The sequence below is a fragment of the Stegodyphus dumicola genome, chromosome 3 (assembly GCF_044657685.1).
Source record: "Stegodyphus dumicola isolate Sdum_Otavi_A_Nest chromosome 3, ASM4465768v1".
Classification (NCBI taxonomy): Eukaryota; Metazoa; Arthropoda; class Arachnida; order Araneae; family Eresidae; genus Stegodyphus; species Stegodyphus dumicola.
Genome location: NC_140770.1, coordinates 239,856,666 through 239,982,490, shown reverse-complemented (window position 1 = coordinate 239,982,490; position 125,825 = coordinate 239,856,666). Strand labels below are relative to the sequence as shown.

Here is a 125,825-nt window from a genome sequence, read left to right as displayed (position 1 = left end):
AATTTCCAAACTTGAGCTTCCATATGCCCATATTCAGTGGAGGATTACGTTATTCAAAATTGGATGGCTCTAGGTACCATTGTTTTATCACAGTGCGAGAAACATACATACATCCATGCAGATTCTTCATTATTTAATTTCTTTAAATGTAACGCAAGGAGATAATATTTGGTGGCAACAATTTGAAAAGTGATTCGCCGTTTATAGTGAATGAACGCAAAATGCCAAAACATAATTAATAGCCCTTCTAGGCTAACGCCCTTTGGGCTAATACTATTTTTATATATTTCTGAAATTTAAAATTTTTAAACTCTTATTATCTACACGTACCGTAATTATGAAATGCAAAAGGGGTTTACCGAATATGACATAAAGTAGTCACGGGCAAATGATAAAATAGTTGCCAAATATCCTGCGATTTGGGTTTCATCATAAACTTCCAGGTTATGCGCCAAAACACTTACAATCCTATCCAAACTGTTTCATCATAAAAGAATAGAAGGGAAAAAATACAAGGAATTCATGAATTTGCTCACTGTTTATTCCTGAAATTTTGAAATATACTTTGTTGACCTTTAAGAACAGTTCATTCATTATCTTAGGGTAAGGAAAATGTTTTTAGACAGTATTCTTCAACGTCTTAGAATTAATTCTACCATTATGATTCATCTCCTTATTTAAAGGGGGGAGTGTATAATAACACAGCTCGAAAAAAAATGTCGGAGCAAACTCATTTCTTTAAACTGCACCGTCATTAAAATTACGCAGAAAATATTATGAGCAACGGAGTGGTACGGAAACGGGTTAGAGCTTTTAAAGATGGCCGTACGAATGTTCATGATGATTCTTCGGTCATTACTGAAAATTTGGTGCAGAAAGTTGACGAACGAGCGAACAGAACAGCGGGTTAGTATTTCGTCATCATCTGAGGACTTAATTACCTAAAGACCTTATTTTGTACTAACCAATTATTTTTATTTTAAGAAACTTTCCTTTCCCTTCTGATTTCAGTTTCCTGCCAGAATGCAAATTTAAATGATGTACATGCAAATTCTTAATGAGTTCGGAAATAGTATTAAAGTAGCAGAATTGAAGAGTTCGAAGTAGAAGAGTTGGTAATAATATGTAGAGCGGGTTACGTCGAGTTTGGTGTATTTAAATTATGGCAAAGCACACTAGGGCTATCTGCCTAAGGGGAGGGATGCCTTCGTGGAGGACTTTCTAAGGGAAACTGGCTCGTATACACGTTACGTTACACATGGGCAAAACCACGAAAACGCCCATGCAGCCAGCCCGTTCGCGGGATTCGAACCTCGGACCGAACTACCAGTGTTCAGCGACTTTACCGCTCGGCCGCTGGTGGGCCGGGTTACGTCGAGAAAAACGTATTAGGCCGCGAGTGTGATTTATGTAGCGTGTTTTCAAGTAGCTCTGTACCTGAATATTTGTGCTAGCCACTTACTTTAGATTATATTGATAATTTAGACTCGGCTTTGTTGTGTGCAGCCGTACAAAAAACTGATTGCACGATAAAGCTGAATTAGATTGAAGTAGGAGCCAGTCGTGTAGTTAGAATTGAATTCATTCTGATTGTACATATTATTGTTTTAAGTTACTTAGCCACAAATGGTGGTTAGTTGTGAGCACCGAGTGTGTGCATACTCTGTTCAGTTTAGCTAAAATAAAAAGGTTGTTATAACCTTCGTCGGCAGTCATCTGTTTTTCAAGAGATAGCGAGAATTCGCTACCTGGTCTTCGGTAGGGTCTACTTTTATGCTTCTAAAAAACAATAAGAGTCTACAACTTTCCTTAGATTTCACGCAGTGTTTTGTATGAAACTGTGAGCGAACGGTGTTTTGGGACAAGAAGGAGGTATTACTTGTGGTTTTTTTTTTCGGATAGAACAAACTTGCGGATACAATAAATTTTACAACATATTGTAAGACCTTAAACAAACTGCACCATGCAATCAAAAACAAAAGGCGTGGCATGTTGAGTAGAGGGATCGTTCTGCTTCATGGCAATGCCCGTTCACAAGCGTCTAAACGAACTCAAGATCTCATCCCGTCATTTCGCTGGAAACCATTTAATCAGTCTCCCTACAATGCTGATCTGGCGTCCAGTGACTACCACCTGTTCCTGTATTTCAAGAAGCATTTAGGCGATCTTCGCCATAACGACGATGATGAGATCAAAACGACTGTGTTGCAGTGGGTATCAAAATTAGACGGCAGACTTTTCTGAAGATGGAATTCTAAAACTGATTGTACGATAATGATAAGTGTCTTAATATTGGTAGAAATTATACAAGAAAATACCTTGAGGTGCAGGTTTTTATATAAAAATAAAATTGGTAAGAAAATTCTACTAGTTTCTTTTTCACTTCCAAACGGTGCTTACTTAAAAAAATGCCTCGTGGTATCAGTGTTTTAAGACACCTGATTACAACTGCTCTCAGATTAGCTTGAAAAAGGTATTTTAATATGTTTACAACTTTATTCCTTCGCAACTTATAATTTGCTCATTTAAGAGATTAAAAGGAATATTAATATTTTTTAATAGTATCTTTCCCAACTAATTAACTTTTAGGTCTGTTACAAAATAAACCTTTCCTTCTTCAAATTCCTAAATCTTATTTTTATTTATTTATTTTCCAAAAGTTGGTTGCAAAGTCCTTTTTTTAAGGGGGGGAGGCATACAGGTATTTGCAGCAGCATTAAGCAACGCATTAGGGAATAAACTGGCAGAACAGAGACTTTTTAAAATTATGTGTATCTACAGAACTATAAAGTGTTTTAGTTCACATAGAATGTACAGTCGAATCCAGATTATTGATACGAATTTAACGATTTTATCGATTTAACGAATTTTTTCCAATTTTCTAATAAAAGTTTAGCAAAAATTCCCAGTTTAACGAATTGTAAAAAATTTGCAAATTTTTAGAAAACCGAGTATTTAGCACAATTTTTCTTGAAAGAGTGAACCTATTTAGATCTACTTAAACACACTTCCTAAACTTCATGGGACTTTTTTTCCTCGTATGTGCAAGAAGTTTCCTCGATTCAAACACTGGAAAAAGTTTGAATTCTGTGCAAATTGCCAAAGAGGGCAATTAATTTCGTTTTGGCATTTTGCGTCGTTCACTATAAATGTCGGTTCACTTTTCAAATTGTTGCCACCAAATAATAGAGTCCTGAATTATATTTAAAGCAATTAAATAATGAGGAATCTGCATGATTGTATGTATGTTTCTCCCATTATGAAAAAACAACGATACCTGCAGACATCAAATTTTGAATAACGTAGTCCTCCACTCGAATATGGGCACCTGGAAGTCCAAATTTGGAATTTGTTGAAATTCTAAAGATATGCTCTTTTTAAATATTTTGTGCTATTGCTATTGAATTGAATTTTATGGTTCATGTGCGAAGAACATGATATTTAAAAAATAAAGGTAACACACAAAACGTTAAAAAGACGCCCTTTTGGTTGTAATATAAAACCTGAAGGCTTTGAGATTTAATTTAATTTTTTTTTCTATGAAATAGTTTTTTAAATGCTACTTTGTCTCAGTCTGTTAAAAACAATTCAAATTTGTTAAAATAAAAATTCAAAAAATTAATTACTCACATTGTTTTGGAGGTTTGAACGATTACAGCAATTATTAACCAAATCAACCATATTGTTGCCTGCGTACGGGTTCGTAATAAATTGAATGTACAAGTCCGATAAAAAGTAAATAAAATGTATTGCCTTCATGGAGGACTTTTTAAGGTAAAATGGCTCGCATACACGTTACACATGGGGAAAATCACGAAAACACCCATGCAGCCAGCCCGTTCGCGGGATTCGAACCGAACTACCAGTGTTCAGCGACGTTACCGCTCGGCCGCTGGTGGGCACAACGAAAGGAAAGAAGCAATGGAGAGGATTCAGCAATATAAAAATAATCTTGATCTGACAATGGTCGGAAAGATGCTTGGCTGATAAGCAAAGGTTTTTCCGTGCTATATGAAAAAAAGAGCATAACTATTTAACGTTTGATGAATGTTAATGGCATACATTAATTCATATTGAAAAAATTTTGAGTGTGGGAAGAAAATTATCAATTGCTACCAAGAAGCACTTAAATTAAAATAACATGAATAATAGAATAAAAGTAAGAAAAATGGGATAAATTCCCAATTCACATAAACAAAGCCAGCTTACGTATAATGTAGTTTCACCTTTCAGAGTTGGAAAGATAGGGATTTCACTGAAAACTCAAACTTAATGATGGTTTGTTAAACTGAGACATCCGAAACTGGGTAATGGTGGATGCCGAAGAGATGGCAACAAGAGAGACGGGAAGATGATCAACTGTTAACACCTCTTCGTGGTTTGAATCTGTCATAGCAATATGATTACGGTTTCTGTGTTTGATTAGTTCGATGCAGAAGCCAAACTTTGTATTTTGCTGATGTGTCTTGGAAAACTTGAAATGCCACAGTATTCTTCACCGCGTATGATCCCCCTTTTCTTTCAATTATACCATTCTTCTCAGAAGATGCTTTAAACCTATGTGCCTTTTCAATGTAAAAAGCATACTTTCCTTGAGCTATTGCTCAAAAAAATTGAAGACTATTTTTGCTTTCACCTTTTATTTATTTATTTTTGGAAATGCGAAAATCCTCTTCGGAGATGTTGGTTAACAAAAACAGGTATTACCACAGATTCTTCCTAAAAATGAAATGGTATATATCTCGTGAAATTGAGATACCCAGATTTGAAAAAGGAAGTTTTTCTTTAGCTAAGAAAATTAAAGGAAAAAAAGCATAAAATTATGAAACTTTACCTTAATAATCGGTTTTAGATTTTAAATGTAGTTGATCAAGTTTCCCCGTACAGACTTTTATTTATATCTACCGAATTTGCAGAGAAGCAGCAGTACTCTCTTTCTGTGTAACAAATTCCTCACAGTGCCATTAGCCTATGTGGATAGTCTGAAAGAAACTTAGGAGTTGAAAATACCTCTGCAAAAGATCCGATATGTAAAACGTAGCAAACATGCATTGATTTAAAACTAATCGCTATTCTGCTGCGGAAGACACAGACTTTATAAATCGGGGGGGGGGGCAATTTACCGATTTAACTTCTTTTTTTTGGGGGGCTATATTTTAAAGAATACGAAAAAAATTGAGCTTCATTTAATAATTACTATTAGCAGAAACATCGTGAACGTACAGCTTATTTATTGCGTTATGCTTCCTTTGTAAATAGAAAAGCAAAAATTTAGATGGCCTGAATTTTCCACGATTTACTACTAATATAAATACGCAAGATATGTCAATGATAAAAAAATTTCTCCTTTAAAATGAAATACTTAGAAATTTACAGCGGTAAAACCAAAGCTTGAAACCGGAAAATGAAACACTAAAGATGTATACGAGAAAAAATTAAAATGGAAACACGATTTTAGACTTCCGGAAATGGTGCATGATATTGCATAACGGTAAAGAACGTATGTGATTTCCTCGAAAAAGAATGGAAGGACGCAACTGTGTATCTTTTGAATTCCTAAAAAATAAATGCTATATTGAATACAGTGCGACATCACTTTATTTAGATTTTCTAACATTTAATATTTTTCTCGAGAAAAACCATTTCATACTGGTTCCTCAAATTTCTTAAAAAACTGCTCTAGAAATTTGTTGATATTCTTTTATAGTCAAACTCAGTTTGATTTTTTGCAAATTAATAATTAAATAATCGACATTATTACCTTATTAATTACTTCATTTTGGTGCTGTTTAAATACGAAATTAAATATTTTAAATGCAAATAAATCATATATTTATTTATATAGAGCAATAAATCTTCAAGTAAAAAACAATTGTTTGATTATTTAAATACCACGTGCCTATTAAAAACTGGTAAGTAAAAAAAGAATTAGTTGTATTTATTTGTTTCAAATTTTGTATAATTAATAAAAATTTAGATGATTAAATTAATTAAATAAAAAGCATTGATCACAGAGTTACCTATTTGTTTAACTTGCTATAGTTTTTAAACAATACATATCTAAGTCAATTTTGCCATTCTAATTCATTTGATGAGAATAAAATTATTCCGAAATGAGCGAATCTAGTTCCGTTTGCCTTGATGTGAGTTTAAGGTAACATGATACACCCAGATATAATTCTTTGTTTAATTATTAGAACTATATCTTTCAAGTAGCATTTTACAAAGATTGCTATTTATATTTCTGGACTCGGCAACAGTAAGCGTTGCTAAGCGACCGCAGACGATTCCAAATGAAGGTTTGATATTTTTAACCATAACTTCTTCAGAACGTTTTGCCATTTTAAAGTGATTTGTGTTGTTTACAGTAAACTGAAAATTCATCTCGGGAAAAAAAAAAAAAAAAAAAAAAACGGAATTTACTTGTGAACATTTTCGTGCGATTATTTTTCATAACTTTCGACGTGTGGATTTTCAAGACAAGAGTGCATCGATGAACTTGATTCTTTAAACAGCAATGAAGCACCATACTACAGCACTGTAAAAAACTGGTATAACGAATTCAGTCGTGGTGTACGTTCGCTCCAGGATGAACTCCGTGAAGGTCGTCCAAAATCTGTTATTATGCCAGAAAATATCGATGCTGGGTTAACAGTTTCATACTAACGGGCGAGTCCGAAACAAAACAGCAGTCGACTTGTCGTGGGTCTTCCACGACAAGCGAAATCAAACGAAAGTTGTTCGCGGAAGAAGCACATCGAAGCAAACGGTTGCCTGTTTGCACCAATCATATATATATATATGATTGATGCAACCGCATTGCAACAAAAAATAGAGGTGAACTACATGTTATAACAGTTCCATATAAAAAATTTCGACGTTCTGCGGCTAGTCGTTCTTGAGTTATGCTAGATACATACATAGATATTTACGTACAGACGTCAAGAAAAAAATCTTTTCTGAATCCATTTTACAAGTCTTTGTGACAAAAACAAGCCTTTATTCTGTCCGTACGTACAGATGTCAGGTAAAAACTTCGTTCAAATGGTTTCGATAGCGGTCAAAATGGATATTTTCGTTGAAATATGATACCCGGAATTTTTCGTGATTACAAGTCTTCCTTTACTTCGTACAAAGAAGTAAAAAGAAAACCAGATCTTTGTTTTCACATTGGTATATACTAGATTAATCGCAGATGGAAAAACACATTTATTTCAAGTTTTTATTCAAATATTAAAAAACTAAACGCATATGAATACAATTGTTTAAATAAAAAATAATAATCGTATGCTATTTTGGCAACACTACTTTTATTAAATCTCGTAGAACAGAATAAAATTTCATAAACGGAATTCCAAGTCTACTTTATTCACCTTTCATACATTTCATATGTAAGGACCACGTAAAATGAACTAGAACTGCGCTATTTGAGATTCCTTATTCATCTTCTTGACAAATATAAAAGTGATTTTTGTAAAACAAAAAAATGCCATAATTAAAAATTGACATTTGAGCTTCGCCTGCAGAGTTTCAGCATTTAGTATCAGTGTACGTATGAGAAAGTAAAATCTGCCAGCCTGTTCGATTTTTTTAAAAAAGTATAAAATTTAGATGCTATGAGCTGGAATTGGATCTTTTAGAGCAGATGTAGGTAATTGCTTTAGCTCGAGGGCCATTTTGTTGAAGTGAAGGTTAGCGGAGAGCCGTACCTTTGAAAATGACTGCATCCATTAGTTACTTTGCATCTCATGAAAGGCATAAATTGCACCAAAAAAATCAATAAATATAAATCAAACAGTAGCAGTTTTGTTCAATTAATTTACTATACTAATTTCGTATCATCTATAGCTGCAAGCACATTTAATTTTAGAATAAGTTTAATGAGACAAATATACCCCAACAACACTTTTCTACAGCGTTTTTGAAATCAGGAGTGAGATTGCTTGTTGAGATTCTCATCACAGCCTGTAAGTAGATGTCTGAAAAAGAATATCTATATTTTCGCTTGTTAATCTTCAAGCAAGAAAAACGTTGCTAGCAAATATATGTAGACCCAAATATAGAGAATATTTTCGCAACAAATTTCTTCATACATGGAAATCTTTCAGGAAAGATTTGTAAAAATCAACTAATGTTACATCATTAAACATTTCTTTCACGGTATACCCCAACTGATTATGGTATGTTTCGACTATGATTATGGTATTATCACAGTATGCACTGACTGCAGGTCAATAAGTTCGAGCTTGCAGCTCCTAAGGTAGTGTGTCAGCATCAGCACTGATGGGATAAGAGAGCAAACTGAATTTAGGCTCAGTTTCTTAAAGTCATGAAATCTTCTTATGATCGCTTTCTCCAAACTATGCAGATGATACCTGATTTTAGCCGAAACATTTTCAGGCACTTTCTGTTTTCCTGATAAAGAGAATTTACAAAAATTGACTTCACCTGCTTGCCTTGCAAATATACCTAGTTTCGCTTTGAATGATTTTACATGCTTCCACATTTCAAGTGCAAATAACCCATATCTTCACGCCTCATATCCTATTTTTGTAACAAAATCGTGAGATATATCCTTCGTGTCAAGAAATAAGAGGATTTCATTCTGCAATGACCAGACTCTTTTCATTCCTTTGCCCAGGTTAATCCACCCCACACTTATTTTGTAAATTATGTCTTCATACTCTGCTTCTACATCCTCAAGAAGAAGCTATTGAACTATTGATAGTGGAGTGCCCTTGCTGTGATTGTGTTCACCTCACTAACGGTAGGATCTACTTCATGTTTAAGTCCAGGGCAGCTTTGCAAAAGCTCTTCTGAAGCATAATATAATGAAAAGACAAAATATCACAGTCTGTGTGTGTTCGTAACTTGTTTTTTGAAAGTTTAACCATACCTACGTTTTTCCACTGAAAGCTCTCATTCCAGTTGTTCTAATGCTTGCCATTTTGTTCTAGACAAGCCACTTTCCTCCGCACTATTCACAACAGACTCAAGCAAGATCTGACCAGTGGTTCTGTTATTCATTATTCTAAGTCTAATAATTTCTCTGTGAAGAAGAAAATTTCATTAACTCCACGGATAAAAATGAGTAATTGTGCAATGTTTTCGGGATCTGTGCTCTCATCCAATGCCAAAGAAAATCAAACAAAATTTTTGCTCGCAGTCTATAACTGTTTTAATTGAGTCAATGTGCTGCATAGTCCTTTTTAATAATGAAATGCTCTCAGATTTGCTTCTCGCATCAGGACACAGTACGTTTGCATACTCTATCATACACTAGTTAATAAACTCGCCAACTGGAAAAGACTTGTTGCGTTTAACAAGGTTGTAGACTACCACGAAACTTGCTTCTGTAGCGCTATTTTGAAGTGTTAATTGCATTGCAATAAATACTTCTTGCTTCTCCAGCCTTTTCGCACACTCTGCAGCTTTTATTTTGCGTTTTCTTTGGAAAGTTTGCAGCTGAATTCGCAGTGTTTGGTTTCGCGGTGCCGTTTTAGCTTGTACTCCTTAAATAAGGCTATCGTTTCGTGACACAATAAATACATTGCTTTATTCCATGTATTGCCAAAGCAATATTTGTTTGTCAATTTTTCATTAATCACACGACATTCATCACCAATTTTACGTTTTTCGGAAGGTTCATAGTTTCACTAAAGCTGGAAATTTTACTCTTGGAAATAAAAAAATTGAAATTAACCAGACACACCGGAAAAGCTCTGCGTATCGTATTTGTACTGCTCATGCGTACTGACGGGACTGTCTTACTAGAAAACACGAAGAGAATCTTTGGTCGCGTACGGGAAGGAAATCTCGGTTCAAGGCAGATTTTGAATATCTTGGCGGGCCACAAAAAAACCCTTAGCAGGTGGCATGTGACCCGCGGGCCTCTATCTGCCCACTCGTGTCCTAGGGTGCTTGCGACCAAAGTTAGAACGAAGTTTACGGAGTTACCCTCGTGTGCTTTGTTTACATTAAATAATTCAATTGATGCTAAGAGCATACAAATTTTTGTTGAAAAATTAAATACGTTTTGATCAAAGACATGAAAAAAAAAAATTGTTGGTGTGGTACTTATTTATTTGCTTTAAGCAAGTTTAGAATTGTATCTTAGTTCACTAACTATCTTATTATTTTGTATTTACTTTGTCAGATTTCACTAAATTGCAAATGAGTTAATATGTATGAGTGCTGAACCCTTGAATTCAGAAAGAAAGTGTCTGGCAGTCATCGCTGACCAGTCATTCTGTTACTTCTCACTGCTGCTGATTTGACTGTCGGCTTTAGCTTCGCTAGCCGAATTTGCTTTGGGAATTAACTAGGCCAGATCAAAGCTTATCGATGGGAGTATAACTTCAGCATTAAATACATTTTAATTTGGCTTGATTGAAACATTGTTAGTGCTTTCCCGCAAGTATCGGCTTTTGTTTTTATGGTATCATATAGTTTGTGATATCGTCAAGCACGGTTATAGGAGTTGAAACAATAGAGAACTACGCAGGTCTTAATCCAATTAACTGTAGGAGAAAAGTTACACTAGATACCAAACAGAACCAAATCAAATCAAAACTGTACTCAGCGCATAGTAGGATTTATGAGAAATACTTATCTTTTACTTTTTAAAATGTCATTTACATTTCATATGAAAGTAAAATGACCCCTCTAAAAGGCTTCCACAGTATGTAACCGTTGCTTATTCGGCTTTTATTAAATTAATGTAAATTTGATATGAAGAATGGTGTGGAATTGTGTATAAATCAAAGGAGTGAAAGTGTTTGCAATTTAATTTTTCAAGTTTCCAGAGTGAATATTTCCAAAAAATAAAAAATATATTTTCTTATGCAGTTTTGCAAGATGTTAATAAGATTATATTAAAAACACGTCTGAAATTGAATGAAATATTAATTTTTAAATGCGACAAAAGAAGAAGGAAAATTTTCTTTCCGCACGAATCGAAACAATGCTTCTCTGAACTGACTACAGTCATAAATAACTCAGAACTCGATATAAACACTCCGCTTCTTAGGAATGATAAGAACCGATAACGACACAATAAATGCATAGACAGCGAAACGATAATGAGAAAGTAAATGTTTTTACATTTGGGAAAGATAAGCACTTTTTATTCCTTCAAACTTTGCAATTTCCTTTAAAAAAAAAAAAAACGGATTTCAAGTTTCATGCAAAAAAGGTTTGTCATTAGCTGAGAAAACGTTGTATGAAAAAGAAAACTGGAAAAGTATTTTGCTATACATGGAATATTTTGCTATACATAATGTCTAGACATAAGCATCTTTCTTAACATGAGCCTTTTTTAAAAATACATGTAACTGTTCAAAGTATTCTGCAGCATTATTTACGTGACTTCTGTAAAGTATTGCAATGATTTTGGTGATATTTAGTCATTCCAATGACCTTTTAAAATTTTAAATGTTTTATTTCTATCAATGGCAGATAAGATTTGTTTCCAATGCATGTAATTTTGCTCCTGCTATACAGTAATGTCTCGCACCTTTGCGGTTTTAAACTGTGAGATTTGGATTAACATACGGTTTTATTATTATTTACGTGTTCCGCCCTAAGGCACACTAACGGAAGGAAGGGATGCCTTCATGGAGGACTTTCTAAGAAACACTGGCTCGTATTAACACGCTACATGATGAAAACCACGAAAACACTCATGCTGCATTGGATTCGAACCTCAGACCGAACTACCAGTGTTCAGGGACTTTACCGCTCGGCCGCTGGTGGGCTACTATACGGTTTGAAAATATTTGCCATGATAATGGTTGTGAGGCTTTACATGTTTGTGGAATATATTTATTTCGGTAGAGCTTTTTTGAAAAAATCAAACTAATCTATCAGACTGACACCGATCAGTTTTAGATTTCTAGAGCTAGATGTCTCCGAAACTGCAATACAGCCTACTCTTCATTGAAGACATTACATATGAATCAAATAGAAACTTTACGCATGAGTTGCTAGCATAGGTACACTGCATCGAAAATTTCGAACAAATCCGATAGAATATAAATCTAATACATTTCTTTTATATTTTATGTTAATCTACATTTATTTTATATTTCACTTTTTTTTTTTTTCCAATCTTGACGTCTAGCGCAGCACATCAGAAATAAATGATTGAGTACTTAAAAAAAAAAAAAGAAAAAAGTACTGATTTTACAGAACATCGCAACACCCTTGTTGAACTTCTTATGATAGATATTTTTGTCATGAATGTGTACGCACTGGACAATTTTTCTCTAAATAATACAGCATAAGCAGTACTATATTCTTTTCACATTGAAATCACAACGTATGTGGTGTATACGTGAAGTACGTTAGACGACATTTAAACTATATGATGGCAGGATGGGAACAGATTCCAGTCTAAGTACATAAAAATTTAAAAATATGTGTTTTTTCTCGACTACGCAGGAGTTGCAGAACCAACTGACCACGTGATGATGCGGGACTACTGTGCTGACAAATTACAACTCATTACGACAAAGAGCGAAGTGAAGTTAGGACCCACACAGTGATTGTTCTTTCCTCTCTTTTTTTTCCTTTCACATGGAAGATAAAAATATATTTCTACGAATGACATATGCGGGAGCCGTTGCAGAGATGAAATGGGAATCTGCCTCTTCTAGCACTTCAAGCGTCTTCAGTTCAAGGCCTCTGTGTTCTTCAGGAAGGACCGTAATCTACTCCAAAATAATATTTCCGCTCATGGAAAAAGAGCGCTCAGAAATTCTAACTGAAAGGTCACCCATTGTGGCGCCAATTACCTTAAATGTGATAGTGTTAGCTTTATAAATATTTCTCTAAATTCGAATTTAAAGAAGCACGTGATATTTTTTTCTCCTTATATCTAGATCTCAAAAAGCTTTATTAGTATGAAAATTTTTAATCGGCAGTTTTAAATTATGGAAATAAACAACTAAAAATTATACATAAAAGAGTAACATATTTTTTTTAATGTAATCTGAGTTTTCTAATAAAAATGGTAATTAAAGGTTCTTGAGTTTACATATACAAAGGATGAGACGAACGAATTTTTGGGCTTTTTTCATCATTCGAATCGTTTGAATCGTAACCTAAAAAGCTGTCTATGTTTAGCATCTACTAATTCTTGGAATAATCATTCCCTCTCTATATCTGTTTCAATTTAAAATATATTGAAGAATTAAAAATTTGGAGTGTTACTGGAGCTACGATTTCCCCGTGCAGTTATTATGCTTGGTAGACTGTATTCATAGATTCGGGTTATATCCCTCACTGACTAGAAGAGGGCTCCTTTTTATGAATTCCTAAATTTTACAAATTTATTATGAATGCCTCCTGAGGATGCCATAAAATTTTCGCATAAAAGGAAATTAGCTGATAAGTTTCCAAATATAATAAATTTCACATATTATGTAATGATTCCTATGCAGTTATTATGGTTGATAGATTATATGAGGGTTGTGGGCTTCACAAAGGCGTCTGACTAGGAGAGGATCCCATTTTATGAATTCCTAAAGTTTACAAATTTATTGTGAATGCCTCCTCAGAATGCCATAAAATTTTCACATAAAAGGAAATTAAATAATATGTTCCAAACGTTATATATTACGTAATTATTTAGCATTACCCATATTCTCATTTTCCGAATGGAAGAAAGTTTTCCAAAGCTAAAATTCATAAAAAAAAAAAAAAAAAAAAAAAAAAAAAAATTTGAAAATCATCAGTGTTCGAATAACGTCTTACCTGTTTATCAATCATGCCAATAGAAAATTACATTACATATTATTTACACTCAAATTACCTAATTAAGAACATTACAGATGCTAAAAGTAGGAGAGCAAGTATGTGATGAATGGCATCATGTATGTCAAAGTTTAAAATTTTTCACTGCATTGGTACTTTCGGATAATTAATTATTATTATCCAGATGCTTTATTTTCATTACGCGTACGAATATCGTATGTTATAAGGTATTTCTCTCGCCTTCTTAGCACGCCTTCCTGGTGTAGTGCCTTTCTGGTGCACACGCGACGCGTATTCCAGAGGTCCGTGGTTCGATTCCCGGCGAGGGTATTGCTCATTTTTCACGTCTCCTGCTTCGAAATAACCTAATGTCTCTAAAATGTTTATACACTAAATAAATAAAAATTCCTCTAAATTAATTTCTTTTCAATTATAATGTTTTTATTTATTTATTTATTTATTTTATTGGAAGAGGATGCTGAAATGTAGTTTCGCATAAAGGCGCCTTCAAATTATAAAGGCAGCATTGATTCCGTCATTTTTCATGAAATTATATTGAGAAAATGAATTTCAAGTTTCAAGAGCTTTAGTTAGGTCCTTCGGTTTAAACTTCATTTGTATTTTCTTAACAAATATAGTTGCATTTCCAAAAATGGCATTCTTAAATCTATTTTTCACTAAACTCGGATTTAAAATTTTACTTTAATTGACAGCATTTAATACAAAGTAAAGTATTTTTATTTTTTCTTCTTCCCTATTTTTACATAACAGATTTCTAAAGATCTGATATTCGATTGTTTCTAGAAATTCGAGAACATTTTAGCGTTAAAATTCAAGAAAATTAAAGTTCCGTCCAACTTCTAATATATATATATATATAATATTGCTTAGTTTGTTGGTTGCATTTTAACTTTTAATTATACCTTTTTTAATGTTTTCATTTTAAATATGCTAATGGGTTACTTCATTTCAAGGCAATTCTAATACGTTTTCAAAGGAGATAATGCTAAATAATCTATTAGAAAATAAACTATATAGTATATATGTATGTGTGTGTGTATTATGTGTATATATGTAAATTCAAAGAACAATAAAAAGGTAATTTCAAAGTACTAAAATGCCTAATACCTGTGCTGAAGTGGAAAAGTAAGAAAAAAATTTATATATAAAAGCAAAAATAAAACTATCTCCTACGAAGATTAAGAAAAATAGTAATCTTTAATGCTATTGAGGGAAAACATTTAAATTACCTGTTAAGGTATACTAATAGGCATTAATTAAGATAAATATAGGAACTTGATAAATACACAAAAGATCAAATCGATTGTAAAAAACTAAGTGTTTTAAAGAAAAACATAAAACAATTATTATAGCAAATCCAAACGAAGATCCAATATGGAAATATGATTTAAAAAACAAAAATGTTTTGCTTTTATTAAAGATTTGTTTCCGAATGAAGGATGGGGTATAAACAAAGCAAATATTATATTTTGCTTTCCAGTAGCCTTTTGGTGTATTTAATATATATTTCAGTATATATAATCGAAACAGAAATTGAAAAGCTAACAAGTAATGAGACGTAAGACCTATTTGGACTTAAAAGTTTTTTGCGCAAAATGCTGCAAAAATATGAAATAATAAGTAGAAATATTGCAGCGAGCTTGCTAAAAAGTTACCAGGAGCTGTAGATCCACGAAATAGTTCAACGCAGTATTACTAAAATATTAACATAGAAGAAATTTTTAAAAAAATTATTAACATGGAAAAAAGAAAAACTGCTTACACGCGAAAAAAAAACTGTTTAAAATCAGTACCGAAAGTTATCTTAAAGAAATAGATTATCTTTTTGCAAAAAAAACTTCGTTTAATACGTGACTTAATTAATAACTATGATTTTAACGATCTGCATTGCAACTGGATGATTTCAAGTAACGAGCTAGTGATTAAGACAATTAATTCACTTAAAATAGACCATATACAATGCTACGATTTCGAGAACCTATATACTACCTTACCACTTGAAGAAATTTATACAAGCTTACTTGCTCTACCAGATATAATTCCACAGATTTCGATAATAATTAATACCGAAAAATTGCAACTTTTTCTTTCAAGCGTGCTTTTCAATAATTTTATTCTCTTTAACAATAGCATCTTTAAGCAAATTCAAGGAATTCCAATGGGAGGTAATTTTTCAAGTGCTGTGTGTGAATTATTCCTTTTCACAAAAGAATTGACCTTTGTCCGTTCACTAAGTAAAGAAGAACATAAATTTTACCAACACATCTATCGTTACATTGATGATATCATTGCCTTTAACAACCATAACAAAATAGAAGCTGCTAATATCTACCCAACTTGCTTAAAACTAAATAATACAAATACGGTGCAAAATGAAGTAGTCTACCTTGACTTAAATATTATTGATTACAATTTTATAAAAGTTTACGACAAGAGGAGAGAATTCACTTTTTCTACACTAAAGTTAACCAACTGGAATTCTAATATTTCCAAAAGAATCATCATTAACACAATTTTTTCACAGCTACTTAGAATAAAAAGAATATATAATACTACAAAACACTTACAAGAAGAAATACTTTACTTCGTCACAATTTTAAAAAATAACCAAATTCCTCATAAAATAATTAAAAATACTTTAAAAAAAGCTGGCATTAGCCTTACCAATTTTTAGATAATTTGTTTTGGATAATGAAATTTTATACTTAAAGCCCAATGGGACGGTATAAAGTGGATGGCTTATTCAGATAATCTAATGTAAAAATTGTAAAAATGTACAGATTATTCTCGTCACTACATTTTCTTTCCTCCAAAGATTTTGGTACTATACTTTAATACTATTGTCTTAATAGTTTTGAATTACTTAGATGGCCAAATTCTACTATTATTAACAAATCGGGCCTTTTCATTTTTCATAGTAGCTTGACCGCCCTCTAGCTTGAAGAATGACGACTTTTTATTAACAAATGACTTTTTTCCATTTTACTCTTTCTTTTGTGGCCAAAATAAGTAAGCTTAGCTGAATTAGCCATTTTCACTTATTTGAAGCAGTTTTGTTCTTCTAACAACTTGACTGACGCCATTTTGAGTTCTTTCCATGTCTTTTCGCGTCTCTCAAACTCTCTTTAGCAAAGGGGAGGATAAGAGTTCCCGCCGAATTTCAATCTCAGCGCATTGGCCTATACGGAATAGCATTGTTTCACCCACTTACGTCACACGACGAGAGGGATGGTTGGTAGGACACGGAGGGGATTTGCACCCTTTTCCAATCTGTTACGCTATCCAGAGGTCAGCACAACCCAGGTCTGTTTTTTTAGTTTCTTTTGTTTTATGTGATTCTTAAAAAATTTTTCTGTCCTAGTAAGACCCAACGGCGTTTGTTTTCATGCATGCTTAATTGCGTATTAATTTTATTTCAGTACCATAATCTTTATAACAGTTTTTTTTTTTTTTCTTCTTTAAGCTAGCAGGACCAGCCCGTACGTTATTGTAAGTATTTTGTTTTTAGGAAAGTACGATTTTATTTATGATTTTTGAACAGTAATTTAAAAATATTTTAAGATTATTTATTAAAATACTTTTCATATTTTCTTTTAAACATTATCTAATACATTATAAATTGTATTTTTAATATTACAAATCTTTGCTTTATAGCCGATTGTTTCCAGTAAGAAAACAAATAACAAGTAAACATTACTGTTATATAACAAAAATTCAAGAATTGCATCGGAGAGAAAGCAAGTAGAAAGTCTTAGAACAAGAAGAGGAAAGACAATTTTAACCGTATTTTAATAGCATTCAAACTTGAACAAAGAATCTCGGTATTTTCCCTGTTTAATTTTCATTGATGGAAAATGATACAGAAAAAGACTGAAGTGATTTGTTAATTTAACAATTAACAATTTAACAATTATTTTTTCAGAAAATTCAGTTTTTGAATAATTTGTTCGTTTATTTATATCCACAAGCATGCACTTCCTAATTAGATCTACGATATTTTAATCTCTTTATTTCTTCAAACAGTTATAAGCATGAAAATGATATTATCCCAGGCGTATTTACAGCTTCTGTTATGAAATGAAGCATGGCTACATAATTTGAAAGATTACATGCTATCTAAAAAATTTACACTTCCAAACTTTCATAATACATGCAGTAAAATTTGTTTCTTATCAAAATGTCTGTGTTATGTTTTTTCTCTATCGTTTTTATTAAATATTTTATTAAAGTTTATATGTATTTCTTTCTGTATATTGTTCTAACTTTTTGCAATAACTCTTGGTAATGTAAGAGTTTTATAATTCCGGATAAAAGAGGATATTATGCAAGCTAGAAAGCTTGCGGTTTTTAATTACTTAATCATATTTTCGCTTCCCCAGAATTTAAAATGCTATTTCCTTCTTTATTATTTTGATTTCATTAATTGACTGAAATACTCATGTACAAAACTTCTTTCTTCGCAGTCTGGTTTAAAATCACGCCATATTTCGAAAATGTGAACATAGGAATGACTTCGAAGTCTAAAAATTTTTAATAACTATGCCCTTCTTTAGAAAAGTCGTTAAACTTCCAAACGAAAGAAATTTTATTTCGTTTGGCTTTGCACATTTTGAAATATTTACCTTACTGAAATATTTAAAAACCCATCTACTAAATTTTATTTTTAAGTCTGTAGAACTAGAGTGTAGAAGTCTTAGTATGGCTCTAAGTTGCACTTTCTTAAACTCAAAACCAATGCAAATAAATTCTTTTCCTTTTGTTCTGCAACAATGTAAAATAATTTAAATTAAAATATATATTTACGAAAGTTAAAAAAAAAAAAAGAATGATATAATGAAATAAAGAAGTTTGTCTATTGTTAATTCCTTGTACGAAGTACTGTAATCAGGAAATATTCCGGGTAGCCTATTTCAACGAAAATATGCATTTTGACCGCTATCGAATGCAATTTAAAGATGTTTTTGAGTGACATCTGTACCTAAAGACAGAAAAAAAGGACTCTTTTTCCCCCAAACGAATTATAAAACTGATTTAAAATGGATTCAAAAGACAATTTCTTTGTGGCGTCTGTAGATACGTACGAACGTATGTACGTATGTATCTGCATCTCCCTTTTTGATTGCAATCGGCAGCCCCAAAAGTATATAAATAAATATATATATCCACTCTGTTACTGTGCTCAGTGAACTCAATTTCTTTATTCTTATATGTTTGTAAATTGCGCATTTTTTCTTTTAAAAATGATTGAATTACGTTGTTCTTATCTTCCGGTTAAGGTTTTATTGTCTTTAGTTAACCTGCATGTTATAGTTGTAGAATTATCAACTATTTAAAAGTGGTTTAAGTGAGGCTAAGCCCAATTTTTTACTATAGCAGCCATATTTGTTTACATTTGAAACTTAGCAGAATAGTGGATTTGTTGACAATCTAGAGAAGTTAAGCTTCGCAACAACAAAGTAACGTCTTCTTTTATTAGTGCGAATTAAATTATGCTTAATCCATTTTGGAATCACCATTAAGTTATTAAATTTTCCCATATATTGATTCAGCGTAGCGTCCACAACAAATTAATTCAATTTCTATACCTTCAGTGTCTTTTTGCCGAGTGAGCCCAAAAGTAAACTTCCAGTTTTGTGCACCGAAAGATCTGCGTTCTTGCCCGCTGGCCGAATTGCTTGCTTTTGCGTAGAAAATGTAATTTTAATTGTTAAAAAAAAAAAAATTAACTGTTTTAACTGCATTTGGTGTTTTATGTTTTTCTATATCTTTTAATTTTTAATAAATAAAAATTGTAGAAAGCTCGCCTAAAAGTTACCAAGAGCTGCTGCTCCAAAAGGTTAAAGACGTTTGAATTTTTATGCATTTTTGCCTTGTCGCGAAGTAAGAACTGAATTGATTGGATGAGAAATATATCTCTAATGAAATTCGAGGAAATAAGTTGAAATGAAATGCAGGAAAAAATGAGTATAATTTAATATTCCGCACAAGGAATTCATGTGGTGTACACATCAGATCTTTTTGTATTTGCATACGAAATTTCGGCTTGCATTTGTGTTTAAATATTTTGTGAAACAAATTTTATTTTTTGCAGTTACTGTGCTTTGTAATATTCTAAACCTTTGAAACAATTAAATATCAGTATGTCCTTATACTTAATTTGTAAATTATATTACATAACTACGTATAATTATATGTAATCGTATTTAAGTAAATCATAGCTAAACTTAACTGTAAGTATAATTCTGTATAAATGTAAGTATAACCCATATTTAACAAAATAATATATCTAAATATAACTCTAAGTAAAATTATATGTAACTGCAAGTACAGTGCCGCCCTTTGTCGGGTTCAAATCTCGGCGAAGGGTGTTTATTATCTATGCACTATCCGGGATTTTTACTCATATATAAAGCGAACACAAGCCAATTTCCCTCAGAAAATCCCACCACGATGACATCCCTTCCCTCAGACTGATAATCGTCGTGTGCTTTGCCGTATTCATACAATCTAACCTAACCTGTATGCACACCTAGATAGTATAATTATATTTATACTAGTGTTTAGCTTCTAGAAGCTCACTTTTGTTATAAATCGTAGTTTTTTACTGTAGTGTAAATAAAGGAACTAAAACTGATGTAAATAAGCTTCTTTTTTTGGAAAAGCCCAAAAAGTAGTTTAAATAAAAAAAGGTTCAAACGCCATTTTTAAGTAAGCTACAAGAAGGATATGATGATGAAATGCAGACGTTCTTAATTCCCTTTTTACTTCCTTTTACGAAGTAGAAAGGAAGTATTGCAATCGCAAAAAGTTTCAGGTAGCATATTTCAACGAACATATCCATTTTGACTGCTATCGAATGCCATTTAAAGATGCTTTTGCGTGACATTTGTACGTAAGGACAGAATAAAAGACTCTTTTCCTCCAAAAAAATTATAAAAGTGCTTTAAAATGAATTCTGAAGAGAATTCTTCGTAGCGTCGCCTGTACGTACGTACATATCTCGCACAACTCAAAAACGAGTAGCCTCAGAACGTTGGAATTTTGTATATAGGGGACTGCTATAACATGTAGATGTGCACTTCGTATTTCGGTTGCAATCGGCGGCACCAAACGGATATAAATATATTTATATATATATCCACTCTGTTATCCGTCTCTGTGATCTCAGTTTCTTTACTCTTATATGTTTGTAAATTGTGCATTTTTTGCTTTAAAAATGCTTGAATTATGTTGTTCTTATCTTATGGTTAAGGTAAATCTTCAAGAATATTTATAGAATTATCAACAATTTAAAAGCTGTTTAAGTGCGGTTAAGCCTAATTCTTAAATAACGTGGCGGACATATTTGTTTACATTTGAAACAGCAGAATAGTAGATTTGTTGCCAAGCTAGAGAGACTAAGCCTTGCAACAACAAAGATAACGCCTTCATTTATTATTGCGAATTAAATCATGTTTAATCTTTTCTGAAATTTTTTTTTGAGGAAATAATTGTTTAAGATTTACTTCGTAATTTTTAATATAGATATTTTGAGTTTTTATGTATTTTTGCCTTGTCGCGAAGTGAGAACTGAATTAATTGAATGAGAAATATTGAATCGTCTGTGAAAAACTATTTCTTTTTTGTTTTGTTTGCTTAATTTCTTTTATACAACGTTCTAGATTTATTATAGTATTTGAATAGAACACGTAGCAACGATTAAATAATTCTTCAAATGATATAAATTTTATGCATTCTGAGTTGTAATTTGAACGAAATATAAAGCTGTTAAATGAACTTAGCGCTAGAGTGTCGCTCTGGTAAACAAATATAGTGAATTTTAAAGATTGCATTTTGCTTAAGGAACTTACAGTTTCCTGTTTTAACGAACAATTCAAGTTTTTAAGCTGTCGCTAGATTACAGTTTAGATAAATGACAGGTGAATTATAAGACTAATTGTATTTGTAATTAATTATTGAAAATTTTAATTTTCTTCTGTAATTAGCTTTTCGATGTAATGAAATTGAAGTAATATCTTGACTATCAGAGTTAATGAAATATGATTGTTTGATGATGGCAAAGCATATGAGAACCATTACCAGTTTTCTATAAGGCTCCATTTAGATAATGGTATGAATGTCATAGAGGTATAAAATGTGGTCATAAGGTCATAGTCATAAGGTATAAAATGTGGGAGTTTTAACACCGAGATAATTTCTAAGCAGTAGCCAATTAGGGAAGCTAAATTAGAGCATGCGTGGATGTATCTACAGCATTCCCGCTCTGTTTTCTGGCTCAATATGTTTCGCGCTTTCGCTTTGATTGGTCGACTACTCGGCATAGAATTGAAAACCAGTTTAGAGACCCAAACTCCTAACTAGTTTTTGTGACGCATTAATGTCTGGTTACCTAGCAACGAAGCTCGGCTTAAATAGTTATGACATTTATACCACCGTCCGAACGGAGCCCAATAAAAGATGCTTTCAAGCAAGATTCTTCCATGGAAATTGGTACATTTTTTACATTACACACGAGAAAAGCTTCATACAGTCTCCCATTCAATCATCAGAAATAGAGCTCAGCGCGAACTACCAGTGTTTTACGGTTTTAAGGTAGGTTCATACTAACGCCACATAATAAAACGCGATAGAGCAGCAAAGCATTTTCTGCTAATGTTAGTTCCCACAAAGTGTAAATACCAGCTTTAAATATTTTAGTTTCTTTTTAAAAATGACGCAGACTACATTTACTTGTGTACACTTTTAAGTGACGAAAGCTACGTAATCATCAAAGTTATTTATTTATTTGAAACTTTAAAATAGCTTTTGTTTGAAAATTAAATTTTGCTATTATTAAATTCTCAGTGCTTCTATAAAGATTTTCACATCATGCAAACTGGGTTATTTTCCTAAATTAAAAATTTACTTAATACCTGATAACTTTATTAAAATTTTCTAAATGATTTACTGATTTAACAGATTCTAATCAGTTCAACATTAGACTAGTGTGTTCATCCACTTTCATGATTCCATTCAAATAAATATTCCCTCCACGGTGGAATATTGGCAACACCTAAAGCAATTGTCAAATTTAGGAAATTTTGATCATGTTATGCTGCAAATATTTCTAAATTACTGTTTTATAAATGATGCAATCAAAGAATGAGAAGATAAATGATTAAAGATTTAAGATAAATGATTTTGATATCTTGAAGAAAATTGATATTTTACTTTGTAGAGACATCAGGTATATTTGGAAACAGGCAAGATGAAAAATGAGCAACGCCTTCGCCGGGAATCGAACCACGGACCTCTGCAATACGCGCCCAGAGTGCAGACCACCACACTACGAAGGCATGCCAAGAAGGCGGGAAAAATACCTTACATACTCCCCCTTTTAAAGGGCAACTGAGGTTTTTAGGGGACCCAATCGCCACACCTGGATGTGGACAATAATCAACCACCACCCTTTTTGTTCGGCCGCCACTGTAGAGACATTAAGTATTTTTGGAAGCAGGCAAGATGAAAAATGAGCAACGCCTTCGCCGGGAATCGAACCATGGACCTCTGAAATACGTGCCCAGCGTGCAGACCACCACACGACGAAGGCATGTCAAGAAGGCGGAAGAAATATCTTATAACTTTCGTTGAAATATTTCGTAGATTTCAAAATATTGTAATGTTCTTTTAAAGAGGGATTTTTGAAAATGATATCCAGTTAAAAACTGAAAGCTACCTAATTTAAAAAATCTACAAATTCAGATAATCTGTCTAATTTGGAATATGATCAAGAAACTTACACTCAGTAAATCATTTAGAAAAGAAAAAAAAGAAAAGAAAAAAAAAAAAAAAAAAAAGAAAAAAGAAAAAAAAAAAATCATTCATTACTTCCTTTGTGCCGTCCAACCGAAAGAGTGGTTAGCGATGTTGATTGCCGTACCGAAGGGCCCGGGTTCGAATCCCGGAGAAGGCATGGATGGTGGTAAATGTATAGTGTCTGTGCGGCATGGGGGCACTCTGAATATGCGGTGACCCGAAAGTCCTCTCGAGAGGTAGGTGGTAGGAGAAGATTGGGGGGAGTCTCTCAGACGCCGTTCCCAGACTTGCTTTTCATCATAACTGGGGACGAAACTGTACAAAGTCGTACCGTCACCTGAAGGATGCTCAAGCCTCTTGCGAACACAGACAGCCAACCCTTGACTGGCGCAATCTTGCACTCTTTGCCTCGATAGTTTCGTGGCTTGTTCTGTTATTACTATCAGACGATTGAGATAAGTAACAATAACAACAATAGATTCTGAAAAGTATGAGAAGTTTCTTTCAAAGTGAAATCGGTACCTACAGTATAGTTAAATTTATTACTAGCTTATTAAAAGTGAAATTCACATGAAAAAAAAAGTAAAGGAAGAAAATGCGTTTCATCAGCCGCTTGCAAATTTCATTCCCACAGTCATTCTGCAAATCCCTGTCACTGTTTCGTTTATAATTAAACATTAATAGCCTTGGATCAGTTTTATGCGTTTAAATATAATTAATTACATATGCAGATGAAATTTACTTAATTTAGATTTTATGCTTCGTAAATAAGTTAATTACAAGTAAAAGGAACTTCACGAAAATAAGTATTTTCTCTATTTTCATTAAAAAGTAATATTTATCAAAAGGAATGCCGAAATTCAATGGAATTGTTCCTAATAAGGTTTTGTTTGCTCAGCTTAATTCAAAATATTAAAAAAAATAATGAAACAATATAATCCAAATAATTTTTTTCTTTTGATAAAATAGTTTTTTGATTGTTTCAATTTCTACTAGCCTAAATACCAGCTGTTTTAAATTATTAACTTAAAAGCATTTTATTTTAGATGTAAATGAATGTACATTTGGTAATTTTATTACTTTCTTGTACTATTGTATTTCTTGTACAAGCATTTTATTTTCCCTCATTAGCGCGCGTATTAAAAAAAAAAAAAAAAAAAAAGTCATGCAAATATCGCTTAGCACAATTATAATCAGTGCATTAGCATAACAAGAAAAAAGTTTTAAATGAAGGAATTACAAAAGTAATGCTTAAAATTGCTTTTAATTACAACAATAAAATTTATATAGATTTTCATATTTTCAATTTTTTATCCATTAGATTTCATTTAACATAGGTTTCCATTAAAACATAAAATATCTATCAAAGGAAATTAGTAACTGCCTAAATAACATATTACAATATATATTTAATTATGAATTTTTTTAATTAATATATATATTAATTATAAAATTTCATTTAGCTGAAAGCCATCCATTTTTCTCCATAAAACTTTTACTATGGTTAGTTACGATTTGCACTTAATTATCTATTTATTGTATTAATTTTTAATGTTACTTTTAAAGTAAAAACTTCACAAGCTATCTCCTGAAAATTTTGCTGCTAAATCCGTGAAAGATTTCCAAAGATCTTTGAACTTGTTTGAAATCTTGTAATGGTTCTAAACGGCCGGACACTTGAAACCTGATGCATTCGTCGGGAATGGTCAATACCCATTTGTCAGTTCGTCGTCTCATTTTCGAGACTATTATCCAGGGTGCATTATAGGGGCGAGTGAATTACACCCGCGAGAAAAAGGCAGTTCCGTCCTAGTTATGATGGAGAACTCTTTGGGAAGGGATCCGACGGTCTACTATACCATCAAATCTCTCGAAAGGGCTTTCGGCTCACCAATATGTAATTTGCGCTCCACGCCGCACAGATAGTGTACGCTTACAAGCTCGAGCCCAACGGTTCAGTAGCCAGCGATGTTAACTAATGTACCAATCAGGCAAACTCGTTTAAAACGTTAAAATATGTTCGAAAATTTTTAATGATTTTTTTTTTAAAACCTTGCTCTGAGTTTATCCTCCAGTTTATGTTGCTCAATTTTAATAGTTGTTAAAATCAGTTCGGGAGATTGTAGATATCGATGAGTAATGAGCACAATAAAGAAACAACTCATAGTTTCTACTTTAGGCGAAATTCTCTGAAAAATACAATGGCTGGCTGATGTTAGACTGCACACAAGAGCTATTGGAAGACACAAACAGGTTTTGCGAAAGGCATAGACTACGAACTGTGTCCAGTAAACAGAATCTTGAGCTTATCATCCTTCGCGGGTGAAAAATGACCGTCACACAGTATGGCTGAGACATTGTTATCGGGAGTTAAGATTGTGAAGATTGCTATAGAAAGGAACACACACGTCGAACCAAATTTTCACGTTTGTTGTTAAGAGCATGCTTTAAAATCAGTCCTTTGTGTTTAATCCAATTCAGATCAAGTTCCTTTTATTTTATTTCATTCATCTTATTAGATTTATCGCTTAGAGTGAAGTAATATTAATGTTTCAGTGCCACTGGTTACAATTTTTTGAAAATGAAATCGATGGGAAAATTCTAAAAATATATTTTCTTAATTCGTAAATTGATATTCTGGGTTTTGATTGATAAATTAAATATTTTTCTTGTAATCTCCCATTTGTGTCATTCAAAAGATATAACACACAATTATGTAGCATTTCATACAAAACTATTATAAAAAATACAACACATAATTATACAGTATGTAATTATAATATTGTTTTAATTTTAAACATCTTATTTAATGAAGCTTTTGATTGGCATTTTGTACCAGGAAAGCTTAATTTCAGTGTTATTTTCAGCTAATTAACCCGAAGGAGCGTTAGCCCAGAAGGGCTATTAGTTTCGGTAACTAATTTTGGTAACGGTATTGTGCGTCGAATCACTATAAACGGCTGTATCATATCTCAATTTGTTGCCACCAAATATTATCGCCCTGCATTATATTCAAAGAAATTAAATAATGAAGAATCTGCATGAATGCATGTATGCTTCTCGTATTGTGAAAAAACAACGATACCTAGAGGCATCACATTTTGAATAACGTAGTCCTCCACCCGATTATAGGCACCTGGAAGCCCGAATCTTGAACTTCGAATTTGTTTATTATCTATTTCGTATTTTTTAAACTTTAACGAAATTTTGATTAAGAAACTCAACATTTCAAAGCGAGCAGCGGCACACTGTGCGGAATAAAATATTTTTATCTCCAGCGCAGGGTTGCCAGAAATTTTTCAGCAAATGTAGCAGTAGAAGAATCGAAAAGTCGCAAAACGTCGCTCAGGATCTCAGAGATCACGTAATTTTGGTAACACCGTAGTTGCGTATATTCACATGACCTCTGATGCCATCACATAGCCAGTCTCCATTGGTTCTGTAAGTTACCGACTGTAGATTCTGAGTCTTTTTAATTACTTAATTTTAACGGAAATTTACGACAATGTTGCAAATAATCCATTGTTTAAACATTAATTTTATTCTTTTATTTCAGTCTTTAAGTTCATTTAGATTTTTATTTTAAAATTAATTTGTTCATATCCATTGTTCTTCCTCACGTTTAAATTGTTACTGCATTTTCAATTTTTTTTTTTTTTTTTTTTTTTGAGTTGGCTGTGCATTTTTCTAACTTATTATTTGTGCTTTATTTTAATTTTTAATGCTTTTCAGTGAAATTTCAATTCTGCTTGGTTGACTTGTTTAACTTTATCAGATTCTGATTACTAATAAAATTTCCATTTTTTTTTTATTTTTTTTTTATTTTTTTTTTTATTGGTAAGTCTCTTTTTGGTTGTTATTTAGAGAACTGATTTTGCTTTATTTTTAATTCCTCTCGATTGTTTAATTCTTAAGAATATATTCATTAGAAGAATACAATTTTTCTTTATTTTAATATAAATTTACTAGTACTTGAGCTGAAATAAAATATATTACAGAACATATTATCATAACATACTTGATTAATTTACCTGTGATGAAATGGGAAAAAATCGTATAAAAAATGCGCACATTTTATTCTGCAGTTGTTTAAAATGAAATTGAATTTAATACCTTGTAGGGCTTTATATTTATTTTAAATAACCAATTTAGTTTAAGTTATACTCTCTTTCCTATAAGACGCCCACCAGCGGCCGAGCGGTAAAGTCGCTGAACACTGGTAGTTCGGTCTGAGGTTACAATCCCGCGAAGGGGCTGGCTGCATGGGTGTTTTCGTGGATTTCCCCATGTGTAACGTGTATACGAGCCAGTTTCCCTTAGAAAGTCCTCCACGAAGGCATCCCTCCCCTTAGGCAGATAGCCCTAGTGTGCTTTGCCATAATTAAAATACACACATACACACTTTCCTATAAGACATCATTCCCCTGATTGGCAATGCCAGAATATTTAAATTTGGTAGCACGTGAAGTAACGCAAATTCTACCTTGAGGAGAAAAGGTTTAAATACTGAGCTCTAGAAGGGAAAGTTAGAGAGTGCTGGAAAGCGCTGTACCTTTGTAGCGTGAGTTTCTGCATTTTACTGCTGATTAACGTGGATTTTAGGTGCAGATTATTTGAATTCTGTGGAGTAGTTTTAGTGCTTGTTAATATCTTCTAACTTTTAGTTTAGTTCTTGTTATTTGAGTTACCACCCGAGTGAGGAGTAACTTGTTAGCGTCAAGTCGGCGCATTGTGAATTTTAAAAAGTTTTAATAAACGGTTCTTTTAACCTTTCTCATGTGTGGTTCTATGTGTGGTTTCTGTGTGGTTCTACGTTACAACACCAGCGACTGGCAATAAAAGCTGTTTGCATCAGCTCTGTACTCTCAGGATTGCCAGATGCCAATTTCTATCTACGCCTAAATTTTTTTTTAAATTTATTGTAAATTAATTTTAGTAGCTATATTATTTTAACATATAAACGTTTTACGATATATTACAAAAATGTAGCCCAAGGAAATAGTGGAGTAGCAAATATTTCGCAAAATTGCAAACATATAAATTTTAGTAGCACAGGTTTGTCAAAATTAGCAAATTTTCGAAAAATCGCACGATCTGGCAACACTGTTCCAGCGCGCGAGACTGTTCATCGGAAATTCTAAAGATATGCTCTTTTTAAATATTTTTAGCCCAAATGCTCTCGAAACATGTATGTGTGTGTGAATGAAAATATATACAGTATATATGTATAACACATAATGAAATGTAATGAAAAAAAAATGAAAGAGACGCCGATTTGCCCGTAATATAAAATCTATAAATTTTCAGTCATTTTTTTTTTGGGGGGGGAATATACTTTGTGAAGTAATTGATATAATGATTTCACATAGACACGTAATGATTTTGTTGAGGCAGTCGTGCTCGGCTTTTTAATATTCTTTTTATTTTAGGCATAGTATAACTTTGGCGTAGAAAGGAAAACGCCGTCGTGGCGTATTGGACACAGTTTAAGTATACTAAAACTAATTCATAATTTATGCTCGTGGCTATTTGATACAATCCTTTTAGTTCTCCATAGTATTGTTGAAGCAAGTAATACACAGCTGAACTGCCGCAAGAGATGAAGACGTCCTTCACATTAATTTTTACAGTTGGGAAATTACATGTTTTCTCGGCGAATGCGAATGAAAAATGGGAAAAGTTTAATTTGAAATTTAGTAGTCAGATGCATGGTCATTATTTTTTTCATTATATAATGTTGTTAATATAAGCATTTACTGATATGTTATTGCTTATCAATGATATCAACCCATATATCGGTTGACGCCTCTTACACTAAGATTTTCCATGTATTTCTTATAAACAAAAAGACGGCAAATGTATTTAGGCAGCAGTTAGAAATTTTTTAATTATTTAAGCATTTTCCCAAATAGGCCACCAATTAATAACTACACGTTAAATTTTTGTTGAAATAAAACACAGCACGGTATGCGATAAAATACATCAAACTTTAAGGGAGAATTTTATTTAAAAATTAAATAAAATTTTTGTTTAACATATTTATATGTACACTGCGAAAAAAAAAAGCCTAAATATTAAATTTTGTAATTTTTGGTGAGAAATTTATGGAGAAATTTTTAAATATATCTTGGCGAATTTTTTTCTTAGTTTGCGCCAAGTATTCACTTGGCGAACTTAATTTATAGCAACCTATTTTCCTTTCCTTTTTCTTCACTGTCCACGAGCGGGAAAGAAGTCATCATTCATACTTTCAAATAATTTCAACAAAGCTCGTAAACCACATTTCCATTATTATCGTTTATAATAAATACGCTAAATTTCGAAACGCGCCGAAATGTAAATTTACGTGTATCCCAGGAAATTTTGAATAAAAAAAGTCCAATTTTTTGCAGGTATGCATACAAATACAACTACTTTAAGATGATGGTAAAACTTTTAGGTTTTTTAATTCAAAATATTTTTGAAAAATATATAAAAATTATTTAAAAATACAAATTTAAAAAATAAATCATAAATGGGCGAATTTTATTTGGAATGAACCTAAATTTCGAAATATGAAAGGAAGAATCAAATAAGTTTAATAAAAAGTATTAATAAATATATATCTAATTCAATTATGATGGAGGAGCTAAAATTTTGGGAGCTAATTTTGTAAAAACTACTCTTGCAATTTTTACAAACTTTGGCAGTTTGGCATAATTTGAGTCGCAAAATCGAAATATGGAAAAACTTTATAATTATTATATTATATAGAACAATGCCATATGTAAATCTAATACATATCCAAATCGTGCTTTCGAGACATGAAAAACGCAAGTGAAATTTCGTCAATTGGCCCAGTAAAACGGGATATGTAGAACTGTGACCCTCCCCCCCTTTTTTTGGCGCAGTGTACATACACGCATACTTACTTTTTAAAGATAACTGTATAATGGTATTCAGTTTCATGCAGAATAAAGGACACTTGAAATCGAAAATTCCGGTGAGTAAAACTTTAGTTCTCTTTCAATTATGAATATTGTTGCGTTTTTCATTTTCTGACACCAGTTGTTACGTTATTTTCTTCCTTCACGTTCGTACGGAGTTCGTATGGATTTGGAATAATGATGACACTACTTGATGAAGTATCGAAACACACTTTATTAGCCAGTATTGTCAGGACAGCTCCAAAACACGTTTTACAGTCGTCGATGAACTACTATAAACACGCTGACACGATCAGCGACACAACCTTCAGGTTATCAGGCTATCACGGTGGAGACAGCTTCACTGCAAACACCAGAATACAGTCCTGACTCTGCTTGGTCGTTCTCGGAACTCCACGTAGTCTCTAGACTCTCCACGTTACAACTCGCAATGCATTCGACAATACACAAGAGTATAACTCTCCACTCAGCACAGTCTAAGACAAAACTCGACGATGCACTAAATCGCGATACACTAAAAGACTCTCTCGATGCACTCGGCGCTAGACTTCGAGACGGCTGAGACACTCGCTCAATAACTGACTATCAGCTCGCTAGACGAGGCACACACTGACTCGCCCTCTCGACGAAGCCCACTCTGACTGCGGACCAGCAGGGTTTATATAGTTTTCGGCTTGTGTTCGAGAACATTCTGGGCTAAACCGGTGAGAATTCGTTCCAGAAGGTTCTCTCTTCGTCTATGGCATATCGCCAATTCTGTCGCCAAACAGGCGATTTTTCGCCAAATGTGGCAACCCCGCCCTCCCTTGCCATTTTATCGCAATCCTAAAACTGCTTTGCGGGGAAGCTATCTTACCGCGCCTGGACATTTCGTAACAATATATTTATATTATGAGTTACACCAATTATACTGATCGCTTAGGATGTCTTAAATGCTGCAGCCGGATCTGCCTGCCTATTCTGGAAAACGTCTTCTAAGGGAGTTTATTATGAAAAAATGCATCGAGCAAGTGTTTAAATTGCGCTAGAGCTCACCGAAACCTTAAATAAGATGAGCTCAGGCAATCCTTTTTATACAACTGGAACCACAATTTCAGAAGAAAATTCTTTTTATCTCATATTATTTAATAATATTTCATTTGAATTATTATTAATATTTAGCAATCGATACTAATTTCAGAAGTGTAACTTCTTTCTGAGGGTTTGTTTCGCAAAACTCATGGACAGAAGCAACATGTTCAAAAGCATAACGAACTTGTCCAAAGCTAAGGTTTTCACGCAGAAAAAACGAAACCGCTGCGGAACTTTCTGACAGAAGTAACCAAATACAGGGAATGAAAATGGTCTCTTTTTCAAAACCTTACGTTTATTCTCTGCTTACAGATCAAAGATTCGGGGACACTTTTCTTCGGTCATACATTTTAATTAGTATATATGCAAGGAACTGTGATCAGAAAGTGTTTAGTTCTTTTTTTTGTGTTTTCGTACTCACGTTTCTCCGTTAAAATGTTCTTCATATTATCATACTGTTTCTTGTGTTATCTTGGCTCTGTCATTAGCTATGCTTTAACGGTCTAACATTTTTTTCATTGGTATGAAGCAGGAGATGTAAAAAATGAGCAATGCCCTCGCCGGGACTCGAACCATGGAACTCTCGAATACGCGTCGAGCGTGCTGACAGCTGCACTACGAAGGCATGCTAAGAAGGCGCGGGAAATGCCTTATAGGTGTACTGGCAAAAGTATGATTTGTGTTTTAGCAGATCTTGAAACAGTGCTTTAATATTCCCGCTATACGTGAGAAAAAAGCATGAAAATACCCATACAGCCAGCCTCTTCGCCAGGATTCGAATCGAGGTGGAACTACTAGTGCTTAGCGTCCTTAAGCTCGGCTTTTAGAGATATTTAATCCTTGGAATCCGCAGGAAAAGTTAGGTGAAGCCTATCGGTGACTAGGCAAGAAAACATGTATTAAGAGAACATTTTACGTTGTTATTAAATTTACGTTGTTATTAATTTCAAAAATTTGTAATAAGATGAGTAGAATCCATTACGTAATTAACTAACGTTATTACGTTTCCATTACGTTATTAACACTAAATACCAAAAATACACTGTCTTCGCCGGAGTTCGAACCAAAGATTTTCTAGCTGGATTCGCTAATCACTTATACCACGACAGCATGCAGGAAGGATACGGGTTCCTTACGTATTAATATTTATGAAGTTATAAGGGAATGGCTTATTGAGACACCTGCAGTTATCTATTATAATCACATTGTTTAGGTTTAAAATAGCTCAATAATCAGGTATTTATTAACATTAAAGAACTAGTCATAGTGGCCATTAAGCAATTACAAAATTTGATTATTTTAATAGCAGATAATATGTAGCGTAAGAATATTGCTATGTAATCTATATGATACTTTCGTTAATCTAAAGCAGTTCGAAAAAGGTGAAATATTTTTCATAGCGCTTAAAGAACAGCGATAATAGCACAGCCCATAGATCTTTAATACGAAAAAGATTTTAAACAATTATGAATTAAAGAGGAGGCTTTAAAGAGGAAAAAAAAAAAAAAAAAAAAGCTTAATTAGTTGTAAGGTATATCCTAATTTTATATTTTATAGCAATTATTTTATGTTTATACCACTTTCCTATATCTTCTACCTTCAGCTTATTATTCCTTACCAGAATGAATTTTTAGAGTCGCGTTAAATGCAAATGATACGTAGAAAGTATTTAAGTCAAAGTTCACTGACTTTGAGAGAGAGGGGTAGGGTTCCTGAATAGCGCGCGTTTGCCTTTTGGCTACGTCTCTCTAAAACTGTTACTACGCTCGGCCGTATTACGTGCCTTTAGATAGCTTCGTTAGTTAATTTAATATTACGGGCAAACTAGTTTAGAATTTGTGTTAGCTTCGGCTAAATCTCTTCAGTTAGTCATTAGCTAGTTCTTCTTTCTTACCTTAAGCCCAAGTGGAGGCTTTGTTGTACGCCCTGAGAAAGGGGCCATCTGTGAATCTTTATTTTGAGCAATAAAGGGTAATTAAACCTTCTTGAGTTTATGTTTCTGTTCTTGGACTTAAACGATTATTCGCTTAGTAGTTCATTAGGTTCTTCAACACTTAGTTTAGTAGAATAAAAGGGAGGAACATTGCATAGTTTCTGCTAATGAAATAATAAATGATATTTAAAGTAATTTAATTATATTACAATGATATTTAACTAATTATAAATCCTTTCAAGTCTGGAAGAGGCTATCGTTAAAAAATGAAGATGAAACTATTAGTAGATGAGAAAGAAACTAAACGTTAAATTTACTTACAATTCGTTTATTTTCACTGAATGAAAGGGAAAAAAGAATGTCGGCAAAGTTGGTGCAATTATTATTAATTTAAGAATACCGTGTGTCTCAAATATTAAAATTATTTTAATAACTTAGTTAATTTGCCGAAAAGAATAATTATAAAAGGATCAAATATACAGTTAAATATAACAGCAAATTTGCTTGCTTCCTCGAGCAAATTATAAGCGGCCGTTGCAACATCCGCACTAAATTAATAATTATTAAAAATCAGTCTTGTAAATGCAGGCGTATTCTATTTTCTCTAATTTCTACAGCACATGTAATGTATAAATAAATGTTAGCAGAGCATAGGTAGTTAAGAGCCGATCACCCAAACAATGATTTATCTTGTTTTTGAATTGTTCTAGAAATGATTTAAAAGAGAGGGAGGAGAAAAAACATTAAAATTCAACAGAATAATTGTTACTTTAAGTCATATTATTTAACCATTCATTTCACCCTATATTATAAAGTGCTGGCCGACTTTTCTTTCATGATATTTCTTCAGATTTGTGACAATATTTCAGCGGAAGTGTTTAGCGTAAATTCTATCAGGCTACAAGAAAGAAAAGCAGATGTACAAAAAGAGCGATTTAAAATGGAAAATTAAGAAATCCATTCGATTAGAATTCAAAAGCTGAACTGAAGCCCAAATTTAATTACGAAGTTCAATTCATGAAACCCACTTACTATTGAAGAATTTTACTATTTTTTCTCATTTTTTTTTAAAACCAATTTAGGTAAAAGCAAACTATAAATTATGAAGGCAAAAAATGTTATACAGAATTTTAGGCATATTCTTGTATCAAAACAAATTAAGTATTTTTGTTTTCATACACTCTCATTAATGAAATAATTTGCATAGCAATCATAAATCAAATTTCTAGAATGTCATTAAATAATTAAGAACATTTTTTTAAGTTCCTGTTTTCACATTAAAAAAATAAAATAATAATACATTATTTTTTTCACTGAAACAAATTTTAAAACTTATTCAATTCAAAGGATAACTAAAATAAGGGACTTATTACGGAAAATCTGAAAAATAATTAAGAAATTTTTATGAACATTCCCAAATGGTCGGTTTACCCCCCCCCAATGCCCAACTAAGCAACGTTTGCTTTTTACGTTAATTTTACGCCTCTAGTTTAATCAATATTTACTTCTTAGTATTTAAAATGAATAGACAAAATCTTTGTATCCAGAAGCTCAAATTATTCTGGTAATTTTAAAATGGCTTCTTCAGTTTTATCAGGCGCAATGCTTTTATAAGTAAGGTATTTCATATTTTGGATTTATCTACAAATAACTGAAAAAAGTCATAAATTCTGCTCATATTGAAATAATAAAAAATAAATAAATAAACCGTGTTAATGAATACCGACAAATGATAAACAAATCCCACAAAAGATCAAAAATCGCAGCCTTGAAAAAGCGTCTTTATAACTTTAATCACCCTAGAACTCTGGTTTTTATCATCCAACTGCGAATTTTAGAAGCTTCGAAGTTCTTTTAGGTTACTCGGTTACACCCGATGTATGCCGCTAGTTCACTTTGGAAACTACATGACACCGACATCATTATAATGACGTGGTAATTTTATCTTTCACAGCCGGTGACAGAATCTTTTTCCTTTTTTTTGGCCACTCCTTTCAACCTCTTTGATCATTTCCGAGTTACCGCTCATGATAATTCGACCAGCTCAAGATGTTTCTGGGTCATGGGAGCAAGAGTAGATTATTTGACATCACCTTGCCCAGGGAATTTCTGCGTAGACTTTGTTTCATTAGTTTATTTGTGACAAGATAATTCATTTATTCAATTTGTTTCTTATCACTGCAGCCTGTTAATAATTCCATATATTTTATTGCTTTGTGAACTAGTACATTCCAGGAGATAGATTTTAATTTCAGCAAAAACTTTATACAATGGGTGAACCAAAGCCACTAGATATTTTAAGAAATCGTGTAGAGCCATTAGGTTTATTTTGGAAGCAGGAGAGATGAAAAACATGCAACGCCTTTCCCGGGAATCGAACCGCAACAATTCTTTCCTCTGTCACATTCAGAAACTTTCTCGAATTATTTCTGTGTTTTTCGATAAGATATACTCAAGCAAAAGAATAGCAAGAACAAACACACACAATTTCGTGGGCTTGAAATAAGTTTACTCTTCTTCCTTCTTATAGAGCTTCTAGGTGGCGTTACTAGAGCCCAGGATTTGCATACCCGTTGCAGTTCTAATCATTCGCATAGCTTAATAAGGTTGAAGCAGGGTGCAAATTCAGTGTTTAGCAGATTGTTCCTTCATGTTGTTGTATTTTAGACGGCGACCAGTATGTTTGGATTAGATCGCCTTTACAGGAAGCTTTGAGCTACTATTACAAAATGCATTAACTTGCCTTTATAATTGTAACAAATGTGCCCAGACGGGTTAGTAACTCTGGCTGCTGTACCGAAGATCCTGGGTTCAAATCCCAGAGAATGGAGGGATGTTTGTAAAGGTACTTTATCCTGTACCTTTACAAACATCCTAAATATTCAGAAGTAATGGGATACAATATCCTAGATGTTTAAATATATCTATGTATTTCAATCATCCGTTTTATAAAACCTTTCAGCGCTCAATGAAAACTTCATATTTTAATTTACTTACTGTTTCTTGAAAGAAAAAATTATTGGAAGACATGCATTTTTTATTTTAACTTTTTCTTAAATAGTTACGAAAGTAAACAGTAATTGCTTACTTTCTGAAACTCCAGAACATTTCTAATAATAAATCTCAAGCAGTGCCGGATATATGATATCCGATGTGAATAAATTTTTCAATTAATAGTACTGAATCATTTGCAAAGAAGTAAAATTTTTTCGAGCATGCATTTTTAGTAGTTTAAGAACATATTAGCAGATATGATTTTTGATTTTCGTTTGATTAATCACGAGATTTAAGTGCACAAAACTGAGACTGCGCTAAACAATGCTCAGACCTGAGCTATCACGCATAATGGAAAAGTAAATTGCATATATTTTCCATCGTCAACTCCATCTCACGCGAAATGGTAGATTTCAGTCACGATTCTTTGATGGACAGGTGAATATACGATTATTCAGACGGTCTAGACTTTCGAAATAAAAGTAGCGTTCCACAAGGTTTAGTGCACCTGTGGATAATTTTACTGAAAAAATATTGCCAGAAAATTATGACAGATCGTGTAATTCAATTCTCAGTAAAACCTTTACACAGGAATTCTTTAGGGTCTACATATTTTCTATGTCATATAACTGAAGCCAAAGTGAGTAGATTTCGCGTATTTAAAGACTTCAAATATGTAAAAAGTGAATATCAGCTTTCTTGCATTTCCGCTATAAAACTGGAATGTGAAATTTTGTATTTCTGATTGAAAGCATAAGGAGATGTTGTCTTATTTACAAACACGCTATTGTTCACAATGAGCGATTTTTTTTAATTGCTATTATGCTGCATCCTTTATGATGAAAACTTAGAAGCTTTGTTGAAGAAGGCAGTGTACAGATCATTTTGTATGGTTTACTTCTTTGGATTCGAAAATTCCGAGCACAAGAATCTGCAGTTGCAGTTTTGAAAGGCAGAAATTACGTTCTATTTCCAAAGTTTGAATTTTTTAATGTTGCAGCTTATCAGAACTGCTATTTCGTCTAATTCCTTTGGCAAACATATTGGTGTCCTGATGTAAAACAGTGAGTTTACTTTAAACTATGTTCGTTGAAATTATAGAAGATACAAAACAGATGGGAAGGGTTTAATTACCCTTTATTCTTCACAGATTACACTTCTGGATACAAAGACCAGTACTTGTGGTCTGAACGTAAAAAATAAAAACTACAAACTAACTAAATTAAGTAAGAACTGACTTCAAATGCTTTACAAAGATTATTAACGCGAAGACTGGTGTTTTAGTCTTTACGTATGTAGTACGCTGAATGCGGGAAAGCTACTATACGTCCTTAGTATCAAGAGGACTCAATTTCTGGCCTTAAAGGCGGACAGCAACTGACTGAAAAGCGCGCGTGAAGTAAGGTGGCGAGAAGTTTCTCTCTCTTTCTCCAACTTCTTTTTGGCTAAAAGCCACAACGTAAATACTCACAGTTTGCAAGCTTAATTTGCATACTAAAACTAACCGCGTTTATTCTGACCGGAAGTGGAAATTAAGAGGGGACAGTAAAGTTTTAAAATAAAATAAACGTTAGTGAAACTTAAAATCCTTATAAGCTATCTTTCTGAAACTGACAAATTAAGTTGCAAAGCTAGGAAGGGCAACGTTTTTAAAAGTGAGACTAAGTCCTCAAATCATTCGTGAAAAATTTTTTCGCGAACCAACCAGCATTTAAGAGAATATAGTTATTACTTGATGCATTTACAGCATTAAGGAATTTTTTTCTAGTACCCCAAACCACGCCCATCAAGTGAAACAAAAAAGCACTGTAACACGATTTTTACAAGTTATATGGGATTGAACGAAAATATGAAAATTAGAGACGAAATATATACTACTTGAAATCAACTGCTGAGAGAAGCAAATATTATAAATACAATAAAATCTGCTTTCATAATACTAAACTTTTCTTGAAATATGGAATTTTATTATTGCCATAATTTTCTTTTCCCAAAACCTTCATCGCAGACATAAATATATCGGAACTAGGATGCTTATTTCTTTGACTTACAGCTTTTATTACCGAAATACTTGATAATGGTTGTTACTTTATTGCATTTATTTATTATATTTATTTTTGAAGGTGAATCCAGGCTTGCATGACAAAAAGAAATAATAATGTATCATTTTCAGCATGGATGAAAATAATTCACTAATCCTGATCTGTACAAAAGTGAGAAGCCATAGACTTAGTAATTTACATTTTAACCAAACTAAAATTCTCCTTTTCAAACTATTGTGAAGTAAAAACATATTTTATATGTTTTTACTTCACAATAGTTTGAAATATTATCGAGTGGCATACATTTTAAGAAAGTTTCTCCTCCTTCCAGCATGCCTTCGTGGTGTAAAGGTAGCACACTCGGTGCGTATTCGAGAGGTTCCATTACTCGAGTACCGGCGAGGGCATTACCGATTTTTTCAGTTTCTTGCTTTAAAAAAAAAAAAAAAAAAAAAAAAAAAAAAAAAAAAATGTCTCTGGAGCTCAAACTTAAACTGAAAAGGTGGTGGACAATAATTCGTTACCACCAGGATTTGGCGACTGAGTCCCTTAATCCGTAGTCGCTCTAAAAGGGGAAGCATATAAGGTAGTTTCTCCTCCTTCCACCATGTCTTCGTAGCGTAACGGTAGCACACTCGGCGCATATACGAGAGGTCCAGGTTCGAGTTCCAGGGAGCGCACTGAACATTTTTCATGTCTTTTGCTTCAAAATAACCTAATGACTCTACAGCATTTCTAGTTATCCTTGACGATCAAGGAATTGTAATTTATACAGTAATATATGTTTCACTTAAGTGTAAAAGAAAATAAAAATCAAATTTATGTAGATTAAAAGGATTGGTTAAAAGATAAGGGATTATTTCGTTACCTGCTCCTATAGTACAGTAGAGACATTAGGTATTTCGAAGCAGGAGTCATGAAAAATGAGCAGTGTCCTCGCCGGGACTGGAACAACGGACCTCTCGAATTCGCGTCGAGCGTGCTGACCACTACACTCGAATGCACGCTAAGAAGGCGGGAGAAATACCTTATAGAACTATTACATAAAGTAGAGGAATTCATTTAAACAAGAATCTAAAAATGCAAAGTATTAAGTTGAATTAGGACCAAAAACAGGATGACAAACAGCCAGCGATACATAATTATTAAGAATCTGAGCTAAGATTTTCCTTCAATTTTCAAGGTAATTTATAGGTCAATTTTCATTTTCTTTTTCTTTTCTTCCCGCCCCCTCCCAATGGTGGGTACTTGTTTATAACTGAAACTTCATTTTCCTTCAAATGATTTCAAGAGACATTAGCTTGTTCTGGAGAAGAAAACACGAAACATCAGCTATTCCTTCACCGAAATTTGAAATCCGTATCTTCCGATAGCTAGCCAGACGGGCTTACAGCATTAAGGCATGGTGAAAGGAGGAGGGCGAATTCTTTACAAATTATACAATGCGTTAAATAGCAAATCTTGCTATACTGGCCGAGAAATAATTAGCAAAAATGTACTTTTCTTCTAAAATAATTATGTAACTATATACTACATATATATTAGAAGACGACATTTTCGAGCTTATTCGAAGTTGGTGTTGATTTGTTTAGTTCATTGGTCTGTTAAATTGAGCCACTGTTAAATAATTTTTATTTATCCCTCTTGAATCTCTGAATTATTCCAAAATTTGAAAACTTTAAAATGTTTGAAATTTGACATGCATGGTTTACTGTAGTCAAATAAAAGCGTGTTCTCGGTTTTATTTATTTATTTATTTATTTATTTTCAATGGCATTTCCTGCCAAAAAAGGATTTCCAAAACCAGATAAATAGCCGTTCCGCTCATGTACCTACGCAGGTAGCTGATAGATAACAATAGTTTACAGATAATGCCATTGTTATATATTATATAAGAAGCAAATAATGTTCCTGATCGATACTCTTCACTGGCGAAGAACAGGAAAATGTAAATTCATTTTGGTGAAAAACCTAGGTGAGAGACCGATTTCAGTTAATCTTTTTTTCAGAAATTTGTGTCCTCTCCCTATAGGAAAGTAACTCAGCTTGGAAATTAATGCAGTAATGTAGAATTCTTTTTTCGAAAACTAAAAGGGCAGCCATCGCGAATTATACTCTTTCAGATAATCCACGGGAACTAAGCAACGTGACATCATGAACCATAAAATTATTCATTACAATACATTTATATATCTATAGATTTTAAGCTAAAGGGATTTTTCTTTCAGTTTTTCTAATGGAGTAGCCGAGGTTTGAAATCTTTGAACATTGTCTTTGAACCTAAGCTCGAATTAGATCCAGGCTGCAATTCCGAGGGACAGGCTTCGTGCAGGAGTATTTTTATGGCTTTCCCCCAATGTAACATAAAGAGCGAGTTTGCTCCACTAAGATATTTCTCCCCTTAACATAGACAGCTCTGATGCACTTTGTTGCATCAACGAACCCCCCAAAACTTTGAATTTTGAACAGGGGAAAAGAAATGTAAAATATTAATTTTTTACCTTTGTTTCCAAAGCCAAAAAGAAAATAAACTGGAGATATAGAAGTTAATACTTATAATAAAAGAAGATAATTTGGAGTATATAAATAAGAGTATATAAATTAATTAGTTACTAAATTCTGAATGTGAAAAGAACTAGTATCAAGGACGTAATAAAATCTATAAAAGCGGCAGGTGTTCCTATTAAAACATTAACATTTCACTGGCGTCTGAAATGTGTTTCAGTTCTTTTCCCGGAACACGTTCTTACTTCCATTTAAGGAAACAGAAGTTGAAAACTTAATGGATATTAAAGAAGAGCGCTAACAAGTCTTTCGCGTGATGATATCATGATGCAGTCAAAGGTGTTCCGAACTAATCAAATGTTCTTTATGCTGATTGAGACTTCGCATATTTTGTTTCACAAATCAGCAACGAAAATTAGCGCTATCATAACAATAAAAAAATGAATCGAAAATATGTTTTATACTTAACAGTAATGATTTCATAGAACCTAGGAACGGTAAATGTCAATTCCTATTGTTTTTTTATTTGACTGATGATGCTTTCTTTAACATTTTTATTGTGTTCTTTAATTACTTAACTTTATCGTTTAGTCATGCTACAATAAAATTGGTAAAATATTACAGAAATAGTTTTCAGGGACTTAAAATTCAACTTTTCGGGGATTTTATTAGATTATTAGAATTTTTTGCCATATAATGTGTTTTTCTAGCAAGCAGAATGTGGTCTATATAAAACAGTAAAATTTAAATAAAAATGTCTTGCGAACATAGATTTCTTACATAAATAAAACTTTTAAAAACTTCGGTTTATAGCTTCAGCGAACAAATTTTCAGAAACATATTATTATTCGAGCCGGCTTCCTTAGCTTATCCAGAGTTCAAACTGCGGAGAGGGCATGAATGTAAAGTATCTTTGTGACATGGAGGCACTGAAAATACTGACAAGCCGAAAGAACTATCGAAAGGTTGGTAACTACCGAAAGATTAATAGGAAACACTCCAATTAGTCTCCAGAGGAATTCTTCTTCGTAACTTGCTTACAGTTGGGAAAAATCGAATTGTCATAGATTAGGTGTCAAAGGCCTTGGATAGCATTAAACAGTTATTACCTCTTGTCTATGGTGCCTTAAAAGGAACTGCACAAACTATTGTTTTCGAAAATGCGTATCAGCTCACCAAATAAATTCAAGGCCCTTTCAGAGCCAAAATTTCATGTGAACTGATTTCTGCAGATGGAAAACTTACGGAACTGTCTTGCGGCTGTACGCAGAAGTACAGATGCAAGATAATAATTACAATATGGTTGTTGGATTCTACACCCTGGAACTAACTGCTTTTTGCATTATCACGAACGATGTTCTTATAAAACATCATATTTGTTCAAAGGAAGTTTTTTTAAGGCCACTGTAAAATAATAAAAGTATCGTTAGAAAATTCATCATGGAACAAGAAACGAGGCGGTTACATCCAGTTTGATTCTTCAAATTGGACGAATCAAACGGTATTCCCATTTCACTGCACATCAAAGAGAGTAGGAATGAAAGAGGTTTACTCTTCTCTTTAATTGTGACTCGTTTACTCAATGTTATAATTGCTCAAAATATGTACATTTTAGGAACATTAAATTATTTTGTACATTTTACAAGCAATATTTCTGAATTTGAAATACAAGTTTGATTTATTTTTTAATTTAAAACTGCAAATCCAAGTTATAGACAGGCTTTGAGCCCTGTGAAAAAATTCTGATAGCTTATGAATATATAATGATACAGATGTAAGAAGATAACACTTAACATGTATTTAGTGTTAATTTTGAAGGAAAATATCCCATGAAACTCGACATACACACGACGGTTTCTGTTTTTCCCTGAAGAAAGTATTTTAGTTACATACACTGCTTCATTATTTAAAAGATATTACCGCCCAGGAAGGAGAATTTAGTACTTTAAGGATATTTCAAAAGATCATAATTCAAGAAAAGTTATCGAAATAGTTAAAAATGAACGTGAACTTTGCCATGTTGTGTGTAAAGAATGTTTAATAAAATTAGCGGACAATCGCAGATCATATCTTAGTCGTTATTAAAATTTTTGTGAAGTCAAAAATGCCTATTTTTATATTAAGGAGACATTCAACGGAAAATAAACAGCATACATTCTCTTGGAAAAATTCATATTTAGGAAGAAAGCAACTTAATAAAAATAGCATTCTCTTTTCTTTTAGAAAACTCATGTGTACGGTAGCCTCAGAGTTTGCACTCTAAATGCCAACGCTAGATAGTCGAACCATTAACAGGTGAGTAGACATGCTCTGACACTACAGAAACAATAACTCTCAATAATGTCTCCACTTGATATTACAAACACTGTAAATTTACGTCAAGTGTCAAAGTATTTTGTGTTCTGCACTGTGCCTGTCATTAAAGCTGCTCGATATCAGGGAACGTATCGATCAATGATTCTGCAGTTCCTCTGATATCGTTATCAATCATAACGATATCAGAGAACCGAAAATGCATCAGAAAAACTTAAAGGGAGGGACTTATTCCGTCTCTAAAATGTACCAAACAGAGAACTCTCTGAAATTCTCAATTAAATAAAACTTCCTATCACTTGCTGTTAGCAAAAGCTCTGTCCTCGCACAATGAAGACAATAATGGCAGTTAACCTTTCAAGCCCACTAAGGGGGCTACATTACACCTTTTAATGCATATAATACTTGATTATTAATTTGTCGTTGATGTTACTGGGGGTGTTATTATTGATTATTAAGCTTTTCGTAGATTATTAATAAGCCGCCCAGCCGGGAAAGTGGTTAGTGACTCTTACTACCACGCCGAAGGACCTGGATTCGAATCCCAGAGAAGGCACGGATGTAATTTGTCCGTCTATTTATAGGAGGCAAAGGTGGCACTCCACCTGTTAGATGCTTCCATAATAAAGAAGCTACTACTTCCGGCCTTAGTAATTGCCAATGCTTATAAACGGCTAGAGCCCGCCATTAGAAAAAGTATTATTAATAAATACGTTAAATTCAATGCTGCAGTTATTCGTGAGCTAAAACATGCAATCCAAATAGCGTGAAAACATATACCACACGCCGTAGAAAATTCATGAAATTAAAAAAAGATTATGGTTTATATAAAAAATTTTAGATTGCAAAATTTTGGCTTTTCTGACAAGGCAACAGCAAACTTCTTATCATCGGTGCAGATTTTTTAAAAAAAAATATAGCCATGTAAAATAAAACTGTAATATAATTTTTCTTGCATTTAGTGTTTTACAATAATCATTCCAATAATAAGAAAAGAGAAGGAAATTTTTTTTTATCAACAGCTTAATGTTTCGCGCTTACTAATGTTAAGTTAGAAATTTCCAAATTTTTATTCCGATTTTTGTTTTTGAGTTACAGCTCGTATAAAGTAATAACCGAAACATGAAAATATATCTCTGCATATCAATGTAAAATTAATGAACTCATATTTAGAAATGGTACAAAAGATCTAGCTCTAGCACCAGACGTAAGTTTCATCTTATGTATTTGATTAAAAGAATAATAGTAAGAAAGACAGCTTTCAATAGAATGTTATCCATTTATGCTAACGCTATCGTACCCTGTTTCTTCTAAAAATTTTATGTAAATTGGCACATCAGAAAGTCACCTCGGCTCTACATAAATTGTAATCATCAACGTGTAATGAAGATAAATGATGTGTTTTCTCTGCCACTTTGCTGACATTCAGCATATCCTTTTATTGCATCCTTCACCCTCATCAAATGCCCTTCGCTCGATAACCGCTCTTTAAGATATCAGCCATGAAACCCAAATCATCTGGGAAACGATATCAACTGGACGTAATTCTCGAAAAGCCCAGATGCCCTGGAACAGCAAATAAACGTTGTCAAACCGTTTGACACACTTTTCCTGCCCTCTCCATGGAGAAGAGACCAATAAGAGTTTCTGATGCTTGTAGTTCTAGGAATTAAATCCATATGGAATGTTTTTATTGCTTCGTCTGGAGTCAGTTTGTGGTCTGTATTGAATGACATCTGTCCTGCTGCGATGATGTATTGTTCAGTTCACCCACTTCTGGCCTCTCCCGCTTGGAACCACACATATGGATTGCGTGTTACATAAAGACTAAGTGCAACCCTCCCCTTGTTTATTTGAGAAGAAACATGAAAAGTCTAGGGATATTTTTTCGAAATTTTAATAGCGTGCAAACTACGCCGTAATAAGTGAAATGGTTTTATTAACAAGTATATAACTATATGCGTAGAGCGGATTTGATGATTTCCATATCAATGTTGCTAAGGAATGATGCCGAAATATTAACGAGCATTGTGGGGGATGGATGTATTACAGTTCATTCAAACATACTCACGTCTTAAGAATTACTTTAGGAAGGTGGTTTCTATTATGATTAATGCAAGCTTGTATTTAAATTTCGCATACCGCAACACAATACTGCGATATCAGCAATCTGGCTGAATTTCGCTTACGGTTATGAGTGAAACAACAAACATATGCTTCATTTAAGCTATTAGATAAAGGGAGTTCTAGACAACATACACGATGGACTTGCCACCGCACATACGCTTCTCCTCTAAGAAAAAAAAGTATTTCGGACCGTTAAGCCGGGAGTTCCAACCGTGAAATTAAACGTCCGGGGATGTTAATTAATTAAACGCTCGATGAACATTTCTGCTTCCCACTTAAGCGCATGATATAACACCATCTCGGGAATCCTTAACTTGATATTAGACATGACGCGCTGTTGCATAACATTACGGAAAATATTCATTCTCCGATTTCATGAATGGTAATGCAACCAATTTTCTAATGCACATTTTAAGACTTGAATATTTAAATAACTTGCAACACACTTCTTCGTATTCATAATACTACACCTCATTTCCTGGTAACATTGCCATGAATGCTACGTCCCATCGTATGGATTATTGAATAGAACAATATAAACGGGTAAACACCTGCTATCTGAAACCTTATGAGTATAGATTCTCCTTGAATATCCCAATAGAGCTGCGGCATGAAATAAATTTCTATTTAATCACTTTTAGAAACTTTAAACTGCTAATTTGAACAACATTTATCTATGATAGCTTTCTTAAGTTAAGCCGCCGCAGACGGTATAGTGCATAGGGCAGCCTACTGCGATACCGAAAGGCCCGGCTTCGAATACCGGGGAAGGCATGGTTGAAGTTGTCGATTCCTTCATAGGAAGTAACAGTGGCCCACCTATTAAGTGCTTCCACAATAAAGTGGCCACCACATCCGGCTTTAGTAGTGGCCAGGTCTAAGTCCCTCAAATTCCCACCAATGGGAAAAAGAAAAAAAATCTTTCTAAGCTAATTTGCTGTTTGACTTTTTAAGCTTTCTAAATGCCTATGCGCAAATATAATAATTGTAGTACTGTTCCACAGTTACGAATTGAAAAGTTTTACATAAAATGTTCACGAATCTCTTTCAAAATAAAATTTAAACAAAAGTAATGAGTTTTAGTCTAAATATAAATAAATACAACCTTTTAAATACATTGATTATAACAATTTTTTATGATTCGCTAGAGACCAACCATCTTCTTCAAGGAACAAAGTGCTTAGTCAATCTCGCATACTTTTCAATAAAACATAATCTAAATTAATCTAAGTTGAATTTTGTCTAATTTTAGATGCTGAAAGTGCTGCCATACGTTTGCAAAGATTTAAAATGAAAAAAGAATGCTGAAAAACTTCTAATATTTATCAAGGAATTTTCTTTTTAAATACGAAGTAAATATTAAAACAAATAATTTTTGCACAAACTTCGTACAAAATAGTATTCGTACAAAAAACATGTATGGTATTTCGCTAATTTATAAACACATCTTAATAATGTTCTACAATAATAACACAAAAAAATGTAACTTTTGCAAACACGGAGGGGCCATTTATGTTCCTAAACGCACGCAAGTAATAACGGGCGAATGATATAGTGAAATACTGAACTATAGCTACCCAAGCACCACCGTTTTATAGCTTTGAATATATAAGCTAAGGAGTATTGGTTAGACGTAATTTTCTTTCTGTCTTTCTTCGTAAAAGCAAACGAAAATGTTTATAAAAGTTTGCAGCATATAAAATATACACCGAATGAAACTGTAGCTTGAATACTCCACTGCAACTTGCAGGGTCTAAGGGAATTGCATTATCAACCGAGAACTTCATACTTACTTCAGTGTTTTCGGAGCTCTGCCCAAAGGCTAACTAAAGCTTTTACACCAATTTGATTCTGCGACAAATAAATTTAAAATAACTTACTGTTCTAAATAAAGTGTCAGCTTTAATAGTTGGCTGCTAACTCAGTCCTCTGACAGGACAATGGGAACGATGGTCAAAAGACGTTCACACAAGGGACAGATTTTATTATCACCAAGCAGTTCTACTTCTGTATCTTAATGCCTACGACAGTATTTCTTATATATCCGCTAAACTTAAATGCTTTTAGATAGCCTTGAATTAAACAGGCAGAGCAAAGTATAGCAAAAATTATAATTACTTAGCAAAATTTGATAAATTATTTAAAAAATATAATTGATACAGTGATTTAATAATTTGAAGCAGAAAAAAAAGTTACCTTAATTCGGTAATGTTTTTGATTTTAAACCTCGGATTATATTATTTCGTTACTTAAAAACGCTGCGTACAGTTACATATTCATTAAGAAAAAAATAATAAAATAATTTATTCCTCTTAGTATACACGAAGGAGATTATTTTTAATTCTCCTTTTAGCTTATTCTTGCTTCATGAAATACATTACTCATCATCGTTGCTCATAAGAAGTAAAACTGATAAAACTGTTAAGACCTTTTGTTATATCTGTAATTATTATAGCAGTTTTATCCTCTACAGTTTCTTATACTTGGAAATTTTTTAAACCTGTCTGCACCTGTCTGTCTGCACCTCTTCTTGTAACATATTTAAAGTGTAATCTCCGTAAGTCCTTCTAAAAAATTAGATTGACTATAATCTAATTTCAGCATGAGATGAAATCAACCTTTGCTGTTGTATTCAAGAAACCTTCGTTATAATATATAATTAATTCGCAAATTTGTTAAAAATATCACTCTTAACTAGTCATGCGGTTCCTAACTGCTCAGACCAGATTCATTTACCCTGAGAAGATTTAGAAATCAAGCATGTCAAATTTTATTGCAACAACTTGTTGCGTAGAAAAGAAAGATTATGGTCCAAACATCAGGTGAAACCAAAATTCGAATCATTTAGTTACTTTTAAACGGGTTTATTACTCGCGTTAAAAAAAGTTAAAAAGAAAAGTACATTGACGTGTTTGGATCCACCTGATTGCCAGGCTTCAAGGTTATCGAGGTAACCTTGAACTAGTGCAATCGACTTCATTGTGACTACTGACCTTCATAGGAAGAAAATGGGAAAGCAAGAAGAGCTTCTTTTCATTAAAGAATTAGTAAGCATTAGACGTCTGACAGATTCGCAACGAAAATTTCTTTTCAAGGACAGGCAATTAGTCTTGGTCCTAAAACGCGAAGATCTTTTAATCCACCTTAATTTTCTCAGCAAACGTTTTTGAAGAAGAGTCACGTGCGACATAAAAATATTTAACGGTGTTTGGTGGGTAAAAGATATTTATTAATTTGTATACTTTGAATAAGCAACAAATAATAATAATAGCTAAACAATAAAAAGTAAAAAATCTGAACTTCCTTGTATGGAATATTAAATTATGTATACGGATTTTTTGCTGCATTTCATTTAAACTTTTCCTCGAAAATTCATTACAGATATATTTCTCACTCAGTTAATTCAGTTCTCACTTCGCGGCAAAAATACATAAAATTTCAAAATATCTTCATTAAAAATTACAAAATATATAAAAACATAAAACAACAAATACAGTTAAAACAATTTTAAAAAACAACGCAAAAACAAGCAATTCGGCCAGCAGACAAGAAGGCAGATTTTTCCGTGCACAAAACTGAAAGCATACTTTTGGATCCACTCGGCACAAAGACACTGAAGGTGCAAGCAAATACGGCTGCTATTGTTTAAAAAAATTAGGGCAAATGCACTTAAGCAACTTTTAAACTGTTGATAATTCTACAACTATTGCATGCGGATTAACTAAAGGCATAAAAAAACCTAACCTGAAGATAAGAACAGCATAATTCAATCATGTTTGAAAGCAGAAAATACTCAATTTATCAGCATATAAGAATAAAAAAATCTGAGCTCACTGAGTAACAGAGTGGGTACATATATATATTTACGTACTTTTAGTGCAGCCGATTGCAACCAAAAAGGGAGGTGCACAACTACATGTTATAGCAGTCCTATATCAGAATTTCAATGTCTGAGGCAGACGGTATAGTGGTTAGGGAAGCCTGACTGCGATACCGAAGGGCCTGGGTTCGAATCCCGGAGAAGGCATGTTTGTAACTGTCCGCCCCTTCATAGGAGGCGAAAGTGGCCCATCTGTTAGGTGCTCCCATAATAAAGAGACCACCACGTCTGGCCTTGTATAGATTAATGGACTGTGTTACACTGTAACTGTTCACAATCTGCCATTGGAAAAAAAAAAAAAAAAAAAAACTGTCTGGGGCTACTCGTTTTTCAGTTATGCGAAATATATATGTACGTACAGACGCCACGAAAAACTCTCTTTTGAATTCATTTTAAATCAATTTTATAATCCGTTTGGGAAAAAAGTGCTTTTATTCTGGTCTTACGTACACATGTCACGCAAAAACATCGTTAAATTGCATTCGATAGCGGATTAAATGGATGTTTTCGTTGAAATATGATAACTGGAATTTTTCGTGATTACAATTCTTCTTTTACTTCTATAAGTTAAAACAGTAAAGAATAAATTAATTATATTAAGAATGAAGCGATAGAAGAACCATTTTGCTCTTGCGCATACCCTGCCCACAGATTTATTTGGCGAATATAATGTTATCCCCCCCCCCAAAAAAAGGGGGTACACATCGAAATAAATAAATTAGAAAATATAAATTGAAGATATCTCGCATTCTTTTTCCAACATCAGAAATTCGCCCTTAATGCGAAAGGTAAAAATTTGTGGCTTTTCAAAACAGGAAGTTATTGCCAATAAAAGAAGCCTAAATTTGAAACATTAAGAAAGATCTGCATTTTCTAGTTACAGTCTGGCATAGGAGTTATTAATGTTTATATCATTAGTATAATTAATAAAATAAGTTTCTTACCTTTTATATATTTGCACATTTAATAATTATTGCAAAGCCAGAAGGCTATCTAAGGGAAAGAATGCCTTTGTGTAGGATTTTTTAAGGAAAACTAGATATGCAGTTATATATGGAGGGATGGGGGAAAATATAACGAAAATAATATGTAGCCCGAATAAAAATTTCCATCGTGAATACAGTACCATCAGTATCAAAAATAAAATCTAACAGTATAATTTGGGAGATGTACTCAACTGCATATTATATATGTGTATTAGTTTTAATCAAATGGTAATGTAGTAGGTGAACATGAGTCAATGCTTTTAATTATTAAAAGGGAAAAAAATAGTTTTTAAACACTTCGAAGGAAATCTCCTCAGGGTGCTTATTATTTAATTTTAGTTGGCGATTTTGGCGCTTTAGCAAAATGAAAAACATTCCACTTGAGAAACTATTTGTTGCAACCCTCATGTGCAAGTAATCCAATGAAATAAATACCCAGTTGCAGCTCAGATGGCATAGTGGTTAGCGAAGCCTACTGCTGTACCGAAAGGCCAGAGAACGCATGAATGTTTGTAAATGTATAGTGTCTTTGCGGCATGGGAGCACCCCAAACTTATATGGTGAGCCGTAAGTCCTCTCGTGTGGTTTGGTGGTAGGGGAGAGGAATGGAGAACACTCCTGGCGTTCTCTTCCTCAAAATTGAAGTAGAAAGTAGAAGTCCAACCTCCTTGAGGCTCTGGCAACCATTCTTCCATGAAATTGCATGGACAAGATCACAACAACAAATGCACAGCTATGTCTCGAATAATTTTGTTTCTTGTTAAATAATTGTATAAGTCTTCACGTAGTGTTAATTTATGATGAAATAATACTATTTAAAATTTTGTTTCTATTTCTCTGTGTCATTTTAGAGGGCTGATATTAAATATAGGATTTTTGTATTCTATATTTTAAATTTCTGGAGAACGAACTCTTCAATTAGTAATTATTTCAGTCATTAACTTTTTCTTTTTTTTTTTTTTTTTTTACGCTTATTCAAGTTTAGATTTTATACTCATGTAAGAATAGATATTTCTTCTCTTTACAAAAACTTAATTTTCGTGTGAAATATGACTTGGATGTCAGATTGCAAGATCCTTTCCCCCTCTTTCTTGATTACTTGCAACTGAACATAATTGAAGAATTACTGTAATCAATTTCGGCTGAAGAAATGAAACTCAAAATGAGAACTGTCTTGAACCCACCTGTTTAAGTCTAAAATTTTTTGTTGGCGCTCTACACACCTGTTTTCTTTGAATTCGAAGATAAAGTTCTTACGATATTTTAAATTATTTTTCGCTACTGCTTTGAGCTTCGAGTAATACAATGGAATCTCTTCCTACTATAGTTCTGATGATGGTAATTTAAGCTTATGCCGGCTAGAAATCAGACCGATACGAGAAAAAAATGAGAAAATAAAAACTTTACGTCTTTTAGATAGTGATCTAGCTTGACTCATCAGAATGCCACACATTATTATTAAACTAGATTTACTAACGAACTAATTATTTACATGTATACATCCAGCTATATGATGGAGAAATTCTAACTCGTCGCCATTTACATTCCTTTGCGCTCTTCTGTCTAGTGCTTCTCAGTTTTGCGTCTTTTAATGGCGGCTTTCTTGCAACTCCATCTGTCGGCGGATTGCATTCGGTATTCTGACATGGGAATCCACTCGATTTTCAAGAGGTATAAATTAATTTTCTAATTACTGTGTATTCTTACATTAAATCTGTAACACACATTATCTAACATACACATTACGTTTACATTAATCTTATAATGCAGAATACACATTACTGATACATTAAATATGCACATTATGCTAAAAAAATTGATATGATAATAACCACACTTAAATTCACATAAATTGTTTAAATGTACTCGGATAGTTAAATGTTACAAATTCTCTCTAAATTATTACTAAGTACATAATAAATTTAAAACAAAACTGATTCATTATCGGGCCTAAAATGGTAAGTACTAAAATAATCACAAGTTATTTCAATGTAAAATAAGTCTTTCAGCCTAATGTTCAAGATGTTCTTAAATGTCCAAATTATTTTGAGGCCTTAACAGCAATCATATGCGTATAGACATAAAAAAAAAAAAAAAAAAAAAAAAGAAAGGAAAGTATTTACCTTAATCGATGGAAAATTTACCATCATTAGTATTATAACTGGTCTGTGTCTTGATCATCATACCTGGGCTCGCACTTCCACGGTTTTAATTGACTCACATGAGCTGTGGTGGTGAAACAACGACATCGGTCCTTCGGCTTCTAGTTGTGTTGTTATATAAGTATCACTCTGTAATGCTTCCGTTATTATAAAATGGTTTCGATATTTCAGCTGTGTTTTAGGAGGTTGACCTGCGCCTTTAGAAGCACATCTCATCACAATGATTTTTCCTTGTTTAAATATTAATGTACGACATCTCTTTCGCTCCTAAAACTATCGTCTTAGTCTGTCCGAGGTCCATACAATAGCCATGAACTCCAATTTGCTAGAATTTTCTCTGCTTCTGTTGTTTTCTTACTTTTAACACAGTAAAAAAGATACCAGATGATCTTCATCACACTGCATTAGCATTTCACTCAAACCTTCAGCGCTTGCATCGCAATGGATTTCAGTATCTGCATGCGGTTGATAAATACAGGCTTATCAGTGAGTTGTTTCTTTAATAGTTCAAAAGAAACCATTAAAGAAACAACTCACTTCTTTTGTTCTTGCTTCCATTCAAAATCTTGATTCTTTTATGTCAATCTGGTCAGTGGTTCGCTTTCTACAGTATATTTTCGGCACAAATCATCCGTACAATGCATTTACACCCAAGAATCTTCGTACTTTGTGTACATTCTTTGGTTTTAAAAATTTTGTTTTGGCTTTCATTTTCCTTGATATCTTCTCCGTTTATAAGAAAGCCAAGATAATCTACTTCTTTTCTCCAAGATTCGCATATAGATAATTTAAAGATTAAACTTGCCTTTCTTAGGCATTCCAATACCTCTTTTTATTTCAAGATCATCTCTGCCCAAGATTTTGCAAAAATAAGAATGTCATATAAATATCACAATGCCTTAGTAGGGAGGTAGGTATTCAGTAGGGAGCCTAGGTAGGACATGTGACATTAGGAGTTGAAACTCTGCAGAAGCGCTTGCTAACCTAAAGATCAGGCCCACCAGCGGCCGAACGGTAAAGTCGCTGAACACTGGTAGTTCGGTCCGAGGTTCGAATCCCGCGAACGGGCTGGCTGCATGTACGCTTTCGTGGTTTTCCCCATGTGTAACGTATATACGAGCCAGTTTCCCTTAGAAAGTCCTCCACGAAGGCATCCCTCCCCTTAGGCAGATAGCCCTCGTGGCTTTGCCATAATCACACACACAAACTCGAAGATTATCCTTTTGAAGTGTGCTGTTTCATCTGGGCTGAACGCTGAACTTATTCATTGTATAGAGAAATAATAATTACTAAAATATAAATAGAATTAATTTAAGTTAGCATATTTTCGCAAAAAGTGGGAGAATCTTCTCACGCATATTTTTGATTTTTAGGTACTATATAATGTGATATATAATAAGCCTCAATTTCACGAATGTTCTTTCAAATAGTTAAAATATGTTTCCAACAAAAATCATCCATGTTGGAGTAAGTGTTCATTAGATTCTGAGAAGAGGGTTTTAATTTAACATTTTTCCCCCTCTAATCATAGATTTGTTTGACTCCTTTGTTTTATTTATTATTATTATTTTTGGTTAGCCATTGAAATTATTTACCTCTTAATTTTAATCAATATTTATAGTTTTTGTTAGTAATGTAGTCAACATTCTAAAATTTTAATTCAAGCTTTCAACAGTCAGTTCTAGAGTCTAAATAACCATCAATTTTTTCCATGAAAAAAAATAAAACGTATTCCGCGTATTTTTGTTTACAACTCTTAGTTTACAGTCTGTTTTAGCCTGGCGTCCAAAAATTAACACTTTCGGCATATTTTACTTTTTCATTTTCATAATGGCAAGAAAGTGACTGAGACTCACAAACAGATATGTAAAGTTTATGGTGTTGATTGCTTAACAGAACGCATGTGTCAGAATTGGTTTAAAAATTTTCGTTCTGGAGATTCTCATTTGAAGTTGGCCAACCTTCTGGTGTTAATAATGACAAAATTAAATTATCGCTTGCACAGTTATATGACCATTGAAACCAATCGTCATATAACTGTGCAAGCGATTGTAGAAAAGTTAAATGTATCATATACAATAGATGAAAATCAAGTAAGATGTCTTGGACTCGTTTAAGAAGCTCGATATTTGGGTTCGAACCCAAATATCGAGATTAGTAGTATTAAGTGAAAGGAAGTATTAAGACTGATTAAAGACTGATTAGTAGTATTAAGACTGATTAGTAGTATTAAGTGAAAGAAATTCACTTAATACTACTAATCAGTCTTTGAGGTATGCATTTCAAACGTAATGCATTCGACGCTTTTTGAAACGAATTATTACTGGTGATGACAGTGGCGTAGCTAGGGTGGGGCAAGGGGGGACACTTGTTCCCGGGCGCAGCATCCAGGGGGCGCCAAATTGATGCTACGAAATTTTTTAATGAAATGTTTTCTATTCTTGGCACACAGAAAGGGGCGCAAATTCTTCAGTTGTCGCCGGGCGCTGGAATCCTAGCTACGCCACTGGGTGATGAAACGCGGATCGTCTACAATAACATTAATCGAAAAAGATCATAGTCCAAGCCTGATGAATCAGCACAAATCATATCAAAAGCTAAATTGCATCGAGAAAAGATCTTGCTGTCAGTTTGGTGGGATTACAAAGGTGTTTGTATTTTATTTTGAACTGGTTTCAAACAACCAAATAATCAGCTCAGATGTTTACTGCCAATTTATGAAAGAGGAAGAAGCAATCAAAGAGAAAAGGCCAAAATTGGCACATCGCAAATTTATAGTTTCATCTCTATCTTTTGTTAAGTATTACACTTAGAATAATCAAATAATCAAACTCCAGCTTTTGATTTAAAAAATTCAAGCGGGAAAGCTTAAGTTTTTATGCTTATTAACCCATTACTTTAATCTTTTCTACTTTCCTCAGCTCTCAACAGGATGCAAGTGAGTTAGTGTATATTACAGGGTTCATGTCACTAAGAGATGGAACTAAATATTTCAAAACCAAGAAGTCCACATTTACATCATTTTAAAAGTGGTGAAACAGGTTTAAAATGGAAAGAAACATTCAATTCTAAACAATTATTTCAGTGGCAATTTTTTTCACTTTCTTTTGGACTTTGTTTACTATTAGGTCATAGACATCCTCTTGGTATACACACTGCCTTCCAAAAGTTAAGGAATAGCATGTTTTTAAAAGCTCACTATTACAAAAATGTCAGTAACGTTTAAATTCACAGTTCATATGCATGACAGTAACGAAGTTTAAGAAAATATATGCAAAAACAATAGGTACTACTTTTATTTTATAGAAATGAATACTTACATAGGAGTTGGGGGGGGGAAATGTAATTTTTGTTCATGAGTGTTGACTTTCAGTTGTTATTACAATTTTGTGGACAATAATCAGGACAGTCTATCAAAGTCCAGGAAAAGTCGTTTGCCCGATTCATTGAGGTGGCTGGCGATCGGATGATGGAAATTTGGATGTCACAAGCTGATTCTGCTAGACGTCTCAATGTCTCTCGTAGTGTTATCCACCGGCTATGGAATGAGTTTGAATCCGAGGATTCCGTGTCTAGAAGACATGTTCCAGGCAGACCTAGAGTTACATGAGCGGGAGACCATTATTTAGCTTTTTCGGCCCGAAGGAGGAGTAACATCCCTGTAGCTCAGCTCATGGCAGATCATTTAGTGGCAACAGGAACAAGAATCTCAGCTACTACAGTGCGCAGACGCTTGTACAACACAAGTCTGTATGCAAGACGACCAGTTGTTTGTGATCCTTTGACCCGATAAAGGTTTTGAAATTAAAAAAGAGCTTTCAGCATCGACTGCTGACCTTTCTTCGACTCCTATTCTAGCCATGTTTTGTTCGTTTGATTAGAAAGGCTCAGCCAAAGCTTATAACTTGTGAATTTCCATATTTAATTTTATGTGAACTTAGTTCCGCAAGTACCGATGGCGTGTGTTGTAATGATGCAGCTGTGTAGTTTCAAGCTATAATAAAATGTTTATTTTAAAGTTTCATCTGAATTCGCAGTTGCTTTTACTACAATACACGGCGGCCAGAAGTGACGTCACCTAACAGTCTATGTCAAAGCAGAATTTAGTTTGAAGTAGATTGGTTTCATATAAAGCTAAATAAAAGATTAATGCAAAAAAAGTTGCAATTTATTTGACGTTCTTTAAACTCTTCTCCTTTCTTTAAATTATAAAAAAAGTTTTTCATAGCAAAAATCTTTTAAGATAATTCTTTGGCATATACCCTCTGTCATATAAAGTAGTTGACCCATTTGCTGGAATGATTAATGCACCAATTTCCTACTGCATTATGCTGTTGCATTCATCCATACAAGATTTTCTAGCTTCATTTATCAGTGGACATAATTAGGGTTAATTAAGTGCTCCAACATACTTGGAAAGTTTTTTGCATATAGGAAGGTTGAGCAAAATTTCTCTAATGAACACTATAAGTAAGATATCTGCATTTCACAACTTCAGCTAATTTCACATTTTTTTAAATAATCATTAACGTCAACAACAAGTTATGAATGTTATGAGAGGCATTTTAGCAGATCCTATTAAAGTCAAAACAAATTACATATAAAATTCGCTTTATTCACTTATTCAGTTACAACAATGACAAAAATAATACACAGTTCAAAATACAAATTTTATAAAAATTGTTCCCCACTGAAAAACAAAAGAGAGCATTTCTTTTTTATAAGAAATGTCCTTAATACAAAAATAAGGCAACATTCATATCACAGCAAGACTGAGCTTTTGTAAACTCTACTTAGCCTTACTTAGTAAAGAAATACAGTGTGTTATGAACAATGTTGCCAATAACTGGAATATGAAAATGGGATGAAACAGATGTTACTAATAACACCAGTTGACAATAAATCAAAACTAATTATTACAGAATTGCATTTTTGAGAAACATCAAAGAGTATGACAAATGATCTTCAAATAGGTCTGTTTTTACTTGCATATAATATTTATGATTAGAAAACTAGAAATGTATACTATGCTATAAAAATTTAGAAAAGTCTTTGTTTTGCAAGTATTGAAAAAAATTTTGGTAAGATTTTACAGATCATATTATGAGATATTATAAAGAACATGAATGGTAATAGTAAGAACAATTTTAACAGTGCATACATTATATAGGAATAAAGTAAGTTGAGAATGTTTAACAATTTGCCTAAATCAAAATTTCTCAACAAATAAATATAACACAGGATATGTAAGGATAAAAATCATTGTCAATGTCTATCACAAAATCAGAATGTATACAATATAATTTCAATAAATATACTCTGAGAGTAAACTAAAATAAATGAATATTTTGAAATAGCACAGACATAAGAAAGGCGTATTTATACCAGAAGTCAATACTGTGTAAAAAATTTTAGAATAAAAATTCATTTATTTTTTAAAGATCAGTTGTTTTTTTACTCTGATTCCCATGTGAAAGCTGAAGTCACGCACAGTACACAAATTATTTTCAGAATTTTGGTTTAGATTTACACATTCAAAACAATAGTCTAAAAAACCGTATAATAACACTGTTTCTTGGCAAAAAAAAGTTCTTTTTCTCATTTACAGCTTTCATATCTAATGTTAGCCCTTTATCTTGTAGGGTGGTACTAATTCAGTATCGGATATGGAGGATTTGTTTCATATCATAACACTTAGTGCATTCAAATTAACTTTTCATAAAAATAATTAAATTAAACCTAAAATTGAATATTTTGTCAGCCATTAAAAAAGCATTATAATCTACATTTCAGCAGATATTAAAAATTTTAATCGCACACTAACAACTTCTGTTAGCTAGCTTTCTGTCTCATAAGTAATATATGAAATGTAACCTTATATGATTAAAACTTTAATTACATTATTACACAAACGCACTAAAATAATTATAAGATGATTTTTCAAAAGCCGAAACTTATTATTCACAAATATCACGCAAATAAATGCCATCAGTTGAATTAGGAAGGAAAAATTTCTATGCTTTAAAATTCAGGGTAAAGTGCAGAATCGCCCACTGCTTGGCGCGTTTTTAAGAATTGCACATACTCGGTATCCATGTGCACATCGACCTATTTTCACTTAAAAAAAACATCTCAGAATTGCACAAAAATGGCATTGCACACTCCCTTGACTTTATCCATGTACACATTGACCTATTTTCATTTAAAAAGTCAAAGAAAATTGACAAAAATCCAATTGTACCTACTCTTGTAAAGAGCGCCAAACAAACGCCAATCAAATAAGTGGCGATTCTGCACTTTAGTCTAAATTCAAAACTTTTTAATCACTTTAATTTTGTATCACCCAAAATTACTAAATGAAAATGACACTTCCATAGAATGTATGCTGCTATATCGAAGCATTTTTGGAGACAGACTTTTAATTTTTTAAAATTTCTTTCTGCAGAACCATCAATAAACGCAAAGTAATAAATAAATATTGCACTACAGCAAAAGGATTGCCGCCAGGAGACTTATTTCATCAATCACACCATTTTTAAAACCATGACATAGCATGTTTTTCGATTAGAAACAAACCAGATGCTCAAGAAAATTACGAGTGACAATAAGGTGCTTGTTTTTATTGAGAACAGAGGCAGCGTTATAAAAACACAAACAAGCAATAAAAGACTTATTAAAATGGCTTAATAAAAAGCTTGATGGAAAATAAACGTCGAGACTGATGCTGGCAAATTATTTACAGCGCCATTTCGAAGAACACGGACAACCAAGGCCTTTCTTTACCGGAAATAATATTTCCGCATGGGAACTGGGAATGACGTAGTTCCACGATTCAGATGATACAATTGACGACGTTGAAAAGTTCATTGGAGATGCGGGTATTGCATATGATAATTTAAAAAAAAAAAAAAACTGACAAAATAAATTCGGGTCTATTACCTAGTCAATAAAATTTCTGTGAACATAAGCAGTCAACCCTGGCAAAACTGCATACGAGTATCACAAATAATTTAAATAAATAAACGCATTTATACTGATCCAAGCTATGAATGACTATGAAAACCCTATTTTGAGTAATATTATTTAACGATGGCACTTTTTATGAAGAGTTTTAAAAGCAAAACGCACAAACTATTCAACTATATTTCGAAAATTTGCAGTATTAGTAATTCTAATCATGAATAACATAGCGGTATAATTTGATTAATTCTACTTGATACACATTTCGAAATAGGCAACATTTGAAATACTAATCATAAATAAAACAAAACACACAACATATTAAATAACATACATACAAAATAAAACAGTTACACAATACAACATCGTAGATAAATGTAAATGAGGCAGTAGCACTCCTGGAAACATTCTAATAATTTGATTTTAAATATTGCAATCGTTTGCTAACACAGTGAGACTAGTACTCATTCTTGTAATAAAATAAAGCCAGAATTAGATAAATAAGTAGTTTAATTCACAGCGATTAAAACCACATGTACAATTTGGAGATTTAAACTAAAAGTATTGGCGCCATTTTTTCCGCATAATTTCTTTCTCAAAAGCATCTTAAATATTTCTATTAATGGTTATTTAATATTTTGTTCTCAACACATTCTTTTTGGTATAAATCTAAATTTCTAATTTGCATACATTTCGCCCGAAAACTGGTAATGTGCAACTCAAATCTCTAACCTCTTCCACTTGAAAAATGAAATATGTTCTAAAATATTTAAATATTAACGCTCATTACACAAACCTGTAATATAGAAGGAAAGGAAGCTTTTTGTGCTCTATATAAATACACTTTTTAAACAAAAAAAAAAAAAGGAAAGTGTTAAAAAATTAGTTGAATCACAGTAAATATTTCTTTTTCTTCTTTTTTTCAATGCTAGAGAAAAGCATTTTGGTTTATAACATATCCTGCAAATTACACAAATATTGCCCCAAACTTCAAAGACAAGCAGATCCTACGTGACGTAAAGCGTTGATCTGATTGCGTCATTCGAACACAAAAGTAGTAGCGGGCACTGAATAAACACCAATCATCCATAAAAGAGGCAGGTGATAACCGAAAAATGTTGTTTCATCGCATGTTCGTTCAGGTATGGAATAAATTACTAAAAACTTTATTACAAACAGAATTCTTTTTCTCTCCCTTCTAGTTATTTTATCACTTACAGAATTTGATAACTTGAATACAAATTTTTCTGCAAATTCGTTTATTAAAAAAAGAATTAGCACTGCAAAGTAAATATAACTAAATTTTATACAGTATGCAGCCATAAAATATTCGTAATTTTTATTATATAATAATTTAGACCAAATTCATTATGAAAGGGGGAATGAAAGAATACTTTTTATACCATTTTTAATTTTCTTAACAAAGTTTCACTTCCTTTTAGAAAAAATATAGCTACATTAAAAAACGCATTTGTATATATGTGTGTATGTATTGCTTTTGCAGATTAAAGTACTCAAAACTGAGCTAATAAGAAATTTACAGTGCACCATTTAATTATGTATTAATTTTGTGCATTATAGAAGTTGCATTTTATAGTGAAATGTACCCAGTTAGGAGGACCTATGCCATAAAACTTTATATATTTTTTGTTTGTTGATACAGCATTTTAAAAAATTTTAAGCAGATGTGCATTAATTTCTAATAAAGTACATATTAATTAAATTAAAAGTTTTAAAAAAATTTTCTTCTATCATACTTAAGAACCTGTCTCACAATCACTATCAGAGTTCACATCACAATCATTACTAGGACCCAGAGATTCTCTCTACAGCACTGAACATTGCTCAGAAAACTAAAGAATTTTACCACTGCCTAGTGGCGTAGCTAGGGTGGGGCAAGGTGGGACACCAAATTGATGGTACGAAATTTTAGAAAGAAGTGTTTTCCATTCTTGACACACAGAAAGGAGAGCAAAATCTTCAGTTGTCTCCGGGTGCTGAAAACTCTAGCCACGCCTCTGTCACTGTCTACTTTGAAATTAAACAAAGGATAATGAATAACTATTAAGTGCAATAATAAAAGTTACACTTACTCAGTTTATAATTACATTATTCATTTTCAAAGAAATTCAGATTTATCTGCTTTACAACAAAATAGTTTCCAATTATATTATACCATAAAGAACTAGAAATCTTACACTTCACGTTTAGGAAGTGTAGCATCAAACAAAAATGAGACTGAAATCCATAATACAGCACTGGAAATTCAGTACCCCATGCCAGATATAAATTTTTACAATACATTTCCGTTTTGCATTTTAAAATAAGTATTACAGAACTTTTACATGACTAATCTTACTAAAATATGTACAGATAAATTAAGGATACTGAAAACGTTATACATCTTATTTCCATAGATTTTGAACTAATGGGATTTGAGACATATTATTGCCTTAAAGCAGGCATGTTCCTAGAGGGAGGGGGCATGTGCCTGCACACACAATTTTTGTGAACTCCTATATAATTCAATAATTTATTTTGGACTTTGGACAAAAATTGATACAGGATGCTGACCCAATATGGCATCCCAAAATTTTGCCACTTACATACTTGCGAGGGCAGTTGCTGCATACTTGCGAGGAATGGGACTGCTTTAACTACCTTCTATTCTACATATATCAATATAATACTCAGCATAGAAATACAAAAGGTATATTTTCAAGCACAGTGCGATGCAAGATATTTTGACGAAGGAAAATCCAGGTAATTCATTAATGAAATTTACAGTGCCCATGGAATCATATAGTTAGGTGCATTTCACAGTTTGAGAGCTGTATCAAATCATATGTGAATAGTGTGTCAGTTTTTGTCCAGTATAGAGGTGGCAGTTTATTCATCAAGAATAAATAATTTTCTTATGTATTTACAATTATATTAAAAATAATAAAACCTCATTTTTTAAGTTCACTGAGCATATATTTAAAACAAAATTACCAATAACTACATTATGATAAAAATGTCTTATATTGTTTTACTTCATCAAGTGAACATAAGAATATTTCAACAGAACTGTATCATTTCAATAATATGGACACCAGTGCATTTTGATTCCTTATCAGATAGAAAGAAATCAATTTCATACATTTAAAAAAATAAATAAATGATATGTAAAAGTTGGAATTTTTTCCAACCCAGTCACATCTTGAGGTTATCTCAGCAACACTCGAGATAAAAATTTAACTTTCGGTAAAAATTATACTTGATTTATGGATGGCACTCAGTATGTAAAGAGACATGCAGAACACAATATTAACACATAATAAAGAACTACAACTGAATAACTGATAATTAGAAATAAATTTATGCATTATTATTACTAAAATTAAATTAACAGCTACCAAGCTTATTTTATGTAAAGGTAAATATTTAATATTATTAATTAAAAAATTTTTAGCCTTTATGATATAAATGAATCAACATCAAAATTTTCAAAAAACTTCATATTTGCACTTAGTTCACTTTATAATCTTTCCATATTTTATAGTAACTTCTAGTTGGGTAAAAATTTAAAACAGCAAGTAAAATATTTAATATTATTGATTACAAATGAACTATTAAACACAATATTCCCATGGTGAAAATTGATATTTCTGATAACAAACAGCAGATAAGTACTCGTTATCAGGTACGCATTACACACACATAATATTTTTGCAAATCTGACAATTTACCAAATAAATTATTTATTTAACTATTTGTTTAAAAAATTTTATTATGTTTTCATTTTTGTTCATTATGATTATGTACTGAAAAGTTGAAATATCTGACATATATATTGCACAACAATGATTAATTTTGAATAATCTTATTATACTATCACTATGCATAAATATTAAACAAATATCTCTGTGATAACAGAATAAGACTACAAACATAACTTTATTATAATCTTGAACTATACTAAAGCATAGATTAAAATGATAATGCATGAAAACAACACTTCATTTAATCGTAAAAGATATACATTTGAAATGTAGCTCTATTACATTACAACAAAATTACTGATAGATAATAATCAAGAATAGATTTATTCTAATTAAAGCTGGCCAATTTTTTTTATTACAACATATCCTTTTTTTTTATTCATTTATGAAGTATCTTTACATTTCCAGTACTACATTTTTCCTATGGATTGGTGGCCCCTTTATGGAAAAAGATAGTTGTTATAAGAAAGCCCCGATTGGCAGTCTTAATTTAAATAACCATTTTCAAAAAATGCATTTGTCAAAGTTACAAATAACCTTTACTTAGCATGGAAAAACACAATTTATCAGCACAAAAACTTATTACAAATGACACCTGTTTAAAAAAAAAAAAAACTTGGCAACATATATATAAACAAAGTCTAAATACTTGTACGATTTTCACATAGGAAATACACATAAAATACTTAGAAAACATACAATGTAAGTAAAAAAATAGTATATTTTACAAGCAAACATAATACAAAAACAAAGATAAATAATTTAATATGTAGAATATAAAGTATTGCACACGTTTAATACAGCACTAATTAGAAAATAAGTTTTTGTCAATAAACATGGCAAAATACCTTACAACATAAACAAACTACTTCAGCAAATACACTAATGTAGTGAATAAAATTTACCAAAAGTCAACTGATATATCTCAACACAGAAAAGTGTAGTAAATATATCATACTTTCATGACGAAGTATCACAGTTTTGGGTAAAAAAATATTTTAATGACATCCCTTAACAACATTCAGATAAGCTGACATACAACTGTATGACATATGATGACATTACGTAAAAAATGATTTATTTGGAAAAATTGGCATTTTATGCAGTACTGTCTAATATTATCAATACATTACATCTAAAATGAAGTGAGATCACGAGGCTGTACGAGATATTCAGCTCATATGAAAAAAAGAAAAAATGATAATTTAGGAACAATAATATGACAACTACATTTAATTACTCCAGTGTTTTTCATAATTGTTCAGTATTTAATATTTACCAGCAATCATCTGGCTAAATACACAAATTTGTATAGAAAAAAAAATGTTTTCTACTGTACCACAGCTGAAATATAGTGCACAAAAAACATTCAGACATTCTCCAAACTTAAACATATGTTACATTCTCATTCCTGGATGAAGAAGGCTTTGGTATATAACCATTTTGTTCCAGAGCGGCTGCTAACTTTGCTATAACTGTACGATAATGAGATGCTTCAATATTCTTAGACAGTAAATAAAGTACAAACCAGTCACTCAGTTTTGAAGGCCCAATCAATCTATCTAGTGCACCTTTACTCGCCTGAGGTGCTCTAATCACCAAAATGGAATATCGTAGCATAGGCATAGCAGACAGCATCAAACGATATACGAGAACCAAAAGTGTAAGGCAGCAAATAAATACCATCCAGAACCATAAGAAAACAAAAATTTTTTCATTAAGTATATTCAGAGGCAGTAAACAAAGAGCATCGACACGCTGAATGTCACCTGATGATCCAAAATCATGGAATTGGCACTTCGTCATTCGAGGAAAAGCTTTTACTAAAGGATCCGTTCGATATTCTTGATCCCATTCAGTCCACTGCACAACTTTAATCCCAAAAGTAGTGAAGATATTACCAAGGAAAATGTCCAAAAGCCACATCTGACCAATAACATTGATAAATGAAAGTAATTCACAAAAAATATACTTTTTTAAATAGCCTTCAAAGTGACCCCAGTGGCTATGTAAGGCCTGTACTAACAGCTTGTAACTTTTCTCTTTTTCAGCACTAGGAAGCATAGGATCATGAAGATTCAAAGATAAAGCTTTCATCAGACCCTTTTCCCATGTCTTCCATAAATACCTTGGCAAATAAAAAAATATACCTTGAAGCAATAGCACAAAAGCTACCCATTGATAGTAACCATGGTATACTTTGTTCTGCCCAGGTTTATAAGTATCAATACCTGGATGAGGTACCTGAATTCCAACTGATGAGTTCCACGCATGTGGTAGTATAAAAGTGGCATGAATCCAGCAGAAGTTCTCTACAGCTTTTATTCGAGATACATCTCGCTGTATACAATGAATAGGTTCACCTAACAACTGGCGGCATGTCAAAAGCAGGCTACCACTCAATAGAATTAACACGGTCCAGCGTGAATGAAGTCGAAATATAGGTCCATCGGTGCAAACAGTACGTTGTTTTAGAAGACCTTTCAAACCTGCGAAAAGTGTTAGCATATTCAGTCACTTGTAAATTACACACAGAAAAAAATAACGAAACTAGCGCGTTCAACTTGCTTCGGTATACGGCCGCAAACCTCTCTCAAATCGCTCAACTTTCACAGCAATTAAACAACTCCGAATGAAATTTCGCGTCATATCTAAGCTCCGCCTTTCGCAGTGACGATTGCAGGGTTGCAATGACACTGATAGGGAAGAGAAGTTGAGTTTCACAATGACTATTTATCGCTTAATTTCACACTTTTGGCGCACACGGTGGCGTTTCCTTGTTTGAAACGGAAGACGAAGTTTCAAACACGTTATGTAATATGTCATGTAAGATACGAGTGTGCTTGCAACCCTCCTGGCCGTTAATAATGGGCACAAACACGTACTGATTGGAAGAATATATTCGCTGACAAATACTAAGGTATCTCTGAAAACTGAAATAGCTATACCGATGGATCTCTGGTCTAGAGAATTTATTCGCAATTTTGAGAGGTATTATTGGTTTGGTTTATTGGCAAAGTATTCTAGGGTTATCTGCCTAAGGGCTAGAGATGCCTTCATGACGGACTTTCTAAACAAAACTGGCTCGTATCCACGTTACACGCACAGAAAAACACGAAAACGTCCACTCAGCCAGCCCGTTCGCCTGAAAGCGAGCCAAAGTCGAACTAACGTGTTCAGCTTCTGCTTTACAGCTCGGTCTCTGGTTAGCAATTCTGAGAAGTTTTAGAAGTAATGTAGAAAGAAATAAGAATTCCATTTGCAGGCTAGCGCACCAGAGATAACAATGTTTTAATCTGTAAAGTGTTACCACTGCTCCCTTTCAAATCATTGAGTTTGTTAATTTCAAATCATTGAGCAAATTTCAACTCATTAGGAGCCGCAGGTAAAATTCAAGTATTCATGAGCAGCAACTATATATTTATAAGTACCAATTGCGCACACTTGTATACCATTTTAAAAGAACTAAAACCCTTAATACGTGGGTGGAAAGGGAAAACAAACAAACAAACAAAAAAAAAAAAAAAAAAAGAAAGATCTGAAAGGGCTCAGATTTTAACGGCTGCCCGAAAAGGTTTGTTAAAGTTGTTCTGCGCTCTCGCTGAGTTCGCAGTCAACCAGTTTGCTGTTGCACTCACTCATGCTTACGGATTTATTTTTTGTCTTTTTAGCTTTATTATTAAGCATAATTTTCTTCTCACTTACGCCGTTAAAATTCAACCGAAAAATTACGAAAATTTTAAAAGCGGCATAGTAGCGTATATTTAGAATTCTCGATGAAGTCAGAAGTGTGGCGTATATTTTTCAAGCTTGTCTCAGTTCATCATATTAATATACAGTTTTCTTAGAAAAATGGCTAGCAAAACCTTTTTTTTTCTTTTGTCTTTTTATTATTAACGTTTTGTGTGTTAAATTTATTAATTAAATATCATGTTTTTCGCACTTAGCCACAATAAATTCAGTTGAATAGCAAAATCAGCAAATATTTAAAAAATACATACCTTCGGAATTTCCCATATGCAGGCTAGCGCACCAGAGATAACAATGTTTTAATCTGTAAAGTGTTACCACTGCTCCCTTTCAAATCATTGAGTTTGTTAAAAATTCGTTAAAATGAAATATAAAAACTTTCGGCTCATCGCATATATAGAGTGCCCCCATGCCGCACAGACAGTATACATTTAGAAACACTCCAGCGGCCGAGCGGCAAAGTCGTTGAACACTGGTAGTTCGGTCCGAGGTTCGAATCCCGCGAACGGGGTGGCTGCATGGGTGTTTACGTGGTTTTCCCCATTTGTAACGTGTATACGAGCCAGTTCCCTTAGAAAGTCCTCCACGAAGGCATCCCTACCCTTAGGCAGATAGCCCTCGAGGCTTTGCCATAATCACACACGCACACACATTTATAAACATCCATGCCTTCTTCGGAATTCGAACCCGGGCTCTTCGGTACGGCAGTCAGCGTCGCTAACCACTATCCGTTTGAGCGGTATAAAGTTTGTTATCACCTTACTAAAAAATATTTGCTTACAGTTCATAAGCAACAAAATTTAACTTTGTTGTTGTGGCTTATCTCACTTGTCTGACAGTAACATCGGCACAAGCCAACGAAATTCATAGAGGGCAAGGAGTGCAAGATTGCATCTGTTGTTGGCAAGTGCCTTAAGCACCATACAGGTGACAGCACGACTTTGCTCAATTCCGCCCCAGTTTTGATGGAAAGCACCCTGGGGGGGGGGAACGGATCCGATGGTCTGTTATTCCTCTTCCCTTACCAGCAACCTTTCGAAAAGAATTTCTGCCCGCCGCATATTTAGAGTGTCCCCATGTTACACAGAAACTATTTACAAAGATCCATGCCGTCTCTGCGGTTCGGACCCGGGACGTTCAGTACGGCAGTCAGTGTCTAACCTAGTTGGGCGGCAAATTGAACTTTTCTTATGTTATGGAGACCTTCAAATACCGAACTTTTTTTTACACTGATTTCAAAATTTCTTACTGGCATTGTTTTTGAGTAAATATAAACTTAAAATATATATATATATATATTTTACATGCACAATTGGTCGTTCGAATCATCCGAACTGGCAAGTGTTTTAGATGCATAAGTATTCTCATAGTCTTCCGCGTACGGAACGTAAAGGATGAAAGTGTTCTTTAGAAAGTTCCACATAAAGACAGCCCTTCCTTTATCCAAACAACCCCATACTCAAATAATCCAGTCCATTACGATTAATAATAAATACCTGAAAATGCAATTCTAGTCGATTTTTTTCCCCCCACTCTAATGCATCCCTTTTTAGTGCTAACAGAAGTCGAATAACAATTATAGGAGTTCATTTCCTTTTATAACATATGCATGTTGTGCATGTACATCTTCCGTCCTAGTCACTTACAATTTTTAACATCTCTGAGGGGGGGGGCAAACTAGTATGGGATTTCAGAAAATCATTCTTAGTGACGTTAAGATGATTATTCTCAAGCATTATTACTTCAGAATGTTTCGAAAGAATTACGCTGTTTAAAGGTATACTAACATAACGTTCATATCTTGGACCTAAAAAAAAAAAAAGCTGCAAGTCAAAATTAGGAGACTATACTGCTTGGAAGCCTTATCCTATACGTAGTTATAAGAGATGTTAAGCAACGTTTAATATTATCATCTGAATTAAACACGTATTCACAATTTAATTAAATGTACACCAGGTATTTGGCACTTATGATGAAAGAACGAAAGATTAAGCGAAATATATATATATATGTCATAATAAAATTCCATAGTCAAGAATACACTTAAAATTCTAACTGTATGTTCTTTTCATTTTTTTAATGGCGACGTTCTTATTTGAAAGTACGTGGAATTAAATCCACAGCCCCGTAGTCAAGTTGTTTTTCCCGCCTTTTCTACATGTACAGTTATAGAATGTTCTGGAAATATTTAAAGCGAACTGGAATGGCTGACGAGGCTGACGTCATTTCTTGGAAGCTCCGCCTTTCCAGAGGCTATAAAAGGACTCGCAAAGGAATATCGGGGTCTTTTCTTTAATGTAACGATGCAGTAAACTTCATACAAAAAGTTATTAGTAATTCTTTTTTATTTACTCCGGAAATATGATTTTGTAACTGCTATTTCTCCTGACCAATAATAAATGGATCCTGTTTTTTAAACTTATCATCTGATAATTTAAGCTATGACTACATCTATGTTTCTTCACCAATCTATTTATTCCGGACAAAAGCTGGTACATCATTATATATATATATATATATAATGATATATTAGCTTTATATATATATGTAAACTATTATTAGATGATTTTGCAACAGGAAAAACAGTGTGTGTATTGTTTTTTCTCTTGCAAAATCATCTAATAATAGTTTTTTTATTGCCTATGCACTGCCTTTTGGTAGTCGCGAAAATGAAGCCGTGCAAGATTGTATTTTTATCGCAGATATAAGACCTAGAAGAGCAAACAAATAATTTCATGCAGTTTACGTTGCTAGTGCCCAATATGCTAGTGGAAATTATAATATAAGCCAACTTCTTTTAGAATGTCCGTCGAGAAAGTATTATTCTTTAGCCCTCTCAGAAATTAATAAATTGTCGTTAATTAACGTCTAATTCTAAGTTTATGCCGCATAACCGAGACAATGGTTAATGACTTTCACTGCCGTATCGAAGGGGCTTGGTTTGAATCCCGGAAAAAGCATGAATGTTTGTAAATGTATTGTGTCTGTGCGGCATGGGGACACACTAAATATGCGGGAAGCTGAAAGTCCTCTTGAGAGGATATTGCTAGAGAAAGAGGAGTAGGAGACTCTCAGACCCGTCCCCCTCGGGGTGCTCTCTCTCAAAAATTGTGGGCGGAACTGAGCTAAAGTTGGGCTGTCATGTATATGTCGTTCAGAGGTCTTGCCAGCAACAAGCGCATTTGCCACGATGAATGTCGTGGACTTGTTCTGGCCTTTCAAACAAGTGAGATTGGTAACAACACTCTAAATCTGTCTGCTTTTGTCATGCGTCAGATTATAACTAAAGATGTCTTTCGTAGATTTCATTCAGTGGAGAAAAAGAGTTTAATATGACATTGTATTAGGCATTGAATCCTGCTAATTACCATACCTAAAACAGATTTCGCCATAAGGTAGCGGTGATTTCCGGATGCGTTCTTTCCCGTTTCATCTTGGTGTCGAAATCGTGCGATTCATCCGCTGTTATCCTTCTTTCCCCTTCATTAATAATCCCTCTTGACGAAACGTTTCCAATGGGCCAAAATGGACGTATCCCAAAAGAGCTGTGATGATTTTATTCTCGATTTAACCCGAATCGAGAATAGTTTTCGATCATCATTCCCATATTAACCTTCGTTTTTCGCCCTTTTATATAAATGTAATGAATTTTGACGCTTGATCTTCCACTTCTTATGCCAAAACAAGGACATTAGCCTATTTTCCTATTTGATTTTTCTTAATGACCAGTTTCTAGTAGCAGATATATTTTTTTCTTTTTCCTTCGTTAGCTTATCGCACTGTACTGGTTATGTTAGTTCTTTTAACAAGGTCTTATAAAAATGGAATATATTGAAATTCAGAAGGGCTAAAAAGCCTTGTTTTATATGGCAGATCTTTTAGATTGAAATATACACATAAAAGCGGAAAGAAGCATTGGATTTACCGAGTTAACAATTGCAGTGAAAGCATTCTAATAGACGAAAAAGTCATGTATGCACAAGAAATGAAGCAAAAGCTGAAGTACAGAAACATAAAATGAGTAGTTTTAGAAGATGCTGGGAACAATTAGCAGTCATTCTGATTCTGACGATATGTAAGAAAATCTTTTGTTCATCTAAAAGTTTAGATTTCGTTTTTGGTGTACTAAACATTGAACCGATTCATCGATATGTAGAAATCGCCATAAGGCTCTTGGATGTTCAGATAACGTCGAAAACATCCTTTTTCCAGAAAAATGGTCTGAAAATGTTTTATTATTTAACGATAGTTAGATAATTATAATTATTGATTTTGGAACCGACAGTGATCTGAACAATTAAAAAAACGGATAATGCTTCGGTGACGCACTTTTCATTCAAGTCGTGTGCATTATAGTTTGGTAAGCTTCAGAGTAATCGTATAAATGTTAGAAATTCTGATGCCGTAATAAATATAATGGTAGTTATACATGCGTTTATTTCAGACAGAAAGAAAGAAACATATGAGAATCAGGTACTGTTCTGTTATCGGGAGCGGGTCCAGAAATGTATGTATGTATGCATGTACGGATGGATGAATGTGTTCATTTATGCATTCATGTATATATGTATCTGTGCCTGTACACGCATATTTAAACCCATACATACATACACAAGTACTTATATACTTATACTTCAGAATCCGGTCCTGATAACAAAAGAGTATCGATTGTTTTTTTTTTTTCCTTTATTGAGTAATAAAATCGTTTAGAATCGATTTTAAATTATTTATTAATTCTAGCTAAGAATACTTGTTAAAAAAGTTTTCCTTTCTTTCTGAAGAAAAGGCATCCAATGACATCCAATGCTTGTGGAAAAAGTAAAAAAATAAAAGTGGTCTAAAAATTAAATTTCACATTCGAATATGCTCTGCACTGGTTCATATTTCTTTAGAAGTAGTAGACGACGGGTTGTTACATATAACAGAAAAATATTTACGACAAAAAGAAAGAGAAAATTTACAATTATGGTCTCAGAATGCTTAGAAAATGACGTTATTGGTGCTATATGGAAGTGTTGTGATGAACGCCGTTGAATAACGATTGCTTAAAAAAGATAAAATAACAAAATAAGTAGAAGCCTTAGAAAAAGTCACCCAAATATATTTCAATTTATCCTGAGTTTACAGGAAGACCCAGGATATTACCCAGGATTTCTACGCAGCAAAATGGAAATGAACTTCTCCATTTAGAATAAAATTAAAGAAATATTATGCCATAAACAAAACAAAAAAAAAAAAAAAAAAAAAAAAAAAAAAAAGAGGCGCGCGCAGCTAGATGTTATAGCAGCCCCAAATACAAAATTCTGTCATTTCACTGCTAATCGTTTTTGAGTTATGTAACATATTTACGTAAGGACATCCCGTAGAAACTACGTCTGAAATACAAAATTGCAACATATTACGGGGAGTCATTTTTGAGCTATCTGACATACGTACGTATAGACGTAAAGATGGAACTAGTCAAAACAAAATCGAAACCGGTCAAAATGGGTTTCGTTGAAATCCGAAAATCTTTTTCGTCGAAATCTGAAAATGGAAATGTTTCGCGTTAATACTACTTCCTTTAGTTCGTAGAAGGAAGTAAAAACAGACAGTAGAGAATTTCAGGAAAAAAACTGAATAATAAATTTCAGTATTAAACTGTGTTAAAAAATTTTAAAAACTAAGTGATCAACTTTGAGATTAAGCTATGTTACGAAATTTTAGAAAATGGATAACAAACTTCAATAAAATAAATGTAGGAAGAATTCCTTTCGTTGCATTTTTAAGTAGGTACTGTATTATTTCAATTTACTAAAATGATAATGTAGTTAGTATTTTACATAACTTTTTTAACTATTTTCCCAAATTCTTTTCTAAAACACTAAAGAAACAGCAGTGCGTTCTGTTGGTAGTGAGCAGATTGTTGAAGAAGTAAATAAGAGTCTACAGAATATAAATGATATACAGAAATTTTGAAATAACGTTTATTTAATATATTTTCTTCTAACTTATGAGCACTTACGAATCCTGTTAAATATTTTATTACGTTTATTATTAATTATATTATAATACAATCTTTATTATTGAAATAAATGGAAAATAATGCTATTTTGGATAAAACGGGAAATTGTAATCATTTTGGGAGGCTAAGCAATTATCAAAAAAATTTTCAAGAATTTACATATATCATTTTAAGCCTCTTTTCGCCACTGATTTCGTTTCAAATTATTTAGATCGGTTTTGTAGCGGAGGCACATGGTTCGGTACATTTATTACTTAATTCAATTAAGTTCATAGAAATAATAAATGGTAAATATTTAACAATATTCTTAGAAAATTTATTATGTATTATAAGTTTATTATTTATAAGTATGTTTATTACTTGTTATAAGTTGATTAGCCCACAGGGCTATTAATTTTGTTTCTGCATTTTGGGTTGGTTCACTATAAAACGGCGTCTCACTTTTCAAATTGTTGTCACCAAATATTAGAGCCCAGATTTATAGTATATAAAGAAATTAAATAATGAAGAATCTGCATGAATGTATGTATGTTTCTCGCATTGTGAAAAAACAACGGCACATAGAGTCATCAAATTTTTAATAATGTAGTCCTTCACTCGAGGGTATCTGGAACCCCGAATTTGGAATTTGTTTTATAATCTATTTCATATTTTGTAAAACTTTAACGAATTTTTGATTAACAAACTCAAGGATTTCAAAGTGTTCCATTAACATTATCACCGCTTGCATCCTCCAAGCACGGATATTTTATGCACGAGGTTTCTTTTACAATGTCTAACAGTATTTTGCGTCGAATGACTTTGAATGTCTGTATCACTTTTCAAATCTCGTTTTGAATCCCCCGTGGAAAAAAAAAAAAAAAAACAAAAAAACAAAAAAAAAAAAAAAAAAAACGTTCTTTTGGGCGTAATATGAATTAATTTTATTTATTAGTCTTAAGGGGCAATTTGCCCTGAAGGACTATTATTTTAGTTTTGCATTTTGCATTGGTTCACTATAAATGTCCGATTCACTTTTCAAATTGTTGACACTAAATATTATCGCCCTGTATTATATTTAATGAAATGAAATAAGGAAGAATCTGCACAAATGAATGCATGTTTTTCGCATTATGATAAAACAACGGTACCTAGAGCCATCGAATTTTGAATAACGTATGTTTCCACCCGAATATTGGCATCTGGAAGCCCAAATTTGGAATTTGGAATTTGTTTTATTATCGATTTCATATTTTGTAAAACTTTAACGAATTTTTGATTAACGAACTCAACGATTTAAAAGCGAACAATGGCAACACTCTACGGAGGGACAAAAACCTTTTATCTCCAGCGGCGCGGAACTGTGTATCGGAAATTCTAGCCATGCTCATTTTAAAATTATTTTGCGATTTTGCTGTTGAACTGAATTTTATGGTTTAAGAGCGAAGGACATGATATTTAATAAATAAAGGTAACACACAAAACGTTTAAAAAAAAAAAAAAAAAAAAAAAAAAAAAAAAAAACGCTCCTTTGGACGTAATTTTAAATTTGAAAACTTTTAGATTTTTTTTTTTTTAAATATTATATTTATTTATTATTAGTTTATTCTTAGTAAGTTATATTATTTTTAAATCGCTCAGTTTGCTAGAAGTTTTTCTGCGTCTTGAAAAATAAATCAAAACGCTTATTCAGTATAGAATGGCAACATCATGCAGAGCTAGACGGCCTTTTGAATCAATCGAGGCTCTGCTGCACAAATCTTTTTTTATAATATGCTTTTTAGTTTTTCATTATTTTTATTTTAACATTAAAATGAATATTCTTAAAATAACACAGTAATAAGAAATTCATTGCAAGTGGCTATAAAACTAAATAATGTATTTATTATTCCTACCGAATAATCCCACTTCAAAATTTTTCATTTTACGATTTGTTCATAGTAGTCAGATATTTTCGATCTCATGAATCATATCATATGAATTGGAAGTGCACCTATTAGAAATATTTCGAAAGTGGCCTTTTACAGCGAACTTAATGTGGATGTCTAATATGAAAATACTCTCAAAACTGGAAATTTCAGTTTTGGAAAAGCTGAAATTAAACAAATTTATTTTATAGCTTCAAAATTACGACAAAATATTATTAATGGCTAAGCTTTCTGAGCTGCCTTATGGGATGTCTCGGAAATGCATGAAATGAAGGTAAAATCTTCCACTAATATTACAAAATAAAATTAAAACCAAAATATTTATGCAATATTATTTCTGTATATAATCATATCCAGCAAGTTCACGATAAAAAGGTGTTTTTCAAGCATGGTACAGCGGTGCTTGAGCACCAGTGTGCCTAGATACAGGACCCTACCCCTTGTAGAACAAATTTAAAAGTTTCGAATTAATACTGAAAAATAAATAGATCAAAGGTTCCAAGTACTTTAAGCGTCTTCTCGAAAGGTTGATGGTCGGAGAAGAGGAGGTGGAAGACCCTCAGACCCGTCCCTCCGGAGTGCTCTCCCTCAGAATTGGAGGCGAAACTCGGAAAAGTCGTACGGTCACCTCTATGGTGCTCAAGCCTGTTGCCAACGACAGGCGCAATCTTGCGCTCCTTGGCACGATGAATTTCGTGGACTTTTGATGTTAGTGTTAGACAAATGAGATAAGTCTCACACACACAAGTACTTTAAGCAATGATGAATAATGTCCAAAAGTTCGAATTTAGATGGGGAACTGCCAAACGCACGAAGTCCTTAAAAATAGCAAACGGCGAACACTTGTCCAAGTTTACGAATTTTGAAAAAGGTAGATACTTTGTTTAATCCTTGCTTTTCGCGAACAGAATACGCATTATGGCATCTTATAACTCTGTAATTTTTCGACTGCTGACTTGGCTTCCTTATTTTGCTGATGGAAACTACGATCTTTCCTAGGAATTTGCGAATTTTATCATCGAGTAGCCAGCTTGAAAACGTCATTTGGGTCATCCAGGGGTTGATCAATATTACCCTTCAATTTTTCGCTGTAGAGAGGTCTCCCTTGAGCCTTTTCGGATTATTCTCCCCTTTAAAAAAAAAGTGTAGTGCCGTTGAAAGCATTGACTTCAATGTTTTCTTATTTCTGGGAGTGGATGTAAAAGTATAGACTGTGTTACAAATAAAATGAGAGGCTATTTCCCGATCAGTCTCAGTTGGGAATAAAATTACTGAATCCTCCCGTCTTAATGTTCTACTGTAAACGAAACTCGTAAAAGGAAGTTTTGCGAACGGGCTCATTCGGAACTAAGCCATCTTTCCCACATTTCTCGCTTCTAAAAAATGTAGCTTCATATAGCAAATATGTGATATACGTGATTCTGTGATACATGCCTGGAAGGCTTGTAACTCGACTGCTTTATCAAAATCATCCCATCAAGTTTTCATTTTTAATGAGAAATGTAAGGGGATTCGTAAATTTTTAATGTTTGTACATTAAATCATTCGGCCATTCTTTCAATACATTTAATTAGCAATGTTATTAAAAATATTGATGCGCTTTATTATTTTGAAATAATCATGTTCTTTCTTCTACCTCTGATGTAACATTAGAGCATCAGTGATGCTCGGTGGAAATTTTAAACAAGATAAAAAATAAAATGAATTTTTATGTGATGCATAATGAGGTCATTTTTCCGACTGGTGTTTCAGTTTTAACAAGTATCATTCAAGCTAATGGGACTTCGTCAGAAAACCTCTCCTAACCAGGTGTATAACAATTATTATTGTTATGAATATTTTCGAAGCACTATTCGTAACACCGATGATATCTTACTCAGTTAAATTTAATAATTTGAAATCATACGTAGGAGATAACGGCAATTAGAGGTATAAATGGATCTGCAGAATACAATTATAAATGTTGTTTTGCATATATTAATGATATGAGATGCAGATATTAATGGTATGGGAATAAATATATGCTTATACTAGCCGATCTTAATTAAAAGTTTAAAATACTCTACCAGAAATGTAAACGATTTAAATGAATTAAGTTCTTCTCCCTCCTCCGATAAAGCTGATACACAGATTAGAAGTTTAGAACCTTTGGGGGCTTTGAAATGTAATTTTTCATTCATTCATTGAGCCTATAATTGGAAATAATGAGAAAAAAAAAAATGTTCTAGAGTTCAATAGAACGTAACTAAATAATAACTGCTATTTTAAGAACATATTTGCGTTTCTAAGCAAAGTGATCGAGCTATATATATATACATATTTATATTCTAACGCGATAATTTCTAAAGTAATTATCAGAATACGATTTCAAGCAGAGACAGAGAACAGTTGCGATAGCAAACATCCTAAAAATTACTTCTGTGGAATCCTAAAAATTACTACAGAAGTATTCCAACGAATACTTCTGTGGAAAGTTCCAGCCTGTGAAGAGTTTCTTTTGGCAAGAAATAAATTTTATACATCGGTTCTGTATGCATTCAATCAATTCAACCCGTACGCAAGCAACAGTATTATGAATAATGATAAAAAGTTATTATTAATGTTTCAAATTTTGATTTTTTTTAACAATTTGTCTTACATTTTCTGTATATTTGATGAATGCGCATGGATACATATTAGTTATATACAATGAAAAATATACAGAAAACAGTTAAGCTTATACAATAACTAATTGCGAAAGAAAAATTAGTTATGTTGTTCTTAAATCTCTCTTAGTGTAACGATCCTTTTTTTTTAAATTTACATCAGATTAAATTATTTTCATAATCAATTAGAAAATAATTACAGTAAATCCACTATTAGCGACATCTCTAAGAGGTCGCCTTCTGAAAGAGACATATCGTATATTTTTGAGAGCGCTGGTTAGTGAGCATCACCTTTCCAAGATCATTATATCCACACAGCTCCGAAATCCTCCAAAACCGTGGATGGTCGCGTTTAAAGAATTAACATATGAAAATTAGACTTCGGTTTTTTAAATTATTAAAGTTTTCAAGCCGTTAATTTTTTATTAACTTTGTGAAGTTTTAATGGGAAACACTTCAATAGTTTATCTAATCTGATGAACCTGAATTGAATTCGCAGTAAATATCCCTGTCTCTTTAAAATTTTCAATTAATGGCCCAAAACGTTAAAAAAAATTTAAAAAGTTTTCATTTACATTGTTTATTAATTAATCGCACTTTCGTCTATAGTATTCTCCTGCATAAACATATGCACCACTTTAAACAACTGACTATTATTTTACGTTCATGAATATTTGTTTCGACATTGTCCTTTTCTGATTGTTCAAAGTGGTTGCATGTACTTAAACCTTCTATTAAGCATCTCATGATCTCATCATAAACTTGTTGCAGTTTGTATGTCAGGGAATTGGCTATGTAGCGCATTATACGTAGATCTTAGCAAATTATAGTGTTATGCTATGTTACAGTACTATGATGTGCTATAAGAAAGCATACAACAGCTAGCATCTTAAGTCTAGTCAGTCATCTTTGTCAAAATCATTCATTCGCGAATATATTAAAATAAAATTTTGGTAAATGTTGCTTGTAGATAACACCTGAATAAGGTCCTCTGAGAGACTGATGACGAGTCAATAATAAATAGCTTGGGAGTTACTTGCGCTGTTATTGAGAGGCATCGTCGCTGTCATTGAGAGGCCAGCTGTCCGAATGCGGCCCTTTTAATTGCTTAATTCGGCCCATTCTGAAATTCGGTGGATTGACATTTTCAGCTCTTTCCTACCCGATTTTGTACCTGATCTATGGCATCCTTGAAGACTCATTTTACAATTTTAATAGAAAAGTAAAGAAGAAGAATTCGTGACTGACCACACTTGAAAAGGGCTTCTTTAAAAAAAGCCCACCGTCAAAGTACTAACAATACTTTATAATGCTTAGACGGTTTCAACCATGCAAGATATACTTAAAAAATTGTCTTTGCAATAAATATATGTGACCTTTAAATGCCATTACAATGACGTATTTGATGTGTCAGTCAGTGACTTCCCACCGATTTACATGTAGCGAAACCGTTCCAATTATGCAAACTTGGCGTTAGTCGGCCACTAAATAATTAAACGAAATCTAATGTCATTTCAGAATTAGGACACAGTGATGTTTCGATTGTGATATTTTTAATGCTCTTTAGTTAATTTATATGCAAAGGGTTGTAACCAAGCACATTCCTAAACATCACCATGAAGAAGTGGCTAAAATTTCAGAACACTGGCAATGCGTTACAGTGTCTGGTACTGAAAGCTGAATGAGGAACCTCAAGGGATATGAGTAGTTTTCTCTATGTGTAAATTAAATGAAAGCTGATTTTCTTTTCCAGAGATCTTCGTGAAGGCAACCAATCTTAGGTAGATAACCTTCGAGCGCATTGCTATAATTAATTGACCAACAAACCGTTTAAATATCTCGTAAAAACAAGGAAATGAAATGTAGAACTAATTAAAAACAACAGATTTACAAAGTTCATCTTCGAATTTTTGTACATCAAAATGATATCAGGGAGGTAATGATAATAATAAAAAAAAAATTCATTGGCATTTTCTTCATTTGTGCAGCTTTATGCTATTAATTTACATTAACGGCTATTTTTTGCTTGGTGTGTGATTAGTCAATGGTTTATTTAAATTCTTCACGTAAATTGCATTGTAATATCTTAGCGATGGTACATAAATTGCATCACACCAGCATGTAACGAAGATAAACGCTTCTTTCTTTATCCAGCTGCTGTCATTCAAAACATGTTTTTATATCATCCTTCACCCCTCTGGCGACCTTTCCTGCATAACAGCCCTTGAAGACATCAGCCATAAAATCCAAATCGTGTTGGAAGTTTGAAAGCGATACCAATTGGGTCTACTAAATCGCAAAAAGGGACAGACGCGATGATGACATAGTTAATAAACGTTGACGCTTCATTTGATTTGACACATTTCCTTCGTCGCCTGACGTAGAAGAGAGGGGGAAAAAAAAAAAAAAAAAAAAAAAAGAAGAAAAAGGAAAGGAAGTTGAATCTCTGATGATAAATTTGTAGAAATTAAATCCAGTACGGGTGTTTTATAGCTTCATTTGGCAGATGAGTTGATTTCTGGATTGCATAGAAACACATCTGTCTTTCAAAGCTATGACGTGCCACTTGCCCTCCCATTTGGGCCTCTCTTTTTCGGTATAAAGCAGTTGGATTGAGTAAGGCCGGATTCAGCGGTTTCGGTTGCTAAACACAAAAAGAAAATATAAGATTTTTGAGATCCTTTAAACTCCCAATCTCTAAACATTGTACGCGTACTCGGACGTCGGAATTTCTCCAGACCTATAATCAACTATTTTTACCTGAATCTCTGAATACATATTCTCTGAGAGAGTTGCCGAAAATATGAAATAATGCCGTTCTACTAGCGCGAAATCGTTGTCGAGCGGGGGAAGCGGGAGTGGATACAAACAATAAAATATTCGTGGAATTAAATACAGTTCTAATTCAACTATAATCATCAATAAATATTTACTTGACACTAACTTAATGATGTATACATAAATGACTAATAAAAATCAGTCCAGTGGGGCAAGGGGTGACATTTGTCCCCGGGCGCAGCATCCAAGGGGCGCCAAATTGATGTGATGAAATTGCAGAATGAAATGTTTTCCGTTCTTGGTACACAGAAAGGGGTGCAAAATCTTCAGTTGTACCCGGGCGCTGAAAACTCTAGTTACGCGCCTCTGAATCAGTCCGATCCCCAGGATGCTCAGACACAAAGAAATGATAAAATATATGAAAAGTCCTAAAAATAATCACTTGATTACTTTTGGTCAACCTTCACCATTTGGGATGATGATGCACTGTCCTTTGTCTTTTAAACTTCTTTAATATTGTAGGGTCATACTCCGTATGTGCAACCATTGTAAGAAACCACGAGGTTGAAGTTTTTTTAAGTTACGGCAAGTTGTTAAAATATAGTCATGCTAATGTTTGAATCATTTAAAATAATACTGCTATGCACAAACCACGAAGCGCTGACCATGTTTCTTAGCAGCTTGTTCTAAAAATAGCACAGTTTTATCCGTTGAGCCGTGTGCACCTAAGCGATAATCTTAATGAATCATTATTCGATTATGAACTATAACAGTGGTTTCCAAAGTGTGAGTCGGAAGACAGCTTTTGGTGGGCATGAAATGTTTTAAAGATTTTGCAATGCACTGAGAAAGTAAATCATAAAAATGAATTCATTTATAATTATTGATGAAATAAAAGAAAAATAATGCAAGTAATAAATAGTTATACATATTTATTTATTATTGCAGTATTTTTCCTTGGTAATATTTTTACTGTATATCACACAGAGTTGTGTCCAGCTACTTTTTCACCTGAGGAAGAGAGATGTACAGTAAAAATTAACCGTGCCAAATCATAGCATAACTTCTATAATATTTGTAATTATAACTTTATGTAATGAGAATATTAACATATGTGATAATTTATAATTTTAGAATTCAATAAAATAAATTTATAAATAAACAAAGAAAGCTTGCATTAACAGTCAAGCTTTTTCGTAATTTAAATTTTCTTGCTTTTAACAAAGTAAGATTGACCCTAATGTTTTCATACCTGATTATTTAATATATTAATAATATTCTATAGAGAAAATAAAGATATTTGAAATTTTTTGGGCCAAAAGAAGATTTTGCTTATTATTATTAGCTCAAAGGGGCGTTAACCCAGAACAGCTATTAGCCTCTAAACGGCATTTTGCATCGAATCACTATAAACGGCTGTATCACTTTTCGAATTGTTGCCACCAAATATTTAAAGTACTGACTTTTGGAGTCTTAGGGTGTTTTTTTAAATAATAATTACATTTTTAATATAAAATCTGGAAGTTTTTAGATTTTTTTTTAGTTATTATTATATAAAGTTTTCTGCAGCTTCTTTCGCGCTATAATTGCCAACGTTACAAGTATTCTGGACACAGTTCCAAAGTCAGATATATTCTTAATATTATCTTTAAAAAATCTGATTTTGCTTTAGTGACCAAAATTATTGAAATAGCTTGGTGTTTGAAACTAGATACTTCTGTTGGAAAAGGTGGAGCATTTACTATAACACTTGGAGGCTCACCAGCGCCCGAGAACGGTAAAATCGCCGAACATTGGTAGAACCAACCTGGCTTTGATTTCAGGAGAACGGGCTGGCTGAATGGGCATTTCCCTGGTTTTTCCCCATGTGTAACGTGTATACGAGCCAGTTTCTTTCAGAAAGTCCTACACGAAGGCATCCCTCCCCATAAGCAGATGGCCCTAGTGTGCTTTGCCATAGTTAACTAAAACAAACCATATCATCTGGACATTTAAAGCTAGTTTTTTTTTTTTAAAATACCTAACCACCTTTCTTCTTAAGTAGATAGCACTTGTGCTCTTTGCCAGACTCAAGCTAAATTAACGTTTAAAATACTTAGGTCCAATAAAATTTATTTTTCACCACTTAGGAATGCAAATCGGAAGCTTTCTCGTATAATTTTTGCTATCTTTGTTTCAGTTGTGAGATTGTATTTTTCTGAAATATTAGTTCATTCATGAATTGATTTTCGATTTGTTAACCCATCTTTTTAATTTCCCTTCATATCCTAATCGACATATTAATTTTCAAAGCTAAATTTTTATATTTCTCAATATTTTCTCTCATTTTCCATAAAGAAAGAGATACTCCTATTATATCTGCTTGTTTAATTAATAATGAAAACAAACTACGGCTATTTATTTAAGACCGTAGTTTCGACCTTAAATTCAGCCTATTATCACGAGAAATAACTTCGTGAAGAACTTTGTAAGGATTCGTATTTATGCTTCACGTGGGAAAAACAATGAAAACGCCCATGCAGCCAACCCATTCGCTAGCATTTCATACTATGTCAATCTCGCTTTGAAACGTGGGCTTTTATGCACTTTTAAAAAATTTGATCGTAAGGCTTTATTTAGTTTTCCTTTTTGTTGCACGTTTGAACTTTTCGCTGCCCGTTTGCAAGTAGTAATAATGACATGAAAAGTGATTTTTCATAAATTTTTCTTAGGTATCTTTGGTCCGATGATTGAATAAATCAGGGTTTCTTAAACTTCAGTCGCGACCCCATAATATTTACGAAAATTTTATGGGACCCCATAAGCATTGCGCAAATCCGATACACGCGTGTCTGAAACTATCAGTTTTTTTCACTTGTACTGTAATATACTATTGCAGTTGTAGGTCATTAACTTTCTAATTTTAAGACAATGTGAAAATTTTAAAGAAGTAACAGACGAAATGACAGCGTTACGTGCGAAGCAAGGGAAACGAACGTTTCTATTATAAAAAGAATGTGTCGAAATGTTTTCCTTTTTTCTTTGTCTGTATTGTCTTCTTTTTCTGATACATCGTGTAAAAATATTTGGTAATTGTAAAATTATTATAAGTAGTTAAAGAAATATCAAAACTGTTATATTTTTTGGCGATCCTCTGCTGCTAATCCTCCACATTGCAGAACTGGCTTTTCGTCCTCCTCTAAAACATGAATAATAATAATTATACAGACCTGTTAATTAGTCAATTTCCTAAGACTTTTTTTATCACATCACATTAGACTTTCTGTGCTTAATTAAATGGCTGTCTGAGATTTTTGTAGCGTAACTGTTTGGAAAAGGCATACTTCGCTGCACTCGTTTCCTTGCAATCCGAAAAAAGTTTCGTTTTCTTTGTTTCCTTGCTCTTTTTGCTCTGTTACTGATATTCTTCTTTACTTTTACGAAATTTTTCAGAGTTTTTACGTGACTTCTGGAAATAGTTGTCTTTTTCCTGCTAGAAAAATGTGTATAATGATAGTGTGGACACAATTATTTGATATTTTTGGAATATTTATGTTGTTGAATGAAAAAGAATTATTTTCAGATGCATAGAAACTACGAGTATATTTTTATGTTCAAGTGAACATAACGGCGTCTTAATTCAGCGTTAGCACCGCATGCTGTAAGAAATCGTTAAAAATACCGCTTCTTTCGGAACTGGTTTGCTGTTTTCCTTTATTTATAACATCATTACTGAAATTTATAATGAGGATATTTTTATAACGTATGGGTAACTACCTGCTATCTGAATGCTTTATGAAAACTAATTCTAATATGTATTTCATGAAAAAAAAAAAAAAAAAATCAGACCCTGAAGTATCTTTGCATTTCGCCATAACTTAGAGACATTGATTGTATTTGGAATTTAGGAGATTAAAGATCGCGTGAAGGTCACGAAAGAATTGAGCAGTTTGGAGGTCTTGAAAATGCGCTCAAACTACTTTGTGAATTTCAGATGTAAAAGCGACATTTTGCGTAACGCAAAAATTATAAGGCATTTAGTAAAATTAAAGTGCATTTTTATGTAATTTTTTTCATGTACGAATAGCTTTTCCAATAAAAGTTTTTCCTTGTGAAAAATGCATCAAATTTAATTACTGAGTAGACAAAAATTAATTTTCCAAAAAAGTACAATCGGTACGTATAATTAAATCCATTTCATTTTAGTGACAGCTCGTTATAACGTTCTTTTTCTGTAGGATGTTAGATGTCATTAGAAACAGCGCTAGCTGCATTAATTTAAAATTAAAGAGTATGATATTTTTGCCAAAAATTTTAAAAGTTACTTCGTTTCCAGATTTTCATTAATGTCACTGAATCTAGTAGCCCACTAGTGGCTGAGCGGTAAATGGACGTTTTCGTGTTTTACCTCATGTGTAAAGTGGATACCAGCCAGTTTCTCCTAGAAAGTCTTCCACAGAGGCTTCCCTTCCCTTAGGCAGATAGCCCTCGAGTGCTTTGCCATAATAAAAAAAACCAAACATAAATCTATTAATTACTATTTTTCCAAATTTTGATGGTCAGTTAATTCTTTAAATTTACAGACTAGAAAACACCTTCCTGAAATTTACTATCTATACCAGATATATAAATCCCTGCAAATGCATGTAGTCCATTTGTGATTATCAGAATGGTGATTTCAGTTCTTTTTCAGATACAGTTTCTAAAATTAGAAATGCTGGAACCCTATTAAAAGATGTCATTTATGCCTCCAGGAATAGAGCAGAGAAATAACTAAAAAAAAGTAATAAAAAACAAAACTGTAAATGATATTTAATAATAACTTAAATTAAAGAAAATGTAAAAGTACAGATAAAATATTTATAAATTATATTAGAGTAAGGATAAATTAAATTTGTGCCAAATCATTTATGAAAATAAAAAGAAAGTCTTGATCTACAGAGTCTACAAATATTCCTCTTTAACAGAGAAGAAAGAACGTTTCAAAATGGGGTATTATTATTCAGGCGCTCAAATTTTCTTGTGTGTTTTGCTCTCCAGAGGAAAAGTGAGGCCCACCTTCGGAAGCTAGTATTACTAATTGTCAAAAGGTATGTTGAACTCATAATATAATTTTCAGCTTATATTGCAATTTAGTTATACAGAAGAGAACTGGAGCTCATCTTATACTTGGGGGCACAACTTAAATTGCATCGGAGATCACTAAAGCCTTAAAGATCACCCTGCCACTTCTTTCATGTAACTAAACTAGTTTCAGCAGAAATTTCTTTTGCTCTCGAAACCTTTATTTTAATAATAAGCCTTAAAAATCGATTCTAGCTATTACTGAATGCATATCTGTCTTTCTCCGGGAAACAAACTTTTTGATGAGGGTCGAGACTTTTATAGAAAGAAAAATTTCTCACCCAGGTGCTTAAATTGTGTCAGAGCCACCGGAGCTGAGCTTCGGTACTTTCCAGTTTTAGACATGAATCATAATTCTAGTCAGAACTCACTACAGCTTTAAATAAGATGATCTCCGGTACTTCCTTTTATGAAACTGATCCACAATTTCAGTTAAAAGTAATTATTAATTAATTATTAATAATTATAGGTAATTATTAGCCCAAAGGACTATTAATTTCGTTTTGGCATTTTGCATCGGTACACTTTTTAAATTATTGCCACCAAATATTAGAACCATGCATTATATTTAAAGAAATAAAAGAAAAATTTGAAAGGTTTCAGATTTTACATTATGCCCAAAGAGGCGTTTCTTGAACATTTTGTGTGTTACCTTTATTTATTAAATATCATATTCTTTGCACTTCAACCATAAAATTCAATTCATCAGCAATATCTCAAAATAATTTTTAAATGAGCAAAGCTTTAGTTTGGCGTGCTGGAGATAATTTTTTTTTTCTTTTTTTTCCGTACCGTGTTGCTATTGCTCTCTTTGAAATCATTGAGTTTGTTAATCAAAAATTCATTAACCCTTTCGCTGTCCTCTCCTCTCCGTGAAAATTTCTCCCCAGCGGCTGTCTGTTTTTCGTAGCATGTAATGCTGTTTTCTTTGTACATCATAACTTTCCATACATGACTTTTCGTAGTGGATGAATATCAATGAATATTAAGTAAAATTATAAGGAAATAAAGCATAATGGAAAAATAATAATATCTCTGCTTATTTCTAACAGCAGGATAATTTAATAACATCTGATCCAGGCGGTCCACTCCTTCCATTTTGTTGTTGTAATCTTTTACAATTACTGTTTTTTTTTTTTTACAGTTTTTTCCGTGTTCCAACATCAATCATTGAGTTATTATGGACTGTACTCATCAAACATATATCCTTGTCTTTCCAATTCACAACCTCATTATTTCTCTTTTTCTGCTGAGTAGACGTTGAAGCCATCTCTCACTTAGAAGAACGCTTGAGGCGCGTTACGATCGCACTGCGGAAGTTTCACTCGAATGCGCTAGAAGCGTTACGGATGCCGAAGAAGTTAAAGTGTTACAAAATATGAAATCGATAATAAAACAAATTCCAAATTCAAATTAGGGCTTCCACGTGCTCATATTCTATGGAAGATTACATTACTCAAATTTTGATGGCGGTAGGTACTATTGTTTTGTCACAATGCGAGAAACATACATACATTCATGCAGATTCTTCATTACTTAATTTCTTTAAATATAACACAGGGCGATAATATTTTTTGGTGACAATTTGAATAGTGAACCGACATTTATAGTGAAACAACGTAAAATGCCAAAACGAAATTAATAGTCCTTCAGGGAAAATTGCACCTTTGGACTAAAAATCTGAAAGCTTTGAGATTTTATATTACAACCAAAGGAACTTTTTTTTAATGCTTAGTGTGTTACCCTTATTTATTAAATATCATGTTCTTCGCATCTAAACCATAAAATTCAGTTCAATACGTAGCAATATCACAAAATAATTTTAAAATCAGGATATCATTAGAATTTCCGATGCATGGTCTCGCGTGCTGGAGATAGAAATGTTTCTTTCCCCCCTACAGTGTAGCTATTGCTCGTTTATAAATTGTTGAGTTTGTTAATCAAAAATTCGTTTAAGTTTTACAAAATATGAAATTGATAATAAAACAAATTCCAAATTAGGGTTTCCAGATGACCATATTTAAGTGGAAGATTGTTATTCAAAATTTGATGGCTCTAGGTACCGTTGTTTTATCAGAATGCGAGAAACATGTATACATTTATGCAGATTCTTCATTATTTAATTTCTTTAAATGTAATGCACGGATCATAGCATTTGGTGGCAACAATTTGAAAAGTGATACGCCATTTATAGTGATTCGGCACGAAATGCCAAAATGAAATTAATAACACTACTGGGCTAACGCCCTTTGAGCCATTAAAAAAAAAAAAATCAAACTATTGAGAAGAAAATTGAATGAAAATGCAGGCAAAGATTATTTTTTAATATTGCAGCAAATCTTGATGTCAAATGAACCTGATCTTTCTCGAGATATGTATAAAAACCATGTTTGAAGGGCATTTATACTATTATGTCTCAAACCAGCTCATTATCTGGTTTGAGAAATATTTTCAAAAGGAAAATTTCAATGTGCTCCATCTGAATTTACTTTTGCGGAAAAAAATCTTGTCGAGTTATCTTGAGACAACAGTTTGAAAGCAAAATTTGGCAGCATGGAATTGACATAATTTAGGATTTTAATAAAGGATGAATATCCGCTTCTAAGTAAAAAAGCTCAGTGGATTTTAATTCCATTTTTGACGTCCTATTTCTGTGAAGCTTGGTTTTCGGCAGTAATTATAATAAAAAGTAAGTGTAGAGCAATAATTAATGTGGAAAAGGAATCGAGGGTGGATATGTCCAGTTTGTCTCCAAGATTTGATAAAAATCTGCTCACTCACCTATCATATTAATTATTAATTTAATGTTAATAAAGTAAAGAAGAATGTTAAATAATGAAGCTACATGAGTTTTTCTTAATCTCTTAACTACTATTAGTCATACTTAGAGTAGGGCACTATGGAAAATTTTAAGTATAAATAGGCACTGCGACTGGAAAAATTTTGGGAACCACTGCGCTACAGTATTGCCACTGCTCGCTTTAAAATTGTTCAGTTTTTTAATCAAAAATTTGTTAATTTTTTACAAAATATGTAATAGATAATAAAATAAATTCCAAATTCGGGTGGAGAAATATGTTATTCCAAATTTGATGACTCTAGATACCGTTAAATGTACATGCCTTCATACAGATGCTTATTTAGTTTCTTTACATATAATACAGGGTGACACTGTTTGGTGGCAATAATTCAAAAAGTGATACATCACATTTAAGTGATTCAACGGAAAATGCTATTTTGAGACTTATAGGCTTTCTGGGCTGATGCCCCTTTGGGCTTATAACAAATTCGAAACTCAAACTTCGGACTCCAGGTGCCCATGTTCGGGTGGATGACTACGTTGTTCAGAATATGATGGCTCTAGTTACCATTGTATTTGGCAATGTGAGAAATATGCATACTTTCATGCACATTTTTCATTATTTAATATAATACAGGATGATAATATTTGGTGGCAACAATTTAAAAAGTGATGCGCCGTTTACAGTGGATCAACGTAAAATGCCATTTCGAGAGTAATTTCCTTTTCAAGACTAACGTGCCTTTTAGGCTAATAAAATTTTAAGTTTTGTGAGTAGTTTAATTTTAGCATTAAATTGTTAGTAATAATTTAGGTATTAATTATTAGATTACTTGTTAATTACTATCTTACTAAATAAATTCAAAGTTGATGCCTCAATTTGCAATATTGAAATCGGTGTTCATTTATCTCAGCCGCTTAATAAATTCGAATTTGTTTCGAATGGAAGTGATTTTTATAAGCGGCAGGAATTCTATTGCAATATTTGAAACCGGAGTTGTTTTTTGTAGCAAATTCCAAAAATTCAAAACAAGCGCTTTTCTACATTCCCATTTCATTTTTCTTAGCAATAATGGAAATAAAACTCTGAAATATTTATTACTTAAATGGAAATCTGTACTCCTGGCAATTTTCCAAAAAGCCCTTTTATCATGAAAATCATGATCTGAACTTACAGTCCAGAAAAAAAAAAAAAAAAAAAAAAAAAGGCTACTAGAAATGAACATAAAAAAAAAAACTTCGAAAAATCACATTAATTAAACATTTGTATCCAGAAAGAAATTTACAGTAATATTATCTACAAATAGGAACAAAAGGAAAAGGGAAGGCAGATCAGCTGTTTAAATTAGCAGCAAGTGGTATAAACTTAAATAATAGAAATTCTCCCCCCAAGGAAAACATTCCTATTTTTTTAAATAAATAAAATAATGTAAGAATGACAAGTCAGCTGGAATAATATAGCAATGGAATATGTTTTTCCCAAAAGTGAACTTAGAATTTAATGCATATAATACTTTTGTAACATAATTCTTTACCAGCCATGGGCCATTTCTGTATTATATTAAGATTCAAAATACTGTCAGCAGCCCTGACCAGTATATATTCACCTGCAGTTTAACACCCAATAATCATTTTTGGCCTCTTACAAAACAATATTGGCCACAATTTGCAGAGAAACTCATTCAAATTGGCAAAATTAAAAGCAAACTAAATTAAATTATCAGTTATTGTGTAACACAGTATGACATAGTTAATAGACTGGAAGGGCATTAGTTTTGTAACATAATTCTTTACCGGCCATTTCCTTTTTTATCTTAAAAGATTTGAGTTAGAAGATTAAAAATACTGTCAGCAGCTCTGACCAGTATGTATTCAATTGCAGTTTAATAGCCAATAATCATTTTCGGCCTTCGACAGAGCAACATTCGCCAAAATTTGCAGAAAAACTCATTCGAAGTGGGAAAATTAAAAGCAAACTGAATGAAATTATCAGTTATTGTCTAACACAGTATGCCACATTTAATAGACTAGAAGGGCATTACAAAGGATAACCTTAGATAGAGTTCTGAGATGTATCAGCCTATTGCAGGACACGCATATCATGATAATCATGCATTTATGTATCATGATTATCATGTACTTCTTAAGTATATCATGATTATAATCATGGACATATGTAACATGGATTTATATACTATCCAAATACAGCGTGTTTAAAAAAGAATATACGTATTTTGAATGCATATATTTAATAACTGTATGATATATGAATACAAAACTTTACACACATATGTACAAACCCTCTCAAGTTCAGATTATAGATGTTCAATATGTCCTCCATCAGCGACACAAACAATATCACATCGATACTCAAATTCCTCCCATACTCGGGCAAGCATGCCCTTTGTCACTGATCGTTATGACAGTATGGATCCGGTTCTTCACTTCTTGCAGGTTCTGTGGGAGTGGTGGTACATAAATATTGTCTTTAATGAAACCCCACGGGAAGAAGTCATGGGGTGTCAAACCCGGTGACTGTGGAGGCCGATGACCAATCCAACAGTTCGGTAGAGTTTCATTCAGATAATCATCCACTTGGTGACACCAGTGAGGGGGGGTGCCACGTCTTGTTGAAAAATGAAGTTTGTCTTTGTCAGCCTTGGAAATAACCAGGTTTGTAACATAGCGAGATACTGCTGACCATTAACCGTGTTTCCATCAAAGAAGAATGGGCCATAAACAGATGATCGGGATATCGCACAAAACAGATTCATTTTGGGTGAATCTCGTACATCTTCAATGGCTGCATGTGGGTTCTGTAGGCCCCAAATTCGAACTTTGTGTTTCTTTACATGACCACTAATATGAAAGGTCGATTCATTACTGAACACGATGCGTTGTGCGAAAAAACTATCATTAACAATAGCATCAATAATCTCATTACAAAATGCCACACGTTTGTGTTTGTCATCAGGACGCAGAGCCTGTAACAAATATAACTTGTACAGCTTCATAACCAACTGACGTCTCAAAACACGCCAAATGTTGTTGTAGACAGTTGTAACTTCTGACTGGCACAGCGACTGACTGGCACAGTTGATTTTGAAGTTTGAATTCGTGCAACATTTTCGTCGGGAACATGCGGGCGGCCAGAACTCTTTCCTTTACATACACATCCTGTATTTACAAACTGTCAATACCATCTGTGAATGTTCCACTGTCTTTGCATTTCACAAACTCAAGATCACAAAATGATGCAGAGTAGCCATTTTAAAAAGGTGACAATTACCACGCAAAACAGAAGACAACTAACATCTAGTGTCTATTAATATAAACTAAACTATGTATTCGTTTTGTCAATACCTGAGTCGAGGCGCAGTGATCGATAGTTTGGACAAAATAACACTTTACAATACATATATTCTTTTTGAAACACTCTGTATGTACGTATGATGTAAAATATTTGACATATATAATAGTTAAATTCCAAAATTAAAATAAATGCTGTCTGGTCTGCTTATCTTTTACCTTTGAGAGGTCTAGCTAGCACTAGATAGTATCTGTCAGGATGACTAAAAACTTTCTAGAAAAAGTTCAGATTAGTGCTCATCCTTGGCAGTGTCAAAGTAACACTATCCGGACTAATTAAAAAAAGCCATCACAAATCTCATAAACCAACGAATGAGGCACAGCTGATATAATTTTAAAACATGAAGTGTTCAAAACAGGCATATTTTAAAACGAAATATGCATTATTCAGAGGCGGGACAATGGTGATGCAAATGACAAAGTTATTTAAGGTTAGCCATAGAAGGACACTAAATTATCTAAGAAAACCTGAAAATTCATTTAAGAAAAGAAATTAAAGCACATCAAGAAGCATGGTTTCAAAATATTATACTTACAGCATTAAAACTTTACTAATACAGTCAAAAGTCGTTAATTCGGACCTCAAAGCTTTCTGTGCATGCGACGCATTGACACATGCGCATAGGCGTTTACGCCTGCGCGTAAGGCCTCTGCATTTGCGACTGCGCATTTGCGTGTGCGCAAGTGCAGAATACGTTTTCGCGTGCGCGTTTTATGTATAAGGAACGGTATAAGCTAAAATTATCTATTTCAGTTAATGTTGATGATTGCGTTGTTCCTTAATTTTTGAAATGGATGCGGCTTATTATTTTTTGCAGACTGTAAGAGCAATACTATAAAAGTAAACTTGAACTTTTGATTATGTCAAATAGAATTTCCGAATCAGGAGCTCCCAGAGGATCGTACAAAACGAAAGTATGTTTCGATGTCCATCAAACAAAAAGTGGAATTGCTGCAAAAAATGGATAAAGACATGAAGAATGTGACAGAGAGGTTAGTGAAAACGAAAAAATTTTGATTGACAAGTTAGTCGGTATTCTCGGCACAGCAATTAATGGGACTTGAACAGCGGAACTTTGTAACTGATCAAAAAATTATGTCTGTTTATAGAATTAAAGAGAAAGTATTATCACATAAAACGAAGCAACTTAAACAACTTACATTGAAAGAAATGTTTAATAAAGTAAACAAATAAATATTAAGCTTTTTTTTTGTAAATTTTAATACCCTTTAGATCATAAATGTTCTTTATTTCATAAATTACGGTTTCATATTTTTAATTTTAGAATTTCTGCATGCCATCTTACGCGATTTAAACTGATGATCTATAATCCGGAATCGCCGAAGTCCCGACGAGTCCAGATTAACGACTTTTGACTGTACTATTTATGATAATTCTTGCATTCTTCCTGTTCTGTAGCTAACTCTCTGATTTGCTCATGAAATACCTTTTGCAGCAAACTTCTCGGACAGGATTTCCTTTTGCGTTTGATACAGTTTTAACATAATAACCAGCAAAATTAATTTAATGCAAATTAAATGCTTTGCTTTTCATGAAGCTATTTCCCCCCCCCTTCCTTTCCTTTTTTGTGCTGTTATTCATGTAGTGTATGTTTTTTTTTTTTTTTCATGTACTTGATTTCTAGAGAGACAAACAGTTCTGCATCCAGTATTGTTGAATCATAACATAATGCATGTAATCACTCAGACAAGTAGCCCATCTTTTTTATGGTGTTTTGAACTAAAATTTCAGCTTGATTAAAAACTTCTAAATTTCAATTTGTTTAAATAGCATATCCTTTCAGCAAGTCATCAGATTATCATTTTCCTATTTTATGTGATTAAGCCACTTAGCAATTCAAATTACACAATCAAGACTAATGTTATAGTTTCGTTTCCTTCAGTCAGATAACTTGAGTATAAAAAGCTTAACCACTTGCGCTACGGCTAAACTTCACGGTTGCAGTGCCGTGTGCTGTAATATAACAAGCGGTAAAGTGTCTCATTTACAACGCTCCGCGTCTGCGAGAGCAATCCAGAGCTGTAACTCCAGAAATAAACAATCTCATTGTTAGGCGATGTGTGCACCACGATATTTTCATTTTTGTGATAAATGCCTATCGACGTGGTGTTCACCTCACTCGCGGTTTGAGACAAAAGCATCTCGACATGCGTGGCATGTCTTTTTAGCGCAAGTGGTTAAATAAATCTGAAAGGATCATAATTTGTTTATTCTCAATTTTTTTCCACTTTGATTTGAAATTTAGTTTTTTGCAGTTTATTACACAATTTACTTTATCTGAGTTTGTCATAAAATAAGTTTTTGACTTTTTTCTATCAAACCATTTTCTAAAAATTCTGTACACAAAACGCATTTACTACGACAGCAGATTATTCTATTGTGATTTTTATGTACTCTCACTTAACAACCAAACTAACCATAACAGAATTTCAATTCCTGTATAATGGATGCGATTGAAAAATAATCTTCAAAATGAAATTTATTCCCAATCTCTAATGAAAGTTTTCCAACAGTGATGAAGTTTGATTATTATGTATCCAAATCAGTAAACCAATTGCTTACATTTTGAAATTTTCATAGGTCACAAAACTGACTTTTCTCCCTTTAAAACATGAATGATGAATTTTTTCAAATTTTTTAATGCACGTACTAGTCTATTTTTCTCTGCAAATGGTTATCGAAAACAAAAAATGGAAATTTAAAATTTGTCAGAGAGGGAAAGAGAAAAACATATTTGATGAGATATAAAATTCTCCGAAGATTTGAGAAATTCAAGTAGATACAGAATTACCTTTTAGTAACTGACCTTTTGCTTAGACTGTAAATTCCTGGAGCTTTTCTAGTATTAATATACCTATGATGACTATGTAATGAATGATGTTTAAAACATACTGTGATGCAACCTTAGCCATATCAGACTGATTATATTAGTTGAAAAAACAATTATTTCTAAAAGAGCAATTTTGTCTAACCAGTTCAAAGGATACATTTACAGTTGCAACATTTCTTTTGGAGACTCATAATGTTGTCTCTAACTTATGGTTGTGGCTTAGCTAACCAGAAGCCAGATAAAGGATGATTGGGAATCTTCTTCCACCAAAGCTTATGATAATGCACTCAGTCTACAAACTGGAAACTAAATTGCCTTACCCAGAAATCTAAGAAATACTGCTATCGACCTGGTGCTTCGGCAACTTTGGCTTGCATCTGATGGCAACTTTTGAATCCATCTTACTTACTTTTTAACAAAGTACAGGCATATTCAACACAAAAGTATAGTATCCTTAAACTTTGTATGGCAACACAATTAGTCAACTATTTTTCATGAATTTTGACTGGGACAGCAGTCTCAAATGATATGGAAAAATTAAATGTTGCCTGGTAATGATAGCAAATGGAGAAGGTAGTAATGGTCTCGAAGAGCCTATTTCAAAGAAAAAGACTAGAGTAGATGTATCATAACTGCTTTCAGATGTCACAGAGAAATCTACATATCAAAGTTCAGTTTAATCTTACAATCTTAATAATTTTTTATTTTTCAAATAGATATTTTTTTTAGTAAAAACTTTTTGAGACTGTAATCTGAAAGTTTTCAGTATGTAAATTTTATTTTTTTTTTAGCTTTACTAGCTCTAGTAATATTTTCTGCTTAACAATTACACAGATCAGTAGTACAATACAGTACAAAGTCTTTAATCCGGACTCGTCGGGATATTGGCGATTAGGGGGTTTTCCGGATTATAGATCATCAATTTAATTCTGGTAAGATGGCATGCAGATAAAATTAAAAATATGAAACCATAATTTATGAAATAAAGAGCAATTATGATCTAAAAGATATCCAAATTAAAAAAAAAAAAAAAAAAAAAAACTTATTATTTATTTGTTTACTTTATTAAACATTTCTTTCAGTGTAAGTTGTTTAAGTTGCTTCGTTTTATGTGCTAATACTTTTTCTTTAATTCTATAAACAGAGATAATCGAAAGTTCAAGCTTACTTTTTATAAATTTGCTCTAACAGTCTGCAAAAAATAATAAGCCGGATCCAATTAGAAGATTAAGGAACAACGCAATCTGCAACATTAACTGAAATAGATAATTAGATAATTTCAGCCTAGCTTATACCGTCCGTTATACATTAAACACGCATGCATAAAGGTATTATGCACATGTGTAAATGCATATGCGCATGCAATACGTTTATGCAGGCACAGAATGTTCGCAGCTTTGAGGTCCGGCTTATGGACGTCCGAATTAAAGACTTTGTACTATACTTGTTGTTGTGAGATGTTCTCCTTTCTCTAGTTGTAATGTGTAAGGACAATCATATTAGATTCCACCAGCATTGCAAGTTGAAATCATAAAGTTATGAAAATAAATTTGCATATGGGATGAACCTATATGGAACTCATATGCAATACAAGAACCACAGCTAGAGAAATTTAACGGGAAAAATCTGTGTATGTAAAGATGGGGAGGATTAGATGTTTTGATGCTTGATAACTGTGGTCCCATGCCTTTCACCAAATGAAAAGGGAGGATGATTAAAAAATGGAATCAGAAATCAGAATTTGTGTCATGCACTTAATTTTTGGAAGCAGTGTATCTTTTTTGAAATTACTTATTTTTCAAAAATTTTCAATTATTTTTTTACAAAAATAAAATGATTTTTTTCTCTTACAGGCCAATAGGCATTAAACAAATTTTTGAAGAAATGTATACGGTGGTACCTACTGACAAACTGAATGTGCTGCTTTTATCTTCTCAACAATGTTTTTGTTTTCAAAGAAAGAATTGTCAGTAAAAAGTTTTTTTAATTATGTCATTCCACTTTGTTGTTTGTTTACTGAATGAACTAATAATACAAGATATAATCAATTAACTAATCACTAGTTTCAAAATTATATAAAAGATTAATATTACATTACACTTAGAGATAAGCATCATTTGCACAGACACTTTGCTTATTCATCTAACAGATTTACCTAGTAGTTTTCATTCTTAGTACTATTATACTTTTTTTGCCATGTAAATATTTAGTGGGAATAAGGAAAAAAAAAAAAAAAAAACTATTTGCTAACTGCAGAAATTACTATGGAAATACTGAGTATTTCAAATTCTTCATTTATTTGTAACCTAGGCTAGTATTTAATTACACACTTGCCTATAGCTGCACACAGCTTACTGATTTTACCATCTGGTAAAATATACAAATATTTCTTGCATTGTACGAACATACATATATGTTAATCAGAGTTTATTTGTTGATTTTAACTCGATTTGCCCATTGCAACTCAATATTTGACACTGCAGTGTTGATGGCACATTTAAATGCAAACAAGTTTACTCAATCTACAAACAATCAAGTTAAAAATATAATTTTATGTTATTTTTTAGTATGTAAACATAGTTTTAAGTATTTGTATTCTTTGTTTTGCACCTTGGGAATTCAAAATTTAGCAATAACACCTTCACATTTTGATAATGATGTTACAAATCTGTATATTAGTATTTGAGAATAATAGTTCTATTAATTATAAAATGCTAACATACAGTTTCAAAATACTAAAAAAGTACTAGGCATGAGTGAACCCCAAATTCTATATATTTATGCACAAATTTAAAGATTTATCAAAGAAACTTATTAACATAGGAAAAAAACTGATAAGTCTTCATCTGAAACCGAAATTTGTCAAACCAAACATAACAGTAAGAAACATTTTCCCCCCTATACAATACTGGAAAGCTGCTCTGCATGTTCCATAGTAGATATGAATTTGTAAGTTTTTATTAACTAAATTGAAGAATTGCTAGCTAGTTTATAAAATACTTTGAACTAACATCCAATAATTATTACAGATAATGAAAGACAATTAAATTGAAGATCATAATATATTGCAAAGAAAACACCAAAACAATGTACTTGAATAAACCAAAACAATGAAGTAAATACTACTTTATAACAGAAAATATTTCTTTTCTACGAAGCTGTCTCCATACACATTTCAATTCTAGTATTTTAATTTATAAGTTACACTAGAATATCTACGAAATTGTGCTAATGAAACATTATTTTCATTTCAACCATGTCCAATGCAATTTATTAATTCAGAAGCTTCAATTTTACTTTCTCGATGAATCCTAATTTTTGTTCGTTGAGGTTTTTTAATCCTTCTGTAGATAATATCTGTTTGCACTCTTCGTATGTTAAGCGGCTAGCTGCAGTTGATTTCTTGAATTGGTACTGATTCTTGTAATGATTACTCACCAGTCGATTCAGACTTTCCAGTTTCTTTTCACAGTCTTTAAATTGTGATATACTTGTAGCTTCTCCTTGTGCAAATTCTTTCGCAACTTGTGTGCGTATAAATTCACCGAGATCCCGTCCTTTTTTAGATGAATCAACTCCCCATTTTTCGCACACACGTAAATAACCCCTATACAATTGCGCAGCCATTTTTCTCTTATTGTAAACCTTAATCGTTGGTTAATGAAGTGAATACATTTAAATCAGAATTATATGATTTGTTTATTATCAGAAACATTCAAATAGTTGGACAAATGCTTTCATTTACGTTTGAAAATAACTGAAATGTTAACAAGAAAGACAATAAAATAAAACTTTTAAAAGGATATCATTCATCATCATAACTCAGCAAAAGTTACCATGAGCCGTGATCGTATAGTGGTTAGTACATTGCGTTGTGGCCGCAATAACCCAGGTTCGAATCCTGGTCACGGCACAGTAAGTTTTATGCAGATCTGCTAAACAATTTTGAATACATTCTAATTTTTTTTTTTTTTTATCAACAATCTACAATCATCTAATTATGTATACACCTCCAAGATTAAGATACTTAAATACTGATGAAAATATACAAAGAAATTCTAAATATTTGAAATTCTACTTTTTTGCTTCAATATTATATGACTATCAGGATCCAAAAATGCCATTCGTGAAATTTTTAGCTTCCCTAATATTTGAATGCACTTTAAAGAAGAGTACTGAAAATATTGCATTAATTTATTGCTAAATGACTATCTTTCTTCCGTTTATCACACGAAATGAAATGAGCCGTTTTGTTTGCGGTTTTTGCAAGGAGAGATTACATTTTACTAATTGTTATTGTTTTCTTAAAAAAAATAGTAGGTAATATAGGTAGTGCATAAACATTTTTTAAAATTCAGGTTTTAATACAAAAACTTTGTTTCATAAGCTGAACAAGCTTAAGAAAAGATACTGCAACTGGATGTAAATCTAAATGCAGTCTGTAATTATACTGAGCTTGAATTTATTATCAGCACACGCATAGTAGGAAAAAAAAAAAACGTAGTTTAAACTTAAAAAACTCTTATTTATAATGATGCCATGAAATAATTTAAGAGGACAGTATTTTAAAATATATTCCAAATGAAATTAAAATGCAAATCTTGATTACAAGCGAAGTTTTCAATTCCCGGAGTCCTCCTATAATTCATCATAAACCTATTTTTATCAATCAAGAAAAAAAAAAAAGAAAGGAGGAGGGGGAAGTGAGCACTTGAGATCCACAGAAAACAACTTCATTATCCTACTTGGTCTTCGATTTCAAGTGCATTATTTTAAACCATGGAATAAAATAATTATATTCTTTAATATAAACACTAGATGGCAGCACATTACAACAATAGCTAGTAAAGCAGTTGCTAGTAAAGTGTCATAATTTTTACAAAATTGTGGTCAATTATACGATAAGTACCGGGTACTGCAATCCATGTGAAGTCCTTTTTTTTTTTTTTTTTTCCCTAGGACAATAAAATTAAATTCAACACTATTAACGTTTTTTGAGTTACCCTTAGGTTATATCAGGTTGAGTTACTTTACTTGGTTGTCGTGAGAGAATCTACAGGGCTTAATTTCTAAAAGTAGGTGCCCCAGCCCTATGGAAGACTGTCAGGAAAGAGGAACAAGAGTAAATAAATAAATAAAATGACTATTAAAAAATCATTAATAATTAAAAAATTAAACACTTAAAGAATGTCAAATGAATTAATAATCTCTTAATTGATATTAATAATTATTATTTAATTCATAATTAATTATTATTTATTAAAAGAATTGATTAATTAAATTATTAAAATTTAAAAAATGCAAAGAGATAAATTAAAATTTAATAAGCGATTTTTAATATAGTTTTAATGCAAAAAATAAAATTTTCGAGATCAAATTTCTGCTTGATCGCTACAAATTTCGGGCAATAATGTGAAATTTTGCTCCCGTAAACGTTTATTTTTAAAGTCTGATCTTTTATTTTCTAAAGTATCATCTGCCTGCAGATTCCATTTCAAACTCCATTTGAGATTTATTTTCGGCACACAGCTTAGATAACCCAATGGAAAGTTGTAATATGTAACTGTTAGTTTGATAATAATTTATTTTAAACTTTCTTCTGAGTTACTTTACTTAGAAATTCAAGACGAGACGTCATTTGACCGACCGTCTCTATGGGTCCAGCAGTTAAAATATGGGGGATCCGTTCACCTACTTGGCAAGATCTTAGGAACTAAACTATTGTGCAGGTGTCTGCCGTGTTACAAAAGGCCTCCCCATCGAACAACTGTGCATGCCGATATGAAGAATATGAAGAATTACGCGTTTATATTATACCTGCATTTGAGAAATCAATTTATTATAGTAGTGAGAGGTATGTTTTCTTCCTGTAACGTTAGTTTTGATTTGCCATGTATTTGAAAGACAGTTCAAAATTAAACAGTTAGGCTGAAAAGTTCGGCTGGTAGACATATGGAATATGTGCTCGACGAAGCGTTTATATAGCCCGGCATGAACTATTAGATTTATTAGCAATAGGTAACATATGGCCAGAATTATCGTAACGATTCAAGAGGCGGTTTTGAGAATTTTCATTGATGCACACGAACTTCGTTATCTATGTCCAAAGTTATCAAGAGAATTCTAGAGATAGTTTCAAGAATTTTCAATGATGCGCATGAAATTCATTATCAATATCCAAAATTATCGGGATGATTCGAGAATTTTCAATGATGCGCGTAAACTTCGTTACCTATGTTCAAAATTATCGGGACGATTCAAGAGTTAGTTTCGAGAATTTTCAATGAGACGCCTGAACTTCATTATGTATACCCGAAATTATCGGGACGATTCGAGAAATAATTTCGAGAATTTTCAATGGTGGGCAGTGTGCTAATTACTAAAAAATTGAACCAGATTCCATTGGATGCCACGGTAAAATGAAATTGGGGAAATTGCTTCAATTAGATCTGGAGGTGCTTTGCTTTCTGATATAGCGCCTTTTTCATAATTTTTCGTGTAAATGGCACATCCACAATAGGAACTAATGCGATTTTCATATCAGAATAAACTAGATGATTTATTGACATAAACCTTCAAAAAAACCTCATAGAAAAAAGTCCAACGGCGTTGAATCATACTATCTGGGCGGCCAATTCTGATCACCAAAACGGGAAATTACGCGACCATGGTATACAATAATTGAATTGTTTCTCGAGCTTATGTATTGAAACCACATAACGCTCACAATCCATCTTGCAATTTAGGAAAAAAAACCTAGATTATCATTCGTGAAAGCGAGTACCATTAACTCTGACTGACCAACAGCATTTTCGTTGAAAAGTGGTCGATGATGCGTCCAGCCCGAAATTCGTACCAAAGAGTGATACGCTGTGGATGTATTTGTTTCTCAACAATCACTTGCTAATATGTGACTCTTGATATTATTTTTAAAGATACTAAATATTTTCTATTTTCATACTACTTTGAGCCCTCCCGATGTATTGAATTTGATTTGCATAAAATAAGTCGGGTCTTCCAGGCTAAGGATCTTGCAAAGCTTATTTGGGGTATGGATTCCAATAGTAAGTCTGAACTGTGGTTTAGTCCCTACAGTGATGCTCGAGGAAACAAGCTTGGAGATTTTGTCAGCTCCTATAACTTATATGTGATCAATGAGGACTGTGGCCCTACCTTTGGTTCGGAACAGGGATCAAGCTATATAGATGTCACAATTATGGGAGCTGATTTGCTAGCAAATGTTACCCGCTGGTGTCTCTCGGACTGTGAATCATTGTCAGATCATGCAATGATTGAATTCGACTTATCTGTTTCTGATGCTTCTTTAATTGCTGTCAGTAGAATTTTGTTTAATACAAAAAAAGCAAATTGGGGATATTTTGAAAAATATTGTTCACAGTATATTTCTTTGATCATTAATGGTTTGGATTCTTGCTCGAGCACTGACTCACTTAATGCGATTGTAGATTTTATGACTTCAGTTATTTTTCGGGCATGTATTAAATCTATGCCTATTAGAAGGACTGGTAGGCGAAAAGTACCTTGGTGGTCATTGGAAATTTCCATTATGAGAAAGAGAGTCAACGCGGCTAGACGGAGGTTCCAGAGGACTACTAGCAATGATATAAGGGACTTGTATAAGCGGAAATACCTTGATTTAAGGAAAAAATACAATGAAATGCTTATTGAGGCCAAATTAGAGTCTTGGAGGAAGTTTCTTTCCGATATCAATAATGAGAATGTGTGGAAAAAAATTTACACTTATGGTATTAAAGAAAATTTTATGAGGAAGATTGAGATCTCGGGCCTTCGGCTTTCAAGCGGTAACTTTACGTCTTCCTTGGAGGAAACTATCGATGCTATTCTTGATAAAGCTTTTCCTCCTGACTGTGTGAGACTTGATAATGACTTTCATACTCAGTGGCGCTCATCTGCTCGCAGTAGTTATGCGTCTCAGATTGATCCTCCTTTTTCGCAGGCCGAGGTTGATGACGTAATTCGTAATTTAGGGCTTGGCAGGTCTCCTGGCCCGGACTCTATTCCCAATGAAACCATAAGATACTTCCATCGTCTTTTTCCTGCAGTTTTTCATAGATTATTTAATATATGTTTGAATCTTGGTGCTTTTCCACGAACTTGGAAGAACGCCCTTGTTATTGTGATACCCAAGAAATAAAGTATCACTGTTCCACATGTGAATAATCTTAGGTGTATCTGTCTTCTTTCTTCTTTAGGTAAATGTTTTGAAAAACTAATTACTAACAGAATTACTTGGCATCTACATAAAGAAAATATTCTTAGTGCTGACCAATATGGTTTCATTGCTCAAAAATGTGCTGAGGATGCACTTCTGCGTCTTAGCAACATTGAACAGAGGGGTAAGATGAGAGGTTTGTACACTATTTTAATTTTTGTTGATATTGAAGGAGCTTTTGATAATGCATGGTGACCTGCTATTCTTAATTTACTAAAAGAAATGAAGATACCTCAAAATGTGTTTAATGTTGTTTCTGATTTGCTGAAAGACAGGACGGTCGAGCTTACTTTGGGTGGCACCTCAAGTGTTCGCCGACCTCAAAAAGGTTGTCCACAAGGTTCTGTTTCCGGTCCCAAGCTTTGGATTATTATTATGAATGATCTCTTACAGAAACTTTCTGATCTCTTCAGTTGTGAAGTCATTGCCTTTGCAGATGATAAGAAATGCAAAAAGCTTTTCGTCTCGCCCAAGATGTTATAGATTTCATTTATCATTGGTCAATAGATTTTAAGTTAAAGTTTAACCATGCAAAATCCAAGGCCATGTTTATTGATAGAAAAAATACTACTTATGAAGGATATCAATTGCTTTTAAATGACAATCCCCTTGAGAGGGTGAATGAAATTAAATATCTAGGTGTTTTTTTGGACAGCAAATTTAACTGGAAAAAGCATATTTCCTACATTTCTAATAAATGTGAGAGACTTCAGCGTGGGCTGAATCGAATTGCTTGTAATAGTTTTGGTGTTAAATCGAATGTTAGCGCAATTATTTATAAACAAGGCATTGTACCCCTTATTTCATATGGATGTAGAGCTTGGGGATTGTCTCTAAAAAAGAAAATTAACTTTAAACGCCTGCTTCGAGTTCAAAGACGAATTTTGCTGCGAGTTATAAGCGGTTACCGAACTATTAGTTACAATGCTGTTTTCTCTCTTGCCGGATTTCCACCATTGGATTTGTTTATTCTGACTTTTATAAGAATATTCTTGCAAATTACTCCAATTCTCACTTTGGTCGTTTATTGCCCTTGTCTGTTCTACCACATCCTTCTGTAAGACAACCAGTACAGATTCTGGATAGTACGGACACTGATGTTAATTCATTCTCATTTGTGCTGTATACGGATAGTAGTAGGATTGATGATAAAGTTGGTTTTGCTTATGTTATTTTTGAAGATGATATTGAAATTGAGTGTCACCAATTTCGCATTAGAAATGAATGTACTGTATATATTTCTGAACTTCTGTGTATTAATTTTGCAATCAAGTGGATAATTAGCCAGAATGGAAGTGGTTCCAGCTACTTAATCTGTACGGATTCACTCTCTTCCCTGGAATCTCTTAAAAATACCTCTTTATGTAATGATATTATTGTCAATATACAGCAGTCTCTCGGAGATCTGGAGAAGAGGGGTATTTCAGTGTTTTTTACATTTGTCCGGGGTCATTCGGGTAATTATGGAAACGAGAGAGCTGATTGGCTTGCTAAGAATGCAACTAAAAATGATATTAACGTTGATGTAAATATTCCAAAATCTTATTTAAAAAAAACATTCAAAGCTAAAATGATTGAGCGGTGGAACTGTGATTATATCTCTTCTGATAAGGGATCTGTTACAAAAGCATTCTTCCCAACTATTTTTGAAAGACTGAAAAGTAAGGACTTGTTGCTCAATTTTAAAGTTACGCAATTTTTGTCTGGACATGGTAAGTTTAATGTTTATCTTGAACGATTTAAGCTGATATCTTCCAATTTGTGTAATTGCAATCTTAGCGTTGAGCAAAGTGTTTTCCACCTGCTTTTTGATTGCTCACTGCTTGATAAAGCAAGAAATCTTTTGAAATGTAGATTGAAATTCATTGGAATTCATTGGCCGCCGAAATGTTATGATTTTGTATCCTCAATTTCGGCCTACCGAGCTTTCAATGATTTTGTTGACTTTTATTTTAAACACTGTTAATGATTTCTTTATACATTTTTATACTTTTGTATTTACTTGTGCTTTTTTTTCCTTGTTATGATTTCATTGTATTGTTGAAAACTGATGATATTACTTACTATTCTGCCTTTTTCACTTACGATTTGTAAGTCTCGTGCGATACTTTGTGGTGCACGGGGATTTCTTTTTCTTTAAATAAAAAAATAAAAAAATAAAAAAATCCCTTGTGGATTTTCTGAACCCCAAAATGCGATAATTTTGTCGATTACCCAAGCCATCAAGATGGAAATAAGTCTCATCGCTGAAGATGATTTTGTTTGAAAAATCAGCATCCCTCTTTTTCCAAAATTCATACACCGAACTCTCTTCGTTATGCGCAGTAGGCTCTTGAGTCAGTTGAACTTTGTAAGCACGAAGAAAATCTTTGGTGAGGATACGCTGTAGAGAGCTTATCGAAATGTCCAGCTTTTGACCACGGTGCCAAAATGATATCCCTAGATTCTCAGCAACATTTTCACGAACCGCTTCGATGTTATGTGTTGAGTGACTTGTTTTATTTGTTTTTTAAGGTGTATTGATCCTTCGGTAATTTTTATCGCATTTGCAGCATCTTTCTTGACTGAAAGAGTTATGCTGAGCATGTCCATATTGTTGGCATTTAAAACATTGAGTGAGCTTTTCTGGAAGGTTTGCAATTTTCCATTAAAACGTTAAAACTGAAAATATTGTTTAGCTAAAATATTGCGTGACCTTATTGGTTTTTATGAAGCTCCAGAAAGTAGATAAGAGCTCCTGGATTTCTTCGCCGTTTCTTTTTCTAAATTGATATACTAGAAATAGTATACAAATTACTAGAAATTTCCTACACTGTAGGTCTTCAAAAATTTCATCCTCAGATATTGACATAGGGTTTTTTTTTTTTTTTCCTTTTAAAGATTGCTTTAATGAAGGCTTTAGAATTTAGCTGGTAGGTGTGAAAATTCATCTTCTCGTTTTGAAAATATTTCGTTATATTTCTAATATCGAAAACAGATTTCATGTAAAAAAAATGATACTGAATTTATCTGTGCTTCATATTCTTTTTTGCAATTTGCACACAACACTTTATCGTATTTAAACCAATCAACGTTGTCATTTGAAATCACTATATGGAAGGAACTTTTTGTGTAGTTTTTCTAGATTAGGTTAGGAAATTCTGAGTTTGAAAGGATTTTCATCGTCAGTTAGTGTTTCAAACCTGTAATTCTAAGTTATTTCTATCTTTTCAGTATCTCTTTAATGTTTTTACCAGTTTTACTTCGAGTAGTCCAATCATTATTTGATGGGTCGAATTCGATACTTGCTACTATGTCTGTCTTTGTTGTAAGTGAGGCATCGTATTCTTTAACTATTTCCCCTCTTTCCTGGGGAGTAGCAGCGTTCCATCTTGCACGCATTTCAGTGAACTAAACTCTTAACAGTTTTGGGTTTAACATTTTAGTTTTAGAGATAGATTTCGTTGTTTTAACTTTTTTTTGGAGGTTTGTTAGTATTTAAATAATTAGTCAGAGAGATTTTCTTTTATTTTTTTAATATATTTTTTATTGCTTGTTCAGACAAAAGTTCTGTTTGTTCTGAGAATTAATTTCACTTTGAATAGCCTGTAATTCAGACTACTGTAGAAGTTGTTATAAAATTTTTCTTTAGCCAAAGGGGACGTTAGCCCAGAAAAGCTATCATTCTCGAAACGGCATTTTGAGTCGGTTCACTATTTCATTTTTCAAATTGCAGTCACTAAATATTATCGCCCTGTATTATATTTAAAGAAATTAAATAATGAAGAATCTGCCTGAACGTATGCATGTTTCTCTCAATGTGAAAAAGCAACGGTACCTAGAGCCATCAAATTTTGAATAACTTAGTTTTCCCCCAATATGAGCATCTGGAAGACCGTATTTGGAATTTGTTTAATTGTCTGTTTCATATTCTGTAAAACTTTACGAATTTTTGATTAATAAACTCAGTGATTTCAAAGCGAGCAATGGCAAACACTGTACGGAAAAAATAATATTTTTATCTCCCGCGCGCGAGACTGTCTTTCGGAAATTGTAGAGATATGCTCTTTTAAAATATTTTTAGCACAAAGGGACAATAGCCGAAATGTTCTCCAAACATGCATCTGCGTGTAAATGAAAAAACGCCGCTTTGGACGTAATATAAAATTTGAAAGCTTTCTGAACTTTTTTTTAAAATTTAATGTTATTTATTTTTATTTATTCTGTTCCCCATCTTAAACTTTACTTAGAAACTTTAAGACTGTCATGAACAGAATAAATATCTTGCGAAAAGTTGATAGATAATAAGTGTAATAAAAAAAATACATGTATTCCTTAGACATATTCTTAAAATGAACCCAATGGCATTTTCATATTTTTTCTGTTTTGATATTTGATACTAGATGGCAGCACCATTAATAACATACTTCATGCTGTTGCATAACTTTCGTTAGTTGGTTTAACTGAAAATGAGACAAAAGTTTTACACAACCCCCCCCCCCGGGAAAAAAAAAAAAAAAAACTCCTAGTAATGCGGGTATGTAAATGCGCACTTAAAGTAATTGTCCGCGATCTCAAATCTTAACAATTACTTTCTACTATAGATGTGAAGATTTAAAGAAATTTTTAACTTATACCAATATTTTTTTCTGTTGCCGCAACTGAAATTTTACAAAAGTAGATAAAGAATACTAAATTGTTTTAATAGTTATAATTTGTTATATAAATTTGTAAGTACTTTAAAAAATACGTGATGATATAAAGGAATCCTGGGAAAGAAAAGAAAAAGAGTTAGGGACTATTAGAGACGATAAATGAATGCAATAAGTACTACTATATTTATTTTATTATTAAAGAACACCCTTTGATTTTTTAAAAAATATTTATTTAGCACTTCTGATAATTCTATGCTTGAGCAGTACGATTAAAGTGATATACTGTGCATTTACAAAGTCTTTTGGACTGAATTAAAAAATGAGAAAGGCAAGAAATATTAAGAGTATAAAATAACATTAAGTGTATAAGAAACTGAGTACGAAATTTCGTTCATTGCAGCTGATTTCGTCTGCAGTAAGTATATTTTATTATCCCATATTCAATAATATAATAATATTATACATTTTGTATTATTAAAGGTATTAGAAATGAGTTATCCATCCATATTATTCAACGCATTTAGTAATAAGTATATTTTAAATATTAATACATCTAAGAATTGCTAATTTATAACAGTATATTTAATTTATATAATTATATCACATATTCTGAAACATGCGCTCGAAAATTGTAATGTGTTTTGCGTGTTATATTATATTAATTGTGTTGTATAACTGCAGATATGTTGCAAAATGTACATGATCATAGTTAACATGATATTGAACAAAACTGATTGCAAGATGTACGTAATACGAGTTAGTTAATTTAATTGCACAATTAAAATTAAGAAGCTTATATAACAGGTATATTCCCTGCTCAAAAGTTTTCATCAAATGGCATCTGGGCAAAGAATCTTAAGTTATTTTGATCCCTATTATGTTACAACCACCTTATTCAGCAGAATTCTCATTCTATTTCTCCGATATTCCTTCTTCTAATGAAAATTTTACGGAATTAATATTTTCAAGCAATTTAAATTATCCAAAACGACGCGACGGCTTATCTTCGAACGATACCAAAGGACGTATTCTGCTAATATAATCTAGGAATGTTAAAAGTGTGAGTTCCGATGGATGCTACGTTAAAGATGACCAGGTAATAAAAAAAAATCTCTGCAAGAATTTTCCTCGAACGTTTACAACATAGGAGTAAAAACCATCCGTTAAGGTGGCACAAATCTTCGCATAGCAGATAGAGGTACTTTTTGACATCCCCCTAGTCTCAGTTATGTCTTTGTCGAGTCTTATTGCAATATAGGGGCATTTAAAATTTGTCGATCTGAAAATCCTCTGGAAAGGCTGATGGAAAAAGCAGAGGTCTAGGGAAACATTTCGGATTTTTTTTTCATGAGAAATCCACTTTCTCAGGAGTTTAGGCGGATAAACCTCGTATGCTTTGCCTTATTCAGTTTCATTTGCTATGAAAAAAAGATTTAACTTGTTAACATTAATACATATTAATGCTAAGCTGTAACACTAGATTTAGAAACATTTTTTTAAAATTGCAAATGGGGCAAAATTTGAATAATTGTCTTGTGAATGTCTCTCACCTGTTTGAATAATTGTCTTACTAATGTATGTATATATAGTGAAAGAAATTTAGAACCAGTTTTTCACAAAGATTAAAACAAAAATTCAAATGAACTTCACAAAATCCCGGTGAACTATTAAGATTAAAACATATATGGTTCATCAGCTTATTATGGACAACAGAAAAGCAAGGATTTTGTTTTGGAAGGGGAACTGTAATTAAGTTCGACATCCGCCCAGACGGTAGAGTGGTTAGGGTAGCCTGACTGCGATACCAAAAAGCCCGGGTTCGAAACCCGGAGAAGGCATGGATGTAAAACTGTCTGTCCTTTCATGGGAGGTAACGATGGCCGCCTATTAGGTGCCTCCACAAAAAAAAAATAGTCACCGCTTCTGGCCTTATTAGTGGCCAATGCCGTTATAGGCAAGTGCCCGCCCTTTGTAGAAAGAAAAAAAAAAAAAAAAAAAAAAAAAAAAAAAAGATAAATAAATAAAAAGTTCGATTTCCTTCTGATGACGGTTATGTCGAAGTTGACTGGATTCGTCTTCTTTATTATTCTTTTACATTCTTTTTTGATTTTTCTTGTGATGTTTTATTTTAATTTTTTTACATTTTAAAATATTCTTATTCTACATTTATAGGATTTTATGAAGTTCATTTGAATTTCAGTTTTAGTCTTTGTGAAAAATTGGTTCTTAATTTCTTTCATTATATATTTACTGATTCATTTTCAGCGGTATAATGCTCGAAAATTCTTGGAAGGATTTAAAATTTTCCTTTAAAAAAATTACTTTTATTTCTTTCTCTCTCTATATATAGATAAATATGTAGAAATTTTTAATTCCGTTGTCCATTACTTGTATGACGCAAAGCCTTTTGCAGTTTTGGATCCAACGATGAAGTATTAATGAAGATCTATTTATATACTATTTCGAGTATTCCACTGACAGCAGTGAAGAGATCAATAATTAGTCATTTAACAGGACATAAATAAGTGTATACATATCTCGAAAAGTTTGTTTTACTTCTACGCGATGGAGGATAGACGACATGTAATTTTCGTATTACATTTAGTTTAACCATTTTGAAATTTTAGTTAAAATTTTTCTTTCTGTATGCTTTTTAACTTCTTCAAAAAAGAGTAGCAGATTAGAAAGCTAGAGCATCCAGCTGTGTAATTTTTGTGACTATTTATCAACGGATCGAAAGAGATATTTTGAGAGAAAGCATGAGAGTAAAAGAGAAAGAAACGAAGCTCTATCAAAATATATTATACTATCAAAATATTAGCTGATTAGTTAAATTGAATTATTAATTTAAAAATTATATTTGTAGTATTTTCCTCAGTGGGGCATAGGCAACCAAACATACATACAAATTTAAATAAGCTGAAATTGAAGAGAACAGAGAAAAATGTTGAGAAGAAAAAGTTTACTTTAACATCGAAAATCATTTCGACTTCAGGAAAATTTTACGGTATACTCCAAATAAAATAAAGTTAATGAAAAGTTTAAAATAAAGTTCAAATAAAGTTTTCATTATGATGTGGCTCTAATCTTCACAGTTATACACTTCAGATATTCATCATTGTATCGGCTATGCAGGTAAACTTTAATTGACAATTTTAATATTTAGTGACAACAATTAATTATTGTTCCTAGTAAAAGTTTGAAGGTTTTAAATATAGAACGAAAAAATAAAGTACTGAATTAGTGAGAGTATCAGTTTAATCTGTACCAGATAGAAGATCAAAATAACATTAAGATAAACTGACCGCTGTTTTCTAAAGAAAAGAAAGACATTGAAAATTGCTTCATGATAACAACTTTTTTTTTCAAAATAAGCAGAAGATAAATCTCCACAGCCCCCTATGGGAACCCCATTTATTGCTGCAGGTAATTTAGAAGTATACTCTTTCAGTAACAGATGCCTAAGAATCATGACCTATTGCTAAGAGACTCAAACGACCTTCCTATAAATCAAGTTCCCCAGCTTTACATTTCTTGAAACCAAATCGTCAGAGGTAAAGAAGCCGACTGTGCCGCCACGCGCAACTTTTACTGGTAAGACCCAGACGACACGTGTGCCGAATACACCCCAACAGCTCCCGTGGGGAGAGAGATCTTCTTACTTCATGCTTACTTCATGCTCCATCTTTTTTTTTCCTTCTCAGTCTCCCGCCTTGTATTGTTCAGTTACTAGCTCCCTCCTTCTACAACAGCTCTTTACAAATTTCCCCTCTTTTGTAACACACTCGTTATTGTCTTTCAGCGTGGACACTACACTTGCAAGTGCATAAAGGACATCCACCAGTGAAAACCAGGTCTGGGCACATTTAGTAATTTGAGTTGTCGTGAAAGTGACCATCTTTGCAATAGTATTTTCTTTCTTTCTTTCTTTCTTTTCTTTTCTTTTCTTTTCTTTTTTTTTTTTTTAAAGCTGAATGAAACCGACTCGAAAAGGGCCAACTCCCTCTATTTTTTTTTAAAGATCTACTCTACGTAAAATATTATACCATAAAGAGTAAAACCTATGGTATGTATTGCTATCGCCATATCGCCACACGGTATCTCTAAGAACACTGTATATATAATATTAGCGACTGCTTGACTAAATATAGAAAATCGAAGTTTTTTTTCTGTTGTGAAAATCTTCATGTAAAAAAAATATGCTTGCTATGGCTGATACACTTTTCTTCTATCTATGGCTTAATTTGCTTTGCAACTAGTGATGAATTTCGATATTCACAACATTAAAAAAAATCTGAAAGCTTTTCAGATTTTATATTATGCTTAAACGAACGTTTCTTTTTATTTACAGATACATACACGTTTCGAGAGCATTTGGGCTAACGGCTAAAAATATTTAAAAAGAGCATATCTTTAGAATTTCCGATAGACCGTTTCACGCGCTGCAAATAAAAAGGTTTTTGTTTCCGTTCAGTGTTGCCACTGCTCGTTTTGAAATCATTGAGTTCGTTAATAAAAAAATCGTTCAAGTTTTACAAAATATAAAATAGACAATAAAACAAATTCCAAATTCGGTTTTCCAGGTGCCCATGTTCGGGTGGAGGATTATGTTATTCAAAACTTGATCATTCTAGGTACCGTTGTTTTTCACAATGGGAGATACATACATACATTCATGTAGATTCCACTTTATTTAGTTTCTTTAAATGTAATATAGGGCGATAATATTTAGTGACAACAATTTGAAAAGTGATTCGATGCAAAATGACGTTTCCTAGATTAATTAATAGCCCTTCTGGATTATCGTCCATTTGGGCTATGAAAGGGAGCACATCGAGAAATGGGTTCGAGGGTTTTCCACCCCTCTTTCTAACAACAATTTCTCGAGAGGACGTTTGGCTCGCCATATGTTTTGAGTATCCCTATGTCTCATAAATAATATTTATTTGATATTCACTGTGCCTAAGTTCTATTCTTATCGTTAACTCAACTCTATAATTGGAATATCGACGCTTTAAAATGCATAAAAGTTTAAAAAAAAAAGAAAGATTTTTAACAATCGACCAAAAGGTTTACGTAAGGCGATTTTTTTTTTTTTTTTTCCTCTCTCTTTGATGTCGCTATGGATCAATCTGTTCTTCCACCTTACTCCAGATACCCACCCCCTTTTTTTTAAATCCTTATAGCTGTATTATTAAGCATCGCTTTCTCCCCATTTACGCCGCATACAATTCAACAGCAAAATCACAAGTTTTAGAAGCAGTACAGCAGCTTATGTTTAGAATTCCCTATGCAGTGTTAAGTGTTAATATTTTCAGTCTTTTCTCAGTTCTCCGTTTTCTGTTTCTGTTTGTTATCAGTGTTCTGTTTTCTTTGTGAGATGGCTTGCAGACCTTTTTTTGTCTTTTTATTATTAATTTTTATTATTTTTTGTCTTTTTAGTATTAGTTTTAATTATTTATTTTTATAATTTTTTGGCTTTTTATTATTTTATTAATTTTTTATTATTTATTTATTATGTTTTATGTGTTAGAGGTTGCTATGAATATTTTTATATTTGCTATATTATTTCTTTAAAGTGCACGGTCATCAGCTTAAAATAGTTATTATAAAAAAAAAGAAAAATTATATAATGATTTGACTTCAGCTAGTGCAACGTCATAAAAAATGTCGAATATTTCTCGATAGACATTTCACGATTTTTTATTTATATATCTTTATTTAAATCAATGACATTGTAAGATTCTAGCTAATTTAAATTTTCTTGGAAGACTAGATTTTAATTTGAACTGTGAAGCGACTATTCGCTGTGTTCAACTGCATCAGTAAATACGTCGTAAGAAGGGTTAAATCCTTTCATTGAACTCAAGAACAATATATACAGATGGCACTCCTGATGCTTAGAGGGCATCCCCAATATTTTTGGCGGCAACTCGAAAATAGAAAGGTAAAATTAAAACTAATCCTAAGTTGAACAATCAGCTGAAGCTGCATAGAGATATTTAACGTGTAGTTGGCTCTTGGCTATATACCATCGACGTAGACTAACCGGCAATTAATAAGCACGAGCTTAAAATAGCAAGCTTAACTAGCAGAAACAACATGGCCGAAAGGCAGAACACGCTCTGTCTGAAGAACTAACTCAGACACCGGCTTAAATATTAGCTTTCTACCCTATTTTGCATAATGCGCATAACTGAAACTTCATACTGTCAAGAAAGCATAAGTTGAAAATAAAAGCTATAGGCAAAGTTGCTTCCGAAATAAAATTAACTGTTACTAAATTCAAATAAAACCCTACAAGATTAAAAAGCAGAAAAAAAAATTCGTTTATTGCTTTGAAACCGATTAGATTATTACTCAGTAATTTTCCCGATTAAATTTGAAAGCATTACTGAATGATAACACGCAGGTGCATTGAAGATGAAAGCATTTTATATTCGGCCACGGTAATAGATTGCTTTCACACAGCCGAGTTTGTTAATTAAAATTTAAAGATAAATATCTTAAATGGTTCCGAATGACAATAGTATCGCGTTCCGGAGATAAAAAGGTTTTGTTTCGAACATTATTGCCACTACTTGGTTTGAAATCGTTGAGTTTGTTAATCAAAATTCAGAAAGAGTTTTACAAAATATGAAATAAATAATAAAACAAATTCAAAATTCAAAATTTTTGCTCTCAGGTGTACTTTGAAAGACTATGTTCAGGTGGAGGACTACGCTATTCAAAGTTGAATATCTCTAGGTACTTATAACCTTCGATTGAATAGTAAATAACTTTATGTAATAAATACCATCTTTTTTCATTCTTGCAAATTCCTTTTTTTAATGAACTTAATAAACTTAGTGAATCTTCCTATAGGATTCTCTATATTACCAACAATTTCTGGTTTTAATTTAGTGGGATAGGTATAACCAGTTAAATTCTCAATTGCTTTGAATAAACCTTGATATCCATTTAAAAATTCTGGTAGCTTGTCATTAGATTCAGGATTTACCGTACATACCCTTTGCACTAGATTTAATTTTTGTAATGTAGACAAACCTAAAATAGCTGAAACAGTTTTATCACATGCCGCTACTTGAAATTCTACTTCATCTTTATCACCTTCATAAGAAATTACATTTTCTAACTACATCAAATTTAGAACTACTGTAATTATTTAGTGACGTTTGATTCAGTCAAACATATATCTCTTAAATTTAACTGTTTAAATTTAGGCAATGGGGATACATTAATTACATTGAACGCCACTATCCAATTTAATAAATAAGTGTTTAGATATATTTACTTTTTGTTTTTCAAACAATTCTGCTGTATTTTCAGAAAAGGGATTTTTATATTCTACTGATTCCTAAAATATATTCATTATCATTTAGAATCCAACTCATGCTCTAAATTATTCTGTGCAATATTAACACTTTTATTAGTGCACATTTTAGAAAAGTGATTTTTCTTTATACAATATAAGCGAATCTTATTATAAGAAGGACAAGTGTATTACTTGTGAAAAGTTCCCCATTTTACATGGTTTCAGAACTTATTTTCTTGATAGTTCGAAGAATTTTTATTTCTACTTCTTCCAATTTTCACTTATATTACCTTCGAAACTTAGATTGTTTGGTGGCTTTAATCCATCCATATTTAATTTAATACTTTAAATAGTCTATATGTTCTTTCTAATGATTTCTGTGGTCTCTGTGAGTCGGACACTTGTCTGATTGAAAGAGGTAATCATCATTGATTTTGTTCAACTGCTGCATCAAAACTTTTGTACGAAGTGTATAGATTTAGTAAGAAGACTAGAAGCGCACTTTCAATCTGGCAACACTGTGGGCTTCTTTGCTTAAGGGTGAGGAAGGATTCGATACACAACCAGTATGAATTTAAACCGTGCACAATTGCTTAGTTATTCGCAGGATTTTTTTCGTAAACCGTTTTTTATTTTAGTGCATTCTGAAAATGAAAGACATCAATTTCGAGCAACGTTGTTCTTTCAGATTTTACTTCAGACTTGAGCATACTGCAATGAAAATTTCTGAAAAGCTTCAATAGGCCTAAAGAGCCCAGGTTTCCAGGTGGTTTAAGGCATTTTAAGATGGAAGGCAATCGACTGAAGACGAAACTGGCAAGGGCCTGAAACTGCAAGAACTGACAAAAATGTTGCCAGAATGTGGGCTTGTGCGTTCTGATCGTCGCTTGGAAGACAGAATGATCGGAGAAGAACCGAATTTTAATCACACCACCATTCACGAGAATTTGACTAAGAGAAATGAATAAATTCTGTGCGAAAATTGTTAATTTTTCCAAAAAATCTATCTCAGGGGAAATTAATAACAGGACGGGCTAGTACTTTGATTTTTTTTATTTGATTATAAAATTACCCTAATTTTCTAGAACATGTCATTACTGGTGACGAAACCTGAGTGTTCGAGCACGACTCCAAAACTACTTACCATAGCCAGAAATGGCACACTTCAAACTCACCATGAGTAAAAAAAAAAGCAAGAATGATCAAATCCAAGACAAAACGTATGCTGTTTTACTTTTCGGATAGTCAAGGAGTCGTTCACGAAGGCAATTATGTTTCCAGGACAAACGGTAAATCAACACGTTTATGGAGAAGTTATTGAAAGATTTCGAAAAAGAGTCACGTCTGTGAGACCAAGAATCGAGACCCACAACGTGCTGCATAATGATAATTTACCTTGTCACGCCCCATTTTCAGTTAATGACTTTTCGGCAAGTAAAAACATGCTGCGGTTCCTTAGCTTCCATAACCCCAACTTTAGTTCCTGTGACTTTTGCCTAAGCCCAAGCCTGAAAACCCATCTCAAAGGATGTGGTTTTGGGTCACCAGAAAGCATTTAAACGGCCGTAACTGATCAGCTGAAAGCAATCATAATATTCAGCTCCAGCACTGTTAATGAAGAGTGAAACAATTTCTCTAGCGCTATGTGGCATTTCAAGGTACTGTTGTTATCTATGCTCAGCTGCGCGCGCCGATAGCTGACGTTACATTGTTTCGCAAGAGCTTTCCGCGCCACCCAGCTGCCAACACATTGCCTTTACCATCAGTTTCATAAATTTCGAATATCGTGTTAGTAGCTTATGGGTGGTTTCTATGAATTCTATGAAAAGTGGTTTCTATCAATAAGTTGGGTTAATAAAGTCGATTTTTTTTTAGAAGCATGGAGTCATGACTTGTAGGAAACGAGTCACATTTCCAAAACTCCTACAATGGCGACACGTCTACACGCTTGAAGTTTCAAATTCAACCCAAAGACTTTGTTTTCTTCGCTTCAGCCAATACCATGGCGGAATCAGCAGCGGTAAAGATACTCATCTACAATCTTGTTGATCCTGCACTGTGGTTTACTATGCGTAAATCAACTTTTGCTTTAAAATTTCTTGGCATTTTAAACTTTAACAGACATTTTGTCGCAAGAGCTTCACATATTTTAGCTTCCTCAAATAGGTTAATAAAAAGAAAACTTCACAGCTAAGTAAAATAAATGAACACACACTCGAATGGGCCGAGGCATCTGAGTAATCACTCAACAATGCAAAAAAAAGGCAATCCCCGATGCAACCTTTCACAGACACCCAGTTCTGGTGCTACTAACTCTGTGCTGATGCATCGGACGTTGCGACTGATATCTCATTAATGCAATTTCGAAATTCAGTCTGGGAACCCACTGCGTTTCTATCCATTAAACTCAGAAAAAGTCAAAGGAAAATGGTTAACCTGTGATCGAGAACAACTGCCTATATATTTGTCGATCAATAAATTTCGACACATGCTTGAAGGCAGAGTTCAGAGTTTTTACAGCCTACACAGATCAAAAGCCCCTTATGTATGCTTTTAATCAAAAGCCTGAAAAATATTATCCATGACAACTTCACCATCTTGATTTTATTGGTCAGTTTTCCACTGTTATACGATACATCAAAGGTCGTGACAACATCGTTGCTGACACTCATTCAGGGCAGAAATAGATGCAATTTTCTGACAAACAAAATATTGATTATAAAAAGATATATGAAAAACACAATTTCAGGACTCCGAATTTCAGAGTTCTGTCTCTCAGTTCTCATGCATATCTTGAATTTTATTTTATTTGAATGTGTATTTTAGAGTATAATTCTTATTGGAATGTGTTTATGTTCTATTGGAATTCCTTTTAATCAACCCCTTTTATTCCGTGACAGAACCACTGAAGGGATACTCTGTAGTTATCTCATATTTAGTTGCGCGCGCCGACAGCCGACGTGAGATTGTTTCGTAACAGCTGCTCGCGCCGCTAGCAGACAACACATTGCCTTTAATAGCAGTTCCATAAATTTCGAGTATTGTATATTAGATTCTGTGTTTTTATGAATAAGTTGTATTAATAAAGTTGATTTTTTTTAGCAATGTAGAGTCATGCCTTTGTAGAAACAAACAACTAGCTGCATCCAAAACTCCTACAGTAATTTGAAAAAAAGCTGTGGGAGGTTGCAATTTTAATTGAATAAATAAATCATAAAAAAATTAACGTTATAACTTTATTTACGCACCTAGTATATGTCTGAGATAAATTCTTCAAGAGAGTGCAAATGAGTGCATCAGCAGATGAGGACATAATGAGTAAGTACTTGGGGAAAATTATTGAACAACTTCATATTGAGTAAATTTATGAAATGAAGGAAAACATATTACCTCTTACTTCAATGTAATACAATTTAAAATCCTTTATTTAGTTTATTTGTAATGAATGTTTGAAATTCCTACGGAAGTGCGAATTGATCTGTACTTTCGGCATGAGACACAGCAACAGTTTGTATTTTACCAGAAAACGAACTTCACATCGTAAAAATAAAGATGCCTTTCTTCGAGGTGTTAATAAAAGCAACATAAAAAGCACGAAAAAAAAAAAAAAAAAAAAAAAAAAAAAAAAAAAAAAAAAACTGGAGACCTATGTTAATTTTACCATTATTTTTATACTCTTATTTCTTTGGTATCATAAACTAACGAGTTCTAGAAAGAATGTAGAGGTATTAGCCTCAGGTCTTGCCAGCAGACAAAGTCATAATAAGGCAGTAAATGATCCTTAATTCAATCATAAAGAGCTTCACAGACGGCCCAACTTGAGCTTACATAACCAGCACTTCTGTCTTAACTTAAACAAGTAATGTTGAACTTAATAAAGTGTAATTAAACTACCCGAATAGCTCACAGGATAGTTTATTTGCGCAGGAAGGCACTGACTCGTAGAGGCCGGCGGAACAAGCTTAATCACTAGAAGCACTGAGCGCCATAGAGTCAAATTGCTATTGAGTCAAAGTAACAACAGGGCTTTCAAGCAGACATAACACGCTCTAAAATCCGCTTCCGAAAACTTCTCTTAAATAGCAGTTCTTCCTTAATTAAAAAAAACGCGCCCTAACTGATTAACATTCTGACAGGAAAGCGTGGGTGGAAAGGAAAGTTGCTTTAACTAAAAATTAACTTTTAGTCAAAATAAATGAGTCTCCACACTTTTATTAAACATTAAGCAAGACTATATTATTTTTTATCATTTAAAACTCCGAAGATTTCAATTTTTAAGGCCTTCTTCTATTCATCATAGTTTCATAGGGCCATTTTTGGATTATCTGTGTTTTTTAGTTATCATTGCCAATCGAGAGATCAATATATTCCTTTTGCCATTAAAATTACTTCTCAGACTTAAATTTTTTTTAAATATGTGTTTCTTTATCAGTGAAATTCATTCCTCATTGAAAAATTCGGACATATTAACTGCTCTACAAACTAAAAAAAATAGCTACTAATTATAGAAACAGTTCCTTGCATTTCTTTTAACAGGAGAATTTCACATTCATTTGTAATTAACTCTTAGAAAATGAGGAAGAATTCGAAATTCATCTCATGTTTCTATACAAAAGGAATTTTTATTCACTTAAACCTTTCAGAAACTTTCAGGCTAGAATAAAATGACCGAATGAATGGAAGCAAAATAAATTAATTATATGTTATTGTTTTTAAACACCAGAAAGCTAATAAATTAATTGCAAAATGGTTCGTTCTATCCAGTTTAATGCAAGAATATTTTTTCCTTATTTCTAACGGAATTTCCGTAAATTCTTTCATAAAATGCTGACTCAGTATGCATTGTTTTTCTTGCTTTGAACATATATTAACTCATTTTCTTTCAATGCCAACAGACTTCGGATATTTACGTAGGTCTTTATTTTACTTTCTTTTCCAACAGTTGCCATCCAGAGTCTCCATGTCTTGGGTTTGTAAACTTTTGTTACAGCATGATTAAAAAAATTCGTTACAAAGCTTACAAATGCATTTTTGATCTAATTTGGTTTCAGATAATCTTCGAAGTACAAACTTCATAACTCACAATGTACCACTAAAAAGACTAAAATGTCATTACTCTCGATTAGAGTTTCAAACATCTAAGGGGCGAAATATGTTTGTGAAAGACGAAAATCCTCCATAAAAGGGTTAAGAAATGGGAACGGGCTCATATTTACGTTATGAAAGAGGTTGTAGCTCATATTCACGTCCTGCATATGTGAATATAAAGTTACATATCGTACATTACACAGAACCAGTTGTATGGGATCTAATCAAAGGTCGAATTATCGGCATTCGGCCATGTTATCCACTTGGTCACTAGTGAGATGAAAATCACGAGATACCAAATTGCATCTCGATACGAAACTGAGTTGAAGAGAGAATTATTTTTCACTGGCAGAGTATTTTAAAGAAATTATAAAGAGACCTTCAGTAGCTTTATTTTGTATCCATGCCTTCCTCTCTCCATTGAAACTTATGTTGTTGAATGGAAAGTACGAAATAGCAGTTAAATTATGATCTTAATGACATAAATAAGAAAGAGTTATCCATAGAAAGAGATAGAAATACTTTAGAGTTTTATTCCATTACTGCTTGGGAAGAAGAAACTGAGAGGTGGAAGGGGAGTACATTTAATAATTTATTCTAAAATCTTCAAACACAATCTTCAATCGAATACAATCTTCAAATCGAAATTCCAAACACTATATTTCTTCTTCGAATTTTCCTCGCAATTGGTGTAAGCATTATTTGTTATAAGAAAAGTTTTTCTACGTAGAAATCAGTTAAGCGTTGAAAGAACCTGAATTTTGATTGAAGAATTTTGATTGAAAAATTGGAAGAACAACTGAATCTTCATATTTATGGTACAGAAAGCACTAAAATTTCTTCGAAATATTGTTTTTAGAGTCATTAGGCTTATCGATGCAGACGACATGAAAAAGGCACAGTGCCGTCGCCGGAATTCGAACACTGGACTTCTCAATTGCCAGCCGGACATGCTATCCACTTACAACCCGAAGCAAATGAGGGAGAAAATACTTTATACATCTGAAAACAACGTCAAAGCAAAATGAAGGGAGATATAATGGAATTCTTTAAAGCACATTTAAAAAATGATTTCTTAAACAGTTAATATTTTAAAGCATCTAAATTTTGTTTTTGTTTCGTGAAAAAATCTTTGTAAAAAGCATGCGTTTACCTTTAACATAACACTTAAATATTTATTAAATTATTTATAAATGCATTTAGAAATGAATAATTTATTCATTCATACACTCTTGTTAATGTTACTGTGAATAAATCTAGTTTTTAAATATATCTAAATTTATAATGATTATAAATATTATCTAAATATATAATGAGCTTAACATTTAATTGTAAACATAAATTAAAATTTAGTTGATAAATATATTTATAAAACTATTTAGGCAAGAATGTTTCGCTCTGGGAAATAGTCTATTAAAAGCTGTTGTAAAGTACAGTCTATTAGATTACTTAAAGAAGTAGTAACGTAAAATTTTTAGAATGTGTGTTGTTGAAATCAAGGTCAATTTTTTTTATTAGGAGAATTATTTCCTGACATTTTATAATAATTCAGTTACAAGTTTTAAATAATATGAACAACTCCCCTTCCCTTTCAGAAATGGTCATAGAAAGTGAAAAACATGGAAATCAGAAATCAGCAACATTATTTGAAGTATTTAACTGTTAAAATAAACAGTGCTCTAATTTAAAATGAACCAAACAGAGCATTAAAAATAGAGTGACTGTGATTTTTGATTTGATGCTTCAGAAGCTGAAAATCATCTTATATTGGAGAAATGTTTAAAAAAAAAAAGGCTCTGTTAATAGAAAAATAATGCGTGATTTTGATATTAATAATACAATAAACTTTGATTTTAATTTTTGTAATAGTTAACCGAATAAAATGGAATTACCTTGAAATTTCTTTCTAATGTAATTAGCGCCAGCTTGTGAAAGCATTTCATCCATATTAAAACTGTTCTGGGAAAAGTATAACATTTGATTCCATTCAGAATGAAATGTTGCTTAAAAATATATTTTTTCACATACTTAGAAACTCTGAAGTGTTGTAGAGAGAGAAAATATATGCATTTATACTTGTATTTATGATGTAATTACAAAATAGTTACCTCCGATCATGTCAAAACCTATTGATCTTAATAGCAAGTCACTGAAAGTTTGGGTCATCATGAGCAGTGTGTCATTGCTTCAAGGGATGTGTATAGGAAAAATCAGTCGGGTCTCCTTTCTTTCCTTCCTCCATGATAATAACAGATACGCTCGTGTAAGATTATTTACTCGACTCTGAATGTTTGCATAATTCTTCGGTGGCATAATAAGTACCTTTGGTTCCATACTTTTCATAAAAATAGACATAATTTCCAAGTTCTCTTAATTTTGCATTCTGGTGTACTTTGTTAGAGTTACTATTTATGTTATGGGTAAAATAAATATCATATTTAAAACAGAAGTAGAACTTTTGCATGATTTCTTGCTGCTTTTTACTGGAGCGATGTTTCGATCGTAGAATTATAAATCTTTAAAATTTTCATTTAGCTCATTAGACAAATGTATGATAATTGTTTGTTTCTATTCTCAACATGTGTTAAAAATAAAATTTTATATACATATTTGTTTTTTATGTAAACTCATTTCCTAGATTGTTTATCGATGTTTTATATCATACCAACGAGATGGGCACAAAAATAAAAAATATATGTAAAAAAAAAAAAAAAAAAAAGCTGATATGTACACCACATGACTTCCTTGTACGGAATATTAAATTATACGCAATTTCCTGCATTTCATTTAAACTTATTGAATTAAGAGTTAATGAATTTTGAATTAATTCTACTTCCTCGATAGCGCATAAACCACAATGGAATAAATGCACTCTTTAAAGTTCACTATATTTATTTACCATAGCGACACTTCGGGCCTAGGTTCACTTAACAGCGTAACATTTCATTCATTTTATAACTCAGAGTGTACAAAAATTATATCATCTGAAGAATGACCACATGTTCTATCAGGTTCAATGTTCCGCCTTACTTGCTTTGGAAACATGCAAAGACCTGACTCGGAACAGGGAGCTTACTAAAGCTATGTTCAATAAATGTGGGAAGTAGACAAGATACACAGGAAAGGTATATGAAACCCTTTATTTTTCACTCTTTACAATAATTTCAGGACTTCGGAATACAGAGACCAACCACTTGTGGTCTGAACGTAAGAATATAAAAATATTAACTAAACTCTAACTTAACTTTGGAATAATAAACAAGGGCCTACGTGGAAGATTGGCCGTATATTAACAGGAAGCCGTATGTAGTACAGAGAACTGTTAACACTACAATACGTTTAAAATTATTAAGAGGATTAAACCTCTGGCCTGGAAGGAACCAGCAACCGAGTAAAAACTGCTAAGGCAAGCGGCCTGCTTCAACTAACTCCTTCCTATCCCTTGCTTGGCAAAAAGCCACAACTTAAGTACTTGGCGTTCGCCAGACAAATTTGCATAAATAAGTTAAAGCTTTTAATTCTGGCCGGAAGTAGAAAATAAGAAGGGATAGTAGAGATTTAAAATAAAATAAACGTTAGTAAAACTTAAGATCCTTACATACTTCCCGCCAGAGTTAATTAGTTTGAAACTGAGGTCTAAAACGACCTTGTTGAAAACTTTTAGCTCTAGAATCTAACGCGAGGCCAATCTTTTACAAACATTCCTCACTAGAAACTAGAAATTTAAAAAAAAAAAAAAAACTTGTTTTTACATTATCAGCTCCATGGACAATTACTTTTCATCTGTACTGCATCTAAACAGGAGCTTTTAGTTGAAATCTGGTTCCTTCCAGAGATCTGGAAGGAAAACTAGTTTAATGAAATGTTACACAATTAAATGGCAAGTCACATGAATATTTATATTTCTCTTAACATTCTTATTTCATTCATGACTTTATTTTAATTATCTCTCCCCGTGCTCTCTGACATGTGTTGTAAAAGAAAACACCGAACACGAATGTGTTTATGTACCCGTCTTCAACACTGCCGCCTACAATCAAAACACTAACGTGTTAAAATTCAACATAACAAGACCTCGTAACACACCCTATCTTCAGCTCTAAACCCTGAGGTACTATTCTGAAAGTCGCTAACTCTGAAGTGTAGCGTCAGAGAGCCTAACTACATTCATTCAACCTTTAACACATATTCACAATACTTTTCTCTTTTTTTCAGTCACACAAATAAGTTTAAAATTTTTGGCATTACTTTCACTTTTACCATATCACAGTATTTCTTAACATTTAAAATAACAGTTCACATTGTATATAAGAACATATTAACATGCCGTTAATTTTACGCAATTTAAAACATACATTAGTAGTACATTGTTAACTTCTATTCTTTTCCAAACAAGTGCCAATTCTTCTACATTGAAATACTACATTTCAAAAGTCTTTCAGACTAAAAGTTCTTTCTTGCCAGAATGTTTTAAATAAAATTTATACAATAACTTTTACAATATTCAAGTATTTACACATTCCTATTATACATCAACTTTAGTTTTACTCGCGAGTAATTGAAAAACATAATACCAAAATAGGTAACAACTCATTTCTCGTCTTTTTGGCGATAAGGTAGACCTCACATGAGGTAAAAAGTCTTGAAATCTGCCACTTGCAGTAAGAATCAAAGATTAACTTAAGGTTGCAAAGTAACATAAAGTTTTACTTTTCTTTGTGATATTCGGACATTCTTTTCTCTGCCCAGTCCTGGAAGGTAGCGAAGATTCGGGTTTGATTTATCCTCCTTCTTGTGCGGGCTCGCCCTTCAGTGCCTTCCTCTAGGAGCTTTCTTTTCCCTCCAGTTCGGTCACCCTTGAATACCTTCTTTTTCGCCTCTGCCTGTGGTCTTGGCCGTTTGATGGCCGCTGGTCTTGGCGGAACCGGGACACTTCTCTCTCGTTCCTGCTTGGATCTCGTTGCTGGCCGTTCAAATTTTCCTTGTATCTTTTCCTGATGGCCCTTCCGCAACTTCGCTGATGGCCCTTCCGCAGTTCGGCGACATTTGCTGCGTAGAGTCCTGTCCGATGAGTAGATCTTCCGTTTGGGAGCCGGGTTATAGTTGCCGTTATTTCTCCTGGCTCTCTTTGCATTCGTCGTACTTCTCCCTTCTTCATTCTGGGGGTGGTCGTGCGCTCTCTTTTGTGGTCGGTGGAACGGCTTCTTTTTCTTGTTACCTTCAATTTTCCAACGGGGAAACTTTCTTTTCAATTGCTCCTGCCTCCTAATGGCTTGTCCTTGTGCTTGTCGTTGTTCCACCTCTGGAGCTTGTGCCTGCAGTGCCTGCCGTGCCGGATGCTGCAAAAGATCTTTAAATATTTGCATTTTATTACGGTCATAGTATGGTTTTATTTGGTCAATGTTTGCGGAGCATGTTTCACCATTCCTGGCTTTTAACACCACTACAGCCTGAGTTATTTTTTCTATGACATATGGTCCTTCAAGTCGTGGAATAATTTGGCGGTTTTATCTTCTGGTGCTGAAGAAAGTGAATGCTTAATTTTTAATACTTCATCTCCTACTTTATAAGTTACTCCCTGTCGATTCATATCATAATAGAGCTTCTATTTTCTTTGTGCTACTTCAGTGTTCTTTTTTGCTTCTTTAATTAATTTTTCTATATCACCCATTTTAAATTCTGGGGCTCTTTGTTGAACATAAAATAATTTATCTAACGGCGTTATAATCTTTCTGCCTAAAAATAACTCAGCAGGAGTTTTGCCCGTTGTATCATGTTTTGCGGTCCTAAGGGCGAAAGCAAATTCATTGACATAGTTATCCCAGCTTTTATGAAAATTTTTAACATAACTACGGATAATTTTCACTATATTTCTATTGACCCGTTCCGCTATATTTGATTGCGGCCGATACAGGTCATTTTTAAATGACGTATGCCCAGGTTTTGGCACATGTCTTCAAATATATTACTTACAAATTGAGGACCATTATCCGATATAACTTTTAAGGGCGCCCCGTATTTTAAAATATATTTATTTAAAATAGAATCAGTAACAAATTTCGCGGAGGCTCGTTTTAAGGGAACAATTTCGG

The 125,825-nt window shown here is 32.8% G+C and overlaps 2 protein-coding genes, 1 long non-coding RNA gene and 1 other non-coding gene across 4 annotated transcripts; 2 read left to right on the top strand and 2 right to left on the bottom strand.

The window, feature by feature from the left end:
• Nucleotides 1-26,855: 26,855 nt before the first annotated feature.
• LOC146998298 (uncharacterized) lies at nt 26,856-96,437 on the top strand. Its single transcript, XR_015040428.1, has 3 exons — nt 26,856-27,012; nt 85,265-85,387; nt 96,296-96,437. It is a non-coding gene; the product is annotated as an uncharacterized LOC146998298 (long non-coding RNA).
• On the bottom strand, nt 57,105-65,878 carry LOC118192508 (innexin inx2-like). Its single transcript, XM_035363501.2, has one exon. It carries the CDS (start codon nt 65,740-65,742, stop codon nt 64,621-64,623), a length of 1,122 nt encoding a protein of 373 aa, XP_035219392.1. The 5' UTR covers nt 65,743-65,878; the 3' UTR covers nt 57,105-64,620.
• Nucleotides 96,438-97,553: 1,116 nt separating the features above from the next.
• On the bottom strand, nt 97,554-98,234 carry LOC118192507 (ubiquinol-cytochrome c reductase complex assembly factor 2). The gene has a single exon (XM_035363500.2). It carries the CDS (start codon nt 98,067-98,069, stop codon nt 97,716-97,718), a length of 354 nt encoding a protein of 117 aa, XP_035219391.1. The 5' UTR covers nt 98,070-98,234; the 3' UTR covers nt 97,554-97,715.
• A 49-nt stretch (nt 98,235-98,283) lies between these two features.
• On the top strand, nt 98,284-98,355 carry TRNAH-GUG (transfer RNA histidin (anticodon GUG)). Its single transcript has one exon. It is a non-coding gene; the product is annotated as a tRNA-His (tRNA).
• The last annotated feature ends 27,470 nt before the right edge of the window (nt 98,356-125,825 follow it).

What these genes read in the sequence shown, in the direction of transcription:
- LOC118192508 (XM_035363501.2), bottom strand. Translation starts at nt 65,742, where the DNA reads ATGCTAACACTTTTCGCAGGTTTGAAAGGTCTTCTAAAACAACGTACT.
- LOC118192507 (XM_035363500.2), bottom strand. Translation starts at nt 98,069, where the DNA reads ATGGCTGCGCAATTGTATAGGGGTTATTTACGTGTGTGCGAAAAATGG.